A 143,651-nucleotide genomic window follows, 5' to 3' on the forward strand; every position below is an offset into this window, starting at 1 on the left:
CAGAGCAATCGGAAAGGACTAAGCAACGGGCTGGGGTCTAGGCTTGCACTCAGGCAAGGACTGGTGACTGCAACTCCGGAGTCCTTGGACTTGCTCAAGGGGTGCATTGGGCTTCCTGCAGAGGGCATCTGGCCCAGAATACTGTGCACACCCAGCCCCAAGATCCACCTCCTGGCATCCCAGGGAGCAGGGCCTCCTCTGCCTTCAGGGTCCTCGCAGAAACCCAGGGCAATAAGCCCCCTTGTTTGATCATTTCCGCTTAATTACTAGCCCGTGGCCTGCAGGGGCCCAATGTTGGTTCCTGAAACATTCTCCCATCTTTTCTACACGGGTTCCTGTGGTTCTGTGATGTTTAAAACCCCAGACTGTTCCTCTCTTGATGCCCCTCAGCCCAAATCAGCTTGCATAATAAAGATGCTCTGCTAAAGCCTGGAGAAGTGAATGGAGCTGTAAAGTAGAACTGCGATTCCACACACCCATGCCCACTACCAGCACCCTTCTTGCCCACAGGGCCCCTGTTTTTGGCCACGCCCCTGAGGCTTTCCCGCCTAAGCAAGTCCCACTCACCGAGACTGGAGAGGGGTGTGGGTGGTGTGTGGGGAACAAAGCCAATAAGGATCATCATCTAAATGAGAGCGCACAGGCATTCAATTTGCGCCAGACCAGGTATAACCAGTACCAAGCACCAAAAAGAGAATCAGCCTCAGCTTCTGCAGGCAGCTGGGTGCCCCACCGCACCCCTCTCTCACAGTCCCAGGGGGCGCTGGACCTGGGCTGCATTCCAGCCAGGGAGCCTCCACCCACGGTCAACTGGTCCCCGTGGGCTGGTGCAGCCAGGGCGAAATTGTCGAGGAAGTGGACAGAAGGCCTGGATCTGTGCAGAGCGAGGGGCCGGAGGCAGACGAGAAAGGCCACGCTGATGAAGGAGAGCCGTGCCTCATGCATGGCATGGACCAGGAAGCCACGGGAACCACGAGGGCGACGAGAGCCCCGAGGGCGGCGGCGGTGACCAGGAGGCCGGCAGCAGCTGGCCCAGAAGGCCCTCGTGGTGGCTGCCGCTGCATCGCAGCGCCAGAACGCCCAGCCACGAACCGAAAGGAGTGAGTTCTCGCCGGCGGGCCCACCTGCGGCAGCTGGGAAGCAAGTACCAACACGCTCAAGACCCGACTGGTTCACGGGGTGAGGGGCCGCTCCGAGAGCTGCCCATTCTCCCACGCGCTCGGGCTTATTTTCAGGCGTTTGTCTCTGCCCTGTGCCTTCTCCTCCCTTTCTAAGCCCAACAGCCCCCTGTGCTCCAGGGTTGGAGGGGGGAGGGGAATGCCGTCTGAGCACCAGCGAAATATTTTCACACAGTCCTCACATGAATCAAGTCTCTGCTGGTCAATCGTCATTTTTTAAAATTGTAGTAATATCCACCTAATGATAATTTTTGCTGTCTTGACCATTTCTCAGTGTATAGTTCAGTCATGTTAAATACATTCATGCTGTGCAAGCAATCTCCAGAACACTTTTCATCTTGTTAAGCTAAGACTGTGCACAGTAAACAACTTTGTATTTCCCGGGTCTGGCAACCACCTTTCCATTTTCAGTTTCCATTTGATTACTTCAGGTGCCTCCTAAAACTGGAATCGTACAGTGGTTTTATTTTTGTGATTGGAATATTTCACTTAGTATAATGTCCTCACGTTTCTTCTGTGCTGTAGCATGTGATAGGATACCTTTTTCGTGGCTGAGTAATATTCCATTGTATGAAAATACCATATTTTATTTTATTCATTTTAATAATGGGCATTTGGGTTGCTTTTGTCTTTTGGTGATTGTGAATAATATTGCCATCAACATGCGTGTGCAAAATCACGAGGGAGTCACTATTTTGAAGTATTTTGTGTAGACCCAGAAAAGGAATTTGCTGGATCATATGGTAATCTGGCTTTTAATTTTCTGAGCAACTGCTCTACTGTTTTCCACAGTAGCTGACCCATTTTACGTCTTCTCTAGCAGTCACAAGGTGGCAATTTCTCCACATTCTTCCCAACACTTGTTATTTTCTGCCTTTTGATATTAGCCATCTCAGTGGATGTGAAGAGGCATCTTACGGTTTTGATTTGCATTTCCCTATCAATACTTGATGCTGAACATCTTTCAATGTTCTTTCTTAAGTCCTTTGCCCATTTCAATTTTTTATGAGACTAATTTGTTGTTATTAATTTTTATTATGGTGAAATACAGATAACATTTACTATCTTAACCATTTTTAGGTGTACAGTCCGTGGTATTAAGTACATTCTTCTTACTGTGCAACCATCACCACCATCCATCTGCATGGCTCTTCCTCCTGCAAAACTGAAACTCTATTGTGTTATACCCAGAGGAGTACCTCATGCAAATGGAATCAGGCAGAACCAGTTTGCATTCCCAGTAGCAGTGCACAAAGGTCCAATTTTGCCATGTTCTCCACAACATTTGTTATTTTCAGATTTAATTTTTTATAGCAGCCATGATAATGGGATGAAGTGGTATCAGTGTGGTTTCAATTGCATTTGTTTTTAGGATTAGTTAGTGATGTGGAGGACTTTTTCATGTGCTTAGTAACCATTTGTATATCCTCTTTGGAGAAATGTGTACTCAAGCCCTTGCCTGTTTTTTCATCTGGGTGTTTTCTTTGGGTTGTGATGTGGAGTTCTTGACATATCCTATATAATAAAGAGCTAATATGCTAATTAGACCTAACAGAACGACCTTCTGGATGAAGCTGGGGCTTCGAGGGCCAGCCAAGGTAGCCAGGACTGTGAGGGCCGAGCCCCTTGCAAGAATTTCGTGTGTCAGGCCTCTAGTTCTACATATAAACTCCTTATCAGATATATGACTTGCAAATATTTTCTCCCACCCCAAGCATTGCCTTTTCTTTCCACTGGTTGTGTCCTATTGATGCACAACATTTTTAAATTTTGATGTGATCCAATTTATGTATTTTTTCTTTTATTGCCTATGCTGGTGGCCTGTTTTTGTAAATAGGATTTTTGGAATCAAGGTAAGGAGAATGAGGTTCTCTCAAACAACTGCAATGCCAGATCCTATTATTTCAAATTTTTATAATTGGTTCATCATAGATTTGTCCATTACATTTTATAGTTTTCTAATGTTCACTAAAATTTTTTATTCTGACTACAGATTTGTTAATGCAACTTTAAATTTTGAGGGGTAACCATCTACAAAAGAAACCTGGTGGGGGAGGAATGACAAAAGTTTACTTGTAGAGGTTCTTGAGAGAAGAATACAAACTTAAAACAAGCATAAAATGTATATCCATATATTTCATTTTAGTCACAACTGCAAATACTAAACATTTGTGGTTTTCTTCCTTCAGCAGGGTCATAGAGATGCATTGGTGAGACTGAAGCTGGACTGCAGGTCAGTAAACCTGAAAAAAGCCTTTGGTTGGGGGGGCACTCTAAAACCTGTTTCAGGACCTGGACTCCTTTGTGGCAGATAATCTCACGTTGGTGTGTTTTCTTGTGTGTTTTATGTTGGCAAATAAGTTTTGTTCTAAGGAATCTTTGTGGAGGTGAGTTATGTAAACTCCAGCTTATAGTTATTTCCCATTACCAGAGAAAACACAAGTTCTTAAAGGAAAACAAAACAAAAAAACTTAACTGTTTCGCCCACTCTGGGTACAAAATTAAATATATATATTGTTTACAAATGAATATTTATGTCTATAACCATATACATATAATGTGTATATATCTATACCTATAAGTGTATGGTTGGGGAGTGGGGAAATTTATCCCCTTCCATTCTTAATTTTTCTGGTTGATCTAGCAAGTGCAGTGACACAAGACAGATGAACTAACAGGAGAAAATAAAGAATTTAATTTATACATACAGTGGTGTCACAGAAATTGAACTTAAGGAAATGTCCCAAGCAGGCAGGTTTTATACTTTTTTTTATTCATTTCATAATTTTTTTAAATTTAATAAATCTTTATTGTTCAGATTATTACAATTGTTTCTCCTTTTTACCCTCATAGCTCCCCTCCACCCGGTTCCCACCCCACCCTCTGCCCTTACCCCCCCCCCACTGTCCTCATCTATAGGTGTACGATTTTTGTCCAGTCACTTCCTGCACCCCCCACTCCCCGTTCCCCCTGAGAATTATCAGTCCACTCCCTTTCTATGCTCCTGATTCTATTATATTCATCAGTTTATTCTGTTCCTCATATTTTTAATTCACTTGATTTTTAGATTCACTTGTTGATAGATATGTATTTGTTGTTCATAATTTTTATCTTCACTTTTTTCTTCTTCTTCCTCTTCTTAAAGAAAACCATCTTTGACTTGATTCTTGTGATCCTCTAGTCTGCTGTTGGTTCTCTGTATAATATTTTTAATTTCAGTCAGTGTATGTTTAATTTCTAGTTGGTTCTTTTTCATATCCTCGAGGGTCTTGCTAAATTTATCGGCCTTTTCTAGGAAATTCTTGAAAAACCTTATAACCGTGGTTTTGAACTTTATATCCAGTCGTGTGTTTTCCTCCATTTCTTTTGTTTGTGATCTGTTTCTTTGTCTCCGCATTTTCACTGCTTCCCTGAGTTGGTAGGGTAGCTTTGTGTGCTAGGTGTCCTATATGGCCCAGTGGGTCAGCCTCCCCAGTTACCTGTGGTGGACACTCTTGGTGCACCCCTTTGTGGTCTGTGTGTACAGCCTTGTTGTAGTTAAGTCTTGTTGTTGGTGTCACTGGGAGGAATTGACCTCCAGGCCAGTTGGCTGTGAGGACCAGCTGTGTCTACACCGGGAGAACTTCTGTTCTGGAGACAGCCTTATGAGACAAGACTTGCAAAATTGCTAAAGCCTCTGTGCTCAGCTTGAATGAGGCAGTCTGAGGGCTTAGCAGATAGTCTTGGCTTCCCGTCAGCCCTGCTTATGAGGCCCCTGTGTCTCAGTGTCCTGCGGTAATCGCTGCAAACACCTCTGAGAGAAAGCCGCCCTCAAGTTTCGCCCGCTGCCAGACAATCCAGTTTCTCCCCCAATGAATCTAGATTCCCAGATTCTCGCCCGGAACTGGAGTTCAGTGCAGTCGGGAGCTTCTGGTTTCCTCCAGCTAGAGAAAGCCAGCAGCACACTCAGTAGTCAGTCCTCTCTGCATGCACTTGCACACGCGCCTCCAGACTTCTGCCTTTCACAGCTCCCCTGAGTTTCTGCCTCACAGTCCAGATTCCCCCCTAAGAGCCTGGGTCCCTAGGGGCTTGCCCAGAACTGGGGTTCAGTGCAGTCGGAACTGTGGTTCAGTGCAGTTGGGAGCTTCTGACTCCCTCCCGCTAGGGAAAGCCAGCAGCAACCTCAGCAGTCAGTCCTTTCTGTGTGCACTCGCACGCGCGCCTCCAGATCCCTGCCCTCCGCGGCTCCCCCGAGTCTCCGTGTGCCTTTCTCTCTACCTGACAGTCCAGACTCCCCCCGTATGAGCCTGGGTCTACAGGGTCTCGCCCGGAACTGGGGTTCAGTGCAGTCGGAACTGGGGTTAAGTGCAGTCGGGAGTTTCCTTCTCCCTCCCACCAGAGAAAGCCAGCCAGGCACTCAGCCGCCCTTCCTCTCTGCGTGCGTGTTGTCTCCATACCTTAGCCTTTTGCAGCTCCTCTGATTCTCCATGAGCTTTTCTCTTTCCTTCTAGTTGTAGAATTTCCACTCAGCCTGCTTTCCTGTGGTTCTGGATGATTTCCGTTCTGTCTTTTAGTTGTAGTTTTGAAATTATTGTGCAAGGCAGCAGTTTAGGTGCTTACCTATGCCACCATCTTGGTTTCTCCAGCTTTTCTACTTTTTAAAGAAATAAATAATATATTTGTGAGGGATGGATAAGACAAAGGGACTTAGGCTTCAGTGCTTAATCAGTGAAGAATCTAAACAGAGTTTGGCTTAGGGGAGTACATTATTAAAGAATTAATGAGACTTGTTTGTGTAGGCCTCTGGGTCCAAAATTCCCTATCTCTGGCAGTGAGGCTATCTCTTTAACTCCTGGTGCAGGGAGGGTACCTTTCATAGGGGAGATTTAGCTCCTGCTTTTAGGAGGACAGAGAGAAGAGAGTCAGAGAGTTTTTCTTGCTCCAGATCTTTCTCAAGAAACTTTCATAAAAAACAATCAGTATGCCATATGGACATATTTTGGGGGTGGCCTGCTGTGAGCCCCATCAGTACATTCAATAAAGTGCAACTGCTAGGAGTGGTATTCTTTAAGGAGCACTTTTGTGTGGAGTCATGTTGGGGCTCAGCCTGAATTTGGATGTATTCAAATTAATACAGAGGAGCAGCTTAAAGGGGGTTCCAATTGCACTAAATTATTTAAAGCCAAACTTAAGATCTCAGCTAAACCAATGCATTTATAAATATTGGGGTGATGGAGTAACTTATCCAGAGAAAGTTCTATATCGGCGATGTTCAACTTATGAACCACAATAATTTTTGAAACATGCAGTATTTGCGTATTTATTCCAGAACACTGACATCTTTTTCCTTACATTGTCATATGCAAACTGACAATGGACAACACAATAATAGCTGTACAGTGTGATTATATCAAAATTATACCTTTTTTGTCAGAATAGGAAAACATACTATATATATATATATATATATATATATATATATATATATATATATTTGGTGGGCTGCAGAATGTTAGTAATTAGTTTGTATGCCATGAGATGAAAAAGGTTGGAAATCACTGCTCTATATGAACCACTATGCTTAATTAAGCTGAGACTGGTAGGGGAAGATCGCTTACTTGTTTCATCACCTGTTTCTCCTCCTTTTGTTTTTAAGTGTTTGGTAAGGCTGTGCAAAGAATGGCAGCCCCCAATTTCCCTTTTCAGAAACACTTTGCTGTATCAACCTGAAAACATTGCTAGGGTACTCTCATGGTGAGAATGGAGGAAATTGACTAGCTTTGGAATGCTGTGCGTAGAATGAAACAAATGAGCTAAAAGTAATATGATTTGAGCTAAGAAGGGTTAGAGAGGAGTTACATATAGTCAAAACAAGCCTTTCAGATCCTACACAAATTCAGTTATGAATCTATGCAATGTAAAAGTGAATATTCTCATGAGGATTTTTTTTTCCATTTTGATGGTACTCTATTGAAAATGCTAGTTTCGTAGAATATGTTTGGTGGCAGAGGGTGGCCCCATTTCTCATCAATAGCCGTGTGAATTTCAAATAATGTTTTCGGTCTTGCAGGCTGTGTTGACTAACGGGTAGATCCTGGGGTCAAAAGTTGTATCAAAGTGATGTTTGCACAAAGCAAAGTGAAGAAAATCAGGATGGGTTCATGAGCTTTGCTACAGATGCATGTGTGTGTGCAGTGATGGAAATGGCTGCAGCCCAACCAAGCAGACCACTGAGATCTGGCATCCGGACACCACAGACTGGGCTCATAGGCCTGGCTTAGGCTGGGAAGTTGGGAGGAGGTTGGGAGCACTTTCTCAGGCTGGCAGGGCATATGCGGAAGAAAAAAAAGAGCTTAAGGTTCTGTGACCTGCTTTTCCGCTTCCCGGAGCTAACATCTTGCTCTCTCAATGGCATTGAGAAGGGAGTAGGAGCCTCAAGAAACAAACCAGGGGAAGACTTAGTGTTCTCACCCATTTCCAAACCCTACAGATGAATTTCCACAAGAAGCTTACTACAGGGGTTTCCTCCTTTCTTTTGCTAATCGAACCGTTTTGTGAAACAAGTACTGGGAATACAGACCCACTCTGAGCCCATGCCACAGCTAGCTGTGGGCTTTGTTTACGTTTATGGAGATGTGACCACTGGTGTATCTGGATGCCCCCAAAGCTTGTTTACACTACGTATTTATGCAGCACGAAGACAACACTCCTAAGCTGGGCTGGGAGGTGGGGGGGGGGGGGGGGCGGGGGCGGGCGGGAATGAGTTCTCAGGCAGGAGAGATGGCCCATTGTGTCAATTAACATGTGGATTTTGGAAACTGAAAAGGATTTATATACAATATAAAACCCATTAACTAGGACATAGGGAAGATGGTCAAATGTTCCCAACAGTTTTGTTTGCGGGAAGAGTTAGCAGATATTCGGAGAGGAAAATGTTTATGATCTCTTACCATGGTAGTTGATTGATTATCTTCGTGAAATGCCTGTTCCCCCTGCTGCCTTATAAATGAGGGATGGGATTGGGACACCTGGTTGAATAGCAGCGCCTAGGATAACCTGCCATAGTGGACAGCAGCAGCTCCTGTACAGCGTCCTAACACTGTAGGCAGAGCAGAGTGAGCTGACATGGTGCTGGGCCCAGGAGGGTTTGTAGGGCGGGGTAGGTGTTGTGTGAAGAATTAAGAATGGTTTTGCTCTGGCTGGTGGCTCATTGATTAGAGTATCTTCTCTGCATCAAAAGAGCTGTGGTTTGACTCACCCTCAGGACACATACCTAGGCTGTAGGCTCCATCATGGTCAAGGCAGGTACAATCTGTCTCTCTCTCTCTCTCTCTCTCTCTCTCTCTCTCTCTCTCTCTCTCTCTCCTGGCACATACTAGTAAGGGGTGTGCACCAAGTGTCAGCTGAAGCAGGGTGGTGGTGGTGTTAACTTTGCTGAGGTATTGTAGAATACATAAATAGCTTCTGATGCAGTTGAAGTCTCAATGGCATATAATGTTGCATGTGGTGATTTTTCTATGATGACACTGGCTGTCCAATATACTAAACCCATCCCTTTTCCCCTGTAACTGTAGGCTTGGTTTCAGAATAGGAGGGCCAAGGAATCGAGGAATCAGAGATTAGCGATGCTGAGGAATGCACCACCTGCTACCCTGAACCACCTATATTTATAGTGTTTGAGAACCCTAGAATGCCATCCTTGTCCAGGATCCTGAGTGGAGATCAGTTTGTCTGGTGCCACTGACCCTTATGGCACCCATGCCTCCCTCACCTCCTCTGCAGTTGTGTTATTAATAAAGAGGCAAATTCTCAGCATGTGTTTGTTTGTGTGCCATATGGGACTAGTAGGGTATGTACGGAACTTGTGGAGGAAGTGTCATTTTAAGTCAATGACAAGGAGGCCTCCTTTCATAAGATGACCTCCTGCATCATTTTCAGGAAGCCCTGCACATCACAGAAATGTCCCATGTGCCCAGGGTGAGTTTGCACTGACCCATACCTTCTCCTCAGTTCCCACCATCTTCCCATCCTCATCACCACCCTGCCCCTTTGGGACCACACACATGTGCAAGATTGGATGGGGTGTGTCTCCAGTGAGATAAGAAGGTGTTTCCAGACTGGGTGAGCTCCATTCATGCTGACAAGTTCAGGCTGAACACTGGACTCAAAGGGAATCAGCCTAGAAGGCTACTCACAGGGCGTTATGGGAACGTGACCATCAAACCTCCATCCAGTGTGCTCCACATCCCGTTCACCTCCTTCCCTTTTGTGGAGGAGACTGGGAAATATTCTGGCCCACGGGTTCTGCTGGCTCAAAGAAAAGTGAGCAGAGATTCCACCAAGGCCACAAGGAGGCTCTTCTCCCTTTTCTCCCCTCCCCCCACCAGCCCAGGAAAGCCCATTATCTATCATTCCTTCCTCAGCCCAGAAGCTGCGGGTCACGCCTTCAAATGTACCTCGCCCCCCTGCACATCCTGGAGAGAATTCCAGATTCTGCTGCTGAGCACCAAAGGGGAACTTTGGGTTTGGTGCTGCTGAAACCCGGTGTAAGGAGATGGTCTCCTGAGCGGTGTGGCAGAAGACTCACTCGTTGGAAGGAAGCAGTTGTACCTTTGCTTTGTTCCTGGTGGCCTCCTTGTGTGAAACTGCCAAGGGAGGGGAAAATGGGGCTGGGGGAGTGAAGAGGCCAGGCCCACTTTTTAAAAGGCATTAAGTTCTTCGGAGATGAACTTTTAATTTGGAGTAATAGTTAGCAAATGAGTGTCCTTTAATGGGGTTTTATATTACAAGAGACTAATTGTGGCCGAGCGGTGTAGCTCAGTGGATTGAGAGTCCTCCTTTAGAAGAAGAGGTCACTGATTGAGGAGCCTGGCAGTAAAAGGTGAAAATGGTGGAGAACAAGTATCGTCATTTTATGGGGCTCTTTCATGCAAAGTATCTTTTTTTTCTTCTGGGGGATGCCCGGTCTAAATGAAAAAAAAAAAAAAAACCACCATTGTCTGTCTGCACTGTGGGGATTTTTGCCGGTACCCAGTCCTTTCCCTTTACATTATAGATGAGGAACACAAGCCCAGGGCAGTGGGTTGGCCTGCAAGAAAGAGCATATGGGTTTCCTTCCAGAGAAGTCCAGCCTCTAGTTGGCCGCACCCTCCCCTGGCCCAGAGACTGGGTATGTGCAGTCCATACCCAGGTTCAGTCATTCAACACTTACTATCCTCATCCTGCACAGAACTCATTCCTTCAAAGGGATGAAAACTCAAGTTTTCTCCTCAAGCCTCAGTACTAAGCTTCTGCACCCCACCACCACCACCACCACCACACCCCGCGGGCACTCAGTGTCCTGGTGTTCCCTCTTACACAGCAAACCGCAGAGCCTTGGGAGAGTGATGCAGTTTGTACTCTTCCCACAAAGGCTGCGTGTGACTCCTCTGCCACAGCCATCATTTCCTCCCATCTCCCTGCACAGCTCTGTCTGCCACCTGGCAGCTCAGCTAAGGAACAGCAGCCTGCTCTGCACACGTGATGGAATAACTTTTCTAGGGAAGCAGGCTGACGGCCTGGAAACCTTCATTATGCCAATAGGAATGCAAAAGACTTTCTGGATGCACCTTCCTCTGTGTTTCACAAGCAAGGGGACACAAGTGATTTAAATGCTGGTGTTCAACCATGGGTAGCCTATTGGCACACCTGGCTCCCTCCAAAGCTCAGTCCCCAACACAAAACTGGGGCCTATATGAGAACTGAAGAGTTGGAACATAATTTTCTATTTCTAGGGCTAGAACTTAGGTTTTCAGTGGATGAGGAAGTAGGCAAGTAGAGACTAAGAAAGAGTCCCTGTTCCATTCTTTGGAACATTGTAGAAAAAGAAGAGTAGCAAAGGATATTTTAAAATCTGAAGTGGGAAAGAAGCTGTGGAGACATAGGGGAAGAACCAAATCCATGTGGATGGCTGTGCACAGAGTTGTTGGCGGCATGGGGGTGGGGGTGGGGCATGTGCAGGGATATGCGTGCTAACTGGAGACAGATAAAGGAAAACCTCAGGTTCATACTTAAGTAAGTCCTTCACATCTTTCATAGATCCCATCCCAAAGTTAAGCAACAGAGCTGTCTTTTTCTGTCTGGCCTGCCCTCCTATTACCTGAAATGCTTGCTTTAAGGGTTTTCACCAGGATTGAAATACTCAAAAGGAAGGAAGGAAAGTTAAGACAGGCAGTTGGTTTCAAAATGAGACTGTTTCTGGCCTAGTCCCCAGTCCCAACACCCCACAGAGTGCCCAGGTTCTATTTCGTCGTTCTAACCAAGAGAAATTTGCAAGGATGTCACATGAGTTCCATAGACCCACCCAGTTACACCAAAACCTCAACGCTGACAGGTATTCAGACAGAAGTATTGTAGGGTACTAAATGAGTTCTTATACATTCTGTTTAATTCAGGATTCACTTTAGCCAAATGCAATATTTTGGGGTACAATCAAACAGGTTAAACTATAGGATACTGATCAGGGATGTTTTATGTTTTCTTCTACCTGCACCATTGAAGTGGATTCCCTTTCCTCGGCATTGTGTCCTTTTCTACTTGGTTCATTCATGCATCCGTTTATTCTGTCTTAGAATCTGAGGCCATATATAACATGGCACGTACAGGCACTGCAATATGAAAAAAAAAAAAAGTTAACTGTGGATTAAGCTGTCCCTTTTTCAAAGAGAAAGTGATCTTTTCCCTGGGTGAACGTTAAGCAGTCTTCAAACACAATCACATAAGAATCTGAAGTCTTGCACTTTAAAAAGCAAGAGAAGTGCACAGCGTTAATATGGTCAGAATATCTGTGGGTTTCAATACAAAATCTTCTGACTGACCATCTCTGGTGGGGTTTTGTGTGTGTGTGTGTGTGTGTGTGTGTGTGTGTGTGTGTGTGTTTCAGTATATTGGTATGGTTTATTTATGCTAAAGGTATTTTTATATAAAGGTCTTTGTGGAGTGTTTCTTGCAATTTCACAGACCTGCCTTCAGAGGAAGTTCAGTTATTTCCTATTTAAAGAAAACTTAAACACAAAAGAAGGCCCAAGTGCTTCTAACGTAAGAGTTCCACAATTAAAATGTCAATATAGCCCTAACCGGTTTGGCTCAGTGGATAGAGTGTCGGCCTGCAGACTCAGGAGTCCCAGGTTTGATTCCGGTCAAGGGCACGTACCTTGGTTGCAGGCACATACCCAGTAGGGGGTGTGCAGGAGGCAGCTGATTAATGTTTCTTTCATCGATGTTTCTAACTCTCTATCCCTCTCCATTCCTCTCTAAAATATCAATAAAATATATTTTTTAAATGTCAATATACCCTCAAAGAAATAGTAAATGAAAAAATTAAAGATAAATGTAAAAAAGAAAGGAAAAAAAGAAATAGTAAATGTGACACATTTGTCTTTGAATATCACTTGTACCTTAAATGCTGCAAAAAAGGGAATTCCAGTGAAATGGAGTTAAGCAATGCAAAACCAGGGGGCTATATCTTACTTAGCTCTGTAATGCACTCCTTTTTTCCCTTTTCACACATAGATGAGAACTCATAGTTGTCCAATTGTTTTTGGATTCTGTGAAACCAGGAGCCATTGCGGTGCTTTTGGATGTGGTTTGTTGGCCAAATTTTCCTCATTGTCAGTCCCTCTCACACTCTGAGGATGAAGGTCACAGGACTCAGCAATGTCTCTAGCGTAGTCAGCCAACATCCTTAGGGCAGAGTGGGCAGCAGAGCATTCCAGTTCTCCATCAAATCATGAGGTGACCTCTGCATTGTTACCTGTTCCCTCTCTCTTTCACACACACACACACACACACACACACACGCACTGTGGATGTGTCAATCACCATCTCCTAGCTGCTTTCCTAGCCATCCTCCATGATACAGGCAGGGGGCACTTATTCCGTAGGTACAGTCTGTGAAGTTTCCAAGCCCCATACCTTTGAGGATGCACAAAATGGTTTAAATGATGCTGAGGACAGTGATGTTAGTGATGATAACAAGAGGGTAAATCATGTAGGATACTAAACATAGGGCCCATTATTAGAAGCTATTTTTCATATCTAGGATATTAATGCCTCCTGGAGCTTCTACAAAGCACATCTTGAAGGGAGAACCATAGAGCCCTCAGTCTGGCCTGGATCTGCTTTTCTTGACAATAAATATATTGTTATCCTTTTCCTCAGCAAGCAGTCACCATACGTTTCTAGAAAAAGTGAGGAAAGTGGTAAGATGAGGCAGCAGGGGGAACAGTTGGAAACACATCTGGCTTCACAGCCAGAGCCCAGCACGGGGAGCCCTGAACTGGCTTGGGGGACCTGCAACCAGAGACTTTGGACTGGCAGGAAGAAGAGGACACGACTCCGCTGTGGTGTCCAGAGCCCCTGAAGTGAAAGTGCTCTTGGACGCACTAAGCAACGGGCTGGGGTCTGGGCTTGCACTCAGGCAAGGACTGGTGACTGCAACTCCGGAGTCCTTGAACTTGCTCAAGGGGTGCCTTGGGCTTCCTGCAGAGGGCGTCTGGCCCAGAATACTGTGCACACCCAGCCCCAAGATCCACCTCCTGGCGTCCCAGGGAGCAGGGCCTCCTCTGCCTTCAGGGTCCTCGCAGAAACCCAGGGCAATAAGCCCCCTTGTTTGATCATTTCCGCTTAAGTACTAGCCCGCGGTCTGCAGGGGCCCAATGTTGGCTCCTGAGACATTCTGCCATCTTTTCTGTAAGGGGTCCCGTGGTTCTGTGCGGTCACACCTGGCATTATCCATCTCTCGATGCCCCTCACCCCAAATCAGCTTGCACAATAAAGCACAGCCCCTTCTTCAAGAGGGCAGACACTCTGCTAACGCCGGGAGAAGTCAGTGGAGGTATAAGTTAGAACCCCGATTCCACACACCAGCCCACTACCAGCAGCCTTCTTTCCCATGGTGCCCCTGTTTTGGCCACGCCCCCGAGGCTTTCCCGCCTAAGCAAGTCCCACCCACCGAGATCCTCCTGGAAGGGGGGGGGGGGGGGGGGGGGCGCCAAAAAGAAACAGCTCCTGCAGGCAGCTGGGTTCCCGGAACAGCACAGCTCCTTCCAGGGGGCGCTCTCTCCCGGCTGCACTGCAGCCATGGAGGCTCCGCCCTGGGACTGCTGTGACCTGGGTTTGTGGAGCCTAGGCGACATGTTCCCCGACGCGCAAGTGAGACCTGAGTCTGTGCCGGAGGCGGGGCCAGAAGCCCGCCAAGAAGCCCGTGCTGAGGAAGCAGAGCTGTGGTGCCTCTTGAACAACGTCCACCCAGACGGCGACCCCAACTACAAGGCCGACCTGGAAGACGGCATCTGGCACGAAGGCGGCATCGGCCATGACGGCGGCATCGGCCACGACGGCGGCATCGGCCACGACGGCGGCATCGGGCACGACGGCGGCATCGGGCACGGAGGTGACATCGGGCACGAAGGCGGCATCTGGCACGAGGGCGGCATCGGGCACGCGGGCGGCATCTGGCACGAAGGCGGCATCGGGCACAAAGGTGAAATCGGGCACGAAGGCGGCATCTGGCACGACGGTGGCATCTGGCACGCGGGCGGCATCGGCCACGAGGGCGGCAGAGGCGACCAGGAGCCCGGGCAGCGGCTGGCTGCCATGGCCCAGCTGGCGCCCGCTGCCGGTCTTCAGCACGAACACCCGAAGCCACGAATGCCACCCCGTAAGTTCACGCCGGTCCAAGTGCAGGAGCTGGAAAACATGTACAAACACACTCCGTACCCGGACAGGATCACAAGGTGAGTGGCATTCTCCAAGAGGCGCCATTTTCTCTGCACAGTGGCCTCTGCCCTGCGCCTTCTCCTCCCTTTCTAAGCTCAGAAAGCCACCACCTGTGCTGCAGGGCTGGGGAGGGGAATGCCTCCTGCACAATGGGCTATATTTTAAATAGCCCGTTAGGGGAGGGGAAGGCCTCCTGTGCATCTGGGAAATATCTTCATACAGTCTCCACGTGCATCGTGTCTGGTTTCTGGTCAGTGGCCATTTTTCACAATTGTGGAAATGCATACACAATGACCAACTTCGCTCTCCTGACCATTTCTCAGTGCCCAGTTCAGTCGCGTTCAGTGCATTCATGCTGTGCGATCAAGCCCCCGAACACTTTTCCTTTTGTTAAACTGAAGCTGGACACGGCAAACGGCTCTGCTACCCAGGAGCCTCCTAGAAGTGGCATCATGCAGTCCTTCTCTTTTTGTGGCTGGACTGTTTCACTCAGTATAATGCCCTGAGTTTCTTCCAAGCTGTCGCGTGTGATAGGATGTCCTTCCTTTTCTAAGACTGAATAATATTCCATTGTGTGGAAATACATATTTTGTTTATCTATTTAGTTATTAATGGGCACCTGTGCTGCTTCTACCTTTTGGTGCATAATGCTATGAACACGCGTGTGCAAAATCACTAGGGAGTCACTGTTTTCAAGTGTTTTGTGTAGACCCTCAAGTGGAATTGCTGGATCAAACGGTGATCCTGTTTTAATTTTTTTGAGCAACTGCTCTACTGTTTTCCACAGTAGCTGACCCATTTTACGTTTCCTCTAGCAGTCACAAGGTGGCAATTTCTCCACATTCTTCCCAACACTAGTTATTTTCTGCCTTTTGATATTAGCCATCTCAGTGGATGTGAAGTGGCATCTTACGGTTTTGATTTGCATTTTTCTATTGATACATGATGTTCAGCATCTTTTAATGTGCTTCCTCAAGTCCTTTTCCCATTTTAAATTTTTATGAGAACAATTTATTGTTACTAATTTTTATTATGGTAAAATACAGATAACGTAAAATGTACTATCTTAACCATTTTTAAGTGTACGGTTTAGTGGTATTAAGCACATTCTTCTTACTGTGCAACCATCACCGCCATACATCTTTAGAACTCTTCCTCCTACAAAACTGAAACTCTATTGTGTTATACCCAGAGGAGTACCTCATGCAAATGGAACCAGGCAGTACCACTTTGCATTCCCAGTAGCAGTGCACAAACGTCCAGTTTTGCCATGTCCTCCACAACATTTGTTATTTTCAGATTTAATTTTTTATTGCAGCCATGATAATGGGATGAGGTGGTATCAGAGTGGTTTCAATTGCATTTGTTTTTATGATTAGTTAGTGATGTGGAGCACTTTTTCATGTGCTTAGTAACCATTTGTATATCATCTTTGGAGAAATGTATATTCAAGTCCCTGCCCATTTTTTCACCTGGGTGTTTTCTTGGAGTTGTGTTATAGGGGTCTTGACATATTCTGCATATAAACGCCTTATCAGATATATGTCGTGCAAATATTTTCTCCCATCACATGCGTTGCCTTTTCTCTCCACTGGTTGTGCCCTTTGGGTTCACAGAAGTTTTTAATTTTGATGTGGTTCAATTTATGTATTTTTTTTCTTTTATTGCCTGGCCTGGGTTTCTAAATAAGATTTTTGGAATCAGGGTAAGGAGAATGAGGTTCTCTCCAACAACTGCAATGCCGGATCCTTATTTTATTTCAAATTTTTATACTTGGTTCATCATAGATATTTGCCTAAATTAAAATAAATGTTTATATTTTTAAATAGCCCATTAAAATTATTTATTATGACTGCTGAGTAGTTGATGCCACCTTAAATTTGGCAGGGCAACCATCTATAAAGCAAACCTGGTGCTGGGAATGACAGAAAAATTTACTTGTGGAGTTCTTGAGAGGAGAATGCAAATTTTAAACAAGCATGAAATGTATATGCATGCATTTCATTTTATTTGCACTGCCAAATACTGAGCATCTCTTATTTTCTCCCCTCAGAAGGGACCTTTCGAGACGCATCGGTGATACTGAAGCCAGAGTGCAGGTCAGTAAACCTGAAAACGCCATTTGGCAGTGGAGCCATCCTAAAACCTGTTTCAGGATTTGGACACCTTTTTTCTAGATATTCTCACGTTGGTGTGCTTTTCTGTTGTTTTGATCTCAGGAATCTTTATGGAGGGAAATGGGATATGTAAACTCCAACTTATGGTTATTTCCCATTACCAGACAGAACACAATCTCTTTTATTAAATAGTATCTTTATGGTTGAAAGAATTATAGATTCCCCTTTGTTTTTTAGAACACAATTTCTTAAAGGGAGGGAAAAAAACATTTCCCCAAGTCTGGGTATGGAATTAAACATATATTGTTTATAAAAGTATAGATATTTATGTCTATAAACATATACACATATATGCATGTATAAGTGTATTATTGTGGAGGGGGGAAATTTTCCCCCTTCCCTTCTTAGTTCTTCTGGTTGGTGTAAAAAGTGTAGTGAAGCAAGACAGATTAACAGGAGAAAAAAAGGAAGTTAATATGTGCATAGGGCGATCTCACAAAAAGGGGACATAAGGAAATGTCCCAAGCAGGCAGCCTTTGTACTGCTTAGAGAAAGAAACAATATATTTGTGAGGAATGGACAAGACAAAGGGACTTGGGTGCTTAATCAGTGAAGATTCCAAGCAGAGTTTGGCTTAGGGGAGTAAATTAGTAAGTAATTATTAAAGACTTGTTCGTATAGGCCTCTGGGTCCTGAATTCCCTATCTCTGGCCATGAGGATGTCTCTTTAGCTCCTGGTGCAGGGATGGTACCTTTCATATGGGGAGATTTATTTCTGTTTTCAGGGGGAGAGAGAGAGGAGTCAGAGTGTTGTTCTTGCACCAGCTCTTTCTCAGGTATCTTTCATAAAAAACAATCAGTATGCCACATCCACATATTTTGGGGCGGCCTGCCTTGATCTTCATCAGTACATTCAATAAACTTCAATTCTTATCACTGGTGTCCTTTAAGGAGCACTTCTGTGTGTGTGGAGTCATGTTGGGGCTCAGCCTGACTTTGGAAGTAGTCAGGTTAATGCACAGAGGAGCAGCTTATAAGAATGTCAGATTGTACTAAATTATTTAGAGCCAAGCTTAAGCTCTTAGCTAAATCTTTGCGTTTATAAATATTGGGGTGATGGAGTAACTTATCCACAGGATGCTCTATATCGGTGACATTTAACCTGTTGCCACAATAATTTTTAAAACATGCATTACATCAATATTTAGTCAGGGTCTCTGACCTCTTTTCCCTTACATTGTCATATACAAAACTGACAGCAGCCAGCACAACAGTAGGCGTCTGGTGTGAATGAATCAAAATTATATACCTATTTTTCTTTGACAGATGGGCAAAATATAAAATTTTTTTGGTGTGCCACAGAATTTTAGTAGTTTATGTGTGCCATGAGATCTAAAAGGTTGAAAATTGCTGCTCGATACCAACAACTTATGTTTAATTAAGCTGATAGGGTAAGATAGCTTACATGTTTCATCACCTAGTTCTCCTTTAGTTTTTAAGTGTTTGACAAGGCACTGTAAAAAGTCACAGCCCCGTATTTCAAATTTCTGAAACCCACTGATATATCAACCTGAAAACATTGCTAGAATAATGGGGGTGAGAAAGGGGGAGATTGGCTAGCTTTGGAAGTCGTCTACAGTTTTGCGAAACAAGTACAGGGAATACAGACCCACTCTGAGCCCATGCCACAGCTAGCTGTGGGCTTTGTTTACGTTTATGGAGATGTGACCACTGGTGTATCTGGATTCCCCCAAAGCTTCTTTAGACTATATGTTCATGCAGCACAAAGACCACACATCCTAATAAGGGAGTGCACAAATGAGGTCTCAGGCAGGAGAGATGCCTCTTTATGTCGCTTGACATGTGCAGTTTAGGAACTTAAAAGGATTTAAATACAACATAAACCCCGTTAACTAGAACAGTGAGAAGATAGTCTAATTCTGTCAATTTTGTTTGTTTTCTAAGAGTTGGTAGATATTCGGAGAGGAAAACGTTTATGATCTCTTACCACGGTAGTTGATTATCTTCGTGAAATGCCTGTTCCCTCTCCTGCCCTATGAATAAGGGGTGGGGTTGGGACTCCTGGTTGAGTAGCAGCGCCTAGGATAACTACCATAGTGGACAGCAGCAGCTCTGCTGGAGGGTCCTGGAACTGTAGCCAGAGCAGAGAGCTGACCTGGTCCTGACTCCAGGAGGCTTTGCAGGATGGGGCAGGGTGGGTGTAAAGAATTAAGAATGGTTTTCCCCGGCCAGTGGCTCAGTTGGGTGGAGGGTCATCCCCTGCACCAAAAGGGTTGTGGGTTTGACTCACCCTCAGGACACATACCTAGGTTGTGGTTTCATCATGGCTGGTGCACATACGATATTTTTCTCTCTCTCCCTTCCTCTCGCTCTGCAAATCAATAGAAATGTATCCTCGGGTGTGGATTTAAGAAAAAAAGGAGAGAAATTACAACGGTTACAATGATATGCCTCTTACCTCTAAACTTTTGGTTGGCCAAAGATGTTTTTGAGAGTTTTAGTCAATTGGCATCTGGTTGAGCTGGACTCAACAGTGCTTATCACTACAGGCTAAAATGTCAAGGCTGTGTCCGGGGGTTTCAGCAACTCCCATGACCCAGTAGACAAGCCACAGACTCCATGCTGGAGCACCTTTCTAACGCTCAAGAGGTTTCAGAGGACTAAGGACCCCTTAGACATCCCTGAAGGAAACCTTCCATTTAAAAGCCCATAGTTTCCTTCCAGTTCATTATGTACTTCCCACAGAAGATGGGAATTTCAAATAGGCAGCCTTTAAACTCATTATGATTTAAAATAGGGCCCGCTGTGTACCATGACTAAATTCTCACACGCACTAAGTGACACTATTCCTAGTGAGGAGGGTGCAGAAGCCTGCTGAACCGCTGACACCTCTCAGGATGCACACCTTTCTTTATCCTGCCACCAAGCAATGGTGCACCTCAGGCTAGACCTGCATCCAACATGTGGCAAAAGCCATTAGAAAATTAGAAGTGGGAGTAATGAGCCTATTGTATCACCTGGAACATACTAGTAAGGGGTGTGCACCAAGTGTCAGCTGAAGGGGGTGGTGGTGGTGTTAACTTTGCTGAGGTATTGTAGAATACGTAAATAGCTTCTGATGCAGTTGAAGTCTCAATGGCATATAATGTTGCATCTGGTGATTTTTTTCTGTGATGACACTGACTGTTCACTATACTAAACCCATCCCATTTCCCTCTCATTGTAGGCTTGGTTTAAGAATAGGAGGGCCAAGGAATCGAGGAATCAGAGGTTAGCGATGCTGAGGAATGCACCACCTGCTACCCTAAACCACCTATATTTATAGTGTTTGAGAACCCTAGAATGACATCCTTGTCCAGGATCCTGAGTGAAGATCAGTTTGTCTGGTGCCACTGACCCTTATGGCACCCATGCCTCCCTTACCTCCTCTGCAGTTGTGTTATTAATAAAGAGGCAAATTCTCAGCATGTGTTTGTTTGCGTGCCATATGGGGACTAGTAGGGTATGTATGGAACTTGTGAAGGAAGTGTCATTTTACGTCAATGACAAGGAGGCCTCCTTTCATAAGATGACCTCCTGCATCATTTTCAGGAAGCCCTGCACATCACAGAAATGTCCCATGTGCCCAGGGTGAGTTTGCACTGACCCATACCTTCTCCTCAGTTCCCACCATCTTCCCATCCTCATCACCACCCTGCCCCTTTGGGACCACACACATGTGCAAGATTGGATGGGGTGTGTCTCCAGTGAGATAAGAAGGTGTTTCCAGACTGGGTGAGCTCCATTCATGCTGACAAGTTCAGGCTGAACACTGGACTCAAAGGGAATCAGCCTAGAAGGCTACTCACAGGGCGTTATGGGAACGTGACCATCAAACCTCCATCCAGTGTGCTCCACATCCCGTTCACCTCCTTCCCTTTTGTGGAGGAGACTGGGAAATATTCTGGCCCATGGGTTCTGCTGGCTCAAAGAAAAGTGAGCAGAGATTCCACCAAGGCCACAAGGAGGCTCTTCTCCCTTTTCTCCCCTCCCCCCACCAGCCCAGGAAAGCCCATTATCTATCATTCCTTCCTCAGCCCAGAAGCTGCGGGTCACGCCTTCAAATGTACCTCGCCCCCCTGCACATCCTGGAGAGAATTCCAGATTCTGCTGCTGAGCACCAAAGGGGAACTTTGGGTTTGGTGCTGCTGAAACCCGGTGTAAGGAGATGGTCTCCTGAGCGGTGTGGCAGAAGACTCACTCATTGGAAGGAAGCAGTTGTACCTTTGCTTTGTTCCTGGTGGCCTCCTTGTGTGAAACTGCCAAGGGAGGGGAAAATGGGGCTGGGGGAGTGAAGAGGCCAGGCCCACTTTTTAAAAGGCATTAAGTTCTTCACAGATGAACCTTTGTTTTGCAGTAATATTTGGTAATGTGAGGCTCATTTAGTGGGGTTTTATGTTAAAAGTGAGCAATTGTGGACACCACAGTCCCCCTAGGGAGTGACTGCAATGACTGAAGAGAAGGTACAGTGGTGTCATCAGACTTTCCTCTCTGCTGGGAGTAACCAAAGGTCAGTGTCTCGTGCTTCTGCATTCCCAGTGTGAAGGGCGGCTCCGTTTTCTTGGGAAGGCACCCACCCTTTGCCATGGTGCTCACTGATTTTTATTCCTTTCTTCTTCCAACCTTCTCGATTGTGGGTGTCCGATGTCACTAAAGTGGTGTGTGTGTGTGTGTGTGTGTGTTTTCGGGCTTCGGCAGAAAGATGATATCACTAGTGAGAGAGCTCAGGCCTTGTGGGAGTGTGGAAAATCTGAGAACACCCCATGTATACTCATTTCCATTTCCATTAGATGATTCTGAAGTCAAACTTTCTTACTTCCTAGTGCTGACCAACTTTCCTTCTCTTTTAGACATGTGGTTTCTGGATGCTTTAAGTACCCACCGAACTGCAGGGCCTGTACAAATATAAACTCTAGGACACCGTCAGACCCAGTCCTGATTTCTTCTCTCTCTGGCCACAGCTGAAAGGACCACATTCAGCCTTCCCAACCTAAGACTGAAAGGTGGGAATACGCAGCACACATCCCTCTGTGAACCCTCACACCCAGTCTGACACACACTCACAAAGAACATTCTTTGGTCATGCTCAGGCTGCCCGAAAGAGAAGAAAACGTGAATCTATTTCCTGTAAGTGGATGGTGTCTTTGTCACATAGACTACTTTTTAAACATGACTCTACTTCTTTCCGGTGCCAGACGTATTGTGGTGGTATGGTAGCATGAGACGTAAACAATATGCAAAGCATTGCTACATATAGTAATTTACCCCTTTCCCTGACCGGTGTGGCTCAGTGGATAGAGCGTCGGCCTGCAGACTGAAGGGTCCCGGGTTCGATTCCAGTCAAGGGCATGTACCTTGGTTGCGGGCACATCCCTGGTGGCGGGTGAGCAGGAGGCAGCTGATCAATGTTTCTCTCTCATCGATGTTTCTAACTCTCATCCCTCTCCCTTCTTCTCTGTAAAAAATCAATATAATATGGTTTTTAAAAAATAATTTACCCTTGCCTAGGTTTGCAAAGAGAGATGTCTTCTCAAATTAATCCCCCAAATTAACTAATGCCCCAAAGATAATTTATCTCAAAGTAAACTCCGAATATGGCAAAAGTATAGATCAGAAATTCACTATGCTTTATGCGTAAATATACTGATTTATAAAACATCTTTAGAATCTGACTTCCTAAAAGTACGTTGACCCTAGGCAGCTTGTCCTTGTACATGTTTATTGTGGCTGAGGAGTTATAAGCACAATCTTGTAAGGAGTTCAGTAGATTCAGCATGGAATAGCTGTGTAATAGCTCTGGATGCACTCTTGCTTTCACAATAAAGAACACCTGCCAGTGAACTTTCCAAATATTAAGGTTGGCGGTCAAATGAAGTGGGAAGAAGGTGTGAGCTATATGGGGCAAAATTTGTTTTAAAAACTACATTTATGTAAGCTGGATCTAAATTCAGACAAACGTAATGTAATCAGAACCTTGGAGATCTGCCTTGGAAATGCCTGTCAATCAAAAATCCAAGCAACCATTTCATCTACAAGTGCATAGAACAAAGGGCAGGGGAAAGAAAGGGCCCAGAAACAATTCTTTATGGGGCGATACAGGAGTGTGGTCCTCCAAATAGATGGGAAAAGGGACTTTTTAAAGGAAGAGAAGAGTTACTGTGAATGTATACCCAGCAGGGGAGTGAAGACCCGAGTTGTTTCAAACAGGAACAGATGTACATTTGCCTGAATTCTCATCATGGGCTGTTGCGATGGCCACGGGGCTTGCTCTGAGCACACATGGAGCTACCGTGTTACCATGCAGTCATTCGGTGCTCATGGGACACCTCTAGGAAATGCTGGGGTTCTGGGAGATAAATAATGGGGACAACACAGAGCACTTCCCTGGACTTGCTTATTGAGAAGTGCATCTGGGTCTCATTTGACTTCCCGTAGCCCAGGGCCTGGACTGGGGTGCTCCAAACCTTGAGCGGACACCTCTGGGGTCAGTTGCTGTGATAACATACCCTTCATCCTAAGAATGCTGAATGCCATAACTTTTATTTTTCATTGAAGACTTGCCTTATGCCCCCTCCTCCCATTAAGCCAAGCAGCAGGGTGTTCCCTGAGAAGGAATCCTTGCCTCGGCCTCCTCCTCACAGCAGACACATACTTATTTCCTCTTGCGGAGCTCTCACACAAGGTCACCCTCATTTGGCACATGAGACAAATGGTGAGGGGCCTGGCAGTAAAAGGGTGAATATGGTGGAGCAGTAGTGCAATCATTGTATGGGGCTCTCCCAAGCTAAGTACCTCTTTTTCTTCTGGGGGACGCCCTGGCTAAAGGCAGAAACCACAATAGTCTGTCTGCACTGTGGGGACGTTTTCGGGTATCCAGTCCATTCCCTTCACAGGTACAGGTGAGGGCTCACAAGCCCAGGCAGTGGATGGCCTGCAAGAGAGAGCATGCACGCTTCCTTCAGAGGAGGCCAATCTCTAGGTCAGTGGTAAGGAACCTTTTTTCTGCCAAGGGCCATTTGGATATTTATAACATCATTCGTAGGCCATACCAAATTATCAACTTAAAAATTAGCCAGCTCTAAAAAAAAAAAAAAAAAAAAAAAAATTAGCCAGCTCTAATCCGACCGGCAGCCAGCATGGCTCACTGGTTGAATGTCGACCTATGAACCAGGAGGTCACGGTTTGATTCCCTGTCAGGGCACATGCCTGGGTTGCAGGCTTGATCCCCAGTGTGGGCCATGTAGGAGGCAGCCGATCAATGATTCTCTCTCATCATTGATGTTTCTATCTCTCTCTCCCTCTCTCTTCCTCCTTGAAATCAATAAAAATGTATATAAAAATATAGCCTGCTATATTTGGTCAAGCATTTAATTAACTCACCCCTAATGCCTAGGCAGGGCCAGACCAAATGATTTCATGGGCTTTTTGTAGTTTGCGGGCTGGACATTCCCCACCCCTGAATTTTATTTTATTTTATTTTATTTTATTTTATTTTATTTTATTTTATTTTATTTATTTATTTATTTATTTATTTATTTTTACTATATGTAATACTTTTTTTTTTTTTTAGGTTGCTTAAATCTTTAGGGATTTTTGTTTCTTTTTTTAAAATTTCTTTATTGATTAAGGTATCACATATTTGTCCTCATCCCCCCATTCCCAGCCCACACCCCTCCCCACACATGCCCCCACCCCCGTGTTGTCCTTAACCACTGGTTAGGCTCGTGTGCATGCACACAAGTCCTTTGGTTGATCTCTCCCCTTTACCGCCACCTTCCCTTACCCTCCCTCTGAGGCCCGACAGTCTGATCCATGCCTCCTTGTTTCTGGGTCTGTTCTTGTTTATCAGTCTATGTTTTTCATTTTATTCCACCCCTGAACTTTAAAGTCTCACTTGCATTATCTAAATTTCTTTCAGTATAAAAACTTGAGTCCAAACATAGCATATGATTATAAATCCTGGTTGGTGTGCTTAATATCTTGAAATCTGGATATGAGATGCAAAAATATGTTTTCCACAGGGGCAAAATGTCACATGTCACACACAAGCCAAAACCATTTTTTCCAGAATGAAAAAAATACAAAATAATTATTTACCTCATTTTAATTTTAATTCTTTTATTCCTGAAAGTTTTTATTCCCAGGATTCATTCTATTATTAGATCTGACTGGACAAAAATAAGTCCCAAAACTAGTTTTCACTGGAATTAGAGAAATGGAGGTGTGAGGGGTTTTCCCCTCCTCCCAGAAAAGGTTCAGAAAGTTGATTTTAATGCAAGTTCCAAAATAAACATCAAAGTGGAGAACAAAATACACTATGTTCGTGTATAGAATGCTGTGTTCTAAACCATTAAGAGCTCATTAGTATTGAAGAAGTCAGTGATATCTTCCCTTGTTGTCCCAAGTCAAAGATGTGCAGTTTATTTATCTCAAGGTAAACAGTTTGCTAACTTGTCAAGTATTCATCCTCAGGGGGAGTTTTTCCTCTCTCCTGTCTCTCTGCCTTTTGTTCTTTCTTTTTTTCCTTTCTTCCACCTCTCTTCCTTATCCAGTCATAGTATAAATATCAATAGTATTTGTCCATTTATTGAACTTTGTTTGGTTGTTTTTAACAGGTGAGTTTAAATGGCCCTGCCTATTTGACAACTGCAGGACTGCTGGGAGCCCTGGGCTCTGTGCAATGGATACATCCTCTCAGCTTCTAGAAAGAAAGCCAGGGTTGTCCTGCTCTTTTTTTTTTTTAATATATTTTTATTGATTTTTTACAGAGAGGAGGGGAGAGGGAATAGAGAGCTGGAAACATCGATGAGAGAGAAACATCAACCAGCTGCCTCCTGCACACCCCCCACCGGGGATGTGCCCGCAACCAACGTACATGCCCTTGACCAGAATCGAACCTGGGACCCTTCAGTCCGCAGACTGATGCTCTATCCACTGAGCCAAACCGGCTTCGGCTGTCCTGCTCTTAATAGACATCTTCCTCCCCCTCCCAGGGGCCCTTAGGGGCTCCATTACCAAAAGTACACATTAAAGCCCTAGCATTAATAGGGCCTTCAACTGTGTGCTGGATCCCCAACTGTAGGGTGTTTGCTTTATCTCTTTGAGAATAAATAGGCTTTAAAATAGCTAACACTTCTATGTTCACAGCAACACAGTTTACAATAGCTAAGATTTGGAAACAGCCTAAGTGTCCATCAGCAGATGAATGGATTTAAAACCTGTGGTACATCTACCCAATGGGATACTACGCTGCTATAAAAAGGAAAGAACTCCTACCATTTGCAACAGCATGGATGGACCTGTAGAGCATTATGCTAAGTGAAATAAGTCTATTGGTGAAAGATAAATATCACATGATGTCACTCATTTGTGGAATATAATGAACAACATAAACTGATGAACAAAAACAGATCCAGAGACAGAGAAACATCGATCAGACCGTCAAACTTCAGAGGGAAGGTAAGGGAGGGAGGGGGTAAGGGGAAGAGATCAACCAAAGGACTTGTATGCATGCATATGAGCCTAACCAATGGACACAGACACCAGGGGGGTGAGGGCATGAGCAGGGAGATGGGGAAATGGGAGGATAAGGACACATATGTAATATCTTAATCAACAAAGAAGCCCTAACTGGTTTGGCTCAGTGGATAGAGCGTCGGCCTGCAGACTCAAGGGTCCCAGGTTCGATTCTGGTCAAGGGCATGTACCTTGGTTGCGTACATATAGGGAATGTGCAGGAGGCAGCTCATTGATGCTTCTCTCTCATAGATGTTTCTAACTCTCTATCCCCCTCCCTTTCTCTCTGTAAAATATATTTTTAAAATAAAATAAAGGAAAAAAATAATAAAAATAAATAAATAAAACATATTGTTTTGGGGAAAAAATAGCTAACACTTAAATAGCACTTGCCAGGTCCTATATTAGCCACTTTACAGATAGTAACACATTTGATCCTCATAAATAAAGTAGGTACTATTATTATTTGTATTTTACAGTGAAGGAAACAGTACAGAAAGTTTTAGCCACTTTTTCAGGGTCGGGGGTCTGGAACATGGGCAGTCTGACTCCGGGGCTTATAGTTCTCAACCAGTTTACACTGTATCTCCCAAGACTGTACCCATCTCCTCAGGTTGTCTTGACTCTTCAACACAATAGTACACATGAAGAACCTAGCACCCTGCCTGGCATGGAAGTGTTCTATAGCTATTCATGTCCTGTTTCTTTCCCCTCTTTCCTCCATTAAGAAAAAACAGTACCCAAATCACAAAAGTTCCTGGAATTCAAAAGTTGCTTTGGTAATATAAGATCCATCCCTGTGAAAAGAGAGAGAAATGGTGCTTGCAGGTCCTTTTTCAGAGAGAAGATCAATGTCAAAGTCAGGGATGGGTAACATTAGGATCTGAACTGTACTCCCAGGTCAAATATAGCACAGTACCAATAAAGTAATTTTCTGTGAGACATGGCCACCATAACTGAGATATACTCCAGCTTTGGCTAGGAGTAAAATGTCACCGTCTGCCAAAGTTACAGACTTGATATATACCTTTTTTCATAATTTATTGTTTTTTATTAAATTCATTGAGGCAACATTGGTTCCTAACATTATAAAATTTCAGGTGTACACCATAATCCAATATCTGTATACCCTAATGTGTGTTCACAGAAGTCTAGTTTCCTTCATTAACATATATTTGACATACTTTTTCTGTTTGTCTTTATTACTGGTGATGAGAGAGATTCATTGATGGTTGTTAAGTTTAACCTTAGAGTTTGCTAAAAATGAATTATCTCACCTCTCCTATGTGAGTGTGTGAGTGTGTGGGTGTGTGTGTCAGAGGTAGAGAATTAATACATGTCTTTAGGCTACCATTTTTGTGATGAATTCTTTCAGTAAATATAAGATACTGAGTTGATCATTGTTTTCTTTAAGTATTTTAAAGATGCTTGTGCATTGTCTTCTGGATTCACTTGCTTTTCATGAGAAGTCATTCTTCATTCTGAATATTGTTTCTCTATTTGTAATGCATCCTTTCCCCTCTGACTTCTTTTAAAATTTTGTTTTCAATCAGTTTAACTATGACATGCCTAAATGCATTTGGTTTATTTTATTTGACTTTTATATTTATCCTGCTTTGGGTTCTCTGAACTTCTTGGATCTTTGGTTTTATGCCTTCTCAGCTTCCAAAAACTTCAGCCATTATCTTTTTCATATTTTTAAATTAGTACACTTAATTTTTAGAAGTTTAGAATTACAGAAAACTGAGCAGATAATACAGAGAATTCCATATACCCTCCTCCAACACACAGTTTGTCCTGTCATTAATAGTTTGCATTTGTGATGCATTTGTTACAGTTAATGAACCTATATCAATACATTATTAACTGAAGCCCATAATTTGTATGAAATTTCACTCTGCATTGGACAGTTCTGTGAGTTTTGGTGAATGCATAATATAATGCATTAGAGTATCATATAGAATAGTTTCATTGTCCTAAAAAATCCCCTGTCTTTTACCTGTTTATCCTTATTTTCCCCACCCCTGATATTTCAACTTTTTGATTATTGTGAATAGTGTTGCTATAAACATTCACATACAAGTTTGTGTATAGACATAAGTTTTTAACTCATTTGGATAAATATATGGGAGTGCTGTTGCTGGAGTGTACAGTAAGAGTATGTTTAACTTTGTAAGAAACTTCCAAATAGTCTTCCAAAGTATCTGTACCATTTTGCATCCTATCAGCAATGAATGAGGGTTACCGCTGCTCCACATCCTCATCAGTTTTCTTAATTTTAATTATTTGAATGTGTCTGTAGTGGTATTTCATGGTTGTTTAAATTTTCAATCCCGTCATGGAAAATGAGGTCATATGCTACTTGCTTGCCATCTGTATATCTTCTTGGTGAAGGCTTTTTTTCACCTGTTCCTAATTTGGGTTGTTTATTTTTTGTTGTTGTTGAGTTTTAAAAGATCTTTGTATATTTTAGATACAAGTCCTTTATCAGATAAGTGTTTTGCAAATATTTTAGTATCTGGCCATTATCTTTTTATTGTTTTTATTTATTATTTTATTTTTACTTTTTAAAATCTCACCCGATAATATTTTCCCATTTATTTTTTTATTTAAAAACCTATACTTTTATTTATTATATTCAAGCACATGCCAAAAATAGTTTGAAATACAAAATAGAAATAGATTAAATTTATCTGTAAGATTATGAAGGGTTATTGATTTATAAAAAAGGTCAATCATATACTGTCTCTAAGAACTACACTTTATCTCCATGAGACAAAAACAGACTAAAAGTTAAGATTGCATTAAAATCTGTTCTATTTACGGTATTTCAAATACCTAAAAACAGGGATTACAAAGATGGTATCAGGTTAAATATATGTCATGACAAATAACTAAAAAATGTCAGAAGATGCTCTAGCTGGTTTGGCTCAATGGATAGACTTTCGGCCTGGGGATCCAAAGAGTCCCAGGTTCAATTCCAGTCAAGGGCACATGCCAGAGTTGCAGGCTCGATCCCCAGTAGACAGTGTGCAGGAGGCAGCCAATCAATGAATCTCTCTCATCACCAATCTTTCTCTCTCTCCCCCCTCTCTCCTTTCCTCTCTGAAATCAACGAAAATATATATTTTTTGAAAGTCAGGACCTAGCTGGTTGGCTCAGTGGATAAAGCGCGGATCTGCAGACTGAAGGGTCCCAGGCTTGACTCCAGTCAAGGGTACATGCCCAGGCTGTGGGCCCCATCCCCAGTAGGGGGCGTGCAGGAGGCAGCTGATCAATGATTCTCTCCCATCTTTGATGTTTCTCTCTCTCTCTCCCTCTCCCCTCCTCTCTGAAATCAATAAAAATATATTTTTTAAGTCAGAAGAGATTAATAAGTCTAACATTAGAAATCAACTCTTTGGGGAAATAAGATAATAATAAAATAGATTTTAAATTAGAAGAAAGTAATAAATCTGTTGAATTCTATAAAAATAGAATACACAATAATAAAATGAAAATGAGACATATAATGATTAACATGAAATATATTTTATAATAAATGTATATTTTGCTAATAAATAGAGATATATTGATCAGAATGTTAAATTTATAAGAAACCTTATGTGAAATGTAAAATTTTTTAAATGGCCCATAATGTAAAGGCAAACAGACCAAAAAGAAAGAAAGAAATGGAAAAGTTACATAAAAAAGACTGTTGAGCCTGACCATTTTTTAAAACCTCATCGGATATATAGCATCTGTACAACATACAGAAAGTGATCATGTGGTCTTTAATTCATTGTTTTCACACCTCAAATCTGAAAAGTACAACACATACACAATGTTTAGGACCAATTTATTTATAAAAAATAATAAATATGATCCTGGACAACATTTTGGTACCATGAGAGAATAATTCACTATAACTTAGAGTAGATTAGTCTAGGAAATCAAGGCTTATATTACACAAGAATACTTGTCAAAATAAAATTTCATTAAAAATACTAAAAATCATTTCACTAATTAATTAAACAAATTAAAAAGTAAATACACAGTCTTTTATAACAGTGAACACTTAAATAGTAAAATATTCTAATAGCTATTGAGAAGCCATTCAATAAATTCCAAAATTTGTTTCAGATTAAAGAGCTGAAAATATTAGTTTTAGGAGGCAATTATATATTTATTGTTAATGCTCACCCGAGGATATTTTTCTATTGATTTTTAGGGAAAGTGGAAGAGAGGGAAAGACAGAGAGAAATATAGATGTGAGAGAAACACATTAATTGGTTGCCTCTGACCAGGGCCAGGGCCCAAGGAGCCTGCAACCAAGGTATGTGCCCCTGACTGGAATCGAACCCGGGACCCTCCAGTCCACAGGCCGACGCTCCATCCACTGAGCCAAACCAGCCAGGACAGGAGGCAATTTATATTGTTTTATTGTTTAAAGTATTATATATGTCTCCTTTTTCCCCGATTGACTCCCCCCACCACTCTTGCCCCCCAAGACAAACCCCCACTGCCCCACTGTCTGTGTTCATTGGTTATGCTAATATGCATGCATACAAGTCCTTTGGTTGATTTCTTACCCCCCCTCCCCTGATTTTTCTCTGAGGTTGGATGGTCTGTTCAGTGTTTCTTTGTCTCTGGATCTACTTTTGTTTGTTGGTATATGTTGTTCATTATATCCCACATATGATATCCCACATGTGATATTTATCTTTCTCTGATTGGCTTATTTCGCTTAGCATAATGCTCTCCAGTTCCATCCATGCTATTGCAAATGGTAAGAGTTCTTTTTTTACAGCAGCATAGTATTCCATTGTGTAGATGTACCACAATTTTTTAATCCATTCATCTGCTGATGGGCACTTAGGCTGTTTCCAAATCTTAGCTATTATAAATTGTGCAGCTATAGTACTATCTCATTATTCCAATAGTAGATAAGAATGCAACACTAAATGGTTATTCAACTTCCAACATTCAAGCACTTTTCTTCAACGTCCTGCTTTCAACTCATTATTTTGGATATGACTATTAATTTATTGGCTATTAATGACCTACATGCCACTAGATGCCTATGGCACTAATTCTTTAGTCCAACAATTAGAGTTGAAAAGAAATAGATTTTCAGCTTCCTTCCTTCAACTAGGTAGTCTTGTTTTCTCTACTCAAGTAGTTACAAAAGTACAATTGAAAATCTATAGCAGTAACTCATTATTCCAGAAAGAAATAGAAATTTACAATTAGCAAGGATTGTTTTTTCTAGTTTCAAACTTTTCTTATTCTACTTATCTCTAGTTATCCATATTTAACTTTATATTTAGTTAACATCTATTATTTATTATAATATTTTATGATATTTTTGCAATAAATATTTGCATCATTCTTCCATGAAAATAAATTATTCTAGTGATGAGAAGTATATGTTTTCCTCTTTAGGGATTAAGTACTTTCCTGATTATTTCTAGTTAAATATTTACCATGGGCAATCTCATTTCAAGAAGAAATACAGGCATACCTCATTTTATTGTGCTTTGCTTTATTGAGCTTCACAAATGTGTTTTTTATTTTTTATTTTTTAATTTTTATATATTTTATTGATTTTTTACAGAGAGGAAGGGAGAGGGATAGAGAGTTAGAAGAGTTAGAAACATCGATGAGAGGGAAACATCGATCAGCTGCCTCCTGCACACCCCACACTGGGGATGTGCCCGAAATCAAGGTACATGCCCTTGATTGGAATCGAACCTGGGACCCTTCAGTCCACAGGCCGACGCTCTATCCACTGAGCCAAACCGGTTTCGGCTGTTTTTTATTTTTTAAATAAAAAATTGGCCCTCCACCAGCAAAATTTATCATGATTCACTTTATTGTTGTGGTCTGGAACCAAATCCTCAATATCTCCAAGGTAAGCCTGTAATAAGTTGCACTTACTGAGAAGAATGTGTTTTCAACATCCTGACTTCAGTTAGTTTCTAGGTTCCCCCCATCCCATTTTTATCTGTTATCCTGTTGCTTAGGTACCACAAATTATATTAATAACATGTTATTTTCATGAAAAATAAAATGTTAGACTGAGAAAAATGTATTTTTCAGCTTCCTGCCTTCTCCTACTCATTCAGATATCTAGTTATCTACACTAATAAAAGAGAAAGATGCAAATTGACCGTACCTTCGTGACGCCAGCCAGCCATTCAGGAGTATGCAAATTAACCCAACAAAGATGGAGGGTTAATTTGCATACACAGACACAGAACGGGCCGGAGGCGGGATGCTTGGTCATCACCATGGTGACAACGCAGGTGTTCCACACTGCCCCAGCCGCTCTGGGCCTCTGGGCAGCGTCGGCAGAAAGGCGGCTTGGGGCCGGAGCAAAGGCGGTGCCAGAAGCCAGGGGAAGGAAGGCCCATTCTTGCACCAATCTTCGTGCATCGGGCCTCTAGTCTCTATATAATCTAGTTATTTACAACATAGGTTTGTTAAGAGGACTAACTGTGTTAATATAAACAAACTAGAGGCCCGGTGCACAAAATTTGTGCAAGGGGGTGTATGTCCCTCAGCCCAGCCTGTACCCTCTCCAATCTGGAATCCCTCTCACAATCCAGGACTGCTGGCTCCCAACTGCTTGCCTGCCTGCCTGCCTGATTGCCCCTAACTGCTTCTTCCTGCCAGCCTGATCACCCCCTCACCACTCCCTGCCAGCCTTATCAACGCCTAACTGCTCCCCTGCTGGCCCAAATGCCCCCAACTGCCCTCCCCTGCAGGCCTGGTCGCCCCCAACTGCCCTCCCCTGCTGACCTGGGCACCCCTAGCTTCCCTCCCTTGCCAGCCTGGTCACCCCTAACTGCCTTCCCCTGCCAGCCTGGTCATCACTAACTGCCCTCCCCTGCAGGCCTGGTCCGCCCCAACAGCCCGCCCCTGCAGGCCTGGTCCCCCCCAACTGCCCTCCCCTGCCGGCCTGATCACCCCCAACTGCCCTCCCCTGCAGGCCTGGTCCACCCCAACTGCCCTCCCCTGCTGGCCATCTTGTGGTGGCCATCTTGTGTCCATATGGGGGTGGCCATCTTTGACCACATGGGGGCGGCCATCCTGTGTGTTGGAGTGATGGTCATTTGCATATTACTCTTTTATTAGATACCATCACTTAGACCCGTGGTCGGCAAACTGCGGCTCGCGAGCCACATGCGGTTCTTTGGCCCCTTGAGTGTGGCTCTTCCACAAAATACCACGGCCTGGGCAAGTCTATTTTGAAGAAGTGACATTAGAAGAAGCTTAAGTTTAAAAAATTTGGCTCTCAAAAGAAATTTCAATCATTGTACTGTTAATATTTGGCTCTGTTGACTAATGAGTTTGCTGACCACTGACTTAGACTATTGCCTGGAACACAGTAAGAACCAGCTAAGTGTGGCCTACTGTTATTATTTCAATTAATCTTCACAACCCCATGAGGTAGATACTATTATGACGGCAAGTTCACAGATGAGGAAACTGAGGCACAGGGTGGTAAAGCAACTCGCCAGGTTAGCCAGCTAGCAAAAGCAAAGCAAAACTAGGATGCAGGCGCCTGCAGTGGGACTCCAAGTAGTTTCCTAATTTATCATTTCACTGAATTACTAGTCTGATTCCTGGATTTTGGGGGAGAACCAACCAGAACCTGAGAGTCCCATCCATTAATTACCGACTCCCGGGAGAGGAGAGTGGTGCTTTGAGCCCACGGGACAAGGTAGACTGCGGTCGCTCCAGCGTGCTGGAGTTGCTAGGGTCTCAGCGTTTTTTTCAGCCCCATCTCTGACCTAAGAGCAACAACCACAGCGCCCACTGGTGGGCATCGTGGGTCAGGCGGAGAGGCTTCTCCCAACATTTCTCCCTGGGCTCGGTGTGCCTGTGTGGGTCCGTGCTCTCCGCCCTTCGCCCCACCCCAGGTCGGCTTGCACTATCCACCAAAGTTCCTTCCTCAGGACAGTGCCCTCACCCAAATCTAAGTAGTCATCTAAACTGCAATTTAGAGCCCTCACACGCACACCCCTACTCACACCCTTCTGGCAAGCACCCATCCCTGTTACAGCACGCCCTCGTTGCGTTCGCGTCCCAGCAGGTCCCACCACCAGCAGCACCGCTTGGACCAGGCGCCAGAAAGAGTTCCCGAGCCAGGGATCGGATCGCCACAGGCTGGAGTATAGAGACGGCATTCAAGACGTGGAGCTTTCCCTGGTGCACAGCCATGAAGACCCTGGTTACCACAGTCTGGGAGTCTATGAGCTCCGGGAAGAGCTGCATGGACAGTGCCTAGACCGGGACAGTTGCTTTGGTGAACTCCAAAAAACGAACTTTTCTTAGGAAACAAGTAGTCCGGCCACTCTCTTATTTCACTCCTCACCCATGACCAATTGTTTTTACATAGAAGATATCCAACATAGTTATACAACAAAAATTAATCCCTAAATATTGAAAGTAAAACTAAACAAATGAATCTGTGTATTACATTAGTGGCATAATCACACAGAGAAACACTTTTATGTCAGTTTAAGATACAGTAATTTCATCGTGCATCCCTAGTGAGAGTATTCCCTAAGGATAAAAAATCTTCAACTCTTTTTAGTAATTATTTCATTACAGCTTCAGTGTATGTTTACACTGACTCTGCTATATGCGCATTGTGGGATAAAACAAATGAGGAATTGTACTGGGGACATTGAGAGATGGAATATTTGTGAGGAGAAAAGGAAATACAAATATAAGATTATTGAGGTTAAATAAAATCTCTGTAGTCCTGAGTGGAAATACAAATGTGAATAATTCATGGTGTATTTTATCTCCAAATAAGGTTCTACCTCTCTTCACCAATGTGTGTGTGTGTGTGGGGGGGGGTGAGATATCCAATAGTGCGGTCCACTTTTTCCATTTAACATTATGTCCTACATCTATCTTATCTTTAAATTCCAAAAAAGTTTTCCAATAATTAATGGCATTAGCTTTCATGGTCTGGTAAGTTATGTCTTAGGAGCAAAGGCAACGAGGCCATCTAGCTACTAGTAGAATGGATCCAGAATTTCCACAACAAACTCACTGTGTCTTCAAAAATTAAAGTCTGTAGAATTAGTGTTCCAATTTAAAAACAGTATAAAATGAATAGATATAATGATAATTGACCATGTGTTGCCTACCTAGTATATGATGGGACTAGTTTAAGGGGCCGGGCAAGGAGGGGGGCGGGGAATTACAAATTCCTTTTGTTGGAGTAAATTGGTGGGGGTGGATGTCTGGGGGGGAAATATGCAATTTTTCTCTAGGCTGCAAATTTAACTGGAGTGTATCAGGATCAAGTCATTAACATAGACTGTGTGCCCTCTAAGCTAATTGGGCAATATTGGGCTTAGGAATCATAGCTAACCACCAATTAAGATAAACCTTACCTATTTTGCTTGGGATTGGAAACAGAAAATTGTGTGTGTGTGTGTGTGTGTGTGTGTGTGTGTGTGTGTACGCGCGCGAGCGCGCGCGCGCGCGCGCGCACCTACATACACATTTACACAAACATGTAAAATTACATGGGCTTGTTGTTCATACGGCCGCTGAGTGAAAAGTGTGCTGTGGCCTGTCGTCTCGTCCTTCTCTTCAGGTATTTCGATTTGAGGATGAAGAAAAGACAAGGTCTCCAGTCCAGTTTAGAATCGAGCAACCTCGCTCGGAACCGGAAGGATGTACGGATCCGGTTGCCCCGCCGGCTTCTTTATGCCTATGCACACATCTCCTTCCGTAGGCAGCACTAGCTAAGTCCGGGGAAGATATTTGCCGACGTACCCGGAACTGTTTCCAAGGTTTTCTCAGGTTCGGGTTGTGGCGTGGTGACAGGTTCTGCGACCTAAGACAGCCGTTATCTTCCCAGGTTAGCGAGCTAGCCCCCTCCCCCGCCCCCGGCCTCGGGAACCCAGCGGCAGTGATGGCTCCGGTGTCTGGTTCGCGCAGCCCGGAGAGGGAGGCCTCGGGCTCCAGGGCGAAGCGTCGCAGTTCGTCGAGGAGCCCTAAACCCAGCAAATCCGCCCGCTCCCCGCGGGGCCGCCGCTCTCGCTCGCACTCTTGTTCTCGGTCTGGGGATCGGAATGGTCTCAGCCATCAGCCAAGTGGCCTCAGCCAAGGCTCCCGAAACCAGCCCTACCGCTCCCGCTCGCGGTCACGCTCTCGAGAGCGGCCCTCTGCGACACGGGGCACCCCCTTCGCTTCTGCCTCCTCGTCCGCCTATTATGGCGGCTACTCACGCCCCTACGGGAGCGACAAGCCTTGGCCTAGCCTCCTGGACAAGGAGAGGGAGGAAAGCCTGCGGCAGAAGTGAGTGAGACGGATGCACCCTCTCTTGCGCCCACCTCCCTTCCTAGTCGATTTATAGTTCATCCCTACTGACTATTTGCATTTCGCTCTTTCTGCCTGCCTTGCGCCCATTTTCATCCCTTCTTTCAGTCCACCCACGACAACACCTTATTCGCTCTTTTCTTCCCTTGGGTTTTCACTCATCCTCAGGTCTCTTTAGACAGTGCCCTGGTCTCCCACCACTCCCTTCTGCCTCCTGACATGTAGCGGACATGGACAGGAGCCTCAGACCTACCGGAATTATATAGCATTTACTTGGTTGCGTGGTTATCATTCATGAGCATGTTTTTATATCCCACTAGATTGACTCTTGGAAAGGAGAAGCCCTATTTTATTGATTACAAAATTTGCAGTACTTTGTAGAAACACAACCATTGCTTGTTGAATGAATGATCAGACAGGTTTAAGATGATAACAGGATATGTAAGTGGAAATGTTTTATAACGAGTTGGGAAGAATTGAGATTAAGGGTTTAAATTGGAGAGGAGAAAAACTTCTGAGACAAGATAATGAAATGAATGTAGAAAACGTGACCTCCTAAACTGTAGATTAGGCTACATTGAGAAAGGTCTTGTTAAATGTTCTCAGTCTTGTCCATGAAAAATAAGGTCAGGATGAGATCAGGTCTCTAATGAGAGTGAGTATTAGAGTGGGGAAATGGTAGTTTAAAAAGTAGAAAGGAAAGGGGTTATAATTATTACTAAGCCTTAATATCAAATGCTTATTGAGTGTTAAACTTATTGAGTGTCAGGCACTTTTAAAGTATTACAGTCATTGAGGTTAAGGTTATAACAGCTGGGAGATGTCCCCATGAATTGTTTTCTTTCAGGAGTGGAAAGTCCATAAAGCACAGTCCATGAAGAGGACAGACTCCAGAATCAGACTGCCTAAATTTGAAGCACTTCTTTGCTACTTAATAGTTGTGTGACCTTGGACAATTTACTTTACCTCTATGAGCTTCGTTTCTTCACTATATTTAAAAGGGATAAAATTAGCACAATTGCTTTTAGAATTGTAATGGTTTAGTGCTCCGAACATAATAATAGTTCTTAAGTGTTAGATATTAGGTTTTCCTGCATGGGAACAGAAAGAATAAAAATGGTCCTGAGTTAATGTTGGAGACCTCCTCTGCAAATTAAGTTTTTCAGAACGTTATCCTGAGGTTGCATCAATCAAAAAACCAGCTTCTTACTAGGCAATCCTCACAAAAAGATTTTGGAACTTCTTGTATGAAATTTGCCTTTGTACATTTAGAAGAAAATAATTTATCTTAAGAGAATAGATGGCAGCAGGGGTGAGAATTTAACTGCTTGATCTTTACAGCCTATCAGCCATTCTTCCTCCACCCCCCTATGCATTATATCCCAAGTTCAGTTATAAATATGTCCCTTTTTAGACTGTCTGCTTCTTCAAGTAGGAAGCCTGATTCTGACTGCATGGTTATAATGTCCCTTTCCCTGAATAAAGAAGTAAAAAACCATTTATTCAAACAATCAAATGAATTATATTTATATTGTAAGGTGGGTTTTTTTTAATGGACTAACAAGCAGCTAAACTTTGAGGCACTGAACCTTATTTTTTTGTTTTATTTTTAAATATATTTTTATTGATTTCAGAAAGGAAGGGAAAGAAAGAGAGAGAGAGAAACATCAGTGATGAGATAGAATCATTGATTGGCTGCCTCCTGCACGCTCCCTACTGGTCAGGGCAACCCAGGCATGTGCCCTGACCAGGAATGGAATCATGACCTCCTGGTTCATAGGTCGACGCTCAACCACTGATCCACGCCAGCTGTGAAAGCCTTAGTTTTTTTTGTATTTTGTTTGCTTGTTTATGAGTTATAACAAAAATTAAGAGAATAAATCACAAACATAAAATAAGAAAAAAAATTTTGTGGCCTCCAAGAGTAGATAGATACGTACTTCTTTTCTATAAAAAAAAAAAAAAAAAAAAAAAAAAACTAAAAGGAAAACAAAACCGGTATCTCATTGAGTACAGTTTTTCTCCAATAAAACTTTTGTTTTCAGAGCTTCCTTTATTTTCTACTTCTAATGCTTCATTTTTATTTTCTTCATTAATTCTTGAGTTCCAGCAAATGGAAGGTTTGACCAAACAAAAATAATGACTTCTCTTTATTTTCATAAATGTGTAAACAAATGAAGTGTTTCCAAATGTAAAACTGTTTCTGTCATATATTGCAGAAGATGAAATGAGCAGTTGTGAGCAATGTCATGTATGCAGCAGAAAGGATGCACTTGATAGGCTGCATTTCTGGCCCAGCTTCTCAGGCTGTTTGTAATCTGTACCATTTGAAAGTACTATCAAAACATCAGATTGCAATTGTTGAGTTTATATTTAAACCAAGTTTTTATTAATTTAAAGTTTAAAATGTAAAGGGAAAATAGGACTTAACTGGACTTCTTGGAATTTGATTATATATTTAGGAAACATCATTTATTTATGGAGTTGTAATTTACATGCTTGTATCTTCTAGGAGATTAAGTGAGAGAGAGAGGATTGGAGAATTGGGAGCTCCTGAAGTATGGGGACTTTCTCCAAAGAATCCAGAACCAGAGTAAGTGATTTAAAAATCTTTTTTAAAATTTATCATTTGTTTAAATCCAGTCTGTTGTCAAATTTTTTGTTAAGTGAAGAACTTGAAGTACAGCTCACATTTTTCTCCTTTCATGTGATTTATGCTCTTCTACCCCTTAAGTTTTAAAACATTGAACATACCTAAAGATTAAAACATGCTGAGAGTGGATTGGCATGCTGATAAGTTTTCTTAAATTGTTATTCACGGGTTGCTAATTTCCTAATCATAGAAGGGTTCAGTGTTTAAACAAATACATTTATATTTATATTGTTTCTTTTTTTAATTTACATTTTTTATTGTTGAGAGTATTACATGTGTCTCCTTTTCCCCCATTGACCTCTCCCCGTTTGCTCCCAACCCCCAGCACATGTCCCCACCCCCCTACTGTCTGTGTCCTTTGGTTATGCTTATATGTATACATACAAGTCCTTTGGTTGATCTCTTACCCACCACCCCTCTCACCCTCCCCTGCCTTCCCTCCGAGGCTCAACAGTCTGTCCGATGCTTCTATGTCTCTGGATCTATTTTAGTTCATCAGTTTATGTTGTTCATTATATTCCACATATGAGTGAGATCATGTGATATTTATCTTTCTCCAACTGGGATTTTTTGCTTAGCATAATGCTCTCTAGTTACATCCATGCTGTTGCAAATGGTAAGATTTCTTTTTTTTTACATCAACATAGTATTCCATTGCATAGATGTACCACAGTTTTGTTTTGGTTTTTTTCTTTATTGATTAAGGTATTACATATGTGTTCTTATCCCCCTATTGCCCCCCCCCACTCATTCCCTCACTCCCCTGGTGTCTGTGCCAATTGGTTAGGCTTATATGCATGCATACAAGTCCTTTGGTTGATCTCTCCCCCTTACCCCCACCCTAGTTTCATTTTTTCGCATGTATCTGTCCAATTTTCCCAACATCATTTATTTAAGAGACTGTCTTGACTCCATTGTATGCTCTTGCCTCCTTTGTCAAATATTAATTGAGCATAATGACTTGGGTTGATTTCTGGGTTCTCTGTTCTGTTCCATTGGTCTATATGTCTGTTCTTGTGCCAGTACCAGGCTGTTTTGAGAACAGTGGCTTTGTAATGTAGCTTGATATCTAGTATTGTGATCCCTCCTACTTTGTTCTTCTTTCTCAGGATTGCTGTGACTATTTGAGGTCTTTTTTTATTCCAGATGAATTTTTGGAGAGTTTGTTCTAGGTCTGTGAAATATGCCATTGGTATTTTAATGGGGATTGCATTGAATCTATAAATTGCTTTGGGTAGTATGGACATTTTAATGATGTTGATTCTACCAATCCATGAACACGGTATGTTCTTCCATTTGGTTATGTCTCCCTCTATCTTTTTTTTCAATATCCTATAGTTTTCCAAGTACAGGTCTTTTACATCCTTAGTTAACTTTATTCCTAGATATCTTAATATTTTTCGTGGAATGGCAAATGGGATTGTCTTTTTAGTTTCTCTTTCTGTGAGTTCATTATTGGTGTATATAAAAATGCCATTGATTTCTGGACTTTAATTTTGTATCCTGCTACATTGCCAAATTGATTTATTAAGTCTAGAAGCTTTTTGATTAAGCCTTTTGGGTTTTCCATGTACAATATCATGTCATCTGCAAATACTGATACTGTACCATCCTTGCATCCCCGGTATAAGTCTCACTTGGTCATGGTTTATGATCCTTCTAATGTAATGCTGGATCCGATTTGCCAGAATTTTGTTGAGGATTTTAGCATGCACTAGTATGTTCATTGGGAATATTGGCCTGTAGTTCTCTTTCTTTGTGGTGTCTTTATCTGGTTTTGGAGTTACGATAATGCTGGCTTCATAGAAAGAGCTTGGAAGTGTGCCTTTCTCCTGAATTTTTTGGAGTAGTCTGAGGAGGATAGGTTTTAGTTCTTCTTTGAATGTTTGCTAGAACTCCCCTATAAAGCCATTTGGACCAGGGATTTTGTTTGCTGGAAGTTTTTTTGATTACTGCTTCAATTTCATCTGTAGTTATTGGCCTATTCAGGTTTTTTTATTCCTCCTGGTTGAATTTTGGAAGGTCATATTTTTCTAGGAATATGTCCATTTCTCCTAGGTTGACCAGTTTGTTGGAATAGAGTTACTCATAGTATTTTTTTTTTTTTTTATGATTCTTCGTATTTCTGTGGGGTCTGTTGTTATTTCGCCTCTTTCATTTCTGATTTTGTTTATTTGGGTCCTCTCTCTTTATTTCTTGGTAAGCCTGGCTAGAGGTTCATCAATCTTGATTATCCTTTCAAAGAACCAGCTCTTTGTTTTATTGATCTTTTGTATTGTTTTTTGGTCTCTATGTTGTTTATTTCCACTCTCTGGATCCACTCTGTTCATCAGTTTGTTCATTTTTTGTTACTTAGATTCTACATATGAGTAAGATCACGTGATACCTGTCTTTCTCTGACTGACTTATTTCACTTAGCATGATATTCTCCAGATCCTTCAATGCTGTCTCAAAGGGTAAAAAATCCTTCTTTTTTACTGCTGCATAACATTCCATGGTATAAATGTACCACAGCTTTTTTGTCTACTCATCTACTGATGGGCACTTGGGCTGTTTCCAGATCTTAGCTATTGTAAATTGTGCTGCTATGAACATAGGGGTGCATACATTCTTTCTGATTGATGTTTCAGGTTTCTTAGAATATTTTCCTAGAAGTGGGATCACTGGGTCAAGTGGCAGTTCCATATTTAATTTTTTGAGGAAACTCCATACTATTTTCTATAATGGCTGCACCAGTCTGCATTCCCACTAGCAGTGTACTTGGGTTTCCTTTTCTCCACATCCTTGCCAGCACTTGTCATTTGTTGATTTGTTTTTTGTTTTTGTTTTGTTTTTAATATATTTCTTTATTGAAGGAAGAGGGAGAGAGAGATAGAAACATCAATGATGAGAGAGAATCATTGATCGGCTGCCTCCTGCACGCCCCCTACTGGGGATCGAGCCTGCAACCTGGGCATGTGCTCTTGGCCAGAATCGAACCTGGAACCCTTCAGTCTGCAGGCCGATGCTCTATTCACTGAGCCAAACTGGCTAGAGCTATTGATTTGTTGTTGGTAGCCGTTCTTACAGGTGTGAGGTGATACTTCTTTTTGTTTCAATTTGCATCTCTCTGATGATAAGTGACTTAGAGCATTTTTTTAATGTCTCTTGCCCATCTGTATGTCCTCTTTGGAGAAGTGTCTATTTCGGACCTTTGCCCATCCTTTTTATTGGATAGATTGTCTTCCTTTTGTTAAGTTGCATGAGTTCCTTATATATTTTGGGTGTTTAAACCCTTTATCAGATGTATCATTGCCAAATACGTTCTCTCTTACAGTGGGCTCCCTTTTCATTTTGTTGATGGTTTCTTTTGCTGTGCAGAAGCTTTTTATTTTTATGTAGTCCCATTTATTTATTTTCTACTTAGTTTCCTTTGCCTTAGGAAATATATCTGTAAACATATTGCTACAAGGGATGTCTGAGATTTTGCTTCCTATGGTTTCTTCTAGGATTTTTATGGTTTCATGACTTACATTTAAGTCCTTTATCCATTTTGAGTTTATTCTTGTGTATGCTGTAAATGTGTGGTCTACTTTCATTTTTTTGCATGTATCTGTTCAATTTTCTCAACACCATTTATTGAAGAGACTCTCTTGACTCCATTGTATGCTCTTGCCTCCTTGTCAAATATTAATTGAGCATAATGGCTTGGGTCAATTTCTGGGCTTTCCGTTCTGTTCCGTCGATCTGTATGTCTGTTCTTGTGCCAGTACCAGGCTGTTTTGATTATGGTGGCTTTGTAGTATAACTTGAAATCTGGTATTGTGATTCCTCCAACTTTGTTTTTCTTTCTCAAGATTGCTGCAGGTATTCGGGGTCTTTTTTAAATTCCATATAAATTTTTGGAGAGTTTGTTCTAGGTCTGTAAAATATGCCTTTAGTATTTTAACTAGTGGCCCAGTGCATGAAATTTGTGCATGGGGGCGGGGGGGGGGGTCCCCTCAGCCTGGCCTGCACCCTCTCCAATCTGGGACCCCTCGAAGGATGTCCTACTGCCGATTTACAGGGATCGGGCCTAAACTGGCAGTTGGACATCCCTCTTGCAATCCGGAACTGCTGGCTCTTAACCGCTCACCTGCCTGCCTGCCTGCCTGATTGCCCCTAACCACTCTGCCTGCCAGCCTGCTCGTCCCCCAGCTGCCCCCCGCCACCGGCCTGCTCGCCTCCAAATGCCCCCCCGCCAGCCTGATCACCTCCAACTGCCCCCCTGCCGGCCTGCTCACCCCCAGCTGCCCCTCCTGCTGGCCTGCTTGCCTCCACCTCCCCTCCCCACTGGCCTGCTCACCCCCAACTGCCCCCCTGCTGGCCTGCTCACTCCAAACTGCCCCCCACTGTCCTGATCATCTCCAACTGACCCCCACTGATGGCCTGCTCGCCCCCAACTGGCCCCCCTTCTGGTCTGCTTACCCCTAACAGCCCCGCCCCCCCCACCAGCCTGATCACCCCAAACTGCCCCCCGTGCCAGTGTGCTCGCCCCCAACTGCCCCCCTGCCAGCCTGCTTACCCCCAACTGCCCCCCCTGGTGGCCTTCTTGCCCCCACCTCCCCTCCCCACTGGCCTGCTCACCCCCAACTGGCCCCCCCTGCTGGCCTGCTCACCCCCACCTCCCCTCCCCACTGGCCTGCTCACCCCCAACTACCCCCCTGCTGGCCTGCTCACCCTGAACTGCCCCCCCTGCTGTCCTGATCACCCCTAGCTGACCCCCACTGACGGCCTGCTTGCCCCCAACTGGACCCCCTGCTGGTCTGCTCACCCCCAACTGCCCCCCCACCGGCCTGATGACCCCCAATGGCCTCCCCACTGGCCTGATCACCCACAACTGCCGTCCTATCCTGGCCTGATCACCCACAACTGCCCTCCCCTCTTGGCGTCTAACTGCTTCTACCTCAGCCCCGCCACCATGGCTTTGTCCAGAAGAACGTCCAGAAGTTTTCCTGGAAGGTCTCCCAGTCTAATTAGCATATTATCCTTTTATTAGTGTAGAATTAGTGTAGATAGAGGCCTGGTGCATGGGTGGGGGCAGGCTGGTTTACCCTGAAGGATGTCCCAGATCAGGGTGGGGGTTCCCTTGGGGCATGGGGCAGCCTGGGCAAGGGGCCTGTGGTGGTTTTCAGGCCAGCCACACCCCCATGGGGTGAGGGTCCCTGCTGGGGGGGCGTGGCCAGCCTGGTGAGGGGCTGAGGGCCGTTTTCAGGCTTGCCACACCCCCTTCAGGGTGGAGGTCCCCACTGGGGTGCCTGGCCAGCCTGGGTGAGGGGCTAATAGCTGTTTGCAGGCTGGTCAAGCCCCCCAGCGGGGACCCTCACTCCATGGGGGGTGTGGCCAGCCTGGGTAAGGGGCTGAGGACTGTTTTCAGGCTGGCCACACACACCCCGTGACCCAGGCTCCCAGCCCCTCCTTCAGAGGTGGCCAGGGTGGGCAAGAAGCTTGGCTTCCTCCATTGCCGGGGGCAACCCAAGCCTCCTGCTCACTCCAGCTCCATGGCTGCTGCCATCTTTGTTGGGTTAATTTGCATACTCACTCCAAATTGTCTGCTGGGTGTAGCAGAATGATGGTCAATTTGCATGTTTCTCTTTTATTAGTGTAGATAGGGGTTGCATTGAATTTATAGATTTCCTTGGGTAATATGAACATTTTAATGATGTTGCTTCTACCAATCCATGAATACGATATATTCTTCCCTCTCATTTTTCAACACCCTGTAGTTTTCTGAGTACTATAGTTTGCCTCCTTGTTTAAGTTTATTCCTGAGTATCTTAATTTTTTGTTGCAATGGTAAATGGGATTGTTTGTTTAGTTTCTCTGAGAATTCATTATTGGTGAATAAAAAAGCCCTCGATTTTTGGGTGTTGATTTTGTATCCTGCTACATTGCCAAATTCATTTATTAAATCTAGTTTTTTGGTGGAGTCTTTAGGGTTTTCTTTTTCAGCATATATTTCTTGCTTTTTTTGTATTTTTATTGAATTTTTACAGAGAGAAAGGGTGATAGTCAGAAACATCAATGAGAGAGAAACATGGATGAGCTGCCTCATGCACGCCCCCTTCTGGGGATCGAGCCCGCAACCAAGGTACATGCCCTCCACTGGAATCGAACCCGGGACCTTTAGTCCACGGCCCAATGCTCTATCCACTGAGCCAAACCAGTCAGGGCTTTAGGGTTTTCTATGTACAATATCATGTCATCCGCGAATAATGAGTTTTATTTCCTACTTTGCAATTTGGATGCCTTTTATTTCTTCTTCTTGTCTGATCAATGTGGCTAGGACTTCCAGTACTATGTTGAATAGGAGTGGTGAAAGCAGACATCCCTGTCTTGTTCCTGTTCTTAGAGGAAATGCTTTTAATTTTTTCCCATTGAGTATGATGTTCATTGTAGGTTTGTCATATATGGCCTTTATCATGTTGAGATATGCTCCCTCTATTCCCACTTTGCTGAGAGTTTTTATCAAAAATGGGTGTTGGATTTTGTCGAATGCTTTTTCTGTGTCTGTTGATGTGATCATGTGATTTTTGTCTTTCATTTTCTTTATATGATGTATCACATTTATTGGTTTTTGAATATTGCACCAGCCTTGCATCCCAGCAGAAATCCCACTTGATCATGGTGTATGATTTTTTTTTAATTTTTAATCTTTATTGTTGAACGTATTACAGATGTCCCTCCCCCCCCCCTTGATCCCTTCTAGCCCACACCTGCCCCCACCCCAGGCCTTCACACTATTGTCTGTGTCCATAGGTTATACATATATGCATACAAGTTCTTTGGTTAATCTCTTGTCAACCACCCACTCTCCCCCACCTTGCCTCTGGGATTCTACACTCTGTTCCATGCTTCCACGTCTCTAGAAACACTCTGTTCATCCGTTTATTTTGTTCATTAGATTCCACAGTATTAGTGAGATCATGTGATACTTGTCTTTCTCTGACTGGCTTACTTTGCTTAGCATAATACTCTCCAGGTCCCTCCATGCTGTCTCAAAGGGTAAGAGATCCTCCTTTTTTACTGCTGCATAGTATTCCATGGTATAAATGTCCCACAGCTTTTTATCCGCTCATCTGCTGATGGGCACTTGGAGCCCACCCTTTCTCTAATCCAAGGCTGTTTCTGCTGTTTACTGCTCAAGAGCCTTCCAGAAGCAGCAGGGCCCAAGGGCAGCTCCCACCTCCAGAACCCAGTGGAAGGCTTACCAGGCCATAAACAAACCCGAATTAAGCCTTGTGGGCATGTCAGACCCTGTGCGTGAGGAGGACAGGGCCCTGCCTTCCGGGGAAGTTTGAAGGGGAGGAGAGGCTCACACAGGGTGGTCAGTATCCTAAGAATGTAAAGGGCTCTAGGGCAGCCTGCAGAGGGGAGCAGCTCACACCACAGGAAGAGTTACGGTGGATTCCCCATTTCTCAGGCAGGGAGACAGGCTCAAAGTTCTTGAACCTGCTATCTAAGAGCATCACAGGAGTAGAGCTGAAGTCCTCTGGCTTCACCTGTCAGCCCGCCCACTCCACAGGGAGCAGGGGACCAAAACGGGTCATCCTCCAAGGGCCACACTGGGTTTCCAAGGTTGGCAACCGCTGGGCTGGAACAGATGCCTGTCAGAGACAACAGGCCGCGAGAGATCCCTCAACGTGAGACAAGCTAAGCTAAGGAGATCGAGTCTTGAAGTGTTCACAGGGCGGCCCTCTGAAGGCTCTGAGAGAAGCCGCCGCCTTACACAGCTCTAGATGCCCACCATGCCCTGCTGCTCGCAAACCGAGTGGGGGCTGGGGCTTGCCGGACTTCCAGGCGCGCGCTGTGGGAGGCGTTGTGACAGGCGTTGTGACGTCATCGGGAGACGTGTGGGAGCGCGGCTTTGGCGCCCGCAGTTGAAAGCTCACGGGTGCTCGGGGAGGAGGGCCCGAAGGACCGGCGTCTGTGGAGGCGGTTAGTGTTGCGGGGGGGGGGGGGGGGGGGGGGACTGGACGCGAGCGTCCACTGACTGTCATTGGTCGTTGTCAGCCCCGCGTGGGTGGGGACAATGGACCAGTTCTCTGCCAGAGGCTCGGCTCCTCTCCTGGGACTCGGCTGCACCACCCGCTCGGGGGTGGGCTCTTGGCTGCAGCAGGTGTCCCAGTCTGAAACCTCCTTGCACACCATAGTTACTTTCCTGGCCGCTTCCGACACTGTGTCCGCTCCAGTTCACCCCAGCTGGTGCTTGTGCGATGGAGACGTCCTAATTTGAAATGGCGTTTACCTCTAATGGTGTATGATCTTTTAAATGTATTACTGGATCCAATTTGCTAATATTTTGTTGAGGATTTTAACATCTATGTTCATCAGGAATATTGGCCTGTAATTCTCTTTCTTTGTAGCGTCTTTATCTGGTTTTGGAATTAGGATAATGCTGGCCTCATAAAAAGAGCTTGGAAGTGTTCCTTCCTCTTGGACTTTTAGGAATAGTTTGAGGAGTGTGGTGTTAGTTCTTCCTTGAATGTTTGGTGAAACATCCCTGTAAAGCCATCAGTACCAGGGCTTTTGTTTGGTGGGAGTTTTTTTTTTATTACTGTTTCTATTTCATCAGTTGTTATTGCCCTATCTAGGTTTTTTATTCTTCCTGATTCCGTTTTAGGAGATAATTTTTTCTAGGAATTTGTCCATTTCATCCTCATTGCCCAGCTTCTTGGCATATTGCTGTTCATAGTATTTTCTTAAAATCCTTTTTATATCTGTAGTGTCAGTGGTTATTTCCCTGCTTTTGTTTCTGATTTTATTTATTTTTGGTCCTCTCTCTTTGTTTCTTGATGAATTTTGCTAACGGTTCATCAATCTTGTTTATCCTCTCAGAGAACCAGCACTTGGTTTCATTGATTTTTGTGTTGGTTTTTTGTTTGTTCGTTTGTTTTTAGTCTCTGTGTCATTTATTTCTACTCTAATATTTATTATTTCCTTCCTTCTACTTACACTGGGCTTTTCTTGTTGCTCTCTTTATAGTTCTTTAAGTTGTAGGGTTAAATGGTTTATTGTTGCTTTTTCTTGTTTTTTGAGGTAGGCCGGTAGTCCTATGAACTTCCCTCTCAGGACTGCTTTTGCTGTGACTCAGAGATTTTGGGTTGTTGTATGTTCATTTTCACTTGTTTCCAGGAAGTTTTTTATTTTTTTCTTGATCTCGTTGGTAACCCATCCATTGTTTTAATAACGTATTATTTAGCCTCCAGGTGTTTGAATGTTTTGGGGTGTTTTTACAGTAGTTGAGTTCTAATTTCATTCCACTGTGATCTGAGAAGATGCTTGATATGATTTCAATCTTCTTGAATTTGTAGAGACTCGTGCTGTGTCCTAACATGTGGTCTGTCTTTGTGAATGATCCATGTGCACTTGAAAAGAATGTATATTTTCAGCTTTGGGGTGAAATGTTATATAAATGTTAATTAAAATCCATCTAATCCAGTGTGTCCTTTAGAGTCACTGTTTCCTTGTTAGTTTTTTGCCTGGAAGATCTATCCAGTGAAGTCAGTGGGGTGTTAAAGTCCCCTGCTACGACTGTATTGTTGTTGATCTACAAAGGGACTTTTTGAGGTAATTGACATACAACATTATATTAGTTTCAGGTGCATAACATAATGATTTGATATTTTTATACAGAGGTGGGCAAAAGTAGGTTTACAGTTATTTACATGGAAAATAACATAATAGCTAATAAATAGTAATGCAAGAATAAACTCTGTGTTCCCCATGCTCACAATTGTAAACCTACTTGTGCCCTAATCTATATTCTTGGCTCCTTTGTTGTATACAAATTGACCATGTATGTGTAGGTTTATTTCCGAGCTCTCTATTCTGTTCCCAAATGAAGTGTGTGTGTGTGTGTGTGTGTGTGTGTGTGTGTGTGTGTGTTAATCCTCACCCGGGGATATTTTTCCATTGATTTTTAGAGAGAGTGGAAGAGATAGGGAAAGAGAGAAACATTGATATGAGAGAAACAGTTCGATTGGTTGCCTCCTGCATAAGCCGCAACCAGGGCCCGGGCCAGGGAGGTGCCTGCAACCAAGATATACGCCCTTGACCAGAATCGAACCTGAGACCCTTTGGTCCACAGGGCAGTGCTCTATCCACTGAGCCAAACCAGCTAGGGCCCAAATGAATTTTTTTACAATGAATATACTGATAAGGTTTTGTTTCATTTTCCTGTGTCAGATACTATCTAAAAGATTAATCCTTTTTCATTTTTCTTATTTTTTTTCTCTTTGATTCTGTTCATAAGATTCTTCTTCCCTCTCACCTGTTTCTGTGTCTACTTTAGGTTGAGTTGAAACGATGGGCTTGACAGGTAAACTTGTAATTTGTGATAGGGTGATAAAGCATTATTATCTGAAACTTGTTCTTAACAAATATCTTTGTGAAATGCTTTGAAGAATCTGAATTCAAAGAATTAGAATTGGAAAGAACCCTAAAAATAATTTTCTAAGTAATATTTAAATTATTTCAGATGTGACTTTCAAAGAAAAGATTATATGATACTAGAGGCCTGGTGCACGAAATTCGTGCAAGGGTAAGGTCCCTAGTCCTGGCTGGCGATCAGGGCCAATTGGGGCCTTCCAGCTGCCGGCAGAGGCGTTCCTTCGTTCCATGCCACCCCCTGGTGGTCAGTGCATGTCATAGCGAGTGGTCGAACTCCTGGTTGTCGAACTCTCAAGGGGACAATTTGCATATTAGCCTTTTATTATATAGGATAGGGATTCCTTTTCTAAGCTATTACAGAATTTTTATAATACTCATTTGCAAAATTATCTACAACAGAATGAAATGTGTTTACACTGTAGTATGTCAGGTTCTTCTTGCTCTAGGGAGACAGACAGTTGCTGTTCTGCCATATGTCCTTTACACACATAGAATAAAATTATGATGTCTTCCCTAAGTCTTCTTATCTCCATTTTCTTTCATCTTTCCTTATGGTTCCCTACATTTTCTCTGAGGTTTCTTCTGAAAATATAAATCTTACATTCTACTTTCAGTTGGAATAGCACTTTGTGAACTCTAAAGCATTATGCAAGGGTAAATAATTATTATATATATATATATATATATATATATATATATATATATATATATATAAAAGCCTAGCGATCATCCGACTGTTCGACCATCTGACCGGTAGTTATGATGCGCAATGACCAAGAGGGGGCAGACGCTCAATGCAGGAGCTGCCGAGCTGCAGTGACTTGGCAGCTTCAGTTCTCGGGTGACGTACCCAGAACCAGAGAGGAGGGAGCCCAATTCCGGGGTGCATCACCCAAGAACCGCCCTCTTGCAATCCAGGATCCCTCAGGGGATGTCGGAGAGGCGGTTTCAGCCTGATCCCTGCAGGCCAGGCTGAGGGACCACACCACTGCACGAATCTGTGCACCAGGCCTCTAGTATTATTATGAAGGTGGTAAATCCTTTAACTGTACTCTTAGAAAAGCAGTCCAGTGCTTGCTTTAATGTTTCTTGGAAATCATTTGTTACTGAAAAATTTTAAGTCTATATTTTTATACTCAGTCGTCCATATTTCATTACTTTTCTGATGCTTTTCTTTTTATTTTTTAAATAAATCTTTTTTGTTAAGATTATTACAGTTGTTTCTCTTTTTCCCCCCATAGCTTCCCTCCACCCAGTTCCCACCCCACCCTCTGCCCTTACCCTCCTCCCCCACTGTCCTTATCCATAGGTGTACGATTTTTGTCCAGTCTCTTCCCACACCCCCACACCCCTTTACCCCCGAGAATTGTCAGTCCATTCCCTTTCTATGCCCCTGATTCTATTATATTCACCAGTTTATTCTGTTAATTAGATTTTTTATTCACTTGATTTTTAGATTCACTTGTTGATAGATATGTATTTTGTAATACCAAAACCAGATAAAGACAACACAATTAAAGTGAATTACAGACCAATATCCCTCATGAACATAGATGCCAAAATCCTCAACAAAATTCTAGCAAATCGGCTCCAGCAGTATATCAGAAAGATCATACACCATGACCAAGTAGGATTTATCCCAGGAATGCAAGGATGGTACAATATCCGCAAATCAATAAACATGATACATCACATAAACAAATTGAGGGAAAAAAATCACATAGTCATATCAATAGATGCAGAAAAAGCATTTGACAAAATCCAACACCCTTTCTTGTATATTATTCTTTATTTCAATCAGTGTATGCTTAATTTCTAGTTGGTCCTTTTTCATATCCTCGAGGATCTCACTAAATTTATCGGCAGTTTCTAGAAAATTATTGAAAAACCTTATAACCATGGTTTTGAACTCTATATCCAGTATTTTGCTTTCCTCCATTTCATTTGTGAAGTGATTCTTTGTCTCCGCATTTTGGCTGCTTCCCTGAGTTGATAGAGTGGCTTTGTGTGGTAGGTGTCCTATAGGGCCCAGTGGCTCAGGCTCCCCAGATACCTGAGGTGGACACTCTTGGTGCACCCCTTTGTGGGCTGTGTGCACAATCTTGTTGTAGTTAAGCCTTGATTGTTGTTGGTCTCACTAGGAGGAATTGACCTCCAGGCCGCTTGGCTGTGAGAATCAGCTGTGTCTACGATAGGAGAACTTCTGTGCTGGAGCCACCCTTATGGGGCAATACTTACTTCAGAGGGGCTTTGATGCTCCCTGAGTCTGCCCCCTGAGTGTGTCCCTTATGGATCTGAGGAGTTGTAATCTAGATGATCCTACTCTGACCACTGGGTACACTGGCTCTTCGATCTCTACGGAGGTGCTAATTTAGCCTCTATCTGAGGCCACCCAGCAGGAGCTATGGAGATATCTGCAGATTCCTTTTCTTTGGGGTTTGGAGGTGCCCAGATGAGGCCCAGCTGTGAAGCAGTGCAAGGTGCTGTGGGGCTTTGGGCCTTCTTTTGGATGTTCTGGGTATCTCTGACCCAGTTGCAGTTTGTTAGGTAATTTTAGATTGCAAAGGGCTAGGTCATTCATATGCAAAAGCCTCTGCACACAGCTTGGATGGGGCGGAGTCTCAGGGGGAGCAAACAGCAATGGCTGACCATTAGCCCTGCCCTAAGAGGCCCGGGTCTCAGTGTCCCTCAGTAATCTCTGCAAGCACCTCTGAGAGAAAGCCACCCTCGAGTTCCACCCACTGCCAGCCAGTCCAGTTTTCCCTGTATGAGTCTGGGTCCCCAGAGTCTCGCCCGGAACTGGAGTTCAGAGAAGTCGGGAACTTCTGTCTCCCTCCCGATTGAAAAAGACAACCGCAAAACAGCTATATTCTTACATTTAAAAATTTTTCATTGTTAAAAAAAAGAAAAAGACAGCCGCGTACTCAGTTGCCAGCCCTTTCCGCTCGCGCACCTCTGTACCTCTGCACTTTACTCCTGCACCTCCTCTGAGTCTCAGTGTGCTTTTCTCTTTCCTTCTAGTTGTAGAATTTCCACTCAGCCAGCCTTCCTGTGGTTCTGGATGATGTCCGTTTTGTCTTTTAGTTGTAGTTTTGAAGTGATTGTTCGAGGCAGCAATTTCAGGTGTTTACCTATGCCGCCATCTTGGTTTCTCTCTCTTTTTTTCTTTTTAAATTACAGTTGACATACAATATATTAGTTTCAGGTGTACAACCTCGTGATTAGACATTTATATAACTTATGAAGTAATCACCCTGATAAATATAGTACCCATCTGATACCATATATAATTATTGACTATATTTCCTCAGCTATACTTTACATCCTTTGACTATTCTGTAACTACCAATTTGTACTTCTAAATCCCTTCACCTTCTTTACCCATCCCCACAACCCTTCTCCCATCTGGTAACCATCGAAATGTTCTCTGTATATATGAGTCTGTTCTGTTCTGCTTATTTGTTTTTTAGATTCCACATATAAGTGAAATCATTTGGCTTTTTTTAAATTCTGTCTGACTTATTTAACTTAGCATAATACCCTCTAGGTCCATCCATTTCATCTTTTTAAATATATATTTTTTTATTGATTTCAGAGAGGAAGAGAGAGGGAGAGAGACAGAAACATCAATGATGAGAGAAAATCATTGATCAGCTGCCTCCTACCAGGGATTGAGCCCACAACTCAGGCATGTGCCCTGACTGGCACTTCAGCTGTGACTTCCTAGTTCATAGGTCAACGCTCAACCACTGATCCACACTGGATGGGCCATGCCATCTATTGATGGACACAGGTTGTTTCCATATCTTGGCTATTATTAGTAATGCTACAATAAACATGGATTATATATCTTTTATTTTTAGTTTTTAGTTTTAATTTGAGGGACACATTGACTTGTTGTTTCACTTATTTATGTATTCATTAGTTGGTTCTTATATGTTCCCTAATTGAGGATTGAACCCACCAAGGGCATATTGGGACAATGCTTTAACCAACTGAGCTACCCCACCAGGGCTCTATGTCTTTTCAATTTAGTGTTTTGGGTTTCTTTGGAGAAATACCCAGAAGTGAAGTTGCTGGATTCTTCTTTGTCTCTTATTATAGCCTTTGCTTTAAAGTCTATTTTGTCTGATATTAAGTATTGCTACCCCAGCTTTTTGTTTTGTTTCCATTTTCAGAAAAATATATTTTCCATCCATTTACTTTCAGTCTGTGTGTGTCTTTCAATCTGAAGTGAGTCTCTTGTAGATAGCATATGTAAAAGTCTTATTTTATTATCCATTTAGTCACTGTATATCTTTTTTTTAAAAATCCTCACCTGAGGATATGTTTTTATTGATTTTAGAAAGAGAGGAAGGGGGGCGGAGAGAAAGGGGGGGGACATCATTGTGAGAGAGAAACATTGATTAGTTGTTTCCCATACGTACCCAGACAAGGGATTGAACTTGCAACTTTTTGGTGTACAGGATTACACTCCAACAAACTGAGCAACCCAGCCAAGGTTCACCATACATCTTTCAATTGGAGCATTTAATCTATTTGTATTTAAAGTAATTATTGATAATGTATTTATTGCCATTTTGTTATTCATATTTTTTGTCTTTTCTTCTTCTTGAAGACACCTTAATGTTTATTGTAATACTGATTTGTTGGTGATGAACACCTTAGCTTTTTCTTGTCTGGGAACTTCTTTATATGTCCTTTGATTCTAAATAATAGTTTTGCTGTATAGAGTAATCTTGGTTGTAGATCCTTGCTTTTCATCACTTTGAATATTTTGTGCCAATCCCTCTGGCTTGCAAAGTTTCTCTTGAGAAATCAGCTGATAGTAGTATGGGAGCTCCCTTATAGTTTACTAACTGCTTTTCTCTTGCTGCTTTTAAGATTCTCTCTTTGGCACTGGCCAGGTATCTCAGTTGATTAGAACAGTGTCCTAATATGCCCAGGTTGCAGGTTTGATCCCAGTCAGGGCACATACAAGAATCAACTAATGAATGCATAAATAAGTAGAACAACAAATTAATCTCTTTCTCTCTCTCTCTCTCTCTCTCTCTCTCTCTCTCTCAAACCAATAAGTAAATTTTTTTTTAAATATTCTCTCCTTGTCTTTAACTTTTGACATTTTAATTATAATGTATCTTGGTATAAGGCCTCTTTGGTTTAATTTACTTTTGCGACTTTCTGTGCTTCCTGGACTTCTATGTCTACTTTCTTTACCAGGTTAGGGAAGTTTTCTATCATTATATTTTTCAAATAGGTTTTCAGTTCCTTGCTGTCTCTCTTCTCTTTGCGGCACCCCCATGGTACGAATGTTGGTATGCTTGAAGTTGTCCCAAAGACTCCATACACTATCCTCATTTTTTTAAAATTCTTTTGTTGTTCTGATTGGGTGTTTTCTGCTTCCTTATTTTCCAAATCGCTAATTTGATTCATTGCTTCATCTACTCTATTGTTGATTCCCTGTAATTTATTCTTCATTTCAGTTATTGTATCCTTCATTTCTGACTGGTCCTTTTTTATAGTTTCCATGTCCTTATTTTTTTAATCCTTATCTGAGGATATTTCTTTCTTGATTTTAAGAGAGAGAAGAAGGGAGAGGGAGAGAGAGGGAAACAGTGTGAAAGAGGAACAGCAATCAGCTGCCTCCCACATGTGCCCTGACCAGGAATAGAACCAGCGTCAGTCCTGCAACCAACCGAGCCATACGGGCCAGGCTCCATGTCCTTTTTTATTGTTAATCCTCACCTGAGAGGAGGGAAAGGAGAGAGAGAGAGAGAGACAGAGAGAGAGAGAGAGAGAGACAGAGACAGACATCGATTGGTTGCCTCCTACATATGCCCTGATCGGGGCGGGGATTGAGCCTATATATGAGGTATATGCCCTTCACTAGGAATCAAACCTGCAGCCATTCAGTCTATAGGATGACACTCTAACCACTGATCAACCAGCCAGGGCTCCATGTCCTTTTTTTTATGCTGTTGAAATTCTAAGTTCCTTGAACATCCTTATAACCAGTGTTTTGAACTTTGCATCTTGTAGATTGCTTGTCTCCATTTTGCTTAGTTCTTTTTCTGGAGTTTTGTTCTGTTCTTCATTTGGGACCTGTTTCTTTGTCTCCTCATTTTGGCAGCCTCCCTGTGTTTGTTTCTATTTCTATGTATCATGTAGAGCTGCTATGTCTCCCAATCTTGGTAGAGTGGCCTCATGTAGTAGGTATCTAGTAGGGCACAGTGGCACAGTGTTCCTGGTTTCCTAAGCTTGGTATTCCAGATGCACCCCCTGCATGGGCTGTGTGCACTATTCTGTTGTAATTGAGCCTTGATTGCTGTTGGCACGGCATTGGGAGGGATTGACCACCCCCGCACCCTCAGGCCACTCGGCTGCAAGGACCAGCTATAAGTACAGCAGAGGAGCTGCTGTGCAGTGGTCAACCCCACAGAACAGGACTTACTTCAATGGGGCTTTGGTGTCTGCTGAACCCACCCTTTGAGTGTGTCACTCGTGAAGGTAGTTGGGATATAATCCAGCATGGTATGAAGCTGTCCACCAGGTATGCTGTCTCTGGGGCCTCCTGGAAGGTGCATGGTCAGCCACAGCCTGTGCCCTGCCTGGGTCCACTGACATGAGCTACTGCAGGTGGCTGCTACTTGTGCTGGTCTTGGAGGTACCTGAGAGAGACCAAGCTGCAAACCAAGTCTAGTTATCACTAGTGCTGGGCCTGGTACCACTTAGCAAGAGACGCAGGATACAAAGAAGCCAGATGCTGCTTGTTTGAGAGATTTTAGATTTGCCTCAAAGCATGAGGCAACAGAGCAAAGCCACTGGAAAAGGCTTTGGTGGGTCTGAAAGTTGGGAGGGATGCGGTCTTAGGAAATCACCAGGCAGAGCAAATATTCTTAGTCAGCTTGATGGAGACTCAGATATGGCACCCACTTGCTGGCTCTGTGTGGCAAGCGTTCATCAAGGGAACAATGGCCTCTGCCACTACTTCTGTCTGGGAGAAAGCTGTGGTTGTAGGAAGTTCCAGCCCTTGCCCTGAGAATTTAGTTTCTCCCCATATGTCCCTGATGCCTTTTGAGCTGCTGCCCCAGTGCTAAAACTCAGAGTGAGTGAGTCTGAGTAAGTCCATTTGTAGGCCCTTTAAGAGGAATCCCTGGGTCTCCAGCACCCTTTCTCTCACTCAAGCACAACCCCTGCTTGTTTTTAGAGCCAGGAGTTATGGTACCTTTTCTTCCTGGCACTGGAACCCTGGGTTGGGGGGGTTGGTGTGGGAGTGGACCCCTCACTTCTCAGGGGTGAACTCTGCATCCAAGGTATCCCTCCCAATTTTTAACTGCCACACGTGGGTGTGGGACTAGCCCATTCAGTGTCTCTGCCTCTCCTACCAGTCTCGATGTGGCTTCTTCTGTATATTTTTAGTTGTAGGACTTAGTTCAGCTAGATTTCAGGTGGTTCTGAATGATGGTTGTTCTGTAGTTTAGTTGTAATTTGATGTGGTTGTAGGAAGTTCCAAGTACCATGTTTACCTATTCCATCATCTTGACTGGCCCACCTGTTTTCTGATTCTTATAACCATCTTTTTTAAATTCAGCTCTGATGAACATACACCAGTAGAGGATGAAGAGCCAAAGAAAAGCACCACTTCAGCTTCTACTTCAGAAGGTATTATTTTAAATGCAGAGCTTTTTTATTTAGAAGTTTAAAAATAAGTTTATAAATAGTTGAACATTAGGCATTAATTTTGTTCAAATTGTCTACCACATTCCTTTTCAGTATTTCAGATACAGTAAAATTGGTATTCAGTAATACTTCTTTAGACGTTAGTTTTTATTTGTATTTTATGTAGAAGAAAAGAAGAAGAAGAAGAAGTCTAGTCATTCAAAAGAAAGGTCCAAGAAACGGAGAAAGAAAAAATCATCTAAAAGAAAACACAAGAAGTATTCTGACGATAGCGACAGTGACTCTGATTCTGAAACAGACTCCAGTGGTAAGAAAGTCAACATCATTCTGCAAGCCTCCCTTCAAAACTACTTTTACTTCTTAAAGTTTATTTCAGAAGTAGTTTCTTAAAAACAATAATAATAGTCAAGAGTCTTTTAATGAACACTTACTGACTTTGTGCCCGGCACCCTACTAAGTCCTTGCTAGTTAATCCACACAGTAACTGTAGCGTACATCTTAGAGATGGGGAAAGGGGGGCACAGAGCAGCTTAAAGTACCACCCTCAAGGTCACACATTTTGGATTCAAACCTAAGCAGAGTGACTCTAGATTGTTTGTGTGTAGTTGTACAAGGCCTGTGGCACTGAACCAAGTTGGGATTGGGCTGCAAGGCGTGTGGTGCCAAACCAAGCCATACAGGGCTGCATCAGCCCAGTGGAGCAGCTCTTTTGTGTAATTCTCACACTCCGTGGGAACCTTTGTGCGATTTTCAAAAGGTTCCCCTTCAGGCTGGCAGCTGATTTAAGGAAGGAAGACACCCCTGTGGGTGACGCATCAAAAAGCCACCTTTTTTGTGCCCAGTCCTGGCTAATGATTGACAGATGATGCCTCCTCTAAGGACACATTACACAAAGGTACCCCTTCCTCTCATGTCACCTGGGTTGCCTAGCCTCCATTGTCACTTTTCTTCCTCATTGCTGGAAGACTGGACTTTCTTAACATGTTAAGCGCCATGTCAGTCACCGGTGACTGAAACAGAAAGAAAGACCAAACAGGCTTGGCGCTTAACGTGTTAAAGCACAAATCTGAATATCTCAGTCCCCTACTTAAAATGCTTCATTTAGTAGCTCTTCATGGCCTTCAGGGTAAAGTTCAGACCTTGATTAATCCACTCTAATCACATATACTCTCTCACTTTCCCTCAGAGCATCCTCTGTAGCTTGAGAACTACTTTGTCTCCTCAATATCCCATGTTCTTTCTCTTGATTTTGTTACTTGATACAGATAGTCTGCCTGCCTGCAATGCCAGTCTCTCCCTGCATATGGCTTGGCTTACTCATTTCACCAATTAGCATGCATTACTTTTGTAATAAAACTGATTTTATTGTATTGTTTTTTCTTTAGAAATTAATTTTAAAAACAAGTAGCTTTAGAGTCACCTTTGCCTGGCCAACAGTTCCTCAACTACCCTCTCCATATCAGCCTGATTTTGAGACTCCTGTAGGCCCAGAGTGCCCCAGGTTTCCCCCTATCACTCCAGATTCTATTTATCTCTTCACCTCTTTCTCTTCCATTATATTGAGCTCCTGGAAAGCATCCCCCCAAACACACATAGGGTTTTCTCTCTTTCCATCATGAAGATACCCAGACATTCAGAAAAGTAAAGAGAATAGCATAAAACCATATACATATCACCTAGATTTTAACAATTGTTAGTATTTTGAAATATTTGCTTCAAATATTTTTTTTCTGAGATAGTCTATGTAAATTACAAATATCACACTGCTACCCCAAGGATTTCTGTATACATCTCTTTCTGTGACATTTTCCTATTTAATAACAATATGTTATTTCATGTAACAAAAATAATACCCCATATCACCAACTTAGTGTGACTTTAATTTCTGTGTCCCCAGTGCCTAGCACACTTACTGACAAGTAGCAATAAATGAATTAATTAATTCTGTGTAACAACAAATAGAACAGCAATGGGATATTTACTCAAAAGTATCGGGGGTATAGAGTTAAATTTTTTAAAAATTTCTAATGTGCTTTCATTTGCAGATGAAGACACAAAAAGAAGATCAAAGAAAGCCAAGAAAAAGGAAAAGAAGAAGAAACGCAGATCGTCAGTTTTTTTTCTTTAATTTTTATTATGGAAAAGTTCAAATATATATAAAATTACATAAAACAGTAAAATGACCCCCATGTAACTATTGCCCAGCTTGCACAATTACTAACTCATGGGCAGTCTCTACTGCCCCCCTCCCATTATTTTGATACCAATCCCAGATATCATTCCATCCATAAACCACCATGTTTCTCTAAAAGATAGGCATTCTTTAAAAAAAAAATAAAAAAAAAACATCGTAACTACAGTACTAAAAATATTTAACAATCTCTCAATTCTTGATAGTTTTTTGTACAGTATATTCAAATCAGGCTCCAAGTAATGTCATAAATTGCCATTGATTTATATGTCTCTTACATCTCTATCCTCTCCTATTTTTGTTCTTGCAAATTGTTGAAGAAATCAAATCGTTCGTCCTGTAGAATTTCCTGCAGTATGGATTTTGCTGATTGTATTATCATGTCCTTTTAACATGTTCTGTCCTCTGTATTTATAAGAGAAACCTACCCTCATCAACTATTTGGCAACCCCGAAGTACAGTTTATATAGGAAGGACAGGATAATTGCTTACTTTTTAAAAATACTTTATTATTGAAAGTATTAGCATGTCTCCTTTTTTCCCCATTGACCTCTCCCAGTCCGCTCCCACCCCCCAGCACAGGCCCTCACACCCCTACTGTCTGTGTCCATTGGTTATGCTTACATGCATGCATACAAGTCCTTTGGTTGGTCTCTTACCCCCCAGTTGCTTATCTTTTTTGTTTTATGAGTTTTTTAAATAATGAGCTGGGTTATTTTAACATCATTATGAACCCAAGTATTGATACATGATACATGTTTAAAGTTTTTTAATCTATTACACTTGAAATTATTGATGCTCAAATTGGTAAGAGCTGTTTTTTAAACTGTTTTATTTCTGTTATCTTTCTATATCATGAGAACTTTATTTCATTTTTCCCTTTAGGGATATATTTTTTATAGTGAAACAATTTGGTTAAATAAGTTAGATTTTTAAATTAAAATTTTCTAAAAAGTTTGAATAAGCTGAGAATTCATATAATTTTAATCAGTCTTTTCATTGCCTTGAAAAAAATAATGTACCCTTTAACATGGGAATATTAAGTCAATTTGTTTCAAATTATAATAATTACAGGAAGAAATACAAGAAAAAGAAGTCTAAGAAGAGCAGAAAAGATTCCAGTGACTCAAGCTCTAAAGATTCCCAAGAAGAGTTTCTGGAGAATCCCTGGAAGGATCGATCAAGTAGGTTCTTCTGATAGACTTTGACTCAGAACAGATAAAACATTAAATTAACCAATTTGTCAAAATGTGAATTATTTTTCTGAACATCTTTCATGCAGAGCCTGAAGAACCCTCAGATTTAATTGGCCCAGAGGCTCCAAAAACACTTGCCTCTCAAGATGATAAACCTCTGAAGTAAGTTGACAGTGCATTTACAAAGTAGCTTCCCAAAAGTAGGCCCCTAACTTCCTTTCCAAGCTTATCTCCCTCTGCTCCCTCATTTATACCCCAGGTTCCAACTGAGCTGAACTAAATTTTCCTGTGTTTACTGTGCACTTTCCCACATTGTGCCTTGTTTCCCTTATTTCTTCCTCCAACAGGCTTTCCCTATTTTCCTCAGCCCTGTTTTCTTCAATACCTTAAATTTCTTCCTGTTAAAACCCTTACCATCCTTCAAAGCCCATTTAAATAGGAGGGGCATGTGCTGATTCCCAGTACCTCCACAAGTAGGTGTGGTTCCTACCCCTCTTTCATCCTTTAATCCTCATAGAATTTTCTATTTCTTTTGTGATATGTATTATATATTCTACATTGTATTTAAATTATATTCTTCTTAATATGTAAATCCTACAAGATCAGAGATTATTTTTGCTTAGTAGGTATTTAAGAATTGTTCAATGAATTGAATGAAGGGATGATAGGTTTTAAAGTCCCCTTGAATGAAAGGTAATAGAAAATTGTTACTGTGTTATTATTGGTTATAAGGCTAAACAGTATGTTAAATTTGAGCTATATTATTTCTTTATTTTTTTTAAAGGAAAAGAAATTCGCTGAAAGAAGCAGTAAAAGCAGTACCTGTAGGGATAAATTTATCCATAATTGTAAAATATGAATCTATACATACTAACACCAGTTCTTTTATTCTTCCAAAATATCTCTGCACTTCTGGGTTAGTTACATAGGTTACTAATTAAATTAATTAATATTGGGCTTCGTAACATGCTTCCACTCAGCAATTGTTATTCCTAATGTTTGCTGAGAGAAAATGAATTTTTGTGCTCTCTTTAGATGATGAGGTTTTTATAATGAACCTTTTCTGAATTCTGAATTACTTTGTAGCTATGGCCATGCTCTGTTACCTGGGGAAGGTGCAGCTATGGCTGAATATGTAAAAGCTGGAAAACGTATCCCACGAAGAGGTGAAATTGGTTTGACAAGTGAAGAAATTGCATCATTTGAATGCTCGGGTTATGTAATGAGTGGTAGCAGGTACGTTCTTGGCATTGAAGTCAATTTTTATGATTACATCATTTCCTTCTTTCTCACTACTAGGTTTATATTTGGTGATTGATTTTCATTAAGTGATCATTCCTAATGAAAAGTAAAGTATAAATATTGTTTTAATACTGGTTTTATTAATATAAATGTAGTTGTCTAAAATTCTAAGCATGTATGAAACTGAGCCTCAAACTCGGCTGTGTCAAAGAATCAGTCTTTCCAGTATCCTTTCTTATTTCATATTTTGGTACAGATAGTTTGTCCTCTGGAGGATATAGTTAAATTCAGCTATTTATTACTGCCTCACGAGGAAAGTATTTTCATAAAACAATGTTTCCTGGTTTCTAAGTTTGCCTCTGTGGACTCAGAAAACATGGACTCTCTCGTTCTCTGTGGACTCTGAGAATGAAGAGCAGAAAAGGATTATGACAGACATCAGGTTCAGCATGGGGGAATAAATATAAAATTAGGGAAGAGAAAGCAAAGTACCAGAAAGAACAAGGAAAATGAAAAGGGCATTTCTACCAAGATCAAACTGAAGTTTGTATTTTTAAAAACTTTATAAACTTCTAAAGGTAGATACGTATTTTAAAATAAAATTGGAGGCAAATATTTGCATTACCCCTGAAGTACTTCCAGAATCTTATAATTCTGAAGCCCAACATTTAAGAATATTATATCTGAGAATCAGCACAATAAGATAAAAAGAAATTAGAGGCATAAGGACTGGAAATGAAGCTATAACACAGTCATTTTTTGTGAATGATATGGATTGTTTATATAGAACATCCTAAAGAACCTAGAGATAAATTAAAATAATAAGAGGGTTTAACAAATGGTTGTATATAAGATTAATACACAAAAATCAATTTCATTTCTATGCATCTTCAACAAACAACTAGAAAATGTAATTAAATAAAAAGTAAACAACGTTTGTAATAGTATCAGAGAATATGAAGGATTTAGGAATAAATATTTTTTAAATATGTTTTATTTATTTTAGAGGGAGAGGGATAGAGAGATAAAAACTTCGATGAGAAAGAGACATCGATCGGCTGCCCTGCACACCCCTACTGGGGTTCAAGCCCACAACATGGGCATGTGCCCTGACTGGGAATGGAACCAAGGACCTCTTGATTCATGGGTCGACATTCAACCACTGAGCCACATCAGCCCAGCATGAATAAATCTTAATAAAAAATGTCTAGGACCTCTACAGGGAAAACTATAAAACATTATTAAGAGACATTAAAAAATAGAAATAAATGGAGAGATACCATGTTCATGGACAGAAAGGCAATATTGTAAAGTTATCAGTTCTTCCCAAATTGATCTGTAGATTCAGTAAAGTTCTCATCAAAATCACAACAAAGTTTTTCGTGATACTTAGTAAGTTGGTTTTAAAATGTATTTGTTAGACTAGAGGGCCAAGAATAGCCTGTTCACTTCTGAAGAAGAGGAAGATGAGACTTGCCCTACCAGATATGAGGACTTATTATGAAGCTTACAGCACTTTCAGAAGTGTTGGGGAACAAATGAATTGTTCAATGGAATAAAATATAGAGTCCAGGGACAGAGCCATACATGTAGGAACTTAGAGATATGAAAGAGATAGCCTATAGAATCACCGGGGAAAGAAGGAACTATTCAGTAAATGGTTCAGGAAAAAAATGGTTATGTGTATGGGAAAAGATGAAAGTAGAACCCTATATTACCACATTTAAAAATCAGTACAGCTAGGTTAAGAACTTAAATGTCAAAAACAACTTTAATCCTCAGTATAAAATATGAGCAGATATCTATTAGAACTTGGGGTGGAGGAAGTGTTTTTTTAAGGGCAAAAATATGGAATAACCATAAGATAAAATATTGATAAATTTGCCTAGGTTAAAAGTACGAACTTTTGTTCATCAAAAGGCATCTTAAAATAAGTAAAAAGACAACTTCCAAGCTAAGATAAGAAAGAAGCAAGAAAAATATATTTAAAACAAAAAAGAAAGTGGGAAAATGATACAAAGAGGCATTTGTCAGGAGAAATATGTATGACCTATAAACACATAAAAAGATGATCATGCCCGACCTGTGTGGCTCAGTGGTTGCGTGTCCACCTATGAATCAGGAGGTCATGGATTTGATTCCCAGTCAGGGCACATGCCCGGGTTGATGTTTCTATTTCTCTCTCCCTCTCCCTTCCTCTCTGAAATCAACTAAAAATATATACATATTTTAAAGATGGTGGATGTGGAGAGAGCAGAGTGCCTGAATAATGGCTCCTCTGTGTATAACACATCCAACAGCAACTTGGGCTTACTCCTCACGGGTGGCAGGATACCATGACCTTCCTGTGACATTACGCCCTATATATATCCTCTATAATGAAGAGGTAATATGCAAATTGACTGTCATGCTCTCACACAAGATGGCCACCCCCATGTGGTCATAAGATGGCCACACCCATGTCATCACAAGATGGCCACCACAAGATGGCCAGCAGGGGAGGGCAGTTGTGGTCAATCAGGCCAACAGGGGAGGGCAGTTGGGGGCAAACAGGCCTGCAGGGGAGGGCAGTTGGGGGGACCAGGCCTGCAGGGGAGGGCAGTTGGGGGCGACCAGGCCTACAGGGGAGGGCAGTTAGGGATGACCAGACCAGCAGCAGAGTGGTTAATGGGTGATCAGGCTGGCAAGCAGAAGTGGTTGGGGCAATCAGGCAGGCAGGCAAGCAGTTGGGAGCCAGCAGTCCCGGATTGTGGGAGGGATGTCCGACTGCTGGTTTAGGCCCGATCCCACAGGGATCCCAGATTGGAGAGGGTGCAGGCTGGGCTAAGGGACACCCCGCTCCCCAGTGCACAAATTTTGTGCATCGGGCCTCTAGTATATATATAAAAAGATGTTCATTATCATTGTAAATGGAAATTAAGAACACACTTAAAATACCATTTTGCTTGCATTTGATAAACAAAAGTTCATAGTTCTAACAATACCAAGCATTTGAGGGGATGTGGATCTACAGGATCTCTTAAATATTACTAGTGGTGGTGTAAATGGGTATAACCACCTTGGAAAACAGTCTGACATTATATTGGAAAGTTGAGCATTCATAAACTTTTATGACCCAGCAACTCCATACCTAGATACCCAAGAGAAAACTCATTCCCATGTACTAGGAGATATTTACATAGATGTTTATTACAGCATCATTCACATAGCACTTCCTGTTCCAGTTAAACTACTCACTGTACCCGGAGCAACCTAAATACATTGTCATCTCCTTGACTCTCCATCCTGCCACTCCCCCCACTTTCGCACTAACCTGAAATGATTTCCCCTCTTCTCACTCAGTTTTCTCTATTTTTCTAGAAAAGCTCAAGCTTCATCTTGAACTGACTGTATAGGATTGGATATATATACATAAGAGAGTCAGGCTTTCATGAAGGTTTCCTTCTAAATAACCTTTTGAAGATGTAATAGTTTCCCTCTGCCCCTGCCTCTATACTTTACTGATTTGTATCTTGTGCTAAATCCCTTCTTTATTTTCTTTGAGCTGCTAAAGGAGTTAAATTCAATTGTAGATTTAGACTTGGTCCTTTTGGTTCTATGATAAATTTGAACCTTGAAGAAGTTCCACCTAATTGATGACAGCTTACATCTTTCATCTATCCTATTATTAATTCCACAAAAGCCAATTCCACATATCACCTGGGAAGTTTAATATAATTTGCTTGTTTCTGATTTGTGGGGAAGCATGGGACTTGGTTGGAAGGTCTGGAAGGAGGAATCTCTGAAAGGACGGAGGCCTCTGGGGGACCTTGCCAAAGGTGGCAGCCCCTGCCTTGACTTTCCCAAACAAGTCTGAGCCCCCGGGTGTTTATTTAGACATGTCCTTGCTTAAAGGACGCATGTGCTTTCTCAAGGATGTTTACCCTACTAATAGTATCTAATAGTTAATTTTAGTTCAAGCTGTTGTTACAATAAAAGCCAAAGGAGGCAGGTGAACAGGGCTATTTGCTCCTAAAGCAAACTAATCCCTTAGCCTCTCTTTCACAGAAACGTATGTCAAAGCAATCTGTTCATCCATCGCTCAAGGTCTGCTGGTCAGCCCCAGCACTGGTTGTTTTACTGGAAACAGCAGAACCAGACTTATGCCCTTAGTATTTGAAATTAATGACATTCACAATGTTGACAGGACATCAGAGATCATTGATTGAATACTAGAAATAAATCAAAGGACACGGCAGATAAAATGAATGATCTTTTGAAAATATAACCCATTACAAAAACAGTTTCTATTTGTCGTATTTTTAAGTAAACCACTCTGTATTAAGAAATGATTAGTGCTTGGCCAGTGTGGATCAGTGGTTGAGCGTCGACCTGTGAACCAGGAGGTCACAGTTTGATTCTGGCAAGGGCACATTCAGAGTGGAGGCTCGGCCCCCAGTAGGGGGTGTGCAGGAGGCAGCCGAAAAATGATTCTCTCAGCATTGATGTTTCTATCTCCCTCTCCCTTCCTCTCTGAAATCAATAAAAATATATTTTAAAAGAAAAAGGATTAATGAGGAATGATGAGAATAACTCTGAGAATAATTACTGAGAAATTAAACCAAAAATGAAATTATCTCCAGGCATCGCCGAATGGAGGCTGTGCGACTACGGAAAGAGAACCAGATCTATAGTGCTGATGAGAAGAGAGCTCTTGCATCCTTTAACCAAGAAGAGAGACGAAAGAGAGAAAACAAGATTCTGGCCAGTTTTCGAGAGATGGTATACAGAAAAACTAAAGGGAAAGATGACAAATAAAGATTTTCAGATTGTTCAGCAGACATTTTCAACAAAAAGTCTGGGTTCCATATATACATACAAAAAGGTTATTATGATCTGGAAAGCTTTACAGTGCTACTGTGCCTTCTATTTAATTCTTTCAGTCCTTCAATAAAAAGCTGCTTATTGATATAACTTTGGAATATTTTGGATTAAAACTTCGTGGTTGAAAAATCCAAATTGTGAATGAAATCCTACTATATTTGGGGAGGTGACATTGAGAGATGTCAGTGAAATGAAAAATAAGTTTCACTGTCTCACACCATGGTACAGTGCTCACCCCCGCCCCAACTGAACTTGGGGGAAATTATTATTCCTCTATGTTGAATGTGTTATAAATGGATTGATAGAAACACACAGGAGGCCAGTTTTGTTAACAAAATTAAGGCATTACTGAAAAAAAGCAAATCTGGAATTTGAAGATTGACTTTATTGTACAATATAAAATCTGCCTGGAACAAAATGTATTTTGATTTTAGTCCCTACCCTCACCCTAAAACCCACAAACAAGCCCAAAGCAAACTAACCCACAGACTTAATAAATTGAAAATGTGAACATTAGTTTTAAAAATTCTTAACAGGTTAAGTGTGTTTTCCAAATATAAAATATTGGGAAGTCTATTGTTGTGCCAATGTAAGTACATTATTTTCATCTAAGCTGTACTTGGATCATAATTTGAATACTAGAAATGAATGGGAGTCAACTGTGGTCAGGCATTTAATACGGAAAAATATACTGAATTATTACTTTAACTTAGTTGTTTTATAAAGATGAAGCTAAAATTATATTAAACATTTTTGCCTGTCCTTTATGTAATTTTGTCTTTCCTTTACATAAACCTTTCAGTTTATTTTTTACATCAGTCATGCAGTTTTATCTTTAATTTTATATAGAACCCATTCAATTTATCACTTTTTTATGGCTACTATTGACTTTTACTAGTATATTTTGGAGAAATGGAAAATTCTGGGACTGTGAGATTACAATCTTTTTTCTTCCCTATTATGTTCAATTTTAGTCATTAGGTCACAAGAGTGAAGGGGGAGGGGACAGTGGAAGCTCGGGTTGTTTTTGTTGATTGTTTTGAGCTGCATTATTATGTGCCAAGGATAAATTTAAATTACCTGGATGGTAAGGAAATTCTGACTCTGCTGTTATAAAATGCCCTCTCCTCTCCCCTTAGAATAGTTTAACCTTTTGCACTCAGATGTCGAGTGTGACTCACACGGTTAGCATTAGAAAAAAGGAATTGAGAAAAAAGCAAGCGAGTGCAAAGGGTTAAAGTATTTTTTTCAAGGTTTTCAAATAAGGCAGTCAGATTTCTTTTCCTTTTTTTTTTAGGCAGTTAGATTTCAAAGCATAGATCAGAAGCTTTACTATTTAGCATGTTTTAGGAAAATGTCTACCTTTAACCCATAACTAATGAACGAAACAGCCACTTGGCATGTAGCAACATTTATGACCCCTGAATTTGAAGTTATTTATATTTATCATCATTGCTGTCTAGTCTAAGAAATCTATTTTTTCCAAAAGTTAAAAGGAAACTAGATCCCAAATTTGGGAGTCCTAATCTACTTCCCTGTATAATAAAACCTAAATTTACAATCCCCATTTAAAATTTTTGTTCTCTGAGAACATTATTTTTTATTACTGGCTCCTAAAGACTGAATGAGATTGTTCTCTTATTTTCAGTAGGCAAGATAGTTCAAATGCAACAATTTTGTAATATATGAATACTGTGCATTTTCATTGTATTCTGCCTCCTCCAACAAATGCTTGTTGAGTAAATGGAAAAAAATATGTTAATTTATTTCAGAACTTTACAATTTCTTTCATCAGGGTTTGTTCAGGAAAGATGTGCCAAGAATAGCTTCGGTAGCATATTTTCTGGGAAAGGGTAGGGAAGAATAAAAATCTAAAAGTATTTTCTTTTTAGCTCATGAGAGTTACTGCTTCAAACTATGTTTAGTCACCTGAGCCATAAGTCTAATAGGCAGGCTTTTTATTTGAAATACTTTCTTTTTCTCCAAGGAAGACTTATCTAGTTTCCCACCTCCTCCCCTGTTGCTCTAAGATCTTCCCTCCTTTTTTATTTATTGCACAAATGTAACAGTTAAAAGAAGAAAAATTACCCACAGTCTTACCACATCAATTGTCTTTAGGGTTCTGTTTACTTCCAGTGCTTGTCTATGTAAATATGTATTCTGATGTACCTATAAGTAATCACTTGTAATGTTATTTGTCTTTGGTGTTTTAAAATTTTTGTAGCCAGGAAAGACAGTTTCATAGGGATGGTAGGAACAAGTAATAATCTGGTGTGAGGATGGGAAGAAGACAAGAAATAAGTGAGGGTGGAGACTGAGCCATGTTTCATTGCCCCCATTCCTGAAGCAACCCTGCCGCCATAATTTCAATGCTGTGTTGTGGCAGGCAGCATGCCCAGTTTTAGAATTTCAGACTGATTATAGTATGAGCCATAAAATTGTTGCCATTTTTCTGTTCCCCAGTTGTGCCCATAAAGAGATATATCTGGCCCTGGCTAGTGTGGCTCCAGGGGTTAGAGCATCGGCCTATGTACCAAAAGGTGTGGGTTTGATTCCTGGTCAAGGGCACATACCTGGGTTCGTTCTCCCTCTCTCTCTCTCTCTCTCTCTCTCTCTCTCTCTCTCTCTCTCTCTCTCTCGTTCTCTCTCTCTCCCTCCCTCGCTCTCTCTCCCTCCCTCCCTCCCCCCCCCTTCCTTCCCTCCCTCCACTCTCTAAAAATCAATGGGAAAAATATCCTTGCGTTTAAATTGAAAAAAACAAACAAAAAAGAGTTGTGTCTGGGCTGGACACTTAGCTCAAATGGGGGAATGGGCAGTCAAGTACCAATCTCGGTTGGTCTGACAGGTGAATTTTAGCAACTCTCTAAACTCAACTTCTATACTTGTAAGACTCTGAGTGATGCAGATAGTGATGGGAAAAACCTTTTAGAAAATAAAAAACAACTTACTGGTTATTCTGTTAGCATGATGGAAGTTGCCAAATGGAAAATGAATGAATGCAAAAAAAAAATACAGTTGGATTGTGTGTCACCGGTTTATTATTCAATAAATATTTTGTGGTTTGATGTGCAATATGGTGTTTTTTAATACATTCTGGTTAGAAATCCAATCATAAAACATTCTGTAAGAGTCAGACACAACTGCATTAGAAGGGAAATGACTTCATTATATTATGTTTGGCCACAACCATTTCCTTCACCCAATTTTCTCGAAAGCGAGTCGTTCCTGGTCTGCAGAGGAAGAAAAACAAATACACCAAAAGCTTTTTAAAATGAAAGAAACCATTGAGCCAAAGATTGATTCCCTGTTTACTCTGTTTCATTCCTAGTGAGCAAAAAGCCTTTGGGAAGGGGGTCTAAGACTGTATCTATCCCTTAGGCCCAGTCAATAAAAGAATTAATGAGCTTATATATATTCTTTCAAAGAGCTGCTATACAAATAAAAGAGATTATATATGTTAATCCCATGTAATTGTGAGTTTTCCCATAAAAACAATAGACATGACCCACTTTGCCACCACCCTACTCCAACTAATCCTCAAGTTTATAATCACTGAAAAACAAGATACTAAAAAGCAAACAAAAACAATTTTCTAGAATAATGGCAGTGTCCTACTTTCAGTCCATCCTAATGGGGTAGGTGGTCCAAACGAGAAAGGTGACCCTTAAGTGAATTATCTGTTGCTGTGGGCCTCCTGGATTCCTGGGGTATGATGACCTTTATCTACCACCCATCCTACCTAATAATAGACAAATATGCAAATTGACCATACCTTCGCTATGCCCGTGATTGGCCAGGAGGCGTGGGGGGGGGGGACTCGGGGTGGCCGGGGTAGCTGATTGGGCTGGCGGGACGCTGAGCTGCGTCACCAGCAGCGGCACGAGCTCAGCGTCTGCACCATGGCTGTGCTGTGGCACAGAAGGGGCCTCTGGGGCAGCGAGCTGACATCCCGCCACGCGGACCATCAAAAGCTGGGGAGCTGGGTGCCTGAGCGGACAGGCACTCAGCTCCCCCGCAATCGAAAGCAAAAGTGTGGGAGCTGGGTGCCTGTCTGCTCAGGCAGCAGGCCTTTCAGAAGCCTCCGCCACGCCAGAGGCTTCTGAAAGGCCTGGTGCACCAGCGATTGAAAGGAAAGCGTGGGAGCTGGGTGCCTGTCCACTCAGGCACCAGGCCTTTCAGAAGCCTCCGGCACCTGGTGCACCAGCGGACAGGTACCCAGCTCCCCGTGATCGAAAGTGAAAGTGTGTAGGGAACCCTACATGTGCATGATTCAATCATGCACTGGGCCTCTAGTTTCAAATAAGTCTCCAATTGTTCATTACCTGTGTACTAGTGACTGTCCTTCAAAGATATAAGAGATTTCAATGGGTGCATCCTAAGAGAGAAAAAGACAGTTGTCAGCCTAGACCAATCATACCAACTCATGATTCCTTCCATCTCTATACTTTTCCATATATATACTCTTAAATTTCTAGACGTCATCTCCCTTGTAAATTGGTAGTCTGTAGGTTGTAGTTATTTGTCACATCAAACCTCTGTTCTCCAAAAGATCTTTTGGTCAACAAATACTTTAAGCATCACCACAACATTGGAAACAAGTCAGGAGAAGCGTATGCTTGTTAATAGGATCTTGAATAAGTCATTTATTGTCTTTACACGTTCCAGTTTACTCAGCTGACAGTAGCTACTTTACCTCTGAGTAATGGCATAGGAATAAAATAATACAGATTAACAAATTTTGAAAACCATGTTTAAAGCAGCATAAAAACGTAAGTTGTAATATTGTTTCAGTGATCCCCACCAATTCTCCCCTACAAAATTATACTCAGAATTCTGAGCAAGAGCCCTTCTCCCAAGCCCCCTCTCTCTGTGGTCATGGTTCATGGTCTTGCTTACCTCCACCAGCCTTACTTTCTAATCTCTAAACTTGTCATTTATCAAGACAGCTAATGGTAGGATATATGACCAGGAAAAGCAAGAGCTCTGCATAATTTACCTTTTTAGATTACTTCAGGTTTCAAAATCTCTGACTAGATAAGTTTGTACTATGATAGAGTGAATATTGGACATCATTAGCTCACTGTGTAGTCACATATAAAGCCTTAGAGTGAGACAAAACTTCAAATAACTTTTGTGAAAGGATGAAAAGCAAAGGGGATATAACATTTTTATGTTGTGTTCCAGGCATGATGCTTGGTATCAACCCTGCTCCTCTGAGAACCCTATGCCTAGCTAGATTCATGTTATTTTGGCTCTTTTCACACCAGCTATCAACATATTTCAGATTCATGGTCTACCTAATGGCTATAAGCAGTCATTCAAGTATTTATTAAGTGCCTACTCTGCCAGACCTTGTTTTACAGCAAGATAAAAATATCTGCTTTTATGGCACTTACATTCTGGTAGGGAGAACAGATGATAAGGTAAATTATATAAGATATCAGGAGGTGATAAAGTGTTAAGGAGAAAAAGCAAAAGCATTAGTGGGTTGGGAAGTGGTGGTAGAAAGTGCAGCATAGGAGGTGAGAGAGCAGGCCATGCACATACCAAGGGGAGTGTTTCAGTCAGAAGGAACAGCAAGTGCAAAGGCCCTGAGGCAGGAGTATATTATTAAAGAGTAGCAAGATCAGAGTGGCTGGAGAGAGTAAGTGATGGAGAAGGAATAGTGGGAAAGCAGAAATAACAGGGACCAGATCACACAAGGCCTTGTAGGACCTTACTACCCAAAGCATAGTTTATGGACCTGCAGCATCAGCCTTGCCTGGGAACTTCTTGGTAATGCAGAATCTCAAGCCCCACCTCAGACCTCCTGAATCAGAATCTTCCAAATAATGTGCATGCATTTTGAAGTTTGAGAAACACATTGCAATATGTTTAAACAGAGGAGTGACATCAATTGATTTAATAAGGGTCACTCTGGCTAGCTGCTATATTGAACAGAGACCTGAGGGCAAGGGTGGAAGCAGAAAGACCAATTAGAAGGCTACTGAAATCATCTTGATGAGAGATGATGGTATCTTGGAACAGGGTGGTAGAAGTGGAGTGGTGAGAAATTGTTGGATTCAAGACCTGTTTTTCACTCACTAGGGAGGTAGGACACCAGTGGTGGGGCCCTAGCCCACCGCCCTCAGCAGTGTTATGGGTGCGGCTTCCTGCCTGAGCAATCATTACTCACAGAATAGAACCATGGTTTTTAAAAGCTGGTTATCTTCCGAGGTCTCGTCACCAGGAAGCTACCTGAGGTCCTGGTTGAAGAACGGCCGTGGAGAGCATATTAGTAGTATAGTGCCTCTTCACGGTTGGCAGTGCCCACCTGGACCCAGTGAGGCACACGATCAGGGCACCTAGGTGCATGAGCAGCCTGGAAACATAGTAATATACTCCTGCCTCAGGGCCTTTGCACTTGCTGTTCCTTCTGAAACACTGTAGAGGCTGTAGAGCAAGCTTCTTGCACCCTGTGAATGAACACTGGCCTAGGCCAGATACAGGAGATAGCAGGGAGAAGGCCCAGCTGATCAGTTAAGATAGCTGGTTGTTCACAGGTGGAATGGAGCAGTGAGCAGATAAAAAGCCGTGAACACAGGCTGTATCCCAGCCACTGAACACCCATTCTGCTCTATATACAATGGAACATCACTCAGCCACAAAAAAGAATGAAATTTCACCGTTTGCCACCACATGGATGGACCTAGAGGGTATTATGCTCAGTGACATGTCAGTCAGAGAAAGACAAATACCGTATGACCTCACTTACATGTGGAATCTGAAGAACAAAGTTGAAGCAACAGAAAAGGTAGCATGGGGATCTGAAATGAGTGGTCCCCAGTGGGGGGACACCCTGAGGTCTGCACAAGCATACTGCACCCCAGTGAGTTTCACACTCGGTAAGGGGCAATGGGGCTGTGACAGGACCGCCCTGCTGGGCTTCTAATTGGAGCAGAATAGTGCTGAGCCCGAGGAGCCTGCCCAAGCCCAGGGGCGACCTATTCTCAAGGAGCCAAGACAGCTACAGACTTTATCTCCAATCAGATGTGGCTCAGAACTCACTAAAAATGTAATCATGAAAGGACGAGAGCTATGACCACGGTGACCCGGAGGACCTGGTCAGTCCCCGGAGCATGTGGTGACTCACGGTGATGCCGGCTTCCCTCGGCCATGGGCAGCCGCTCTCAGCTGCCTCTGCAGGTTACTGACCCTGCCCAGCCCTGACTGCCCTCCCAGCTCAGCGGCTCAGCGGCTCAGCGCCCCACCCCCGGACAGTGCCCTGCGCGAAGACAGCGCCTCCACCCTCCAGGACAGTGCCTTGCGCGGAAACAGCGCTCCCTCCCCCAACACACAGTGCCCGACGCCCCAACACCCAGGGGACAATGCAGGGCGGAGCCTAGGGACCCGAGTCCCAGTGCAGCCCCAGGCTCGGAAGAGCCCCGAAGCCCTGGCTCACTCTTCCCGCGCCGCCCCTGAGAGTGCCCAGTGCCCTGGCCACCCGACCCCACTGTCGGCGCCCCCTCGTCGGTTTGCTGGGCCGCACAGTCGCCGTGGGGCAGCTCGGCTTCGAGGAAGCAGCGGGGCTCTGGGCTCGCAAGCTGCACTGGGCCTGTGTACTCAGGTAACCAGCGCGGCCCCGCCCCCGCGCGGCCCCGCCCCCGCGCGGCCCCGCCCCCGCGCGGCCCCGCCCCCGCGCGGCCCCGCCCCCGCGCGGCCCCGCCCCCGCGCGGCCCCGCCCCTGCGCGGCCCCGCCCCCGCGCGGCCCCGCCCCTGCGCGGCCCCGCCCCTGCGCGGCCCCGCCCCTGCGCGGCCCCGCCCCTTGAGCCTCCAGCGACTTAGGGTTAGCCGAACAGGATGCAGGCCCAGGAGGGCCCTAGGCATTGGTACTGAGTCAGCGCAGTGACCAGGGGACGGCTCCGCCCTGGAGCCCGTGACCTGTCCCTCCGGGTGCACGTGCTTCCCTTCCTGACCGCGCTGTTTCCCAATCCCTGTCCTGGATTCAGGAGTTTCTTTGTAAACTGAACTGGCCCCAGGAAACCTCTTAAAGAGACAGTACATGCCGAAACCGGTTTGGCTCGTTGGATGGAGCGTCGGCCTGCCGACTGGAGGGTCCCGGGTTCAATTCCGATCAAGGGCATGTACCTCGGTTGCGGGCACATCCCCAATAGGGGGTGTGCAGGAGGCAGCTGATCGATGTTTCTAACTCTCTATCTCTATCCCTTTCTCTCAATAAAATTTTTTTTTTTTTAAAAAGAGACAGTACATTGTTGGCAGCCTAGTCAACTTTGTAGTGGTTGTGATAATTAAATGTTGGGGAAGTTTAAAGAACAACAACAAAAGACCTGTTTTTGAAGGTAGGGCCAACAATTTTCTAATGGATTGCATAAGGGGTCTGAGATAGTCAAGGATGATGCCAAGGATTTTGGCATCAACTGAGACGAGGAAAACTGCAGATAAGGTTTGGAAGGAAAAATTGTAAGTTCAATTCTGGTTACATTAAGTAAGATGTTTCTTAGGCCGAAGCCGGTTTGGCTCGTTGGATGGAGCGTTGGCCTGCGGACTGGAGGGTCCCGGGTTCGATTCCGGTCGGGGGCATGTACCTTGGTTGCGGGCACATCCCCAGGCGGGGGTGTGCACTCTCTATCCCTCTCCCTTCCTCTCTGTAAAAAATAAAATATATATTTTTTTAAAAAAAGATGTTTCTTAGACATCCAAGGGGCAGAAGTCTGGGGTGGAGACATAAATTTGGGAATCATAAGCTAGAGGTGACCCATTTAAAGCCAGGTGACTGATAAGATCATCAAAGCAGTGAGTGTAGAAAAAGAGATCCAAGGTCGAAGTTTTGGGGCATTCCAATATAAAGAGGTTGATGAGAGGAGAAACTGGTAGAGACTGAGAAGGAATGGTCAGTGAGGCATTAGTCACTCATTTCAGTGACCAAATGCCTCAAAATCAGAAGAGTATGTTGGTCTAGAAGCCAAATGGAATGTTTGTTTCATGAAAGAGGGAGTGATCAGCTATGGCAAGTGCTGTAAATGGGCCAAGCAGGATGAGAACAGAAATATGACTACTGAGTTTTACAAAGAAGGGGTCATCAATGACCTTGACAAGAGAAGTCTCCATTTTCATTGAAGTCTCACTAAAGGGAACAGGGCATAAAGGGAAGAGCTTACCGGAGGTTTGTTTTTGTTGAACTTGACGGTGAAGAAGGCAAAGGCAGAGCTGAATGCTGTGGGTGTCTGAGCAGTTGGGACACTCCAGCGTACAGAGTAGATGTAGTGGAAGCTGTGAATCAGGTCTCTTGTCTCTACCAACTTTGCGTAGTGAACCCAACGGTCTTGATACTCCCAACTCTGTTTCATAGAAAAAAGAAAGAACACACAAAGACAAGCAGACTTCTGTTCAAGGCCTCTAGATAAAGGCAGCGCACAACAGTAGGGGTTACAGCCCTGCTTCTGGAGTCCATTTCTAACACTTTTGATTGGGATTCAAACTAGTTAACTTCCCATTATCTCCTCAAGTGGAGGAGAGAAAAGGTGGAGCTGAAATGAAATGAGTTACTAACGCAAAGATCACTTGAGACCGGCCTTTGGACTGTAGCTTTCCATGCTCAGTTGTTGGTGTGTACACACTCACTGCCTATACGTACACACTCACTTCCTTCCAGACCCTTACTTGGGAGGCAAGTTTTGTTCATTGGAAAATAATAAGAAAGTGACTAGAACATGTGATCTGCTCACTTTACTCAGGGAGACCTAAAAGTGTGACTAGAAAGTAATGAGGCTGATTTCGCAAACTATTTTTGAATATCAGACTCACATCATTGCAGCCATAGGTAGTATGTAAAATAAAGTCAGGAAAGGAATGAGTCAGGCAATAGGATCTTCCAAATCCCTCAGATCCCTACACCCTTGGAGAAGCTTCCCCACCAAAACACAAAGCTTGCCAGTACCTAGGGTCTAGGGATCATAATGCAGCCCTGATTCTTAGTCCGGGCGGGGCGGGGGGGGGGGGGGCTTGAATGCTATAGGTATTTAACAAGTTCAATTCATCCTAAGCCCCTTGGGCTAGCTCTCAGGGCATAGGAAACTTCCAAATCATAAAAGATCCTGAATTAAGAGGAAGGTCCATAGAAGGAAGGAAGTGGGATTGTCTGACAATACCAGTGATTTGCAGAGGGACTGTGGGAGGAAATGGTAAAATGATTTCCGGCTCTCCTTTTAAAAAAAAAAAAAGCAGTAGGCTGGCCTTCTGCTTCAGCTTACTTTATTTCAAGTCTCTACCCAATTGGCTGTTTCACTCAGCCAGAGAGGAGCACCAGACTCTAGATTTCTTGAGATAAAGGACTGTGCCTTCCTACAGAGATCATTCCTTGTAATGAAGTTCAACAGTCAATCCCGTGAAGCCCATAGTAGCATGCCCTTTTTTCAGCCTCTCTATAGTATTTGATACATTTTTTCAGCCCTAATGTTTAATCTGTCACATAAGCACAGATTTTGTAGCATTGGAATGGTCCCTAGAGATCATCTAATGAAGTCCCTTTCTTTACAGATGAGGATACTGGGGCCTAGAAATGGGCAAGGACAGCCCAACACAACAGCTGGGATGGGGACTCAGGGATCCCCAACACCCAGCTCAGTTTTCTCTCTACTCCATCAGATGCCTCAGATCTAATATTGTCTTCCTCTCAACTTGGTGTGATAGTGCTTTCCCCCCTTTTGTGAACTAAGGCAGCCTTGGGCATGTTAAATACAACTATCACCATCAGGCCAATCTCTTCCAATTTTTATCACTGTGCAGGCAGCTGACTTTTATGTAGCTCCAATGAGTGTGTGTTATCCTTGTGTTTTGTAATGTTTACAGAACCTTGCTTCATAAACTCACTTCCAGGAAACAGTTTCTCACTGTGCTACTCTACCATGATGGCTTAGCCCATTACACATGATTAGACACTCAAAATCAACAGGCACTGGAAGTATATGCACAAAATTGTTATCAATGGTAAGTAACCTTTGAGAGAATAGGACTGGGTATTGGAGGGGGAGTAAAAGGGTAAGTTTCATTTTCTACTTTGTACATTTTTGCTCATTGGGGATTTTTATAATGATGCTTTATTTTTCTTATAAAAATAATTTTATCCCGACTGGTTTTGCTCAATGGTTGAGTGTTGACCTATGAACCAGGAGGTCATGGTTCTATTCCTGTTCAGGGCACATGCCCAGGTTGCAGGCTCAATCCCCAGAAGGGGCATGCAGGAGACAGCCGATAGATGATTCTCTCATCCATTGATGTTTCCATCTCTCTATCCCTCTCCCTCCCTTTCTCTAAAATGAATAAAAAAGTATTAAAATAGTAATAACTTTAACTGTGTGTTAGGCATTGGAGATTTCCCAGTTTTTCTTCTATAGAAAACTTACATGTCTATTCATGTTGCCAGATTACATTCCTAAAGGGAATAAACCAATTATTGTGCCCATTGTCAATGTTGAAGCATACATATTCCCTCCCTACAAACACACAAGCCTTCTGACATCAGCTTTAATCATTCTTATTCACCTTGCAATACCTTAAAATCTTTTGGATATGCATTTTTCATTAATAGTAAAACTCTGCAATATCTTTTTGTCATCAAAAGTCCTTTTCCTATTATGGTGAAAAAAGTACATCAGATAGACCTATGACCAAAACTTCATTTTGCTGCTTAAACAGAAACACTTTGGACATATTGCCCAACTTCTCTGAGCCTCAAGATTCCTCATATATGAAATGGGTACACTCATGTACCTGCATTCAGGTTTGTTGTGAGGATTAACTGAGATAATGCACATGAAGTGCTTAGCAGTGCTTGGCACATAGCAATGCTCAGGAAATGGTAACTCCTTATTTGCCATCCCTTGGTGTATGGTGAACTCTGAGAAATCTGAACTAAGCTTGAGAAAGCTCTCCATCAGGAATGCTTGGCACTTAGATGGTAGACTTCACTTCTAGGGCTTGCTGCATTAGTGGGGCTGGGAACGGGGTGATTTGATATCATGAGTTATATAGAGCTTTTAGCTTTTCAGTCACCTTCTACTTTCTAATTGTCTCTATCTGCACAACAGCCCTACAAAGTAGGTAAGCTCTTCATCTGTGAAAAAATAATGGTATAGAGAGAACAAACTTGTTCATGTAATTAACATTTATTTATAGAGCACCTATAGGTGCCTGACATCTAGGGGCTGGGAACATAAATTAACAAAAGTCGCTGCCCTCATGGACCATATGATCTGGTGGTGGAAGAAAAGCAATAGGGTAAATAAGTAAAATATGATATCTTAAGTAGAGCTAAATGCTGAAGAAAAAATAAATCAGAGAAGGAGGGTGGGTATAATTTTAGATGAGGTGGCTAGGAAAGGCCTCAATGAGCAAATAGAATCTTAACAAAGATCTGAAGAGAGGTAAGGCATGATACCTGAGAATAGATCTCAGGGGAGACTATTCCAGACAGAGGGAACAGAAAGTGCAGAGGCTCTGAGGTGGGGACATGCCTGGCAGTTGAACAGCAAGGAAGCAAGTATGGCTGGAGTAAGGAAGGTAAAAAGGGAGAAGGTAGTAGGTGATGGAGTCTAAGCAATCATGATGGGAGGGAGGAGAGAAGTCAGATCATGTTAGGCCCTGTAGGCCATTATCAGGACTTACTTTTGCCTTTTATTCAGAACTAGAGGCCCAGTGCACAAAATTCGTGCATGGGGAGGGGGGTGTCCCTCAGCCTGACCTGCACCATCTCCAATCCGGGAGCCCTCAGGGGATGTCCACTGATGGCTTAGGTCCACTCCCTGTGGTTCTCTGCTCTCTGCAGGGCCTGCCTGCTCCACACTGCGATGACTGCCAAGCAGGCTGGGCTAGGAGCTGCCTCCTCCCTGCTGTCAGTCTCCATGGAGGTGATGAAGTTAATTTGCATACTCACTCCTGATTGGCTGGTGGGTGTCACAAAGTGATGGTCAATTTGCATATTTCTCTTTTATTAGTGTAGATAACCAGTGAGATTTGTAGGGGAAATTTTTTCTTGCTTGTTTTGTGCCCCATTCCAGTCTGATTCACAAACCTTGGGTATAGCAGGCAGAAACTTTTGCCCAATCCCAAATGGAGATATGCTTCAGAGCAAGAAGGCCCAAGGGTAACTTTTTTTTACATCATTCATCTTCACTATGCTTTAGATAACCCTTCTATTGGGAATGGTGATTTGTGCCAACTGGCGTATAAACAAAAGGTGTGGAGCCAGAAACCCCTGACCTTTCCTCATTCTCACCTGACCAGGGCTGTCTAGGGCTTAGGAACAGAGGAAGAGAGATAGCAAGAAACTTCTCCCAGGGCTGGGGTTTTGCCTCAACCAATTTCAACTGGTCTCTTTTCCGAGGAAATACAGTGAGTAAGGATTTCAAGTCATTCTTCTTTATCCACCTGCCCATTATGCAAAGCAACCCAGGGCCTTTCAACCAGAACTGCCAGGTTAAGCCACATGAATGGGTCAGAGCCAGGCACAAGAGAAAAAGAAAAAGGAATTCACAGGCAATATGTTCCAAAGGTACAGTAAAAAGACTTTTGATCCATGTGCATCCCCTCTGTTAATATGAGCATTCTAAAGGTGGTGTTGGAGCCCTGGCCAGTGTTTCTCAGTGGTTAGAGTGTTGGTCCATGTACTGAAGGGTTGCAGGTTTGATTCCCAATCAAGGGCGGTGAAGGGCACATACCTGGGTTGCAGGTTCAACCCTCCCCCAACCCCCAGGACGAATCAGGGCATGTGAGAGAGGCAACCAATTGATGTGTCTCTCTCACACTAATGTTTTTCTCTCTCTCTTTCTCTCTCTCTCTCGCTTTCTCTCTCTCCCCCCCCTTTCACTCTCTCTAAAATTCAATGGAAAAAATATCCTCAGGTGAGGATTAACAAATAAATAGAAATAAAGTTGGTGTTGGAGAACTCTTGTTTGAGAGAAGCAACTCCCTCCTTAGGTCAGTAGGCCCCATTTAGAGTACCAGATGGGAAAATTGCTTAATTGGGAATATCAGATTTTACTAGGAAAATTTAAGGTTAGGATGACAAGAGCACAGGGAAATATGATTGTGCATTTCACCTTCAAAGACTATTGCATGTTGATTTTGGGATCCAGATGAGGACATTTAGTTGCCTTTTATATCAACTCCTAGGGATTCTGGACTTTAAACTTTTCATCAAAGAAGAGCCTTTTTTCAGTTTTGATTCCTGATCAGGACACATGCCCAGGTTGCTGGCTTGTCCCCTAGTCAGGGGCGCGGGGGGGGGGGGGGGGGGAGGAGGTAGGGGGATGTGCAGGAGGCAGCCTATCGATAGATGTTTCTCTCTCATTAAAATGCTTCTATCTCTCTCTCCCTCTCTCTCTAAAAAAAATCAATAAAAATATTTTTTTAAAAGGAAGAGCCTTTTTATTGTTCTTCACCCTTGTACACCAAGCTGGAGTGGTCAACTAACTTACTTACCGTAACGAAGTCTTCGATTTGTTTACGGCACTTTTCTGGTGTGAATTCACCATGTGTGAGCCAGTCAATGTTTTTGATGGTGTATTCATCATCTTCTGCAAAAAAAAAGATGTGAATTTGTTAGTTGCCTGGTAGTGTGACATTATATAATAAGACAGTCCTTTAGGCACCCAAACAAGATCACTACCTTCCACAATATTAAGAGCAGTAGCGATGACAGTCTCAGCTAAATCTAGCGCTATTTCATTCACATGGTCATCTTCTGTATCCGTTGCTGGTTCAAGCGAATTGCTGCCTATAACTACTGCTGGTCCAAACACATTGATGCCTCTAACTGTTGCTGCTCGTTCAGGCACATTGCTATGTGTATGCATTGCTGGTTCAGTCACATAGCTCTCTGTATACATTGCTGATTCAGTCACATTGCTGTCTGTATACATTGCTGGTTCAGTCACATTGCTCTCTGTATCCATTGCTGGTTCAGTCTCATTGCTCTCTGTTTCCATTGCTGGTTCAGTCTCATTGCTCTCTGTTTCCATTGATGGTTCAGTGACATCGCTGTCTTCTTCATCCATTGCCGGTTCAGTCTCATCGCTCTCTTCTTTATCCATTTCTTCTTCAGTCTCTTCGGTGTCTTCTTCATCCATTGCTGGTTCAGTCACATCGCTCTCTTCTTTATCCGTTGCTTCTTCAGTCTCTTCAGTGTCTTCTTCATCCATTGCTGGTTCAGGCACATTGTTCTCTTCTTTATCCGGTGCTGGTTCAATCACATCAATGTCTTCTTTATCAATCAATGGTATTGGAACATCTTTATACACATCTACCATATTATTAAATCTGATATTTCTAGTCTTCTTCATTTTCTCTTGTCTAGAAAAAGAAACTCAAGAAGTTAGCTTTTTGTGCACATGCATACACACTCGTATAAGTACAGACTATCTCTTGAAGAATCACAAGAGACAGAAAATGGTTGTTTCCTCTAGGGAGGGGATTAGGGAGTGAGGAAGAAGTGAGGCCTTACTGCTTATTCTTTGTGCCTGGCCACTGAGATGTACTTTTCCTAAAAACCAATGATTTTCAGATTCATAGAACTATGAAGAGTTAAGATGTAGTAGAATGATTCTTAACTTCTTTGGAGTTCTAACAATACTGATTTCTAGTTGAGTCTTTAATAGAACCTCAAACCCTGCTTTAGGCAACTGAGAGCCCGTGACTACTTAAAGATAAAGTGAATTTAAATGATTAGAGGGAATACAGTATAGGAGGGGTTGGTTTTTAAGGTTTTTCTCTTGGATTTTCCAGGTATACAATAATGTCATCTGCCAGAAACTCATTTCTTCCTGAAATATATAAGTATTAGCTTTGGTAAATACTTCCAGAAAAATGTGAAGTGAAAGTGGAGATAAAAAACATCCTTCCACCCTGACCGGTTTGGCTCAGTGGATAGAGCCTCGGCCTGCAGACTCAAGGGTCCCAGGTTCGATTCTGGTCTAGGGCATGTACCTTGGTTGGGGGCACATGCCCAGTAGGGAGTGTGCATGAGGCAGCTGATCAATGTTTCTCTCTCATCGATGTTTCTAACTCTCTATCCCTCTCCCTTCCACTCTGTAAAAAATCAATAAAAAAACAACAACATCCTTCCATAGAAGCATCGAACAGACTGTACAACCTATGAGGGAAGGTGGGGGGGGGGGTGCGGGTGAGGAGGTAAGAGATCAACCAAAGGACTTGTATGCATGCATATGAGCAAAACCAATGGACACAGACAGTAGGGGGCTGAGGGCTTGTGCTTGGGGGAGGGGGTGGCCGGGGAGAGGTCAATGGGGGGGAAAGGAGATTCGTGTAATCCTATCTAATAAAAGAGTAATATGCAAATTAACCACCATTCTGCTACACCTATAAGCCACGCCCACAAGCCAATCAGGAGCGAATATGCAAATAAACCCAACCAAGATGGCTACAGCCACAGAGAGCAGGAGGGAGGCTTGGGTTTTCCAGACAATGGAGGAAGCTAAGCTTTCTGCCTGCCCTTGCTGGCCTAAGCCTCCACTCAAGGCTACAAAGTTTCAATTATAGAAGGTAAACAAATCCAAACAGAAATGGCGGCAGCCACAGAGCTGGAAAGAGCGGGAGGCTAGGGTTGCCCCCGGCAATGGAGGAAGCCAAGCTTCCCGTACACCCTGGCCCAGGCCTCCGGTTAAGGCTACAAAGTTTTAATTATAGAAGATACATAAACCCCAACAGAAATGGCTGCTGCCACGGAGCAAGCAAAAGGCTTGGCTCCACTCCAGGCTACAAAGTTTCAATTGTAGAAGATAAATAAACCCCAGGTACCAGGGCCTCCGCTTGGGTCACCAGGGGGCGTGGCCGGCCTGCAAACCACCACAGGCCCCTCGCCCAGGCCACCCACGCCCCAAGGGAACCCCCACCCTGATCCAGGACACCCTTCAGGGCAAACCAGCTGGCCCCCGCCCATGTACCAGGCCTCTATCCTATCTAATAAAAGAGTAATATGCAGATTGATCATCACTGCAACACACAATATAGCTGCCCCCATGTGGTCAAAGATCCTGCCCCCATGTGGACACAAGATGGCCACCACAAGATGGCCAGCAGGAGAGGGCAGTTGGGGGGGACCAGGCCAGCAGAGGAGGGAAGTTGGGGGTGACCGGGCATGCAGGGAAGGGCATTTGGGGGCTCTGTATATAGATAGCTATGTGACTGAACCAGCAATGCATACATATAGCTATGTGACTGAACGGGCATGTAGGGAAGGGCAGTTGGGGGGGGGGCAGGCCTGCAGTGGAGAGCAGTTGTGGGGGACAAGGCCTGCAGGGGAGGGCAGTTAGGGATCACCAGGCTGTCAGAGGAGGGAAGTTGGGGGTGACCGGGCCTGCAGGGAAGGGCAGTTGTGGGGGGACCCAGGCCTTCAGTGGAGAGCAGTTGGGGGGGACCAGGCCGGCAGGGGAGGGCAGTTAGGGGGAAACAGGCTGGCAGGGGAGCAATTGGGCATCAATCAGGCTGGCAGGGGAGTGGTTAGAGGGTGATCAGGCTGGCAGGCAGAAGCGGTTAGGGACAATCAGGAAGGCAGGCAGGCGAGCAGTTGGGAGCCAGCAGTCCTGGATTGTGGGATCGGGCCTAAACTGGCAGTCGGACATCCCTCAAGGGGTCCCAGATTAGAGAGGGTGCAGGCTGGGCTGAGGGACAACCCCCCCCCCCCCCCGCTGCACAAATTTCATGCACCAGGCCTCTAGTATTTTAAATAAAGAATAAAAATATCCTTCCAGCCCGACTGGCGTGGCTTCACAGTTGAGCAGCAACCTAAGAACCAGGAGGTCACGGTTCGATTCCGGGTCAGGGCACATCCCCGGATTGTGGACTTGATCCCCTGTGGGGGGAGAGGGGTGCAGAAGGCAGCCAATCAGTGATTCTCATCATTGATATTTCTATCTGTCTTTCCCTCTCCCTTCCTCTCTGAAATCAATAAAAAATATATATTTTTTAAAAAATCCTTCCTTTGTGTCTGACTTTAACAGGCATGCTTTCTGGCCTTACACAAGTAAGTGTGATGCTGGTTTATGGCTTGAGATTTATCACATCAAGAAAATATTTGTTGCCCTAACCAGTTTGGCTCAGTGGATAGAGCGTTGGCCTGTGGACTGAAGGGTCCCAGGTTCGATTCCTGGTCAAGGGCATGTACCTTGGTTGTGGGCACATCCCCAGTAGGGGTTGTGCAGGAGGCAGCTGATTGATGTTTCTCTCTCATGGATGTTTCTAACTCTCTGTCCCTCTCCCTTCCTCTCTGTAAAAAATCAATAAAATATATATATTTTTTTAAAGAAAGATGCCAAAACCGGTTTGGCTCAGTGGATAGAGCGTCGGCCTGTGGACTGAGGGGTCCCGGGTTCGATTCCGGTCAAGGGCATGTACCTTAGTTGCGGGCACATCCCCAGTGGGGGGTGTGCAAGAGGCGGCTGATCGATGTTTCTCTCTCATCGATGTTTCTAACTCTCTATCCCTCTCTCTTCCTCTCTGTAAAAGATCAATAAAATATAAAAAAAAGAAAGAAAGAAAAAATAAAAAAAAAAGAAAGAAAATATTTGTTGCCCTAGCCAGTTTGGCTCAGTGGATAAAGCGTCGGCCTGCGGAATGAAGGGTCCCAGGTTCGATTCCGGTCAAGGGCACATGCCTGGGTTGCGGGCTCGATCCCCAGTGCAGCCAATCAATGATTCTCTCTCATCATTGATGTTTCTATCTCTCCCTCTTCCTTCCTTTCTGAAATCAATAAAAATATATTTAAGAAAACAAAGTATTTGTGGCCCAGCCATCATGGCTCAGTAGTTGGGTGTTGACCTATGAACCAGGAGGTCACAGTTCAATTCCTGGTCAGGACACATGCCCGAGTTGCAGGCTCAATCCCCAGTGGGGGGTGTGCAGGAAACAGCTGATCAATGATTATCTTTCATCAATGATGTTTCTATCTTTCCCTCTCCCTTCCTCTCTGAAATCAATAAACATATTTTTTAAAAGAAAATATTTGTCGGAACCTCTCATGTCTTTTGGATTTTTGACTCATATGTGTGTGGGGTCTAATTTAAATTACATTTAAAATGTAATTAAATTTTTTCTTTTTAAAAAATATTTGTCTGCTCCTGTTTTAGTAAAATGTTCATCATAAATGATAGCTAATATTTTCAACAGTTATAAATCCCTTGCAGGCAGTCCTTGCATTGGGATTGCTGCAGGAAAGTGGGTATCTCTCTCCAAAGGGAGCTATTTATTTTTCTATAAATAGCAACTCCCAATTTGGAATGTTTAATGAGTCTCAACTCTCACCACAAGCCCTGTGAGATTGTGCACCTTTCACTGGCCCTTCCAGATCCACTCTCCCCATCTCCACTGCTCTCTCCCCTGGAAGGCTGACCTGGCTGGACTACATCAATGGGCTCTCCCATGACCTCTATCTTCCAGGAGGTTCCACACAATGGGGAGATCAGGCAGAACGGAGGAGAGTGAGGTTGAGGTCTATATTCCCCAGAGGGCTGTCTCCCTACAGTAGCTGGTATATGGAGAAGGCAGCTTCTCCAGGGCAGCTCTCTCACAACTTCCCAGTCTGGTAAGGGTAACCATTCTCTCCCCTTAGCCCTATGGCCCCACCATTTCTAGCCCTGGGTGACTGTGCTTGCCCTTGTTTCCCCACTGTCAGCCCCAAAGATGCCCTTAACCTTTCCCTACCTATCCTACTTTTAGTGTGCCTATTTTTGTTACCATGTGAAACAAGGAAGCCAAGCTCACACCCAGACTGTCCAACTCCACAGCCCCTGCTCTTAACTACACTGCTCTCCTCCCTCCAAGATTCACAGAGAGTTCTGGGGACCTGTTCACCACCACCACCACCACCACCCCACTCACCCCCGCTGTAGCATTAGGGCACCAAGGCAGAGGCAAACAGAGCTTAAAATGCTCCTATGAAGACCCAAATGAAGAGTGAAGAGTGAGGAAGTCTAAAGACCCTTAACCTTGGAGAACTGGCTCTCCCCAGCCCAGTTTGGCCAAAGTAATTTGCTGTAAACTCCGTAATTAGACAATAGAATGTTTTTGGTAAACTGGTAAATTCAGTAGGCTTTGGTGAGTCCATACAGTAACTCAGTCCTTCAGAAAATGGCCCATTTGGTGACTTGGTCATTCAGTGACCTAGCTTCTGCAAATTGCCTCTTGATGAATTGACTGGAAGCCAAATGTGTGACTCCCAACACAGAGCAAGTGAGGCGGGGGCTTTATCCATAGAAGCACCTCCTTAAGAACTTCCCCTGGGAGCCCTGTGCTACAACAGGAGAAGGAAAAGGGGGAACAGGGCTCAGGAAGCAGTTCACATCTTATCCTCATACATCTGTGGGCACAATCAATTCTTTAAGCATCCCTGTGACTGGCTTTTCCTATTTCCTTTTCTCCCCTTCTCTCCCTAAGAGGTGGGCAGAATGGGTGTGAAGGGTCAGGGGTGTGAACAAGTTTGGGGTCGGGGTGACGAATCAGGAGAACCACTGCAAGTCCTTTTTGTGGAGCCCTCCCACCCTTAACAACCCCCAATACCTGAGTGAACAGAGTCTTGTATGGAAAAGTAGTAGCCAGGGAAGCCTCAGAAAGTCTCTCAGCAGCTTTCCCCCAGGATTCCAAGAGGGAATGTTTACATGTGCTACCAGGGCAACACCAGTTTCAACCAATGGGAAGCCAAGTCCACATGAGAACTGTGACTACTTTTGTTAGTAAAGGAGGAGGCTAGTCAGTCACAACCAACTGACTTCCAAAACAGGACCAACTGTAGTGTCCATACCCAGCTTCTCCCCAGCAGGAGAGAGCTTGCAGGGCTGTACCAGGCAGGATAGCAACAATGAGCCTCTTAGTTGCTATGTATTGGTGCCCTCATTGTGTGCTAGTCACCGTGTGAAGGGCTCAATATGTGTTAAGTCACTTGCTCCTCACAGCAGCCCCGGGAGGCAGGTATTAATATTTTCACTATAATTGAACAAACTGGGGCACAGTGTTAAAGAAGTTGCCAGAAACTCAAACCCAGAGCTGTCTGACTTCTTTTTTTTTAATATAGAATCTCTATTTTTATTTTTTTTAAATATGTTTTTATTGATTTCAGAGAGGAAGGGAAAGGGAGAGAGAGGTAGAAACATCAATAATGAGAGAGCATCATTGATCTGCTGCCTCCGGTACGCCCCCTAATTGGGGACTGAGCCCACAACCAGGGCATGTGCCCTTGAATTGAACCCGGGACCCTTCAGTCGCAAGCAGAGGCTCTATCTGCTGAGCCAAACCGGCTAGGGCCTATCCGACTTCTTTTTCTTTTTCTTTTATTGTCTAAAGTTTTACATATGTCTCCTTTTCCCCAATTGACCCCCCCCCCCCAAGCCATTCCCACTCCGGGCAAGCCCCCAGTGTCTGAAAAATATGGAATGCTTCATGAAGATGCGTGTCATCCTTGTGCAGGGGCCATGCTAATCTTCTCTGTATCGTTCCAATTTTAGTATATGTGCTGCCGAAGTGAACACCTATCCGACTTCTTGACTGAACTTTTTACTTATTTATTCCCAGATTCTGAGGGTAGGACCTCCCTTGTGTGCTTGATTATTTTCAAAGTTTTTTTTCTTCTTCATTGATTCACATTAAAAAAAATAATTTATTGAGGTAAAATTCACATTACATAAAATTATCCATTTTAAAGTGAAGAATTCAGTGACAGTACATTCACAGTGCCCCCCACCCCAACATTTTAACATCTCTGAAATGGGGATTCATCATGTAATTAATAATATATTGAGACAGGCCAGTAAGCCAGAACAAGTGGAATAGGGAAACAGACAGATAGCTGAACAAACTGACATCAATTTACAGCAGATGCAGAAAGTCACCTCTCTAGAAATAATATCTAGGCCTCAGTGGTATTTAAGCTCCAGACCCAGAAAAGCACAAAACCAGGTGGGTGACACCAGGACCAGCTGCAATGACTAAGGACCCCCTGCCCTGACACTGACCCATTAGTGGAGACCACGACTCTGAAGGAGCACACCTAGAAAACTGAGGAATATTCTGTTGAAACTTTCCTCTGAGACCTCCCCTAAGATTCTGGCCTGCAAGAGAGAAAAACAAGCCTTGAGACAACTCAGCACTTGCTCTCCTTCCCAGGAACACATTGGAGCCTCTCCCCACCTCTTCCCCCACAGGCATGCATCTCCTAAACTCTAAGGGACCCCACAAGGCTTGCAACCAGGGCAGCAATGGGCAGCAGCAGTTTGTCCCAGATAAACCCCCAAACCTGTCTCCAAGGCCCCCCTTTCCCTGACTTCTTAGTGAGCTAGATCAGACCAGCCTAGGCTCATTTCCTCAGCCCTTCCTTGTTTTACTGTCCCCAGCTTTCATAAACATCCTCTAAAATTCACCTGGACTGCCGAAACCGGTTTGGCTCAGTGGATAAGAGTGTCGGCCTGCAGACTAAAGGGTCCCGGGTTCGATTCCGGTCAAGGGCGTGTACCTTGGTTGTGGGCACATCCCCAGTAGGGGGTGTGCAAGAGGCAGCTGGTCGATGTTTCTCTCTCATCGATGTTTCTAACTCTCTATCCCTCTCTCTTCCTCTCTGTGAATAAATCAATAAAATATATTTTAAAAAATAAAATAAAATTCACCTGGACTGTGGTGAAACTTTTCCTACAGGAAACCCACACACCATCGGCTGGCCCTAGGCAGACTTGCTCAGGGCCAGGACCCCTTTCCTGGAACAACATTATGGTTTAATTGATAGTGTTTTTAAAAATTCTTCACAGTGGAATATAAATGAAGAGGTACCTTTCAGATGATGGTGTCTTAGGTTAGTTGAAATATGGTACTTGGATTTTTGAAGGAACATACATCATATTTGGTGCACCCCACTCATTTATTGAGTGTTTTCAAAGATACCTTTTATGAATCCAGGATGAGCTTATACTATAATGGTTATCAGCATAGGCCCAGGAATAAGTTATTTAACATTTTTAAGTTTCCTTGTTATAAAATGGGGATAATACAAAAGTGTTTTTTAAGAGGATTAGATAATTCATGTAAAGACTGACAATAGTGCCTGATACTTCATAAAGTCTCTCTGTAATTGTTAGATATTATTTCCAGTATTATCATTAATAGCTGTAATACTATAAAGTGTTATTTTGAATGATGAAATCAAAAGTTGTAGGCCCACCATAGCCTGTTTGGTTCAGTGGATAGAGCATCGGCCTGCAGACTAAAGGGTCCCGGGTTTGATTCCAGTAAAGGGCATGTACCTTGGTTGCAGGCTCCTCCCTGGCCTAGGCCCTGGTCAGGACTGGTGCAGGAGGCAACCAATTGATGTGTTTCTCTCACATCTATGTTTCTCTCTGTCTTTCCCTCTCTCTTCCACTCTCCCTAAAAATCAATGAAAAAATATCCTTGAGTGAGGAGTAACAAAATTAATTAATCAATTAAAATAAAGTTGTAGGCCCTGTGATAGGGCCCGGTTTTATTTTATTTTTTAAAATATATTTTATTGATTTTTCACAGAGAGAAAGGGAGAGGGATAGAGAGTCAGAAACATCGATGAGAGAAAAACATCGATCAGCTGCCTCCTGCACACCTCCTACTGGGGATGTGCCCGCAACCAAGGTACATGCCCTTGACCGGAATCGAACCTGGGACCCTTGAGTCCGCAGGCCGACGCTCTATCCACTGAGCCAAACCGGTTTCGGCGGGCCCAGTTTTATTTTATTTATTGTATTAATCCATAAAATTTCAAGGGCTGGGAGCCCCTGCCCTTAATCACTGTGCTCTATATATGGAATGGTTGGCTTCTCACCCTCAGACAATTGGTCTCAAGCCCAACAAATAAAGGAAAGTGCTTTGCTAAGTTTCCTCTTTATACAGGAAGAAATGCTGAGTTCGCTGCCTAAAGACACTACATATATCAAGGTCCCCCACACAAGGAGCCTGCTGCTGAGATGGTGTGGTTGATAACATTATAATTAGCTAATTTCTATATATACACTGAGTGGCCAGATTATTATGATCTCTGAACGCACAATAATCTGGCCACTCAGTGTATATCCTATATAATAAAAGGCTAATATGCAAATTGTCCCCTCAACTAGGAGTTTGACCAGCAGGCAGGCTGGCCAACTGCCCATGTCCCCTCCCCCAGCCAGGCTAGCTGGACCCCACCCATGCACAAATTCATGCACCGGGCCCTCTAATATATACACACACATATATATACATACATATACATACACATACACATACATATACACATACAGATACATATATATACACATACATATATACACATACAGATACATATATATACACATACATATATACACATACATATACATATGTGTATGTGTATATATATGTATCTGTATGTGTATATATATGTATGTGTATATGTATATGTATGTGTATATGTATGTGTATGTATATGTATATGTATGTGTATGTGTATATATATGTATATGTATGTGTATGTATATATGTGTATATGTATATGTATGTATATACATGTATATGCATATGCATATGTATATGTGTATGTGTATATGTATATGTATGTATATATGTATATATGTATGTGTATGTATGTGTGTATATGTATATATATGTGTATATGTATATATATACTGAGTGGCCGGATTATTATGTGTTCAGAGATCATAATAATCTGGCCACTCACTGTATAAAAGCCTAATATGCAAAGTGTCCCCTCCAAAGTTCAACCGACAAGGGGTTCGATCGCTCGCTATGATGTGTGCTGACCACCAGGGGGTGGCATGGAACAAAGGGAGGCCCCGGTCAGCAGCCAGCAGCTGCTAGGGATCCTACCCATGCACGAATTTCATGCACTGGGCCTCTAGTTAATAATGGAAAAGGAGCAAAGGGGAAGCCAGACATTATAGGCATGTCATTTGGGCAGCTTCACCAGGAAGCTGCAACTCTGCACTCTCCAGGGAACCACCAGCCAATTCCCTACAAAACACTGGGGAAGGGACTGGACAAAGGGAAGATAGATGCATGCCCAGTAAAGTTTGGGTGGCAGCGAAGGCGCTGCCTGTCAGTCACACATGAGAACAGAGGTCATTGGTCAGAATGGGCATGGCCACTGCAAGCGCATGAAAATTTGGGATATATAATCCGCTGGCATTTTCCCGTGTGGCCCATGGCCATGGGTACCCTCACACACAGTGGACTAATGGACTGCAACTAGCCTGATGCTGTACTGGATCTGTCTCCAACATGGAAAGGAAAGTCTGGACACTGGCTTTGCTTCTAGTTTTACTGAATCCCCAGCTACACTTCTTCTATGAGTGGACTAAGGGAAATGAAACTTGAGAAACACAGGGATTTAATTCCATGCAAATAAAAATCACTCTCTTGTGCAAATCTCAGAAAATTATTTTTCTCAGGATATCATAAGAAGTCCACTCCCAGGAGAAACCAAGATGGCAGCATAGGTAAACACCTAAACTGCTGCCTCACACAACAATTTCAAAACTACAACTAAAAGACAAGACGGACATCATCCAGAACCACAGGAAGGCTGGCTGAGTGGAAATTCTACAACTAGAAGGAAAGAGAAAAGCACACTGAGACTCACAGGAGCTGCGGAAGGCAGAGGTACGGAGGCACGCGCCCGTGGAGAGGGCTGGCAACTGAGTACGCGGCTGGCTTTCTCAATCAGGAGGGAAACAAAAGCTCCTGACTGCTCTGAACTCCAGTTCTGGGTGAGACTCTGGGGACCCAGACTCATTCAGAGAGAAACTGGACTGTCTGGCAGCGGGCGGAACTCGAGGGTGGCTTTCTCTCAGAGATGCTTGCAGTGATTACCGCGGGAGACTGAGACACAGGGAACTCTTAGGGCAGGGATGATGGGAATCCATCACTGTTGGCTCTGCCCTGAGACTCTGCCACATCCAAGCTGAGCGCAGAGGCTTTTGCAAGTCTTGTCTCATAAGGGTGTCTCCAGCACAGAAGGTTTTTCAAGAATTTTCTAGAAAAGGCCAATAAATTTAATGAGACCCTCGAGGATATGAAAAAGGACCAACTAGAAATTAAGCATACACTGACTGAAATAAAAAATAATATACAGAGATCCAACAGCAGACTAGAGGATCACAAGAATCAAGTCAAAGATTTAAAATACAAAGAAGCAAAAAACACCCAACCGGAAGAGCAAAAAGAAACAAGAATCCAAAAATATGAAGATAGTGTAAGGAGCCTCTGGGACAACTTCAAGCATACCAACATCTGAATTATGGGGGTGCCAGAAGAAGAGAGAGAGAAAGATACTGAAAACCTATTTGAAGAAATAATGACAGAAAACTTTGCCCACCTGGTGAAAGAAATAGACTTACAAGTCCAGGAAGTGCACAGAACCCCAAACAAAAAGAATCCAAAGAGGACCACACCAAGACACATCACAATTAAAATGCCAAGGGCAAAAGACAAAGAGAGAATATTAAAAGCAGCAAGAGAAAAACAGTTAGTTACCTACAAGGGAGCACCCATACGATTGTCAGCTGATTTCTCAACAGAAACTATGCAGGCCAGAAGGGAGTGGCAAGAAATATTCAAAATGATGAATAGCAAGAACCTACAATCAAGATTACTCTACCCAGTAAAGCTATCATTCAGAATTGAAGGTCAGATAAAGAGCTTCACAGATAAAAAAAAAAAAAAAAGCTAAAGGAGTTCATCACCGCCAAACCAGTATTATATGAAATGCTGAAAGGTATTCTTTAAGAAGAGGAAGAAGAAGAAAAAGGTAAAGATAAAAATGATGAAAAAACAAATACATATCTATCAACAAATGAATCTAAAAATCAAGTGAATAAAAAAATCTGAGGAACAGAATAAACTGGTGAATATAATAGAATCAGGGCATAGAAAGGGAGTGGACTGACAATTCTCAGGGGGAAAAGGGTGTGAGGTGCAGGAAGAGACTGGACAAAAATCTTATACCTATGGATGAGGACAGTTGGGAGGGGTGTAAGGGCAGAGGGTGGGTGGGAACCGGGTGGAGGGGAGGTATAGGGAGGAAAAAGAGGAACAATTATAATAATCTGAACAATAAAGATTTATTTGAAAAAAAGAAGTCCACTCTCAGCAGTTCCCAGTGGGAAAAATGAACCCCCACTTTGTCTAATATCATAGTGAGGTCGGGGAATGGGATTGGGAGAGGAGATGGATAGAAGGCAGTGTGACTTAGTTGGAGGAACTCGATGTCTGATCCCAGAGGGTTTTGTAGGAGTCCAGAAAAAGTCTCCCAGAATACTCTGACATGAAGATTATTTTGAGCTGAAAGTAAAGCTCAACAAACTCAAGAAGAGTTTTGGTTTTCTTACCTCCTCCTAACCTGCCTGAGGGAATTCATAAAGAAAACCTGCTTCAGTAAGGGAACCCTAGCATATCCATCTTAATATAAATGAACTGTGGCAGACAGGGAGGAACCTGCAAAGTCTGCTAGATTCTCCTCTGTGTCCCATTGTTCCTGAATGGCTCAGCAAGAATTAGTTTACTGCATCTTTGCTCTTTTTCTCCTACCTCTGAATTGCCTCTTTTTCCATTTGAAGTCCCCAACCCCTGCCTCCCTCTCCTTAGTCCAGAATGCCATACATACCTCATTTTGCCTCACTATCTTTGGAATTTCTATGCTTGCGTCAATTCTGCATATGCACATGGCAAAACTTGATTTTCTCCTGTTAATCTGTTGTATGTCATTTGAATTATTTGACCAGTCAGAAGAACTGAGAGGAAGGGAAAGTTGCCTCATCCCAACCATTTCAAATCCCAGCTCCAGCACAAACTGGCTTTGTGACTTTAGGCAGGTTGTTTCACCTCACTGAGCTTCTTAATGGGTATAATGGGGATCTTAATAGGAGTCACTTTATAAGGTTGATAAGAAGATGAAATGTAATGGTTCATTAGAGCACTCAAAACAGGTATACTCTAAGTGCTCAATAAACATTAGTTATCATAATCATGATGATGAATAGACCACAACAGACAGAATCTGAAACTAATCCTATATAATAACAGCCTAATATGCAAATTGTTCGACCAGGAGTTTGACTGCTTGCTATGATGTGTGCTGACCACCCGGGGGCGGCGCGGAACATGGAGGGCCATGTGGTGCTGGCAGCAGGTCGCAGTGGAGATGCTGCTGGCCCATTGGGCCCCGATGAGAGTGGGGCTGCAGCAGGATGGTGGAGCAGGTGAGCGGGTAGCACCAGGCCAACGTGGGTGCAAGGGGGGTCCCAATCACCCCACCAATCACCCTGCAGATGTCAACCAGCGGCGGTGGCAGGGGGCGGGGCCACCGCCCAGCTCCCAGGCGCTGAGGGAACCAGGCGGGGGTGGGGGACAGCCCTGATCTATCACCCTGCAGGTGGGATGGTGGAGCAGATGAGGGGGCAGCATCAGGCCACAGTGGGGTGCCAGGTGGGGCTGCGGGGCTGCGAGGCTGGGGGCATGAGCTGGGGCTGTGAGCCTGGGGGTGCGAGCTGGGGCCCAATCCCTGCAGGTCACGTTGGGGGACCCTACCTATGCACGAATTCGTGCACCAGGCCTCTAGTATAAAATAATATTGAAAGTAAACTGCAATTGAAAAAAAAGAAAAATAGAGCCCTAGCTGGTTTGGTTCATTGGATGGAGCGTCGGCCTGCGGACTGAAGGGTCCCAGGTTTGATTCTGGTCAAGGGCATGTGCCTGGGTTGCAGGCTCTATCCCCAGTGAGGGGCATGCAGGAGGCAGCTGATCAATGATTCTCTCTCATCATTGATGTTTCTATCTCTCTCCCCTCTCCGTTCCTCTCTGAAATCAATAAAAATATATTTTTTAAAAAGTAGAGAAGTCAGAAAGAGGCTGCCACTTCCCCAAAGTGGGGAGAATTTGCCTGGGACAATAAAAGTAGGTGTGTCTTGAGCTCTCACTGTTCAGGCCCAATGCCCAGCAGCCAAGCCAGGAGGAGGACTTGTGTGGCACTGTCATTAGTGAGCATGCAAGCTCCAGATCTACAAATGCTATTGATGATGGCCTGAGTTCTGTTCGCTAGTCTGACTCCCACACGGCCCATCAGACCAACTGCTAGGAACTTTCTAGTGCCACAGCAGGTCCCCATCCATGGCCCTGCCCTTCTCCTGGGTTCCCTGAGGGGGACGGGGGAAGCTGGAAACACTAGGCCCAACAGTAACCGCATTCCAAAAAGGCAGAGCTTCAGCTTCCTTTCTGTCAAGCTTTTGTAGGCAAGGGCAGTAAGATCTCTCCTAAAAAGCCCTGAGGCCACTGATGAGAGGACCTGGTCTGGGAGGGCTGGCAGCTGGGTTCTTTTTTTTTTTAATCTTTATTGTTCAGATTATTACAGATGTTCCTCTTTTTTTCCCCCATAGCTCCCCTCCACCCAGTTCCCACCCTTATCCCTCTTATCCCCCCCCACACTGTCCTCGTCCATAGGTGTAAGATTTTTGTCCAGTCTCTTCCTGCACCTCCACACCCCTTTTCCCCTTAGAATTGTCAGTCCGCTCCCTTTCTATGCCCCTGATTCTATTATATTCACCAGTTTATTCTGTTCCTCAGATTTTTTATTCACTTGATTTTTAGATTCACTTGTTGATAGATATGTATTTGTTGTTCATAATTTTTATCTTTACCTTCTTCTTCTTCTTCTTCTTCTTCTTCTTCTTCTTCTTCTTCTTCTTCTTCTTCTTCTTCTTCTTCTTCTTCTTCTTAAAGAATACCCTTCAGCATTTCATATAATACTGATTTGGTGGTGATGAACTCCTTTAGCTTTTTCTTATCTGTGAAGCTCTTTATCTGCCCTTCAATTCTGAATGATAACTTTGCTGGGTAGAGTAGTCTTGGTTGTAGGTTCTTGCTATTCATCACTTTGAATATTTCTTGCCACTCTCTCTGGCCTACATAGTTTCTGTTGAGAAATCAGCTGACAATTGTATGGATACTCCCTTGTAGGTAACTAACTGTTTTTCTCTTGCTGCTTTTAAGGTTCTCTCTTTGTCTTTTGCTCTTGGCATTTTTTAATTTTTTTTTGTTTTTTTTTTCTTTTTTTTCTCACTCTTGGCATTTTAATTATGATGTGTCTTGGTGTGGTCCTCTTTGGATTCCTTTTGTTTGGGGTTCTGTGCACTTCCTAGACTTGTAAGTCTGTTTCTTTCACCAGGTGGGGGAAGTTTTCTGTCATTATTTCTTCAAATAGGTTTTCAATATCTTGCTCTCTCTCTTGTTCTGGCACCCCCATAATTTGGATGTTGGTATGCTTGAAATTATTTCAGAGGCTCCTTACATTATGTTCATATTTTTGGATTCTTTTTTCTTTTTGCTCTTCCGGTTGGGTGTTTTTTGCTTCCTCATATTTCAAAACTGTGACTTGATTCTTGGGAACCTTTAGTTTACTGTTGAATCCCTGTATATTATTCTTTATTTCAGTCAGTGTATGCTTAATTTCTGACTGGTCCTTTTCCATTTGTTTGGCATTCTCACTAAGATCCTTGAAGATCTCACTAAGTTCCTCAGAGGTTTCTAGAAGATTCTTGAGTAACCTTATAACTGTGGTTCTGAACTCTATATCCAGTATTTTGCTTTCTTCCATTTCTTTCATTTGTGACATGTTTCTTTGTCTCTGCATTTTGGCTACTTCCCTGTGTTGATAGAGTGGCCTTGTGTGCTAGGTGTCCTATAGGGCCCAGTGGCTCAGCCTCCCTAATTACCTGAGGTGGACACTCTTGGTGCACCCCTTTGTGGGCTGTGTGCACAGTCTTCTTGTAGTTGACCCTTGATTGCTGTTGGTGTCACTGGGAGGAATTGACCTCCAGGCCAATTGGCTGTGAGGACCAGCTGTGTCTACAGTGGGAGAGCTGCTGCGCAGGAGACACCCTTATGGAGCAGGACTTGCTTTAGTGGGGCTTTGGTGCTCACTGAGTCTACCCCTTGAGTCTATCCCAATATTTAGGGATCACTTATGGATGTGAAGAGTTGTAATCTGGTATGATCTCACACTGACCCCTGGGTACACTGGCTCTTGTATCTCCAAGGAGGTGCAAAGTCAGCCACTGCCTGAAGCCACCCAGCAGGAGCTACAGAGAGATCTGCAGATTCCTCCTCTTTGTTTGGAGTTTAGAAGTGCCCAGACTAGGCCCAACTGTGAAGCAATGCAGGCTGCTACTGCCGAGCCTCGGGCCTTCTTTTGGAAGCTTTGGAGCACTATGACCCAGCTGCAGTTTGTTAGGTTTTAGGCTGCAAAAGGATAGGCCATTCATATGCAAAGGCCACTGTGCACAGCTTGGGTGGGGTTGTAAATTGGGTGGGGCGGGGTCTCAGGAAATCACCCGGGTGGAGCAAACAGCAATGGTTTCCAGTCAGCCCTGCACCAGAGAGGTCCCGGTGCAGGAACAATGATCGCTGCTAGCACCTCCATCTGGAAGAAAGCCGCCGTCGCGTTCCCGTTCCAATGCCAGACAGTCCAGTTTCTCCCTGCATGTGTCTGGGTCCCCAGAGTCTTGCCTGGAACTGGAGTTCAGAGCAATCAGGAATTTGTATCTCCCTCCCGATTAAAAAAGCAGCTCACCCAGTTGCCAGCCAATTCCGCGCGTGCCTCTGCACCTCCTCCCAGTCTCAATGCGCTTTCTTCTTTACTTCTAGTTGTAGAACTTCCACTCAGCCAGCTTTCCCGCAGTTCTGGATGGTAGTTGTTCTGTCTTTTAGTTGTAATTTTGATGTGGTTGTGAGAGGCAGCAAGTTCAGGTGTTTACCTATGCCGCCATCTTCGCTTTGGCAGCTGGGTTCTTAATTGTCCAGGGGAGAGAGAGATGCAGGCAACGGATGAGAAACTCCTTGTGGGCAAAATGCTTTCATGAGGAGAGCCAGAAGAGATGCCCCAGTAGATTAGAAAGGCTCCTCTTTGAAGTAGGAGCTTAAACTCCGCTAAGCCAGAACTTTACCTCCCAGCCAAGGCCCTCACTGAAACTGCAAATTCTGCCTCCAGGGTGCTCCAGACTAGAGGCCTTTTGAACTCTCAGGCAGCACCGAGGACATGTTCTTCCAAACCTGACACTGCTCTTCCCATGCAGGTAAGTGTGGAGAAGTGGCTTGGAAGACCCCAAGAGGGAGGGGAAAGATGCAACAAGCAGGTGGGGCTAGGGAGGAGGAGCTGGCCAGAAGTTCAGCCTCTTACTCCTCAGGAAGGCAATAGACTGCAGGCTGCGAAGTCCCAAGCCCCAGTCCCCACCTTGATGCCCTGAGCCTCCCCTATCATTTGGGAGCCCTGCCTCCCTGATGCACCCACGATGGGTGACTGATGCACCCATCAATCACCTACCATGGAACCTGTGCACAAATAAGAACCACTGCTGAATGCCCAGACAATATTTAGGGAGTCTCCTTCTAGGCAGCAGGCCATCCTGGGTGAGTGTGTGTCAAGTGTATGTTGTGTCTGGTCCTAGGAGACAGAGGGCCAGGCTTGCCCATCTGGGCCCTGCCCGCCTGGACCCTAAGGCTGCCTGGCTGGACAGACCCTGGGGGGAGAGGCAGGGCCTCACTTGCCCCGCCTGTGCCTGTGGGTGACAGAGTTTTGTAGGATGGATATAGGGGTGGCTAACATCAGAGCACAGGAAGGGAGGGGATCCTCTCTTCAGGACTTCACACCCTGGGCCTTGAATTATATTCTTTCCCAACTGTGTCCCCTCAGTCATGTTCATTTTGTCTCCGTTTCTTCCTTCTCTACCTTTATACCCTCAAGCTCACCCTATCACTCCCTTCCCTTATTTACCCGCCCCCCATTTAACTTATTATTATTTTTCCCTCTCCCTCCTCTTCCTTCTCCCTGCCTATGCCTAGCAAGGATGTCAGCTTTTGGGGATGAAGCTCTGGCTAAATGCTAACATTCCCTTGTCAAGTGAACCCAGTCTGCCATTCCTGTGGGGAAGTAAAGCCAAATAAGACAAAGTTCCTACCCTCAGTGCACTTGTAATCTAGTTAGGAAGATAAGGTGTGCTCACATGAAAAGGTAACTAGCAAGTCAAACATAGCAAGGCATCTTTGATTTAGGCAGTTTCTAATTAAATGTGGCTGAGTGATGTGCTTCAATTCTAAAAGGGCTACCAGACTATACCAAAAAGGGGAAGTGGTAGGAGCCCAGGACCTTTCCTAAGCTGAGGCCCATCCTCCAATAGTAAAATCCACAGACCTAAAATACAGTACTGGGCAGTCCCAGATGGGCAGACCCCTGAGAGTCATGATGTCTCAAAGACCTCTCAGAACATTCCAGTCATCCTTGAGCATGCAGGGCTGCCACAGGGCAAGTGCATCATTGAACAGTGCCTTGGTTAGAATATGAGTACTATAGCAGAGCTGTTCCTGGCTGCCTGGACTTTTTTCTTTTAAATATATTTTTATTGATTTTAGAGAGGAAGGGAGAGGGGGAGAGAGAGAGATAGAAACACCAATGATGAGAGAGAATCATTGGTCGGCTGCCTCCTGCACACCCCCTACTGGGGATTGAGCCCGCAACCCGGGCATGTGCCCTTTACCGGAATCAAACCAGGGAGCCTTCAGTCCGCAGGTCAATGCTCTATCCACTGAGCCAAACCAGCCAGAGCTGCCTGGACTTTTGATAGTGATGCCTTGTTGTTCTGAGCCACAGTCATTACAGGCACTGGATGAAAACTCCAGGGTTGCCCTAGAAACCCGACCTACCCCACCCCAAAGACTAGGCTCTTAGAGATAAGAGAGTGGGCTTCTAGGTGCTGTGTGTTTTCTGGCCTATAGAAACAAATGGTATTAGACTTAAAGGAAAACTATCTGCTGAATGGAACTGACACTCCCTAGCTGTGTGGTAGATGGCACACAGGGGGACAGGTGAGGTAGAAAATCTTAAACACATGGGAAAGATTTCTGTCTTGTTGGGGCAGTAATGCTCAGTGTTTCCATTGTTTCCCCTACCTTTCTTCTACTGCTTTTGGAATTATAGTTCTTTGGGGTCATAATTGAAATTGCATACTTGTTTGTAAATTTTATTATCTGGTCACTCTCTAGCCCATATATAGGATGTTCCACAAAATGTATACATACAGTTTGAATAATTATAAAGGCAGCATTTATTAAAATACATTTCAGCCCTAGCTGGTTTGGCTCAGTGGATAAAGCGTCGGCCTGCGGACTGAAGGGTCCCGGGATGGATTCCGGTCAAGGGCACATAGCCAGGTTGCGGGCTCGGTCCCCAGTGGAGGGCATGCAGAAGGCAGCCGATCAATGATTCTTTGTCATCATTGATGTTTCTGTCTCTCCCTCTTCCTTCCTCTCTGAAATCAATTATATATATATATATATACATATATATATATATATATTAGATTTTTTAAATTAAAAAATAAATACATTTCATTGCCCAGCCAGTGTGGCTCAGTGGTTGAGTGTCAACCTACGAACCAGGAGGTCATGGTTCAATTCCCGGTCAGGGCACATGCCCAGGTTGCAGGCTCGATCCCCAGTGGGAGGTGTGCAGGAGGCAGCCGATCAATGATTCTCTCTTATCATTGATGTTTCTATCTTTCTCTTCCTCTCCCTCTCTGAAATCAATACAAAAATATTTTTTTAAATACATTTCATTTTCAAAATGGAGCTATCAGCTGTTAAAGTATGTATACATTTGGGGGGGGGCACCCTGTATAATAATTGGATTCTCCATGTTTTCCGGAACTGAGGAAGATACCTGCCAAGAAACAAAACAACAGATTGAAAAATGTGTTCAAATTAATTAAGCAGCTAATAAAGCAGCAATTATATGTGTTTACACAAGTAAGATCTGGTAGGCCATTTTCTCAGTGATGCCTTGAAAAGAACAATTAGGTCTCTAACCCTGAATCAAATTTTGTGGAAATCCCCAAAGCAGTGATTTGGCTCTTCATTGCAAAAGAGCCTTTGGCGGTGAAGAAGGTCTATTATAGCCAACAGCATCAGACATAGAGTGTACACAGATAAGCCAAAGAAATGCTCGACAATTATAGGTTATGCAAACATAGCTCTGCATTTATTCTTGACATTTCCTTCTCTTGTCTCTTATCAACAATATATCAAAATATGAATGTTATAAGAATATTCTTCAACTCTAATTCAGTGTGCTGTAGGGTCTGCTCCAGCTTTGTCTGGAAAGCAAGGAAGAGCACATCCCAAAAGAATATTCTAGAGTATACACACCTCAGAGGTGAAATATTTGGTTAGGGGGGGATGGAGGGTGGAGGGAGAAGGGGAGCATTATACAAGCACACAGACCCAAACCAAGAAGTTGAGTGCCAGTCTCTTTAGTTGCCTAAAATCTGCATTACCATACTCGGTAAAGAAAAAACTCTAATTTTTCCATGTGTTTTGTGTCTCACAAGAGTAGGAGAATTTGAGTTCTCAAGTCACAGAAGTATCAAGGTGATATGAAATCTTAAAACCCAAGTGATGTTTAACTTTCACCCCATTCCCCACTCTCACCCAGAAGCCTCCTGTTGAGTATGGTGGCTGGCTTCAATCCCATCTAGTCACCACCTTCTCTCAAAACAAGTGGCAACTGCTGAGAGGGGTAACCAGGAACTCGGTTCTAACAGTGGCAGTTAGCTGCGTTTTCCTCTCTGTTTCCAGAAAATACCTTCAGAGCAATTGAGGTCAGTGTGGTCTGTTGTCTTTGTTTGCAGTGCTCTGAGAATATAGCACTTTGGTTGTGATCACTTATTCTAGGTGGGAATCCAAGACTGCTGCCAACCCCTACACTTAGTTATGCACTGGGACCAAGGATCCTCCTGACATTACATTTGGATAAGTGCCTTTGAGAGATCTGGGGGTGGCCTGGATAGCTGTTCAAGGGGTGCTTATAACACCAGCAACGATCCCTTCCACACACGCAGGGTTGTAGCGTTACAAACTATTTTATATACATGACTTCATGACAGTCTCAGACACCCAAGGACATATGCAGAGGATGTAGTATCTTCACTTGAGAGATAGGAGACCTGAGGCTCAGAGCGGTGAAGTGACTTGCCTAAGGTCACACAGCTGACAGGTGGTGGAGCCTCCTAATGTGATGGTCCTCCCAATCCTCCCAACATTGCATATCAACTCCTCAAAAAGGGAAGGTTTTTTTTTTCTTTGCTTTCTCAGCCTGAGGCACAACACTGCAGTGAGTTGGGATACATTCTTTTTACAAAAAACACTATTTATTTATTTATTTATTTATTATTATTTTCTTTTGTTAATCCTCACGCAAGGATATTTTTCCATTGATTTCAGGAAGAGTGGAAGAGAGAGGGAAAGACAGAGAGGAACATCGATGTGAAAGAAACACACCGATTGGTTGCCTCCTGCACATGCCCTGACCAGGGCCTGCAACCGAGGTACACGCCCTTGACCGGAATCTAACCTGGGACCCTTTGGTCCGCAGGCCGATGCTCTATCCACTGAGCCAAACCGGCCAGGGCCGGGATACATTGTTGAGAAACAAATGTCTCCAGGGAAGTGATAAAGTTTGGGTTTACAGAGGAGCCAAGGGAGAACCTGGGATCTTCAATTTAATGAAAAAAGAACTAGGAGTGGGAGAAAGGGGATTGCTTCCATATACTCCTGAAAAGGAGAAATTTAAAAAACAACAAATACTTCCTGTTATCTTCTTTTATGGAGGTCCTGCTACTGTTTTCAGGGTTTCTATCTCAGTACAATTGCCACGTTGGGCAAAACAGTCCAGGGGCTGTCCTCTGCATTGTAAGACATTTAGCATTGCTGGCCTCTAACCAGTAGATGGCAGTAACAACTCACCCAACTCCCCATGTTGTGACAATGGAAAAAGTCTCCAAACTTTCCAAATGTGTCTTAGAGGGCAAACTCGCCCTGGCTGAAAACCACTGCTTCAGTCCATCCTCTTCAGAGCAGCCAGATAGATGTACGCAAATCACCACCATCTCACTCTCCTGCTTCCTGCCTCGCAGAGGCTGCCAATGTTTCCAGTCCCTTTTCCCTCTACTTCCTGCTTTGAGATCTTTGCTCTAGCTCTGCACAACTGCTTATAGATTGTTCCCACAGTCATACTCCTTTGTGTACCCACACTCGTGCTATTTTTTTCTGCATGGTGTCCTCCTGTCAGTTGTTTATCTTGTAAATTCTACCCAATCTTCAAGATTTGGCCAGGTGTGGGTATCACATGGATATCTATCCTAAGCCCTTTCCCTCCTCCAGAAGACTGGGTCAAGCGCCATCTCTTTGCTCCCAACAGCACCTTCTGCAAACCTCTGTCATAGTACTCATCACCCCATCCTGTCATTGTCTTTCACTCTGTGAGCTCCTGGAGGGCAAGGCTGTATTGTATTCAAATCTGAGGCACAGTGCCTGGCATGTAGCATTTCCTTAGCAGTTTGTTGAAGTGAACTGCAAAAAACCGTTGAAAGCACACTAGGTTGTGTCAAAACACTAGGACTCTAGTCTCACTTCTGCCACAATCTAAGGTGATCGGTTCCCATCCCTGAACTTTTGTTTCCTCGTCGGAGGAATCAGAAATGTCTTTAAGAGTTGGAATTACTGATAGTAAAATGTTCCCTTTTTTTTCATAGATGTTTCCCAAAGGACAGGGCCATGCCCCACCCCCACCCCCACCGCTTCCTGAATGTGCATTCATAGGTTCCTCTAACCTTCTCTAACCCTTTTCCAAGTCTTTTCCTATTGACTATTTCACTTGACCCTAGAAACAATTATGGAAGCCTAGTAAATGTAATTTCAAATGGGATTATTCTTCATTATGGAAGACTGAAGAATATGTGTATTTACACACGCATAAAGAAACCTTTCTGGATGGCGTGATAATTGGGCAAGTGCTGGGCAGGGGATTAGAGCAAGTTTTTTTCACTGAATACCTTATATTGTTAGACTTTTGAATTATGTGAATATGGTATCTATTTAAAATCAAAGATAGTAAATACAACCAAATAAATGGCAGTGTTTCCCATTTCAACTCCTTAAGAGCAGGTGAGTTATGGACCCGAGGCCAGTAGCCAGACCACCCCATCCTGTAATTGCTGTATGAAAACCCTTCTGGCTAGCCGAAACCGGTTTGGCTCAGTGGATAGAGTGTCGGCCTGTGGACTCAAGGGTCCCAGGTTCGATTCCTGTCAAGGGCATGTACCTTGGTTGCAGGCACATCCCTGGTAGGGGGTGTGCAGGAGGCAGCTGGTCGATGTTTCTCTCTCATCGATGTTTCTGGCTCTCTATCCCTCTCCCTTCCTCTCTGTAAAAAAATCAACAAAATATATATTAAAAAAAAAAGAAAAGAAAGAAAACCCTTCTGGCTAAGTGCACTTGCAAACAATCAAGAGCAATGCAGGCTACAAAGCACCACTGTAATCTAGCTTCCAAGTGCCTTAATCTGGTTCACTCCCAAGCAGTAGAACATAAAAATAAACCTAAATTTCATAGCAGATGCCACACAAAAAAAGAGGTGAAGAATTCAGACCCTAATGTTGACCAACTGATTTCTATCTGTCATCTTGTAGCCCCTCACTATACAGTCCTGACATTCACCTAAGGAGATAAACTTAGTGGATGATCCCTGCGCAGAGGAACAGTGGAGAAATAACAGGCCTAAAACTCAGTAGATTTAGTGACAGATTTAGTAATGTTGTCAATAAGTCTTCTATATCCCTATCTGTACTACTTGCCCTCTTTCTTCCTTTCCAGGTAGTTCTCATAACTATCAATTAAATGAGGCCTGTGCAGCACTAAATGTAGATCAGAGGTTATATTAACTTTGCAATCATGACCATGACTTTCCTTGAAGAGTTTCATCATCATAAGATAGCACTGGAAGGTGGGGCGGGTCCCTCAGCCAGGCCTGCCCCCTCTCACAGTCCGGGAGCTCTCAGGGGTGAGAGGCGACCCGGCGATCAGGGGAAGGCAATGCCCCCATCACACCTCTGGTGCTGCCACTGCCAGCAGCGCAAGCCTAGGCCGGCCCTCATTACCTGAGCCTCGGGCAGCCCTGGGCGGCTGGGCAGCCACCGTCCGAAGCTTGCCTGCACCTCAGGCCGGCCCTGGGCAGCTGAGGGGCTGAGGGGACTGGGGGACTCCGGAGGCAGGTGCACAGAGCCCCCAGACCTGCCTGGAGGTGGGCCCGGCCGTGCCACGCGCCTCTTGCCCCAGTGGGGCTGAGGGGGCTGGGCACCACCATTTTGTGGGTGTGGGCACTGCCAACTTTGAGGGTGTGGCAGTCAATTAGCATATTCCCTCTTTATTAGATAGGACTAGAGGCCTGGTGCATGAAATTCATGCATGGGTGCAGTCCCTAGGCCTGGCCTGCAATCGAAGCGCAGGTCCCAGCTGACCTCTGAGCCCTGGTCAGCACCTGAGCCCCCAGGGACCCGTGTGCCCCCCTCCACCTGAGTCACAGCGCCTGAGTCCCCACCCAGAGATGCGGTGAGCTCTGCCAGACGCCACGGGCCAGGGCGCAGCCTGGGCCTCTGGGCCACACGGAAGCTGGGCAGGCAGCACGCTCTCTCCAGGCCAGCCTTGCAGACGGGCTCCTGCGGGAACCCACAGGGAGCCCGACAGGCCCCTGTGGTCCTGCTGGCTGCGGCCTGGCTAACCCGGAAAAACCAGGTAGATGCGGGGCAGGCTCCTCTCGGGGCACCCAGCCCCAGCCCCCAGGTAGCCAGCGAGAGGTCCCGCATCACCAATGCCCGCCATGTTCCATGCCGCCCCCTGGTGGTCAGCACACGTCATAGCGAGCAGATGAACTCCCATTGGTCGAGGGGACAATTTGCATATTAGGCTTTTATTATATAGGATACGTGTGAATACCGCCTCCTTACTCTGTAAACCCTGCCCAGTAAGATGAGGTCGACGAAAATCACACAGTGCAAATGTTTGTCATAAGCAGAACAAATCTCAAAGTAGATAGAGGATGGAGATAAAAAATAATTTCATCTTCTCACCTAGAGGTCCTATGATCACCTGAGGTGTTGATCTATACACGCTGAGTTTCACCTTTTCAGATCTTTATGTGGTTACTTTTAGCAGTGAACATGCAATGCTTTATTTCAAGTGGTTAGTATACTCATTTTTAAAAAAAATTGTTTTATTGATTTCAGAGAGGAAGGGAGAGGGAGAGATAGAAACATCAATGATGAGAATCATTGATCACTGCCTCCTGCACGCCCCACACAGGGATGAGCCCGCAACCCAGGCACATGCCCTTGATTGGAATCGAACCCGGGACCTTTCAGTCTGTAGGCCGACGCTCTAGCCACTAAACCAAACCGGCTAGGGCTCAGTATACTCATTTTAATAAACAGAATGATTGCTGCTGCTCTACCACTAAAACAAAAATCAACACTTAAGCAAATATTATGTGTTAGATATAGAATGCATGAAAACTGAAAGAAAGTGCAGTCTCAGTTTTAAAAGCATCCTAACTGGAATTTTAAACAGTATTTGATTCACCCAGAAAAGGAACTAGAAAAAAATATCTTTAAATATCTATTACAATAGCAGCAACTACCATTTATGACACATTAGGCACTGGGCATAGTAATAGGTGCTTGGTGTACATTATGTCTATAATTTTACAAGGCTCAGCTACCTTCTTGGTGTTTTTGTGTGTGTTTTTTTAAGTGATAAAGCTATCTTGGGTAGATTGCTTGATCTTGTGGAGTCGTATTTTAAAAAATAAAGAAAACCTTTGATTTTACTTTTTAACTTTTATTATGCATGACATAATACACTGCATAACCTCCTAGCAGGGGTAGATGAGCAAAACTGAGTTATTTTCCATTAATCAGGAAGTGCTTCCTTAATCAATATTCTCCAAACCCTGAAAAATAAATTAAAAAGGAAAATGTGAGAATTCTGTTCCCGTCAAAGATGTACCATGTACTCTTATTTCTAGTGTCACCAAATAGCATTCTCTGTTAGTAAAATACTTTTATATCCCACATTTCTTTCACTGCAACAATAACTTAGACTGAATTTTATAATCACTAACGTAAGAAAGAATAACTTATAATGACTTCTAGTTTTCATTTTCTTTAAAATGTTTTTATTGATTTTTAGAGAGAGGAAAGGAGAGGGAGAGAGAGATAGAAACATCCATGAGAGAAATATCAACATCTATCAGCTGCCTCCTGCACACCCCCTTACTGGGGATTGAGCCCGAAACCCAGGCATGCGCCCTGACCAGGAATCAAACCCGAGATCTCCTGGTGCATAGGTCCACGCTCAGCCACTGAGCCACACAAGCTGGGCTAGTTTTCATTTTCTGACAGCAGCAAACATACCATTTTATATGAAAAGACCTCCCCCCCGCAATCAGAACTAAAGTCAAATAACTATTTAGAGAAATCTCTAAATCACTCTCAGAGAGTCAGAGAATACTAAGGTAAAACCATTGTATAAAATAATAGCGTGAGGAAAATTCTATTAGCCTCATTTCACTTATTTTTACAGATGAAAAAAGGAGGAGCGGAGAGGTTAAAAGTCGTTTAAGTCAGTAAGGAAGTAGCAGAGCCAGAATTCAAGTTCAAGGCCCCCCAACTCCAGAACTCTTGCCCTATGTAAGCATAACATGACGCTAGTTATTCAGAAGACGCACTCTATCTAAATCAGTTCACAACCAAATACTAGTACTTCAGAAATTATAGAGTAAAAGATTAGTGATTAGCATTTGTGGATTATAATGAACATAAACTGATGAACAAAAACAGATCCAGAGACAGAGAAGCATCGATCAGACCGTCAAACCTCAGAGGGAAGGTAGGGGAGGGTGTGGGTAAAGGGGAGAGATCAACCAAAGGACTTATATGCATGCATATAAGCCTAACCAATGGACACAGACACCAGGGGGGTGAGGTCATGAGTTTGGGGGGGTAGGGGGTAATGGGGGAATAAGGACACATATGTAATACCTTAATCAATAAAGAAAAAAAAAAGATTAGTGATTAGTGATGACATTTCTTTCAGGTATTAAAATAACACAGTCCAGGTATTTTGATTACTACTGCAGGAAGAATCACCTTAAGGTAAATTAAATTTACATAGTCCTAGAAGCCACGTTACAGAAATCCTAATTTATCTGGTCAGGCCAGAGGTCTAGGAGTCTGCATTGTATCTTGTATGCCAAATTATGATGGTTATTCTTGGACCACACTGAGAAGTACGGTTCTACATGAGTAGATAGCTATCATCGTGTTTAGACTAGATTCTCAAATAGCACTACATTGAGAGATAGATCACAACAACCAATCGATGTTTCTCTCTCTGTCTCTCTCTTTCCCTTCCACTCTCTCTAAAAATCAATGAAAAAATATCCTAGGGTATGCCCCGCTGGCATGGCTCAGTAGTTGAAAATCGACCTATGAACTAGATCAGTGGTCGACAAACTCATTAGTCAACAGAGCCAAATATCAACAGTACAACAATTGAAATTTCTTTTGAGAGCCAAATTTTTTAAACTTAAACTTCTTCTAACGCCACTTCTTCAAAATAGACTCGCCCCGGCCGTGATATTTTGTGGAAGAGCCACACTCAAGGGGCCAAAGAGCCGCATGTGGCCCGCGAGCCGCAGTTTGCCGACCACGGAATTAGGGGGTCACGGTTCAATTCCCAGTCAGAGCACATGCGGGGGTTGCGGGCTTGATCCCCAGTGTGGGGTGTGCAGGAGGCAGCCGATCAATGATTCTCTCTCATCACTGATGTTTCTCTCTCTATCTCTCCCCCTCTCCCTTCCTCTCTGAAACAAAAAATATTTTTTTTCAATAAATAAAAATATACTTAAAAAAAGAAAAATATCCTTGGGTGAGGATTAACAACAACAAAAAACAAGCAGGAGACTGGCAAAAAATATTTGTACATATAAAAAAGACAAGCTTAACATCTATAACACATAAAGAAACCCTATAAATAAAAAAAGAGAGAACAGAGCAAGTCAAGTATATAAGCAAATAATCCACAGAACAAGAAATACAATCATTAAATGTGTGAAAGGCTGCTCAACCTTACCAGCAGGCAAGAAAATGCAAATTCAATTAGAACTGTAAGACCTCTGGCAAAACATTACTAGAACCCACCTCCACCCTGGCAGATGCCTAGTAGCATCAGAGCCATCTTACCTTTGACGCATAGTAACGATTAACTCTGGAGATGCGCTTATCTCTTTCCATCAAAAACCACTGATATGAATAATAGGCAACCCTTTTTTCCTATAATTAAAAGAAATAATTATTGCGACTTTAAGATGAGTGACCCAATAGAGGAATATTAGAACTTTAGTGACATTCTAGAATAATGGAATCATTACTGAAACCAAAACCAAAGTAACAGTATAAGACTAGAATCCTAAATAAAATCGGACCACTGTCCTGGCCAGTGTAGGTAAGTAGTTCGAGTGTGGGCCAGAGCTCCAAGGGTCCCATGTTCAATTCCCCATCAAGGGCACAGTCAAGGGCATGTACCTGGGTTGCAGGTTCCATCCCCCACCCGATCTGGGCACAAGTGGGAGGCAACCAATGGATGTGTCTCTGTTGAACTGGTGTTTCTCTCTCTCCCTCCTCCCTCCCTCCCTCCCCCCTCCTTCCCCCCTCCTTCTCTGTCTACCCCTCCGTTAGAAAAAAAAAATCGGACCACCAAACTTTAGAATTAACATGGTAATTTACACTTTCTATTTTAACCTGGATCATATTTTTTCTTTCCTCCCCGCCCCCACGCCCTCTTAACGACATAACTACTTGTTTCTTTTTGGGACCTAATAGAAAGAAAACAGCGGTTTTGTGAAGGGCAAAACCAAAAAGCAAATACATTTATACTCTGTACTCTAGAGATGATATAAAGGACTAGGAAGAGGGGGTAATTACAATATGAAAAAAAACAAAACAGGATCTTGAGGTACATTCTTAAAGGCTTGCAAGAGAAAATGGGGGATAAAAAAAAATGTCAAGGTAAAAAACCTAATTAAGGTTGGGGAAGCAGAATGAGAAGTGACTAAGATGTGAATACGAGGAGTTAAAATCAAAATCATGAAAGGTTAGGAACGGGAAGGAGTGGAGACAAGCGTGACACCTCCCTCCTCTATGGAGGAGTTTGGACCTAACCTCTGCTACTCCCCTTTTCCCTGCGCCAGTCTCCACTCGGCCCTCTGGCCCACTCTTCTCCACCCAACAACTAGCTGGGTTTTGCTAGAGTAGAATGTTGTTTTACGTGGGCTTCGTTCCGCAAACCTCCGCTTTTAGGCAATACGGGGGGGAGGGGGGGGGAAGAGGTGTTGAGGCGACCTTGGTATCCCCCTTCTCCGACAGAGGTTCCGGATACTAACAACCTCCCCAATCCACAGCCCATTACGTAACGCCGGGCCGCGGAGCAGCAGCCGCCTCACCTTGCCCCCGTTGCTGAACCTGTGAATGTGAGCGGTGGCAATTCCGGGGATGAGCAAGCACACGCCCATGACAGCGAGCCCGGGGAGAATCTCGAACCACATCGCGGCAAGGTTACCGAGGCCAGACAAATACTAAAAATACCTCCAGGTCCTTAAAAGTGACCGACTTCGGGATCCTTTCCCACTGAGCCCCGCGGCTGGGCGGGGTCACGTACACCGGAGGAAACGACGGTGGCCCGCAGGGTTCTAAAGTAGCGCACTCGCGCACCCGAGAACTCCAGCTGCTGCCCGGGCGCACTTTGCTCCAGGTGCTCGGCGAAGCATCTGTTTCGGAGCTCGGGGCTGCACAATGGCAGAACAAGTTTCCCCTGAAAAGGCGACGGACCAGGTATGCACCTTCCTGTTCAAAAAGCCTGGACGAAAGGGGCCCGTAGGCCGCAGGAAGCGCCCGATCTGCGACCCAGAGCCCGGAGACAGCAGCAGCAGCAGCGGCGAAGAAGGCAGCACTGTGGTTCGCCGCGAAAAGAAGCGGGCGACCCACAATCCGATGATACAGAAGACCCGTGGCAGTGGTAAACAGAAGGTGGTGTACTGTGAATTGAGTAGCGAGGAGGAGGAGGAGGGGAATGGGAAGGGTAATGAGACTGAGACTCTCCGTGTGGTCTACAAGTCCACCCGCTCGGCGAAACCCGTGGGGCCAGAGGATATGGGGGCGACTGCTGTCTACGAACTAGACACAGAAAAGGAGCGTGACGCACAAGCCATCTTTGAGCGCAGCCAGAAGATCCAGGAGGAGCTGAGAGGCAAGGAAGATGACAAGATCTATCGGGGAATCAATAACTATCAGAAATACATGAAACCCAAGGATACATCCATGGGCAATGCTTCCTCCGGAATGGTGCGGAAGGGCCCCATCCGAGCTCCCGAGCATCTCCGTGCCACCGTGCGCTGGGATTACCAGCCCGACATTTGTAAGGACTATAAGGAGACTGGCTTTTGCGGCTTCGGAGACAGCTGCAAATTCCTCCATGACCGATCAGATTACAAGCATGGGTGGCAGATCGAACGTGAGCTTGATGAGGGTCGCTATGGTGTCTACGAAGATGAAAACTATGAAGTGGGAAGCGATAGTGAGGAAATACCATTCAAATGTTTCATCTGTCGCCAGTCCTTCCAAAACCCCGTCGTCACCAAGTGCAGGCATTATTTCTGCGAGAGCTGTGCACTGCAGCATTTCCGCACGACCCCGCGCTGCTACGTCTGTGACCAGCAGACCAATGGCGTCTTCAATCCAGCGAAAGAATTAATTGCCAAACTGGATAAGCATCAGGATGCAGAAGAGGATGGTACTTATGATTTTCCAGAAAACCCCGATTCGGGTCCAATTCCCATTACTTCGTTTTCCCCTTATTTTCCAATTCCAAAATAAATATTTTGGAAATATTAATTTGTGTCCTTCCTTTGTAGGGAAAATGACAGAGGAAAAGGCAGGTGATGAAGTAGGTTCCTGGATAGATGGCTTGTGAAAGCATCAAGGTAGGTATAATGTGTATTTTTACCTGGTATAAATGCTGCCTGTGTGTAACTTTTCAGAACTCTTTGGCATAAATTACCAGGACGGGAGAAATTTGACAAAAGAGCTAGAATTTGCTTGAAATAACCAAAACTGTGGTGAAAGGAAGAACTGAATCTATTTATTGTATCACATTTCTGTATCACTTAATGGTTTGCAAAAATACTTTCATACATTGTTTCTATTGGGAGCCTGTGCCATAATACACCCCAGTCAAGGTATGGGGGTGGGCTGGGGGGAGGGTGAGTGGGAGAATTGGGTTGGGGGACTGACTAGTGGCTAGCACCACAGAATGCATGTATGGGAAATGGCCCTTGCTCTCTTTGAAACATCTACACTAACCACCCTTTCCATGGATAATTGAAATGATCTATGCTCTGCTGTCCAATATGACAGCTGCTGGCTTCATGTGGCTGTTGAGCGCTTGAAATGTGGCTGGTAGCCACCATATTGGACATTGCAGTTGTAGACTGAACCTGGGAACCTGCAGAGGGCAAAAATCTAGTATTTATAATGCATTGTCTGAAACTGTATAGTCACAGACCCTGTAATATAACCCCCTATTAAAGTTAATCTAGATACCTGTCTTCCCAACTAGTTTGTGAACTCCTATAACTAGCCCAGTGCTTGACATATAATAAGCCCTTAATAAATAAGCCCAGAGAGGTTTCAAGAGGGAGATTGGAGCCAAATCCTTGAATCCAAGTTGAGAAGCTTGACTATATATTCTGTTGGTAATGGGGATATAGCAGAGTTTTGGGAAAGGGAAGAAAATCAGACTTTTAAAAAAAAATTTTTGTTGCAGACTGTCAGATAGATGGCAGGGAGATGGATGACAAGAGGTAGGGAAGCCAGTTAGGCCAAATGATTAGTAAATTTTTTATTGATCTGGCTAGAATTTGGGCTGATCCCAGGAAAGAAATGCAAGAGTAAATTGTGGGTTAGGATTTTTTAATTAATCCATTTAAAGATATTCTTTGAGCAGCTATTCTGTGTCAAGGTAAGGAATATTAGCAAACAATGGACACAGCCCCTGTACTCATGGAGCTAGACATCAGTGACAGGTGTGATGAGTACAAGAAAAAAGTGCACTGGGTTGCTCTCTCAGGATAAACCCAATCCCAGCTTTGGAGGAGTTCAGAAACATAAACTCACAATGTGAAACTTTGTTTTTGTTTGTTTATTTGCATTCCCGTAAAAAATTTAGATTCATCATGTCAACTACTGCAAAAACATGCTGGAATTTTTATTGGGATTGCATTGAAATTAAAAGTTGGAGTAAACAGACCTCTTATACACACATAACTGCATCCTGTTAGTAAAATTGCAATATTAACATTGGTACCATGCTGTTAAGTAATTTACAGACCTTATTCAAAGTTCATCAGTTGCTCTACTAATGTCCTCTTTCTGGACCACAATGCCATCCAGGGTCACACATTGCAGTTAGTTGTGATGTCTCTCTTATTCAGGAAGAACCCTCAGTCTTTCTTTTGTCATTCATGTCCTTGACACATTGAAGAGTACTGGCCAGTTATTTTGTAGCTACCTCCAAATTTTGGTTTGTCTGATGTTTCCTTATTATTAAATTTAAATTATTCATTTTTAAAAGAAAACCCATAGGAGAGATGCTGTACGCTTCTCAGTGTATTAATGTGAAACATTCTATAACAATGTATAAAGTATAGTGGAGATGCCTTAGATACTTGAGAAGCCTACTGGGAAAAGGGCTTAGGAAAGCATCACACAGGCCCTAGCTGGTTTTGCTCAGTGGATAGAACGTCAGCCTGCGGACTAAAGGATCCCGATTTGATTCTGGTCAAGGGCACATGCCCGGGTTGCGGGCTCGATCCCCAGTAGGGGGCGTGCAGGAGGCAGCCGATCAATGATTCTCATCATTGATGTCTGTCTGTCTGTCTGTCTCTCTCTCTCTCTCTCTTCCTTCCTCTCTGAAATCAATGATATTTTTTTTAATAAAGAAAGCATCACACAGAAATAGCATTTAAGGGATGAGAGAAAGAGACTGAGCCAAATAGGAAACAGGAAAAAAGACCTTGTAGAGGCAAATGGAGAAACAGGAGCAAAGGAAGAGAGTGTTTTTAAAAGGCCCTGGCCGGTTTGGCTTAGTGGATACAGCATTGGCCTGCGGACTGAAGGATCCCGGGTTAGAATCTGGTCAAGGGCACATACCTCGGTTGCAGGCTCCCTCCCTGGCCCTGGTCAGTGGGTGTACAGGAGACAATCAATAGATGTGTCTCTCTTACATGATGTTTCTCTCTAAAAATCAATGGAAAAATATCCTCGGGTAAGGATTAACAGTATCATGGAGGGGTGGGAGAGGTAGAAGAAGGTAAAGGGGGGATAAATGGTGATGAAGGCGACTTGACTTGGGGTGGTAAACACACAATACAATATACAAACGTATTGTAGAATTGTATACCCAAAACCTCTATAATTTTATTAATCAATGCTACCCCAATAAATTCTATTTAAAAAAGGTATCATGGCAAGAAATATGGCAATGAGTAACAAAATAATCATTAAAATGGTTAATTTTAAATAAATATTCCTGAGAATTTATGCTAATAAAGTTATTCAAGAGTAGAATAAAGCTTTATAGAAAAAGATACACAGTGACTAAAAAAATGTATAAAGTAATAGTCATCAAATGGGAACATTGCTTAATTTTGATGGTGAGAGTCTAGGGATTTGGTTACTCTTCTCTTTGGACTTTTCTGAATTTCTTGAAATTTTTTTAGATGTTTACACTATGGTTAAATAGTAAAGTTATGTTTCTGAGGGGAAAAATAAAAAGATATACATTGAATTGTTATATGTTACATAAGCTGAGAGAAAGAGTCCAGGAGAAAACAAGAAGAAAGGGAAAGAATGCTGCTGATGACTAAGTTCTAGGAGGTAGCTAGAACTGAGAAAGGATGGAATTAAAAGCACATATCAAAAATGGGTCTTTTTTTTTCCAAACTATAAGAGAACATTTATGTAGAAAGTTACAAAGATAATAGAAGTGAGCCTCCTGGGCTGCATAGGCTCAGGAAACTATAGAAACAAAAGAAGGGCCCTTGAATAATGCTCTCCAGGTCTCTCCATACTGTCTCAAAGGATAAGAGATCCCTTTTCACAGCTGCATAGTATTCCATGGTGTAAATGTGCCACAGCTTTTTTATCCACTCATCTACTGATGGGCACTTGGGCTGTTTCCATATCTTAGCTATTGTAAATTGTGCTGCTATTAACATGGGGGTGCATATAATATTTCTGATTGGTGTTTCAGAGTTCTTAGGATCTATTCCTAGAAGTGGGACCACTGAGTCAAATGGCAGTTCCATTTTTAATTTTTTGAGGAAACTCCACACTGTTTTTCCATCGTGGCTGCACCCTTTGAGACAGCATGGAGGGACCTGGAGAGTATTATGCTAAGCAAAATAAGCCAGTCAGAGAAAGACAGGTATCATATGATCTCACTCACATGTGGAATCTAATGAACCAAAATAACTAATGAACAAAATAGAGCTAGAGACATAAGCATAGAACAGACTGATGGATCTCAGAGGGAAGGTAGGGATAGAGGGTGGGTAGGAAGAGCTTAACCAGGGAACTTATATGCATACATGCATAGCCCAGGGACACAGACAATAGTGTGATGAAGACCTGAACAGGGCAGGGAGAGGGCCTGGAGGGGGCCAATGGGAGCAAAAGAGGGACATTGGTAATACTTTCAACAATAAAGATAAATTAAAAATAAAAAGAAGGAAAAAAAATAAATAAAAATAAAAAGAAGGGCCCGACTGGTGTGGCTCAGTGGTTGAACATCAGCCTATGAACCAGGAGGTCATGGTTTGATTCCCAGGTCAGGGCACATGCCTAGGTTGCGAGCTCAATTCCCAGTGGGGAGTGTGCAGGAAGCAGCTGATCAATGATTCCCTCTCATCATTGATGTTTCTATCTCTATCTCCCTATCCCTTCTTCTGTGAAATCAATAAAAATATTTTTTAAGTAATAATAATAAAAAGAAAGGCCCTTGGCACTTAGGAGAGGGAAAGGCAAAGGTAAACTAATTGCCTGGGGGTAGGAAGAGGGGAACAGAAAGGCCAGGTCCTGTTCCCCAGAGCAAGACACACAAGAAGTTAAAGAGCTGAGAGAAGAGGAGAAAGATAACATTTGTCTACTATTCCACATGTTTTTTTAATACCTGTCTGTGAATCTTAAGAGAATATCCAAAATTTATGCAAATAAACATTCTTAGAATCCAAAGCATTCAGCAGATTTTTAAAGTATATTTTTATTTATTTTTAAAATATTTTTTATTGATTTTTTAAATATATATTTTATTGATTTTTCACAGAGAGGAAGGGAGAGGGATAGAAAGCCAGAAATATTGATGAGAGAGAAACATCGATTAGCCGCCTCCTGCACACCTCCCATTGGGAAGGTGTCCACAACCAAGGCACGTGCCCTAGACCGGAATCGAACCTGGGACCCTTCAGTCCGCAGGCAGATGCTCTATCCACTGAGCCAAACCAGTTTCGGCTTTATTGATTTTTTACAGAGAGGAAGAGAGAGGGATAGAGAGTTAGAAACATCGATCAGCTGCCTCTTGCACACCCCCTACTGGGATGTGCCCGCAACCAAGGTACATGCCCTTGACCGGAATCGAACCTGCGACCCTTGAGTCCACAGGCCGATGCTCTATCCACTGAGCCAAACTGGTTTCGGCTAGTATAGTTTTTTTTTTTAAATATTTTAACCCTAGCTGGTTTGGCTCAGCAGATAGACCCTTGGCCTGTGGAGTAAAGGGTCCCAGGTTGCCGGCTCGATCACCAGTTGGGGGCATGCAGGAGGCAGTCAATCAATGATTCTCTCTCATCATTGATGTTTCTATCTCTCCCCTCTCCCTTCCTCTCTGAAATCAATAAAAATGTATTTTAAAATATAATTTGATCAGCTGCCTCCTGCATGCCCCCACAGGGTATCAAGCATATGCACTGAACCGGAATCAAACCGTGACCTCCTGGTTCATAAGTCAACAGTGAACCACTGAGCCACACTGGCCAGGCAGCAGATCCTTAAAGGGATAATAACACTACAAAAGTACATAAATCAATGGTGTACTCAAGATATTTTTCATGCTTACAAAAAAAGTGTGCCAGCAGAGATGAGATTGCAGCTGGACTCTGAAAGAGCTAACCTAGTCTGAAGTCAAAGGAGTCTCCCGTAGGAAATGACCCTGGTGGGAAAGAGAATATCCCAGGCAGAGAGTTAAGTATATTCCAATGACCTGAAGTACGAGGCTGGTTTCAGCTCAGAACTCAAAACCGTCTAGGGTGGTTAAAGGGAAAAGGCAAAGTGGCCAGGTAGTCAGGGCCAAAGAACAGACACCTTGCAAGTCATGTTAAGGACTTTGAAGGGCAAAAGGGTGCCTTCAAAGGGTTTTAAGAAAGAAAGGGAAATGATCAGATTTGAATTTTATAAAGATAATCTTTTGGTGTGGGAAATGAATTGAAGGAACCAGACATGAAACAGGGAGATGGGTTAGGTTGGTGCACTAGTCCAGGTGACATGATGGTAAACAAACTAGAATCTGTGGATATTAATTTAATAGTTTTGAGCACCCACTATATGGGCAGGTACTAATTGATTTAAGCACTGGAGATAGAGCCATAACAAAAGCCCTCAAGTTCCTCCTCTCATAGAACTTCCATGAGAGACAGTAACAGATTTATACATACAGATACATAATATCAAATTGACTTAAGTACTATGAAAATAATAAAGCAATGTAGGGAGATAAGAGTGCAATGGTGTGGAGAAGGTTATTTTATTTAGAATGGTGAGGGAGGGCCTCTTCTGATAGGTGACATTTGAGCAGAGACCTAAACAAAGCAGGTATATAGCAGAAGAGCATTCCAGAAAAGAACCATAAAATCATGTGCAAAGGCCCTGAGGCAGGAAAGTATCAGACATATGTTCTAGGAACAGTGAGGAAGCAATATAATTGGAGTGGACTCAAGGAAGAGGAAAGAACTCCAAGATTAGATAACAAATCATGGGGGAGGGGCAGGGCAGACTGTTTACAGCCTTATCTCAATAAGATGGAGAGCCGCTGGGAGCTTTTGTGCAGAGGAATGACATGATCTGATACTGGCTTTAAAAAGGATCCTTCTGGGGGCCCTGGGCCTCCCAGCCGGGGACTCTGCTCCTGTGCCAGCCTGGCCACCGCCCACTCTCCCAGCGCAGCTGTGGTCCTAGCTATGGTGCACCGCCTGGGTGTCTGGGCAATCCATGGGCAGCAGCGAGGGCAATGATGACAAACTACGGCGAGGAGCAGCCCAAGGAGCTGGAGGCTCTGCAGTCCATCCACCCGACTCCTTTACAGTATTATCAGAAAATTCTCCTAGCTTCACCATTACTGTGATATCTGAGGCTGGAGAAAATGACGAAACTGTCCAGACTACCCTCAAGTTTACATATGGTCAGAAATATCCAGATGAAGTCCCTCTTTATGAAATACTAGAGGCCCGGTGCATGAAATTCGTGCACGGGGGTAGGGGGGGAGGCCCTCAGCCTGGCCTGCACCCTCCAGTCCGGGACCCCTCGGAGGCAGTCGGACATCCCTCTCACAATCTGGGACCGCTGGCTGTAACCACTCACCTGCCTGCTCGCTTGATCGCCCCTAACCACTTCTGCCTGCCTGCCTGATCGCCCCTAACCTCTCTGCCTGCCTGCCTGATCCCCCTAACTGCTCTCCCCTGCAAGCCTGATCCCCCTAACTGCTCTCCCCTGCAAGCCTGATCGCCCCTAACTGCTCTCCCCTGCCTGCCTGATTCCCCTAACTGCTCTCCCCTGCCGGCCTGATCCCCCTAACTGCTCTCCCCTGCTGGCCTGTTCGCCCCTACTGCTCTCCCCTGCCGGCCTGATCCCCCTAACTGCTCTCCCTGCTAGCCTGATCACCCCTAACTGCCTCTGCCTCGGCCCCTGCCACCATGGCTTTGTCTGGAAGGATGTCCAGATGGATGTCTGGTCTAATTAGCATATTACCCTTTTATTAGTATAGATTCTCCCAGGAAAATCTAGGAGATAATATTATCTCAGGCATCTTAAAATTATTAGTATTACAGGCAGAAGAAAACCTTGGTATGGTGATGATCTTTACTTTAGTGACAGCTGTACAAGAAAAATTAAATGAAACAGTAGGTCAAATAAAAACTAGAAGAGAAGAAGAAAAGAAACAAACAAAAGCAGCAGAAGCTGAAAAGCAATTATTTCATTGCACTCCTGTTACAGTTGAGATTTTCTTAAGTTGGAAAGCCAAGTTTGATGCAGAACTCTTAGAAATTAAAAAGAATGAAAGGAAAAAAACCAAACAGGAATAAATAAGTAGGAAACAGCTATTTGAAACAGATCACAATCTTGACATATCTGATATCCAGTTCTTAGAGGATGCTGGAAACAATGTGGAGGTAGATGAGTCGTTGTCCCAGGAAATAGATGACTTGGAGCTGGAGGATGATGAGGATAATCCATACTACAATACTACTGACCCAGAGAGTGACTTGACCAATTGATGGACCATCCCCTGCAGAGAGGCTTAGACTGCTACAGCATCTGTGGCTATGCTGAGAGGGTGTTGATTTTTCTTTCTTTTTTTCTAAGAAAAAAACAATTTTCAGGAGAATATTCTTCTGAAAGCTTTCATCAATGAACTTAATAAACTGGCCTTAAAATTTAATAAATAAATAAATAAATAAATAAAAGGGATCCTTCTGGCCCTAGCTGGTTTGGCTCAGTGGTTGGAGCGTCAGCCTGCAGACTGAAGGGTCATGGATTCAATTCCAGTAAAGAACACAAAGAGCACCTACCTCTGTTGCAGGCTCCATCCCCAGCCCTGGTCATTTGTGGCGAGAGTATGGGAGGCATTCACATTGATGTTTTTTTTTTCTCTCTCTCTCCCCCTCCCCCTCTCTCTAAAAATCAACGGGGAAAAAATATCCTTGGGTGAGGATTAACCCCCAAAAAGGGATCATTTGGGGACTTTGGGGGTACAGAGGAAATGTTTTATATCTTTTTTTTTATTTTTATTGATTTTTTACAGAGAGGAAGGGAGAGGGATAGAGAGTTAGAAACATCGATGAGAGAGAAACATCGATCAGCTGCCTCCTGCACACTCCCCACTAGGTAGGTGCCTACAACCGAGGTACATGCCCTTGACTGGAATCGAACCTGGGACCCTTGAGTCCGCAGGCCGACGCTCTATCCACTGAGCCAAACCAGCTAGGGCAAAATGTTTTATATCTTAATTGGAGTATCTGTTACGCATCTACATTTATCTCATTAAGAAATACCTTCAAGTCAAAGGAGAAAAAAAAACCTGGTTGCTAGGGAGAAAATAAACCAAGCCAGGAGGGTCAAAGGATGAAGGGGACAGATTAGTTAGAAGGCTACTTACTGCCTTTGTCCAGGTGAGAGATGATAGTGGATCAAACCAGCTGGTGAGAAGGGGTGAAAGTAAAACTGACAAGGTTTTCTGGTTAGTTAGATACGGGGTATAAGATAAAGAGAAAAGTCAAGGTAACTTCAAAATTTTTAACCTGAGTAACCAGATGGAAGATGGTGCCACTTACTGAGATGGAAAGATGCACATCCAGGAAAGTGCATAAAGCACAATTTTTCAGTATAAGTAATTATATAGGCACACCTGCAATAACCACCACCCAGGTCAAGAAATACAGAACCATCCCAGATAAGAAAAAGCTAAAGGAGTTCATCATCACAAGAAATGTTAACGGCACTTCTTTAAGGAGAAGAAAAAGGGGATAAAAATTTGAATAATAAAATGGCAATAACAACATACCTATCAATAGTTACTTTAAATGTAAATGGATTAAATGCTCTAATCCAAAGACAGGGTGGCTGAATGGAGAAGAAAATAAGGCCCATCCATATGCTGCCTACAGGAGAACCACTTCAGATCAAAAGATACACAGATTGAAAATAAAGGAATAGAAGAAGATATTTCAGGCAAATGGAAATGAAAAAAAAAAAGTTGGGAAAGTGCCCCAGTTCCTTTTAGGACATTTGGTCTTTTGGGAGTGACACAAATTGAGTGAGGGAGGAAGGAGAAAAATCCACTGGATCCCTCCCTGCAGGATTCATTTATTCAAAAAGGAAATAATAGAAAAATACTCAACATGCAAAAGTCTTGTGAAGAAAATGAAGGAAAGCCACAGAACATGCCAAAGGCCAAGGAAAACCACCCTTCTGTACCACAGGAAGCAGAAGGAAACCTTAGAAGCAGGCTGACTCAACCTGTCCAGGAATTTAAAAAGGACACTCCCATTAGGCATTTGGACCCTGAAGAAATGCTAAGAGGAGTATATGAGTTGGAAAGGCTTAGAGAAGAAATAAGAGTAAAAACAAGTTTGTGATGATGCATTGAAAGCAAAGACATTCTCGCAGATGACTTTATCCTGTGTACTTTAGGCCTTGAATTCTTTTCTTTTTATCTGATAGTAAAAATCTGGCCCCTGCTTTCTGTTAGCATATTCTGATGTATCCTTTTTCTTCATTTTGCTTTTAATCAACTGGTGGAATTTTGTTTTAGATAGTTTCCTTGTTAACCAGCATCTTACTGGATTTTGTATTTTGACCCATTCTCCAGGTCTATTTTTCAACTAGGAAGTTTTACACAAATGCATAGAAATGTGTTCATTCCATATTGTAAAGTAACATAAGTTACAAAGCATATTTAGTATCAGCTCACATATGTACGATAAAAATCCCAAATTGTGCCCTAGCTGGTTTGGCTCAGTGGATAGAGCGTCAGTCTGTGGATTGAAGGGTCTTGGGTTCGATTCTGGTCAAGGGCACATGCCCAGGTTGTGGGCTTGATCCCCAGTAGGGGACGGGCAGGAGGCAGCCGATCAATGAGTCTCTCATCATTGATGTTTCCATCTCCCTCTCCCTCTATGAAATCAATAAAAAAAACTTTTAAAAATCCCAAATTGTGTGTTTGCATGCATGTGTGTATACATATATACATCAAAAACTTAACTGTGCTTATTTCTGTGTGGTGTGAGTTTTCTTTTTGCTTATATGTATTTTTTAAATATATTTTTGCTGATTTTTTATAGAGAGGGATAGTTAGAAACATCGACGAGAGAGAAACATCGATCAGCTGCCTGTTGCACGCCCCCCACTGGAGATCAAGCCCGCAACCAAGGCACATGCCCTTAACCGGAATCAAACCTGGGGCCTTTCAGTCCACAGCCCGACGCTCTATCCACTGAGCCAAACCGGTCAGGGCACTTATATGTATTTTTAATGAACTTGTGTCACAGACAGAATTAAAATTCTTTAATAAGTAAGAATCAAATAATTTGCAACCAGTTTATAAGGGCAATGGGGGCCCCTAAACTCTTGATGAAATAACTATTAAAATATAACCCTGGCTGGTTTGGCTCAGTGGATAGAGCATCGGCCTTTGGACTGAAGGGTCCCAGGTTTGATTCTGGTCAAGGGCACATACTTGGGTTGTGGGCTTGATCCCCAGTAGGGGGTGTGCAGGAGGCAGCTGATCAATGATTCTCTCTCATCATTGATGTTTCTATCTCTCTCCCTCTCCCTTACACTCTTAAATCAATAAAAAAAAACATTTTTTTAAATGTAAGTCTCATATCACCTCTGGATCTCTTAACCAGATAAAAATATTTTATTTTTCTGTAATAATTGCCAGTTTTGAGTAACAATATAAATATTGGAGAAACAATATTTATATCAGACAAAATAGACTATAAAACAAAGTCTATAACAAGAGACAAAAATATGAAAGCAACCTAAGTGTCCATTGATAGATGGTCAAATATGCAATGGAATATTACTGAGCCATAAAAAAGAATAAAATCTTACAATTTGCAATAAGATAAATAGACCTAAAACGTATTATGCTAAGTGAAATAATTCAGAGAAAGACAAATGCCATATGATTTCACTTAATATGTGGATCTGAAAAGCAATGAATAATCAAAACAGAAACAAACTCATAGATACAGAGAATATATATATATATATATTGATTTCAGAGAGAGGAAGGGAGGGGGAGAGAGAGAGAAACATCAATGATGAACAGAGAATGTTTTGATGATTGCCAGATGAGAGGGGCTTTAAGGAACTGGGTGAAAAAGATGAAGGAATTAAGAAGTACAAATTGGCATTTACAAAATAGTCACGGGGATGTAAAGTATAGCATAGGGAGTATAGTCAATAATATTGTAATAACTATGTATGGTGTGGGAGTGGGTACTAAGTTTACCTGGTTGATCACTTTGTAAGTTTAATAAATGTCTAACCACTATGCTGCATACGGGAAACTAATATAATATTGACTATCAACTATTAAAGACAAAAAACACACACACAATATTGAGGTAAGGAGCAAAAGCTATATATCCAACCCAGATCCTATTTTGCTTTTTAGCATAGTATAAAAAAAATCACAAACAGGGCCCATTACATGTTAACCTACTAAAATTCCTCTTTCCCAATTAGACAAAGAGTTTATGAATTTTGAATTAAATTCATAAATTTAATTCATAAATTTAATGATAAGTTCCTATATCATTATGCATCTCCCAATACAAATTAGGTATGACTATTGGGAAGGAAGCAGAGAAAGAGGATTAGTTATGGATTTGCTTAGAGATTCAAAGTTGTATTTAAACTTGGTAAAGCAGCCTTACAAGTCTTTCTTGGGTGCTATTTACACTTTTTTTTTTTCTGATTACAATTATGCAGTATGATTCCATTTGGGATTTCCAGTGAAACTGAAGTGCTGTATTCCCTAAAGACCAAATAGTGTTTAAAGAGGAAAAAAGGAATGTGATAATTCTTTTTTCTTCTTTTTTTTATTGTTTAAAGTATTACAAATAGTAGTACATATGTGTCCTTTTTCCCCATTGACCTTCCTCCGGCCTCCCCTACCCCCCAGTACATGCCCTCACCCCACCCACCCAGTGTCTTGCGTCCATGGGTTATGCTTATATGCATGCATACAAGTCCTTCGGTTGATCTCTTACCTCCCCCCCTCCCCAGCCTTCCCACTGTAATTTGACAGTCTGTTTGATGCTTCTCTGCCTCTGTATCTCTTTTTGTTCATCAGTTTATAATGTTCTTTATTATCCATAAATGAGTGAAATCATGTGGTATTTTTCTTTCATTGCCTGGCTAATTTCACTTAGCATAATGCTCTCCAGTTCCATCCATGCTACTGCAAATGGTAAGAATTCCTCCTTTTTTATAGCAGCGTAGTATTCCATTGTGTAGATGTACCACAGTTTTCTGATCCACTCATCTGCTGATGGGCACTTAGGCTGTTTCCAAATCTTAGCTATGGTAAATTGTGCTGCTATGAACATAGGGGTGCATATATCCTTTCTGATTGGTGTTTCTGGTTTCTTGGGATATATTCCTAGAAGTGGTATCACTGGGTCAAATGGCAGTTCCATTTTTAAATTTTTGAGAAAACGCCATACTGTTCTCCACAGTGGCTGCACCAGTCTGCATTCCCACCAGCAGTGCACGAGGGTTCCTTTTTCTCCGCATCCTCTCCAACACTTGTCGTTTGTTGATTTGTTAATGATAACCAAGGAATGTGATAATTCTGATCAAAAGTTCTCTTTCTAGAATTCATGATAAATGAAAATAATTTTGGCAGTTCCTATATCATTATGCATCTCCCAAGCAACATGCAATTCCTCCTGTCACTACAACTTGGTTAGTCACTGAAGCACTAATCTTATTACAAAACAAGTTAAACAAACAAAGTCTCCTTCAGTTACTGCCTTGATTCATTATTAGCATTCACCTTTCCTTTCACCTTGCCCACAATCCCCGATATTGAATGCCAAATGGTGATCTCACTGAAGGACAGGACATTCAACGGTTTAAACCAGCAAAATTGAATTTGGCTATCCTTAGTCACTGACTGATGACTCTATTCCTATTTTTACATATTTAAAGTAATGCTATGTCCTTCCTGGAAGTTCCTTTTGTATTCCAAATTACGACAGGGTCTGAAGTACAGCAAAGGAAAAATGCAAAAAGTTAAGTGTCAGGACAAGTTAGAAGCATACACACATATGTGGGTAAGTCTGGTTCAAATTCCTGTTCAGCAAGATAGTAATTTTTATGAAAAATTTAAAGAAATACTACTTAATTTAGCTTAAAGAAACTTAATTCTGCCTTAGTATCAAATTTAAAATGTGATCAGAAAGTATACTTTGTAACAAATATAAGGGAAAGTATTTACAAAGCATTTTACAACTCTAATAAATAATAAGTAATATTTGATTGTACCATTAAAAAATACAAAACTGACAACACTCAGAAGCCCTTTATGTATTATCTTCCAGGTCCCATCCCTCCTCCTCATATGCACACAGGTAACCACTATACTGACTTTTATGGTAATCACTCCCTTGCTTTTTTCCCATTGACCCAGCCTTCCTCTTTAGCAATTTATCTCTCCTTCCCTCTCAACAAACCAAGGATAATGTCAGCCTGATATCTTGCCCTTCTCATGTCCGTTTTATTCTCTTTTGTAACAGCTTTATTGGCATAATTCACATATCATATCATGATGCGATATTTATATGAGTGGCTTTTAGTATATTTACAAGGTTATGCAAGCATCACTATCTAATTTAAGAACACTTTAAACACCCCCAAAAGTAACCCATCCCTGTTAGCAGTTACTCTCCATCATTCCCCCTTGACCCCTACCCTCACAGGGAACCACTGATCTCCTTTCTGTCTATATATTTGCCTCTTCTGGATATTTCTTAGCAGTGGAATCGTATAATATGTGGCCTTTTGTGACTGCCTTCTTTCACTTAGAATGTTTTCAAGATTCATCCATGTTGTAGCATGTGTCAGTTCATTCCTGAATATTGCTAAATAATATTCCATTATATGGCTACTAGTGGTCCAGTGCATGAAATTCGTGCACATTAAAAGGGAATTAATTAGAGGAAATAATTTAATATTGCTATTTGCCCTCCCTCTATAATACAAGTGTCAGAGATGAAAGAAAATTAGTAAAATATATATGAAAATCTTCCTCCTGTCAGAGTCTGGGCGCGCTGCGGGACCCAGAGTCAAGTCCCCGCCCACCCGCACGCACCTTGAAATTAATTGTGCGAGACCCAGACCTGGCCAGCCCCACCCCCATCAAGCCCTGCAGGGCGAGGAGCATAGCCTCAGGTCCCCTGTCAAGCCCCGCCAGGTGGGGGGTGCAGCCTCAGGTCCCCTGGCCCCGGCGCAAGGGCACAACGACCATTTGCATATTAGCTCTTTATTATATAGGATACTACATTTTGTTTATCCATTCATCATTTGGTGAACATTTGGGTTGTTTCCACATTCACATAACATAAAATTAACCAGTTTAAAGTGAACAATTCAGTGGTATTGAGTACAATAACAGTGTTGTGAAGGTACCATCTTTATATCATTCTAAGATATTTTCATCACCTCAGAAGAAAACCCCATACTCCTTAAGCAAATGTTTCTCATTCTCTCCTTCCTGCAACCCCTAGAAACTACCAAACTGCATTGTTTCTGTGGATTTAGCTATTCTAGATATTTTATATAAATAGAATCTTATGATATACAATCTTGCTCCTTTCACTTAACATAATGCTTTCAAGGTTCAACCACGTTGTAGTATGTATCAGTACTTCTTTTTGGGAACTGAATAACATTCCATTGCATGTATATACAATTAATCCATTCATCTGTTGATGGACACTTGTGCATTTTCTACCTTTTGGCTATTATGAATAGTGCTGCTCTGAAAATGGGTGTACATAGAATAGATTTGAGTAACTATTTTTCAATTCTTTTGAGTATTCTCACCTAGGAGTAGAATTGCTGAGTCATATGGTAAAACTATTCTTAACTCTTTGAAGAACTGGCAAACTGTTTTCCATAGCAGCTGCACCATTTTACATTCCCACCAGCAATGTAAGCGGGTTCCAATTTTTCCACATCCTCACCAACATCTGTTTCTTTTTTTAAATGTAGGTGTAAAGTGGTATCTCATTGTGGTTTGGATTTGTACCTCCCTAATGACTAATGTCCTTGAGCATCTTTTCATGTGCTTCTTGACCATTTGTATTATCATCTCTGGAGAAATGTCTATTCCAGTCCTTTACCCATTTTTAAATTGTGTTGTTTGTTGTTTGTTTTTTGATTTTTCAGTTGTAAGTTCCTTATATATTCTAGATACTAGACCCTTATCAGATATATGGTTTGCAAATATTTTTTCCCATTTTATGTATTGTCTTTTTACTTTTCTTGTTGGTATTCTTTGAAGCACAAAAGGTCTTAATTTAAATGAAGTACAATTTATTTCCTTTTGTTATTCGTGTTTTTGGTATCATGTCTAAGAAAACATTGCTAAATGTATCCAAGAGATTTATAGTTTTTGCTTTTACATTTAGGTCTTTTATCCATTTTGAGTTGATTTTTATATATGGCATGAGATAAGGCTTTGCTTTCATTCCTTTGTCTGTAGCTATCCAGTGACACAGCACCATTTCTTGAAAAGACCATTGAATGTTCTTGGCACTCATAAAAAAATCATTTGACCATAGATGCATGGGTTGATTTCTGGACTCTCAATCCTATTCCATTTATCTATGTCTATCCTTATGCCAGTACCACAAGATCTTGATTACTGTTGTTTTATAATAAGTTTTAAAGTCAGGAAGTGTGAGTCCTCCTACTGTTTTAGATATCCTGGATCTCTTGCAATTCCTTATACATTTTTTAAAAAATAGATTTTTATTGATTTCCGAGAGGAAGGGAGAGGGAGAGAAAGATAGAAGCATCAATGATGAGAGAGAATCATCAATCAGCTGCCTCCTGCACGCCCCACACTGGCCATTGAACCTGCAAACCTGGGCATGTGCCCTCACCAGGAATTGTGCCCAAACTGGCGAGGCATTCCTGATGAATTTTTTGAATCAGCTTATCAATTTCTACAAATAAATCAGCTGGGATTCTTTTTTTCCAGCTGAGATTCTGATAGAGATTGCATTGTATCTATAGATCAATTTAGGTAGCAGTGCCATCTTAACAATACTAAGTATGTTTATGTTAATCTTCCAATTGATAAGCACATACTTTTCTATGTATTTTAATCTTTCATTTCTTTCAACAATGCTTTTTAATTTTCAGATTATAAATATTGAACTCTTAATAGCTTCATTCCTAATATTTTATTTTTGATGCCATTGTAAATAAAATTGTGTCTATATAAATTTCATTTCACATTGTTCATTGCAAGTATTTAGAAATAGAATTGATTTTTAATCTTGTTCTGTAATCACGTTGAACTCCTCCAGATTTTCTATATACTTGGTCATGTCATCTGGAAAGAGAATAGTTTACTTTTTTTTTTTTTCTAGTCTGGATGCCTTTTATTTCATTGTCTTGACGAACTGCTACAGCAGGACTCTCTAGTACTATGTTGAATAGAAGTGGTGAGAGCAGACATCCTTGTTTTGTTCCTGATCTTAGGAGGAAAGCATCCATCTCTCACTGCCTTAGGTGTGTTGTTAGCTGTGAGTTTAGCTGAGTGTTAAATACTTTTTTTGTGTGTTAAAGAAGTTCCCTTCTATACTGACTTTAGTGTTTTTATCATGAAAGAGTATTGGATTTTCATAAAATGCTATGAATATTTTCGGGGTTTTTTTTTGTTTGTTTTTTGCTGTTGTTGCTGCATTTTTAACTGTACATTTCACTTTCTTTTTGATAAATTTTCATTTACATTTCATGTATTTTGTTTTTAAAGTGTTTATAGATTAGCCGAAACCGGTTTGGCTCAGTGGATAGAGCGTCGGCCTGCGGACTCAAGGGTCCCAGGTTCGATTCCGGTCAAGGGCATGTACCTTGGTTGCGGGCACATCCCCAGTAGGGGATGTGCAAGAGGCAGCTGATCGATGTTTCTAACTCTCTATCCCTCTCTCTTCCTCTCTGTAAAAAATCAATAAAATATATATTTTTTAAAAAATAAAGTGTTTATAGATTAAACAGTACATTAGACATGTACTGTATATAAGAAAAGTTAAAACAGGGAATCATTTGGGAGTCTGGAATGGATTAATTCAATTTACATGTTTTCTAATGGGAAAAAAAAGGAAAAAATGATTCGGTTTTTGAACAGCCTTCAAGAGTGAATTAGAGAGGAGGTTACACTATAGAAGCTACCCTTTGTGAAAGGAAGTTTACATTTATAAGGGAAATCTTACAGATGTAAGGGTCTTTCCCTTCCTGTGCCAGGAAGAAGATATCGAAATCTGTAGAAGAAACTGTTAACAATAGATTTATTGGCCTGGGCTTAAATCTTCATAACAATCTTATACTTGTTTAGTTTGCTTTTCCTGGTAACCTCCCATCAGTGGCTCTCCATTCCCAAGGTCTTTTGTCTTCAGCTGAAGGTGGTATTTAAGGTGGTGGCTTCCACCATTTAGGCAAATTACTCACTTTTCCTGGATCTCTCCCATGTATACAGGAGGTATGAATGTTATTAAACTTTAATTTGTTTTTTCCTGTTAATCTGCCTCATTTTAATTTTATTATTAGATTAGCCACAAGAACTAGCCTAAAGTAATCCTTATGCCAAAGAGATATATTTTGGGGTGACAAATTTTGCTCCCCCACACTCCCACATGTGAAATTTCAAATAAGAGTTTCACATTTCAGAAACTAAGTTGACAGAGTGTTCCATGTTGCATTAAACCAGTCTCAGTCTTGAGACTAGGTCAGTTCAGTTAACAGTTGTGCCTCATTTCAGGAGGCTGTCTTGCAGGTAGGCTCCCAAAACTAGGCCTGTATTATGCAAGCAATCAGGTAATTAATAAGAGGCGTGCCCATGGAAACAAACAGAAAACAATGGTTAATGATTGCAGCAAATTATAAAAGTTTCTGAGCCAAGGGTGCAGCCAGTCAAGATTTCTAGATGTCAGGATTGAAACATCTTTTGATGGAGTGAAGGCAGGCAGTGACAGTCTGGTAGATTTTTCAGTTTGAATATCTCTGGTGATCCTGCTGCAATAGGCACAAAGATTGTCCATATATTAGCTATTGTGGAGATTCCTCTGGGAGTTTACAAGTCATCTAGGGCCATTTTGTTTGCAGGGCTTCAGGAAAAAGGGCAGTTTTACTTCTCAATGATTCCAAGTCAGAAGAGAGGAAGAAAATTAGAAATGTGAGTTTGGAGAGCTTCAGCCAAATATTTGAGGAATCTAGAAGAATTCAGGACCCAGTCCAGTTTCCAGGGGGGAAATAAAACCTCGAAGACAATTAACTAGAATCTGATATCCACAAATGTGTATTTTAGTGTCCACTGAAACATATTTTTTCTCTCTAAAATCACCTGAAATTTGTAATGTTTTGTTAACCAGTGTCACCCAAATAAATAAAGTTAAAAATCACCCCCCATTTTTACCAAAGACCATCAAATTAAGACTAATTTGTTTGCAAAATAAGTCTAGATTCAATAAACTTGTCCTGTTATTTACATAGGAGCAGCAAGAATAGCAATTAACTATAGATGCTCTTTTAAATTGCTTTACTGAAATTTTTCATAAGAAATCTTCAGATTGAACTTTAAAAGACTTCTCAAGGCAAGGACTTACCATCAGACTGCTTGCAATACGAGTAGATTTGGATGAGTTCCTCTCTTCTTGAGGTCACCATAACATCTTGAAGTCTCTGCACCGGCCAGGAAATGACCTTCCTTACTCACTTGGTAAAGCCACTAGGAAACTTGTAAGCAGGGTGTCAAGGCAATATTTCAAAGGGTTTTATTGGCTTCCATAAGTCCATTTTTTAATTCCTTAAAGCTGTCTGGTCATATCTGAGTCTGTGCATGTTTCTGTAATTTGACTTCCTAGTCAAAGCCTTGGTAATATAATCAGTTTCCAATTGTGTCCTATACAAGGAGAACAGATTCTTATTGAACTTATACAGATAACAATATGACCATGAAAATAAGAATATTCACTGAGAGTTTCTGAATTCTGGAGGGATCAAGCAGGGAGAAAATAGAAATGTTTCAGTTCTGCTTACAAAGGGTATAATTTATCATATTGTTCTAAGTCATACTTAGCTTAAGAGGAAAGATTTCCTTATATCTGGGAAAGAAACAAAAAATTAAAGAACCAGCTATATATGAAATAAAAAGTCATAAAAACAGTAATTATCCTCATCATTCAGTCCTGTGTAAGTAAGTCTTCTTTTGCTTGAATCTGATTTTTCCGCTAGTTCTGTCAAGCTTGCCTGATGATTTAGGGTGATAGAGAAAGTGATAATTCTAAGAAGTTTTCAAGGCCTTCATCAAGGCTCATATGATTTTTACCCAGTGAAGTGGGTGCCTCAATCACTAGAGACCATGGGAGGTATACATCAAGTGTAAAACACATTTTCTAACAATTTCTTTGCCACTGTAAAGGATCATCCTTGCAGCAGAGGAAGGCTTCAACCCATCTGGAAAATATACATACAACAATAAGAGCATATCGATAACCCTTAATTAGTGGCAGTTAAATGAAATCCAGCTTCGGTGTACTATAATGGATAAGGAATATATATAAAAGGAATTGACCAGGGAGCCTGGCAGAACCAAGTAGCTGTTTTGGGTTTCCCAGAATCCCAACTATTTGTTTAATTTACAGCCATTCTTTACCCATACAATATACCCTATGAGTTTATCATCACTTATTTCACAATGTTTCCCATGTAATTTAACATACCAAATAAATAAAATAGATATTAAACTGATTAGCCTTTTATTATATAGGATAGGTATACTAAAATTTAGCATTTAGTTGAAATTATTAAATTAGTTCTTTTAAGAGTCTTAGTTGCACTGGAATGTAGTCATGTCCTGGGGCCTGGAGGCCTGCATGTAAAGTAAGTTTCTGGAAGAATGTAAAAGTATACTTTGCTTAAGATAATAAAAGAATATAACCGTTAAGCATAGGATATATAGCTCTGTTTTTTTTTTCTGCTCTTAAGATAACATTACTGACTCACACTCCCAAGATGTCTTGCAGAAATCATTAAGCAGAAAGGACCACCTGGCGTGACGAAGACCCTGGACAGGATGCCACCAAGAACTAAAATGAAATTATGAAGCTTGCACAAGAACTGACCAATCAACAACGCAGCCCACAACCCTGAACCTCTTACTCATGCTTAATCATGATATTTTGCCTTTAAAAGCCCCCAATTGTAAGCCATCAGTGATCTGGGTTTTTAAGTGATAGCTTCCAGTTATTCTTGTGTGGTGCCCTGCAATAAAGCTACCCTAATTCCTCCACTGCAATTCTTGGTATTCTGTGTTTGACTCTTCTGTGTGCTGGGTGAATGAACTATCTTATCTATAGCTTCCATTAAGATTTAATCAACAAGTTTTGGTATTACAATACTGGGTAAGGGAAATGTTCCACAGCCAGACATAATATCCATTCCTATTTAAATATTCAGGTAAAGTTGGCATAACTTCTTTACATAATACCTACTTAAAACAACACAACTTTCATAATCTTATTAACCATACTGTTTTACGATCTCTCAATCTAATTATAGTCTGAGTCAGGGATTCACCAATGGGTTTTGGTATCCAGGCCCTTCCATCAATCTTTATTTTTAATATTTTTCAATGATCATTACCAGCTCCCATAGGCTACTGATATGAACTTCCTTTGAGACTTTTTTAAAATATATTTTTATTGATTTCAGAGAGGAAGGGAGAGGGAGAGAGAAATAGAAACATCGATGACAGAGAGTCATTGATCAGCTGTCTCCTGCATACCCCCTACTGGGGATCAAGCCTGCAACCCGGGCATGTGCCCTTGACTGGAATCAAACCCCGGACCCTTCAGTCCACAGGCCAATGCTCTATCCACTGAGCCAAACCGCTAGAGCCCCTCTGTCAATCTTTAACTTGATAAATTGGCCTAAACAGCTGCTCCAAGAAATTGTTGGTCAGGTTTCTCATTGCAATTTTTGCCATTCTGCTTTTTAAATTTCTTCAAAATGCGGTAGATTGGACATGTTTGGGCCCTTTGATGTTGGGGGACTGAAAGGGGGCTCTTTGGCCTGCCTAAACTTAGGTTTTAATCCCAGTAATGTCCACTTATCCCATTTCTTAACCATCTAAAGATTCCCACCCTGCTAGGACAAGTGTTGTGAACCTTCCCTTTCTGTTTTCTGTTTTTGTTTGTTTAATTTTATTAATTGGTTTGAGAGAGAGAGAGAGAGAGAAGAAACATCAATGTGAAAGAGAAGCATTGATCAGGAGGGACCAGAAATTGAACCTATAACTCTTTGGTCCATGGGACGACACTCCAACCACTGAGCCACACTGACCATGGCTCTGTTTCCTGTTTCTTTTGCTCCTATCAATATTTGCACTATTCACCCTATTTTTAAATAACCTTTTGTAAAAAAAAATTCCAAGAGTCTTTTGACTCCTTAGCCTCTTTCCATTCTCTTATTAAATGGATGCTTTTATTAGCATCTATAAGACCCATGAGGGAAGCTGAGAGAAAATTCAGTAAGATTTCTCAACCTGATTTTTGTTTGTAAGGCTAGTCATTATAATGCTTTGCACTCACTTTTGAAATTTGGTCTTTCTATAGGTACCAATGAAATAGCTACTATGATGCGCGCTCTCTAAAAGTTTTCCAATTTAGAAGCTTTTTCCAATTTAAAGGGTACATCGTCTTGTTATCAGTGGGGATTGCTCCTTGTCCCCACCTGTTGCTGGTGGGAGTGGGCTTCTTGCCATGTCTTGAGTAAGGGAATTTTCTGAGACTCTACAGAAGGATGTGATATTGTAGAAAGCTTTATTTCTGTGGAATTACACCCCTGAGTTTCCAAGGTACTGTTTCCCTTCATTCCACAAAGAAAGAAGTCCTGCTGTGCCTTTAGCAGGGCTATGATTAAAACTGTTGCCCAGGCCTGGCCAGCGTGGCTCAGTGGTTTGAGCATCGACCTATGAATCAGGAGGTCACGGTTCGATTGCTAGTCAGGCCACATGCCCGGGTTGAGGGCTCGATCCCCAGTGTGGGGTGGGCAGGAAGGAGGCAGCCTGTCAATGATTCTCTATCGTAATTGATGTTTCTCTCCCTCTCTGAAATCAATAAAAAATATTTTTAAAAAGAAACTGTTGCCCAGAGTTTCTGTTGCATGTCTGCACAGTCCAATCCAGAATCAGGCTAGCTTAGCTTGTGTTCCCCACTGCAGTTCATCAGTCCATTGTGTGTGGGGTCTGCAGGGCCACATGGCTATGGAGGCAACATGAGCAGGAGTAAAGCCAAGAGAGCCTAGAGCCCCAAGCCCAACAAGAGAGAGAGTGCATTTCGGGGAATTGTATATCCCCAAATTGTCATGGGCTTGTGTAGGCTCCACCCATTCTGACCAATGATTTCTGTTCCTGGATTTTTGGGTTTGTTTTGTTTGTTTTAGTTTTTTTATTTATTGATTTTTAGAGAGTGGGGTGGAGAGAAAGAGAGAGAGAAACGTCTATTCTACTTATTTATGCATTCATTGGTTGCTTTTTGTATGTGCCCTGATAAGATCAAACCCCCAACCTTGGTGTACTGGAAGGACACTAACCAACTGAGCTGCCTGGCCAAGGCTGTTCCGAGGTTTGAGTGACAGGCAGGTACCTTCCCTATGTCAGCTGGATTCACTGCGCATGCACTCATCTTCTCCTTTGTCCAAGTCCTTCCCCCAATAATCTGCAGGGAATGGAACAGTGGTTCCCTGGAGAGTGGAAATCTGCAGCTTCCTGGTGAAGCTGCCCAGATGGTCATGCTTATAATGTCTGGCCTCCCTTTTTCTCCTTTCCTATTATTAATAATTAGCTAATTACAACGACATCAGTCTGAACATCTAAGTAGGATTGATTAATCTCCATAGCGACTGAAACCACTCTGTTTTGTTTTGTTTTGTTTTTGGCTTAATAAAGGAAGCAAGAGAGGTTTGCAAGAGAATAAAAAGGATGCAGCCTTCATGACATCCAAAAGCTCACTCCCAGATTAGTCTAAGACAGTGAAAGCCTTTCATTATTACAGGTGGTAAAGATTGAGAAGACAAAGGCCCTTTATGAACTGGCACCCCTCGTGACAAATTCCCCTAAGAGTTAGGGCGGTCAGACAAAAAGGCAAGACACCAGTCAAAAGGCTACAGATGCCCAGTGCCAAGCCCCAGATATTCCTGTGCTTCAATCCTACTGGATGCCGCTGCCCGGAACCCCCAGTCTATATGACTGGGTGCCAAATGCATGCCAATCTGTTCACCGTCGGGATAGCAGAGACAAATGAGGAGGTCAGATCCAAGCTCTTAAAACAGAACAAGACAAAGAAACACTGACCATCTCAGGGACAATGATCAATGGATAAAAACCTGAGTCACTAGGCTCAAGAAGCTAGCTTCACAAATTTCTCCTGCCAATCTAAGGAAAGAAAGGACTCTCAACACTTCTAACTTCCACCAAAACCCACAGACAGAGATCAGGGAGACTGACAAGGTAAGAATGCTTACCTCTTGGCAACATTTTGTCAGACATCACAGAATTTTTCTGCTGCAGCAGTTCCCAGCATGTCCCAGCCAGTGAGTTCTCCTGGCTTACTTGCCTAAACTGTTGGGAAAGAAAAATTTTACTCTGCCTTTCAAGGTTTTTCTGGCTGGTCTAAACAAATTGGCATGAGACATTAGCAAGAGAAGAACAAAGTTTAGTAACATGGGAGAGACCCAGGGAAACTGAGTAATTCTCACCAAAATGACAAAGCCATCACCATAAATACCACCTTCACCTAATGACAAAAGAAGACTTTGGGGGTGGAGACAGTTATCGAAGAGTTCCAGAAAAAGCACAGTAAACAAGAGTAAGATTGTTATGAAGATTTAAATCCATGCCTTTTCAACTGATAGTGAAGGAAGGCCTGGTCCAGTGAGGGAAACACCCTTACAGATGGAGATTTCTGTTAAAAATATAAAAGTCTTCTCTGGCCAGGTGGTTCAGTTGGTTGGAGCACTAATCCAGTACACCAAAGATTGTTCCATCCCCAGTCGAGGCGCCTACCAGCAGCAACTAATCAATGTTTCTCTTTCCCTCTCTGTCACTTCCTTCCCTCTCTTTTCTCTCTCTCCCTTTCTAAAATAAATGAAATAATTAAAAAAAAAAAGCCGAAACCAGTTTGGCTCAGTGGATAGAGCGTCGGCTTGCAGACCGAAGGGTCCTGGGTTCGATTCCGGTTGGGGGGCATGTACCTTGGTTGCAGGCATGTCACCAGTGGGAGGTGTGCAGGAGGCAGCTGATCGATGTTTCTCTCTCATCAATGTTTCCAACTCTCTATCCCTCTCCCTTCCTCTCTGTAAAAAATCAATAAAAATAAAAATAAAATAAAATAGTCCTTTCTTTAAAAATAAATAAATAAATAAATAAAGAAGAAAGAAATTAACAGTGTTTAGCATCTAGGATGTAGGATTGTGGGTGGGTTTCCTCTGCACTCGCCTGTACAGTAGCTTCTAAATATCCTCTAGTAAATATGTATCTGATTCTTGGTCACATTTACCCTAACAGAAACCTGAGCAGCCATAGGGCCTACATGTGATAGATTTAAAAAATGCAGTCTTGTAACCTCTAAAACACATGATAAAACTACGCAGATCTTGGTTATTGATTTTGAAGTTTGGAAACTAAGGTCATTGTGGCCGAGAGGTTAGCACCTGTTTCTAGAAAGTGTGGATGAAGGGGCGAGGGGTTGAGGTCAGTTTAGAGAACAGGGGAGCTTCCCTAGTGAGGGGGACACTGAGGACATCTACAGGGAGAGAGATGGTCCCTCTTTCCCTCCTTTCTACTTCCTTCTTTCACACGTTGGTCCATTTACTCAGTCAGTAAGCAATCCTTTACCAAATACTTAAGGCTGTGCAGGCACCGGACTAGACCCTAGGGAAACAGGATGAGAAGACATGGTGCCTGTCCTCAGGAAGATCACACAGTTTACTGGAGAAGACAGGAAAATCACATGAGAGCCCAGCATTAATTGAGGCATGTACAGGATGCTGCAGGGTCACAGAGGGACCGTTGGCTAACTCTCCCTGGGGGCATAGGGGCTTCACAAAGGTGGTAACAGTTGGGTCAGGTCTTGAAGGATGAGTAAGAGTTCTACAGGCAGCCCTAACCGGTTTGGCTCAGTGGATAGAGTGTCGGCCTGCGGACTGAAGGGTCCCAGGTTCGATTCCGGTCAAGGGCATGTACCTTGGTTGCGGGCACATCCCCAGTGGGAGGTGTGCAGGAGGCAGCTGATCGATGTTTCTCTCTCATTGATGTTTCTAACTCTATCCCTCTCCCTTCCTCTCTGTAAAAAATCAATATAATATTTAAAAAGTTCTACGGGCTGACTAGGAGGAGGAAGGGCCTTCCAAGCAGAGGGAATAGCATGGGCAAAGGCACGGAGATGTGAGGCAGCATTGTAGGATTCTTAGCTGGGAGAGCAACATGATTAAATTGATTCACTCTTCGACTCAACACATATGTGCTATGCACTAGCCTAGGTGGTGAGGATGACGGCAGTACAAAAACAAATCCCTTAATGCACGGAGCTTACATTCTAGTTGGAGAGACAGCAAAGGATAAAAATAAAGCAGGGGATGATAACAGAGAGGGAGCACAGGGTGGTGTTAAACAAGGGTGGCCAGGCAAGGCATTCCTGACCCAGTGACTTTGAGCAGGACTGAATGAAGTGAGGGAGCAGGCCTTGGTAATGAATGGGGAAAGGGAATTGCAGGTGCAAAGGCCCTGGGGTGGGGAACGTGTTTGGAGTGATCAAGGAACAAGCAGGTGGAAAGGCTTGTCTGGCAGCCAAAGAGCATGGTGCTGTCCTGATTGGGAGGGCTCGGTGTGGAAGAGATGAATCGGACAAAGGTTGATGAGGAGGAATATTGGAATAGCTCCAAGTTCAAGGCTTTCACCTTTGATGACGAAGATGATGAGCTCTCTCAGTTAAAGGAATCCAAGCGGGCAGTGAATAGCCTTTAAGACTTCGTGGATGATGACGACAATGATGACCTGGAGAGAGTCAGCTGGACTGGGGAACCTGTGGGAAGTATCTCATGGTCCATCAAAGAGACTGCTGGTAACAGTGGGTCAAACCATGAGGGGCGTGAACAGCTAAAGAGCTGAAACAGCTTCTCCTCCTATGCACAGCTACCCAAATTTACTTCTACCTATTCCCTGAGCAGCTTTTTTAGAGGGAGAACTAGACTTGGAAGTTTCCAGTCCCTTTCTGATGCTCTTTTGGACACACCTGCCAAAAGCTATGCTCCAGAGCTGGGGAGACCCAAGGGGGAGTTTAGGGACTACAGCAATGACTGGAGCCCCAGCGACATGGTGTGATGCCTTCAGAAGGGCAAGGTCTGCTCACTAGAAAGATTCCGCTCCTTACAGGACAAGCTACAACTCTTAGAGGAAGCAGTTAGCATGCATGATGGAAACGTCATTACTGCCGTTCCGATATTCCTGAAGAGGACACTAGCAAAGAGGTCCTCTTCCGAGAGCTAGAGGTGCGACAGGTCGCCCTGAGACAGACATCTCATTCACTTCTTTAAGGAAATAGGGGATCAAAAGCTGCTTTTAGATCTCTTCAGGTTCCTAGATAGAACAGAAGAGCTTGTGCTGTCCCATTATCGAGAGCACTTGAGCATTCAGGACCCTGAGAAACGGAAAGAATTTCTTAAGACCTGCATCGGTTTGCCATTTTCAGTGGAAGATTCTGCACACATACAAGACCATCACACGCTCCTGGAACGTCAGTTCATTATTGAGGCAAATGACCGCCATCTAGAATCAGCTGAGATCTTCCGAAAGCACCCCCCCCCCCACAAAGCTTCCATCCTCAATATGCCACTAGTGACGACACTCTTCTACTCCTGCTTCTACCACTACACGGAGCCCGAGGGGACATTCAGCGGTCCAGTCAACCTGAAGAAGACATTTAAGATCCCAGATAAACAGTATGTGCTGACTGCCTTGGCCGCCCGCGCCAAGCTCCATGCCTGGCATGATGTAGATGCTCTCTTTACCACAAAGAACTGGCTGGGCTACACCAAGAAGAGAGCACCCATTGGCTTCCATCGGGTCATGGAAATTCTGCCCAAGAACAGTGCCCCCGTCCAGATATTACAGGAGTATGTCAATCTAGTGGAAGATGTGGACACAAAGTTGAACTTAGCTACCAAGTTCAAGTGCCCCGATGTTGTCATTGATACTTGCCGGGACCTGAAGGACCGTCAGCAGTTGCTAGCGTACAGGAGTAAGGTGGACAAAGGATCTGCAGAGGAAGAGAAGATCGATGCCATTCCCAGTAGCACGCAAATTCGGTGGAAGAATTAAGTGGCATCAACTACCCTGAGACCTGCCTCGTTTCTTCCTTTCCAGCCTTTGAAAAGAGTATACTCACTTTTTTTTTTGTTTTGTTAATCCTCACCCGAGGATATTTTCCATTGATTTTTAGAGAGAGTGGAAGGAGGCAGAGAGACAGAGAGAGAAACATCGATGTGAGAGACACACATTGATTGGTTGCCTCCTGCACTCGCCCAACCGGGGCTGGGGATCTGGCCTGCAACCAAAGTACGTGCCCTTGACTGGAATCGAACCCAGGACTCTTCAGTCCGAGGCTGACAGAGTGCGTGCTCTCCTTTTGGGAGAATTACAGCAGCACATTGCTTGGGCCTGTCATCAACAGGTGACACCTGCTACTCTTGGGACAGAAACTGGCGCCTGAACACTGATCTTCTGTTCAAGGGCCATCACCTGAGGGCCAAGATCTAAAGCTTCAGCTCAGAGGAAAGATTCCCTCCACCTGGTGCTCACGTGAAAGTGGAGTCATTTCTAGACTAGGCCCGTTTGTGGCAAGATCTCTCTTGGTCTGAGAAAAGTGACTGCTCTGCTAAAGAAGTCTCCTAGGGCAGTGGTCGGCAAACTCATTAGTCAACAGAGCCAAATATCAACAGGACAACGATTGAAATTTCTTTTGAGAGCCAAATTTTTTAAACTTAAACTTCTTCTAACGCCACGTCTTCAAAATAGACTCGCCCAGGCCGTGGTATTTTGTGGAAGAGCCACACTCAAGGGGCCAAAGAGCCGCATGTGGCTCACGAGCCGCAGTTTGCCGACCACGGTCCTAGATTAAGAGGTGCAGCTATCATAGTGACCACTCAGTTCCTCTCAGTGACTATGACCCTGGACTTGGTGCTGGACATGGCCAGTTCTGCTGTGAATGGAGTCAGAACAGAACCAAAATGGCTCTCTCTCAGGCTCCTCGAGAAGGGAGCCAATGTTGTAGGACCTGCTGGAGGTGCCCTCACTCCAGACTGCATGGAGCGCTCCGAATTATGACAGATGGCCCAGATGTTGTGTCTTCAGCCAGCGTCACTCTGCTGCCCCGGTCTAGCCTCTGTTCAAGGACCTGTGGTTCCTCTCTCACCTGCAGACTGAGATGACCTTGTGTGGGTGACGAGAACATCCCCATTGCCTTTCCCTCTAACTCTCCTGCCCCAGGCTGCCTACCTGTGTGGAGCTTAGCTTCGGCAGTACCGGAGCTCACAGTCTGCACAGAGGTCACTGTTTCACTAGGAGCTTCCAGAAGTTCCAGTAGGGCTGACCTCAGCAGCATTTCTGACTATTAGGATACTAAGATGGAGGCTTTAGTATCATACTTGGTTTTTAAAAGGATTTTCTGTAATGCTAGATGCCTGCCCTATACAATGTTAGCCTCTCTTCTCTGTGACTGGACTGGGTTTCCCCAGACATGTGTAGACTCCTAATAAAGCTGTTTCTTCCTTGGAAGAAAAAAAGGAACAAGCAGGTGGGACTGGGAAGTAGTGGAGCAGCATGAAGGGGGATGGTGGGGGGTGAAGTTGGTAGGAGATGGAGTTGGTGAGATAGAGAAAGACCCAATCATGTAGGGCCATGTGAGCCACAGCAAGCGGGGGGGGGGGGAGAACTCATTGTAAATGAGATGGGAAGTGTTTGCTGAGACTGCATGTTATGATATGAGAGGAAAGTGAGGTGCTAGAATAATGCAAAGGTTTTCACCCAAACTGGAAGGATAGAGGCGCAAAGGACACTGGTAGGAAGCTCAGGAGGACTTCAGTTTGAACATGCTACATTTGAGAGGCCCATTAGATCTCTAAAAGGAGCTGTCAAAGAGGCATCTGGATGGGTCAGTATGGAACCTGAGCGGGAGTCAGGGCAGCAGGTGTCCATGCTGAGAGGCATTTAAAGACCTGAAATGAGATGTCAAGCTCTGCTGGCCAAAGTCCAAGGCCAAGACTCAAAACAGGCCCCAGGCTGCCACTTAGGCTCAGGCTCCCAAAGGTGCCCCCAGGAAAACTCCACAGTAGAGTCCTCTGTCCACCAATGTGAGGATGGAAGGACTGGTGTGACCCTTGGGTTGCTGTCTGCATGGAGTTAGTGTCCTCCTGTGCTACCATTACTGAAGCATAGTAATGATCCCTCCTTTGGAAAAACTGCTGTTTGAAACTGCTGTTTGAAATTCTCTGCTATTTTTAGATAGTCCCTTGCTCCATAAGTCAACTCTGTTATTTTTCGACGGTCTCTTATTCTGTAAAAATAACTTTGTTTTTTAGCTTGAATAGAAAAGATAAACTTAACTGTCTGACCTTTAGAAGCTAGCTATCTAAAAAGGCTGATACGCTGATACTGATAATAATTTCCATATTCTCATGCCAAGTGTTTGTTCATTATGTATTCAAGGTTACAGGTGTCTGTATAGATATGATATGTACTCAAGGTTACAAGTTGTCAGTATAGATATGACAGGTGTTCGTTAGATATGATATATACTCAAGGTTACAAGCTGTCTGCAAAAATAACTTACACAAAGACCTAGAAGGATATAAAAATGGAATACTCCTTCCTGTGTTTGTTCAGAATTTGACAGAGGTATTCTGCTCTGAACCTACTCGAAATAAAGATGATTCCTAACTAATTAGCTCATTAAGGCGTCTTGTCTAGCTTGCTGATTGACAATACAACAGCACAAATAAACTTGAGGCAGGATCTGTCAGTCAAAAGAAGAAGAAAAATTTAAAGATGTGAATGCCAACAAGAGAATGCAGCTTCCAGATAACATGTCATTTCCTCTGCCAGAGAATAAAGTTGCTTTTCCTTGTTGTATCGCAAATCAGCGAGCTGGACAAGGCGCCTAATGAGCCAATTAGTTAGGAGCCTTCTTTATTGCGTGCAGGTTCAGAGCAGATTACCTCTGTCAAATTCTGAACAAACACAGGAGGGAGTATTTCCTTTTTATATCCTTCTAGTTCTTTGTGTAAGACAGCTTGTAACCTTGAATAC

General features: G+C 43.0%; 4 protein-coding genes, 2 non-coding genes and 3 pseudogenes across 8 annotated transcripts; 6 read left to right on the forward strand and 3 right to left on the reverse strand.

Annotated features, from left to right (window-relative positions):
- The first annotated feature begins 36,422 nt into the window (after positions 1 to 36,422).
- NKAP (NFKB activating protein) lies at positions 36,423 to 67,134 on the forward strand. Its single transcript, XM_008160923.3, has 9 exons — positions 36,423 to 36,919; positions 39,453 to 39,533; positions 57,595 to 57,665; positions 57,850 to 57,990; positions 59,729 to 59,792; positions 60,949 to 61,058; positions 61,157 to 61,232; positions 62,157 to 62,306; positions 66,935 to 67,134. The coding sequence occupies exons 1-9, from the start codon at positions 36,534 to 36,536 to the stop codon at positions 67,107 to 67,109; spliced, it is 1,254 nt and encodes a 417-aa protein (XP_008159145.1). The 5' UTR covers positions 36,423 to 36,533; the 3' UTR covers positions 67,110 to 67,134.
- Positions 64,552 to 64,680, forward strand: LOC114229401 (small nucleolar RNA SNORA11). Its single transcript, XR_003615483.1, has one exon. It is a non-coding gene; the product is annotated as a small nucleolar RNA SNORA11 (small nucleolar RNA).
- Positions 67,135 to 69,984: 2,850 nt separating the features above from the next.
- AKAP14 (A-kinase anchoring protein 14) lies at positions 69,985 to 82,133 on the reverse strand. Its single transcript, XM_028138216.2, has 5 exons — positions 81,841 to 82,133; positions 81,654 to 81,748; positions 76,334 to 76,513; positions 71,498 to 71,550; positions 69,985 to 70,405 (listed from the first exon to the last, which is right to left on the reverse strand). The coding sequence occupies exons 1-5, from the start codon at positions 82,124 to 82,126 to the stop codon at positions 70,321 to 70,323; spliced, it is 699 nt and encodes a 232-aa protein (XP_027994017.2). The 5' UTR covers positions 82,127 to 82,133; the 3' UTR covers positions 69,985 to 70,320.
- Positions 82,134 to 88,601: 6,468 nt separating this feature from the next.
- On the reverse strand, positions 88,602 to 88,708 carry LOC114229399 (U6 spliceosomal RNA). Its single transcript, XR_003615481.2, has one exon. It is a non-coding gene; the product is annotated as a U6 spliceosomal RNA (small nuclear RNA).
- A 19,219-nt stretch (positions 88,709 to 107,927) lies between these two features.
- NDUFA1 (NADH:ubiquinone oxidoreductase subunit A1) lies at positions 107,928 to 111,793 on the reverse strand. Its single transcript, XM_008160924.3, has 3 exons — positions 111,607 to 111,793; positions 110,348 to 110,437; positions 107,928 to 108,054 (listed from the first exon to the last, which is right to left on the reverse strand). The coding sequence occupies exons 1-3, from the start codon at positions 111,706 to 111,708 to the stop codon at positions 108,034 to 108,036; spliced, it is 213 nt and encodes a 70-aa protein (XP_008159146.1). The 5' UTR covers positions 111,709 to 111,793; the 3' UTR covers positions 107,928 to 108,033.
- A 59-nt stretch (positions 111,794 to 111,852) lies between these two features.
- On the forward strand, positions 111,853 to 133,577 carry RNF113A (ring finger protein 113A). Of its 3 annotated transcripts, none has more exons than XM_008160925.3 (3): positions 111,853 to 112,952; positions 113,074 to 113,142; positions 133,277 to 133,577. In XM_008160925.3, exons 1-2 carry the CDS (start codon positions 111,956 to 111,958, stop codon positions 113,130 to 113,132), a joined length of 1,056 nt encoding a protein of 351 aa, XP_008159147.1. In that variant the 5' UTR covers positions 111,853 to 111,955; the 3' UTR covers positions 113,133 to 113,142; positions 133,277 to 133,577. The 3 variants fall into 3 exon arrangements, with proteins under 3 accessions (XP_008159147.1, XP_027994015.1, XP_027994014.1); XM_028138214.2 differs by having other exon boundaries at positions 133,304 to 133,577; XM_028138213.2 differs by having other exon boundaries at positions 133,315 to 133,577.
- On the forward strand, positions 119,502 to 120,909 carry LOC103303958 (RWD domain-containing protein 1-like; annotated as a pseudogene).
- Positions 122,056 to 122,684, forward strand: LOC114229398 (transcription elongation factor A protein-like 8; annotated as a pseudogene).
- Positions 133,578 to 139,177: 5,600 nt separating the features above from the next.
- On the forward strand, positions 139,178 to 140,703 carry LOC103303950 (spermatogenesis-defective protein 39 homolog; annotated as a pseudogene).
- The last annotated feature ends 2,948 nt before the right edge of the window (positions 140,704 to 143,651 follow it).

This window comes from Eptesicus fuscus, chromosome 1 (assembly GCF_027574615.1).
Source record: "Eptesicus fuscus isolate TK198812 chromosome 1, DD_ASM_mEF_20220401, whole genome shotgun sequence".
NCBI classification, from domain to species: Eukaryota; Metazoa; Chordata; class Mammalia; order Chiroptera; family Vespertilionidae; genus Eptesicus; species Eptesicus fuscus.

What these genes read in the sequence shown, in the direction of transcription:
- NKAP (XM_008160923.3), top strand. Translation starts at nt 36,534, where the DNA reads ATGGCTCCGGTGTCTGGTTCGCGCAGCCCGGAGAGGGAGGCCTCGGGC. An exon ending in AAGAAGAAGAAACGCAGATC is followed by an intron (nt 59,793 to 60,948) that starts GTCAGTTTTTTT and finishes TAATAATTACAG; the next exon opens with GAAGAAATACAAGAAAAAGA. An exon ending in TATGTAATGAGTGGTAGCAG is followed by an intron (nt 62,307 to 66,934) that starts GTACGTTCTTGG and finishes AATTATCTCCAG; the next exon opens with GCATCGCCGAATGGAGGCTG.
- AKAP14 (XM_028138216.2), bottom strand. Translation starts at nt 82,126, where the DNA reads ATGGATACAGAGAGCAATGTGACTGAACCAGCAATGTATACAGACAGC. An exon ending in AAATCGAAGACTTCGTTACG is followed by an intron (nt 76,514 to 81,653) that starts GTAAGTAAGTTA and finishes TCTATGAAACAG; the next exon opens with AGTTGGGAGTATCAAGACCG. An exon ending in GGACAGTCACTAGTACACAG is followed by an intron (nt 70,406 to 71,497) that starts GTAATGAACAAT and finishes CTTCCTCTGCAG; the next exon opens with ACCAGGAACGACTCGCTTTC.
- NDUFA1 (XM_008160924.3), bottom strand. Translation starts at nt 111,708, where the DNA reads ATGTGGTTCGAGATTCTCCCCGGGCTCGCTGTCATGGGCGTGTGCTTG. An exon ending in GGTTCAGCAACGGGGGCAAG is followed by an intron (nt 110,438 to 111,606) that starts GTGAGGCGGCTG and finishes TTTTAATTATAG; the next exon opens with GAAAAAAGGGTTGCCTATTA. An exon ending in ATCGTTACTATGCGTCAAAG is followed by an intron (nt 108,055 to 110,347) that starts GTAAGATGGCTC and finishes TTTATTTTTCAG; the next exon opens with GGTTTGGAGAATATTGATTA.
- RNF113A (XM_008160925.3), top strand. Translation starts at nt 111,956, where the DNA reads ATGGCAGAACAAGTTTCCCCTGAAAAGGCGACGGACCAGGTATGCACC. An exon ending in TCAGGATGCAGAAGAGGATG is followed by an intron (nt 112,953 to 113,073) that starts GTACTTATGATT and finishes CTTCCTTTGTAG; the next exon opens with GGAAAATGACAGAGGAAAAG.